General features: G+C 37.7%; 6 protein-coding genes and 1 long non-coding RNA gene across 13 annotated transcripts; 2 read left to right on the top strand and 5 right to left on the bottom strand.

Moving 5' to 3' along the window:
• Positions 1-1,216: 1,216 nt before the first annotated feature.
• Positions 1,217-32,922, top strand: LOC139962870 (organic cation transporter protein-like). Of its 2 annotated transcripts, XM_071963257.1 has the most exons (12): positions 1,217-1,429; positions 4,585-4,652; positions 6,204-6,638; positions 7,082-7,185; positions 13,778-13,932; positions 14,679-14,847; positions 15,322-15,451; positions 22,245-22,336; positions 24,425-24,633; positions 28,392-28,500; positions 30,042-30,263; positions 32,016-32,922. In XM_071963257.1, the coding sequence occupies exons 2-12, from the start codon at positions 4,644-4,646 to the stop codon at positions 32,050-32,052; spliced, it is 1,671 nt and encodes a 556-aa protein (XP_071819358.1). In that variant the 5' UTR covers positions 1,217-1,429; positions 4,585-4,643; the 3' UTR covers positions 32,053-32,922. The 2 variants fall into 2 exon arrangements, with proteins under 2 accessions (XP_071819358.1, XP_071819359.1); XM_071963258.1 differs by lacking the exon at positions 4,585-4,652 and having other exon boundaries at positions 1,218-1,429.
• On the bottom strand, positions 32,493-40,201 carry LOC139962872 (serine/threonine-protein kinase pim-2-like). Its single transcript, XM_071963259.1, has 5 exons — positions 37,325-40,201; positions 36,579-36,678; positions 36,107-36,218; positions 35,453-35,788; positions 32,493-35,232 (listed from the first exon to the last, which is right to left on the bottom strand). Exons 1-5 carry the CDS (start codon positions 37,362-37,364, stop codon positions 34,507-34,509), a joined length of 1,314 nt encoding a protein of 437 aa, XP_071819360.1. The 5' UTR covers positions 37,365-40,201; the 3' UTR covers positions 32,493-34,506.
• A 2,556-nt stretch (positions 40,202-42,757) lies between these two features.
• Positions 42,758-54,130, bottom strand: LOC139962865 (uncharacterized). Of its 2 annotated transcripts, none has more exons than XM_071963252.1 (9): positions 54,037-54,130; positions 51,788-52,264; positions 50,545-51,065; positions 50,036-50,173; positions 48,463-49,044; positions 47,724-47,798; positions 47,006-47,048; positions 45,223-45,405; positions 42,758-43,566 (listed from the first exon to the last, which is right to left on the bottom strand). In XM_071963252.1, exons 2-9 carry the CDS (start codon positions 52,197-52,199, stop codon positions 42,863-42,865), a joined length of 2,658 nt encoding a protein of 885 aa, XP_071819353.1. In that variant the 5' UTR covers positions 52,200-52,264; positions 54,037-54,130; the 3' UTR covers positions 42,758-42,862. The 2 variants fall into 2 exon arrangements, with proteins under 2 accessions (XP_071819353.1, XP_071819354.1); XM_071963253.1 differs by having other exon boundaries at positions 53,884-54,110.
• Positions 54,131-58,139: 4,009 nt separating this feature from the next.
• Positions 58,140-66,858, bottom strand: LOC139962869 (5'-nucleotidase-like). Its single transcript, XM_071963256.1, has 8 exons — positions 66,184-66,858; positions 65,458-65,671; positions 64,323-64,508; positions 62,883-63,086; positions 61,642-61,896; positions 61,096-61,251; positions 59,745-59,945; positions 58,140-59,147 (listed from the first exon to the last, which is right to left on the bottom strand). Exons 1-8 carry the CDS (start codon positions 66,520-66,522, stop codon positions 58,951-58,953), a joined length of 1,752 nt encoding a protein of 583 aa, XP_071819357.1. The 5' UTR covers positions 66,523-66,858; the 3' UTR covers positions 58,140-58,950.
• Positions 66,859-76,907: 10,049 nt separating this feature from the next.
• LOC139962456 (uncharacterized) lies at positions 76,908-94,857 on the top strand. Of its 4 annotated transcripts, none has more exons than XM_071962424.1 (7): positions 76,908-77,195; positions 78,929-79,037; positions 81,602-82,529; positions 84,781-84,935; positions 85,347-85,446; positions 91,515-91,604; positions 93,998-94,857. In XM_071962424.1, the coding sequence occupies exons 2-7, from the start codon at positions 78,930-78,932 to the stop codon at positions 94,153-94,155; spliced, it is 1,539 nt and encodes a 512-aa protein (XP_071818525.1). In that variant the 5' UTR covers positions 76,908-77,195; position 78,929; the 3' UTR covers positions 94,156-94,857. The 4 variants fall into 4 exon arrangements, with proteins under 4 accessions (XP_071818525.1, XP_071818523.1, XP_071818522.1 ...); XM_071962422.1 differs by having other exon boundaries at positions 76,908-77,205; XM_071962421.1 differs by having other exon boundaries at positions 76,908-77,219.
• A 664-nt stretch (positions 94,858-95,521) lies between these two features.
• Positions 95,522-96,050, bottom strand: LOC139962458 (uncharacterized). Its single transcript, XR_011791244.1, has 3 exons — positions 96,027-96,050; positions 95,820-95,922; positions 95,522-95,767 (listed from the first exon to the last, which is right to left on the bottom strand). It is a non-coding gene; the product is annotated as an uncharacterized lncRNA (long non-coding RNA).
• Positions 96,051-100,966: 4,916 nt separating this feature from the next.
• LOC139962457 (peroxiredoxin-4-like) lies at positions 100,967-116,252 on the bottom strand. Of its 2 annotated transcripts, none has more exons than XM_071962425.1 (6): positions 115,990-116,252; positions 108,255-108,372; positions 105,999-106,115; positions 105,395-105,517; positions 104,769-104,934; positions 100,967-102,967 (listed from the first exon to the last, which is right to left on the bottom strand). In XM_071962425.1, exons 1-6 carry the CDS (start codon positions 116,159-116,161, stop codon positions 102,902-102,904), a joined length of 762 nt encoding a protein of 253 aa, XP_071818526.1. In that variant the 5' UTR covers positions 116,162-116,252; the 3' UTR covers positions 100,967-102,901. The 2 variants fall into 2 exon arrangements, with proteins under 2 accessions (XP_071818526.1, XP_071818527.1); XM_071962426.1 differs by lacking the exon at positions 115,990-116,252 and adding an exon at positions 115,250-115,280.
• Positions 116,253-121,905: the final 5,653 nt, after the last annotated feature.

Raw genomic sequence — 121,905 nt, 5'->3', positions numbered from 1 at the left:
TAGGACTTTGAAGTCTTTGTTACTCATTCCACGAATTCTTAAAGTAGTTTGCACTTGGTTCGCTATAGTCTTCCTTCAAACACTAATTTAAGTATATACGGTACTGATGCCCGAATCTTACGTGCTGGCTAATAGATTGCCAGAAACAATGGAAATAACAAGACTGAACATCTGGGCAGCTCTATAACAATTCCCTAATGAAGCTAAAAAGGAATGTCTGATTTGAAATCACATGCGACTTCAAGTATAGTTTTCATTTAACGTTGCTTTTACTGGTACCTGGCAATAGTAAAAAGAAAACAAAACCCCATAGAAATAATCAACTTTCTTTTCAAACAATGAAGGAAAACCCATTCCATTCGGATCTGTTTGTGTACGTGATTCTACAGAGATGCAAACAAAACTATGAACAGGTGACGAAATCGAATTTAATGGGTCTATTAATTTCACGCAAATGAGTGCCTAGTATATGTGGAACAAATCTAGGAGTAGGTTTATGTGTGAATTTGATCAATGATAATTTTACTGTCTGTTATGCTCGAAAGGTTTGGTAAAACTGGTTACTTGGTGAGGAAACTGCTTGGAATAGACTTTTCTGGTAATGTACGGTCACAAAGGTCACATTTGTTTCCTAGTCAACAATTGCTTTTCGCGACGTGTGACAACAGTTCATATTGAGCATTGCTTAGTTCAAATATCTCGAGATCAATCACGAATGTGTTGTTTTATACGGAAGCGTAGAAGTGACATGTAATATGACGTTTTGATGAGATGCATCAACTTGACGTTTTGATGATATTCTAAATCGTCAAAATATCGAAAATCTGAAAATTTACGTTTGGTCGCGATGCACCAACTCGTCAAAATGTCAACAAATTGTGAAAGCTGTTATTTTGACCAGATGATTCAATTCGCCATAATGACATATATCTGAAAATTGACGTTTTGTCGAGATTTCACGAGTTGGTATGATGTAGTCAAAACGTCAATTTTCATATTTTCGCCATTTTGTCGACTTAATGCATCAATGTCAATGCCTATTTGTAAGTTTGCCATGAGTTGGTATTGATTATCAAAATGTCAATTTTTAGATTTTTGTCATTTCGTCGAAATTGTTGCATATCACCAAAGCGGCAATTTTCATGTCCCTTCTATGCTTCCGTAGTTTTACCCATTGAGATCTAATCTTGGTTTGAAGTCTATTCATTTAACAACATAAGATATATCATCGACAACCTAGCACCCATATGCCATTCAAGTCAGTATACGTGCACAACTTAACTGGCAACTGCGGTGTAAAAGTCGTGTTATTGTCAGAGTGTGTCTATCAGAACTCCGTTGTATCGAATGGATGAGAAGTGTGTTGGTGCTAGTTGCAGGCTCTGACACTGTCTTCATCGGTCAATAACAATTAAAGAACTCGGAATAGGTAACGATTTATTTCTAAGTATCTAATTTCCCACCATGATATGTGTATGGAGATTAGATACTGTGCTTCACCCCACATCAAAAATGTTAGGAAGTGTGTGACAGTGTAGGCCTATATGTGTGTGCGGGCGAGCAAGAAAGTGTGTCGCAAACTCCACCAAGTTTGAACTTGGTGGGCTTAGGTGCCTGACCGTGCAAACATACACTCTACTTCATGTACTTCTCGATTACCATGTGTGTATAAAGGTATACTGTATGTTCTTGCTCGCTTGCTCGCTTGCTCGCTTGCCCGCTTGTTCGCTTGCTCGCTTGCTTGCTCGCTTGCCCGCTTGCCCGCTTGCCCGCTTGCCCGCTTGCTCGCTTGCTTGCTCGCTCGCTTGCTTGCTCGCTTGCTTGCTCGCTTGCTTGCTCGCTTGCTTGCTCGCTTGCTTGCTCGCTCGCTTGCTCGCTCGCTTCTTGTTCGCTTGCTCGCTCGCTTGCTCGCTCGCTTCTTGTTCGCTCGCTTGCTTGCTTGCCTGCAAGGGCTATATTGCATAATAATGAGTGGGCGAGGCCAAACGTAAAATTTGAAAATGTCAGTATCTGTTCAATTGGGTATGGTGATGTAAGAAATGTTCTTTGCAACAATAATTTTACTTCTTTAATATTCATCACTGGATGGGGCTTAATGGGAAATTGTCAGAACAGCTTGTAACACGATGTCTCAATCAACTCAAGTTGAATCAATGTGATACTTGGTAGTATGATGACATACGACATAGCCTATTACATGATTCCCATCTCAAGAATATTAATAAGTGTTCAAGGGCTTATCATAAAATTCTTAAAATGTCAAAATCTCTGCAACTGTATGTCCGATTTCTGGTTCCTTGCAAAAGGAACCTATGTAGTCAGGTTTGCGTTTGTGTGTGTGCGTGTCTGTGTGCCTCTGTGACACTTGCTTGGGTACACTGTAACTCAACATGGGAAAGTTGGACTAAACTCAAACTTGGTATATAGATCCGAGATAGTGAGGAGGTGTGCCCTATTGGTTTTGGTGCCTGTGAAGGTCACCAAAGGTCAGTTAGAGGCCAACAAACAAAATATTGAAAACAGCAATAACTCCCATTGACAGGGTCCGACATGGTTGATATTTGGGAGTAGTTGTGAATGGGGTAAGGGATCATTTCCAAACATAACGGTCATGTGATACAAGGTCAACAAAGGTCAATTAGTGGTCACAAACTAGTATTCTTGAAATAACTTGAGAACAAAGTGTCCGTCAAGTTTGGGAGTTACGCTCTTGTAATCCAAAAGTCGACCTGTATCTATGTGAGCTTTGACCTCAGGTTGACCTCCGGTGACCTGTAGAAGTTTATTTGGTTATTTGAATTTTCATGGCCATAATCGGATCTCAAAGGTACCTTCCGATCAAAATTGGCCATGGGTTGACCCCTGTGCGACCTCTGTGTGCGAAGTTATCAGAGATCAAGGTTTTTTTTTTTAAGTAAGTACAGTTAGGATGGTCGTACAGACTTGTCATGTTGCTTTTTAAATCAGCGTGTCAAACTACATCTGACCTTTGACCTCAGGTTGACTTCTGGTGAACTGTATTAGCTTCTTTCAAGTTGATTATTTGAATTTTCGTGGCCATATTCCGATCTAAATTGTCCATAAGTTGACTCTCTGCAACCTTTGTGTGCTAAGTTATTAGAAATCTGGTTTTGTTTAGTTTTGTTAAAATTCTTAATAAGATACTAGGATGATTCTGTGAGTTCTGTAAAAAGAGCCAACTGTTGATGATATCAGACACCTGGCCCTCAACAGGTTTTCAAAAGGACCAACGGTTGATTTGTGATATTTTTGGCAATAATATTGTGTGTTCATCGGACCACATAACAATTTTAGGACAGTGCTGCTCCCTTGTTAATATTCCTCACAAGCAAGGAACCATAGTGCCATTGTACGGAGAGCCAAACGTTCCATAAATGTTGAAAAAGAAAGTGAAGTGTCCAAGTTAATATATATATATATATATATATGTCCAATTCGATATCAACATGTTACAATTCCATATGAACATGTCGAAACAAATTACCAAATATGTCATTGCGTCTATCAACATGTCAAATTCAACATCAGCATGTCGAAAACTTGTAACAGCATGCCACTACTACGTTGGTCATGTCAACATTGCTTGCTAGATACAATATTGACGTCGTGCTATAATTTTGGAATATCGGCGCGCGCCAACGTTTCGTTAATGCCCAAAACTGTATCAATATGTCGAGATTTATATGAGAATGTCCAAAACTTGTGTCAGCATGTTGAGAGAAGGAAATAAAATATTCAAGCCAAAGGGATCACGTTGATGCCTTAGTGCAATTTTTGGGCCCTTTGTCTATTTTCACATGATTAATTCCTGTGTGGGCAATTGGGCCTTTGAGGTTGCTGCATGGGTCCCGTTATAGTTAAAAACTGAATTCGTTGGTATTTTTGAATACCGCAATGTCCAAATAGAGCCAACACCTCTAAAAGATTTATCCTGCTTTTTGTTAACATAATCAAATCATGTGTGGGCCATGGGCCCTTTATAGCTGTTGTGTGGGGCTCGGTACAGATAAAAGTCGTCGATGGTATTTTTTGTTTTATGCAATGTATAAAGGGTCCAATGCAACTACAGGAATTATCCTTTTGTCTTTGCACATGAATAAATCACTTTGGCCATATGGAATTGTAACATGTTGATATCGAATTGTAACATGTTGATATCGATTTGGACATAAATATATTAACTTGGACACTTCACTTTCTTTTTCGACATTTATGGAACGTTTGACTCTCCGTACCATTGGGCTCTTGTGTTTAAACTTGGTATGTCGATGTAACTATATACATATGCATGGTATTTGCAGCAACAAGTTTGCCTTATTAATATTCATGATGGGGTTGGCTTTATGGGAAACTGTCGAATCTAGCTGGTGAACATGATATCTCAACAACCACAGGTTGAATCAATGTAATATTCATTAGGTAGGTGCCTGTGATGAGTAGATAGTGTTTGGTTCCAATGCCGTGGTTATTAAGGAATGGTCACAGCGTAACGTACTGAAACTTTGGTGGTGATGATAGTACATAATAAGCTGCTTTATGTCATTAATATTCATCAAATTGCAGAAATTGCTTTGTAAACACAACACAAGAACCAACTGTTCCGTGATTTTCATCCTTGACATATGTATAAGGTTTGTCATACTACGTTCATACAAACAACTGTGCTGTTTTTTGTGTGCATATCATGAATATTAATCAGATAATATAATCTTCTTAATCAGATATCTCTAAAATAGTATGTCTATTTAGCTTTCTACACACATTTATTCGTAGAAGTAACAGTATAATACACTATATAGACACAGTACATGCTTATGAGATCACAAAATGTGATCTCATTAATATTCATAAATTTATCTGTTTTTATACGTCACTTAATAGACTTTGTCTACATGATAACTGATTCCTGGTACCTTCCTAATCATTTTGCCGCGTTAGTCAATACATAATCCTTCTTTATTTTGGTGTACGCAAGTTCATGAATATTTAACATGTAAAGCCTGGCGCCCACTATGCGGCCTTTAGCTCTTGAGATCTGTGTGCGATCCAAGGTCACCGTGTTCTCCTGCGACCGAGCGCGAGCACTGATCGCAAGCGATCACTTGCGAGCACAGGTATCGTACACTATGCGATCGCTCGTGCACTTTTTATGAACAATGCTTGCGCCTCTTTGCTGCCTGGGGGTACCAGCAAGTTTTTAGATCTTCAGTCATGCTTCAAGACTTTGTGGTAAAGGGTGACCAACACTTCGTGCTTCAACACCGACGTCGTGCCACTGTTGTGGCTGCAGCTGTGGAACTGTTGAGACGTCACAGACGTTGCAGGGACCGCCAGCGCACTCGTGGTTTCTGGGCCCGCCCAAGGCTGCTGCGAAGAGAATTATTCGGGCATTAGGAAACCTTCATGCAGGAACTGGTAGTATAAGATGTCCCAGGATGTATTGCTTTCCAGCGTATGTGCCCTGAAATTTTCCAGGAACTTTTGGAAAAAGTTGGACCTATACCTCCACAATTCTTTTCTGTCGTTCAACCTCCAGGACAAGTGCAGCCCTCCTGGCTCTCGGCATAGTGTTCATAGAGTTCTATTCAACAATAAATTATACATAGACTGACTGCAATGACGTTATGCATACAAACAACAAAACAGCGACAGGCTTTAAGCCAAGTGTGCGAGGATCGGTCGAGAATGGTTGTAGGTGATCGCTGTCCGCAGACAAGATCGCATTTGGTCGCAAAGTTTCAAACGTGTTCAAAACTTCCGCGACTTCCGCAAGTGATCGCAAGGTGGTTGCAAGACCGATCGCAGAGTTTGCGAAAGTTGGTTTCGTGAGGTCGCTGTCGCTTACACACTGTTATATAGGCAAATTTGCAGCCTTTACCAATCAGCGATCTGCTTGCGATAAGGGCTACACGGGACCTGATATCTACACACGGCTCAACGTGTTTAACTTTTGCTGTTTGTATGCATAACGTCATCGCAATCAGTCTATGTATAATGTATTACGATACCTTTGCTCGCAAGTGATCGCTTGCGATCAGTGCTCACGCTCGATCGCTCACAGATCTCAAGCGCTCGCAGCAAATGGTCGCACAGTTGGCGCCAGCCTTAAGGCTCAATACACTATTATATGTTAGGGCATCGGAAACCACTAAAACGTTTATGTTTTCTGGTTGTTTTGGTAGATTCTCGAAGCTTCCACAATGGACAACTTCGACGAAATATTGGTAAAGATTGGGAGCTTAAACTGGTTCCAACTTCGGACATACATTTTCATTTGCATTGTATCTTTTGGGGGATGTCTTATCACTTTTGCTCAGTTCTTCATGACAGGGACTAATGACCATTGGTGTAAAGTCAGCCAATGGGAAGCAGAGAACTGCAGCCAATATCTGATGGACGCAAGTCAGTGCGACGAATTGAAACGAAACTTATCTACACCTGTAAATCTTGACGAATATGATTTAGATCCACAGTGTTTTAAATATAACCTTTCTGGGATCAGTTTAAGCGATGCATACGAATCAAATAACTTATCGACGTACATTGATGACGTCATACCGTGTGACGAGGGCTGGCATTTTGAACGAAATAACTACCGCAAAACGATAACAGAAGAAGTAAGTACATATCCTCCACTGTCAGCAGTCTTCATAGGAGACTTTCAGCCGCAGTTTAGAGTTGTTATGTTAAGAATCTAATTAAGTGGAATATTTTGGTTAAACGGTTTCTCTACATGTCCATATGGCTGATTACCGTCATAAAATAACTCGCTTCCAGGTCGATTACTACTTGTTAGACAATATAATGCCATACATTTGGAATGAAAGATGTTTGCTACTGAGGTTAGTATTTACAGCATGTGGCCAAATGAAATCGACTATCAGCCAGCGAAACATATTCAAGTACGTTATACTGACCCACCTCGGGGGATACAATTTGACCGTGTTGTCCATACATCCATCAGTCAGTTCGTTTGTTCTCTCCGTCCATTCATCCAATCAACAACAAGAGTTTGATGAGATTTAGGTGAAATTTACATTTAAACGATCATTTCTTTCAGTGGGAGTTGGTCTGTGATAGATCGTCGATCCCTAATGTGCTTCAATCAGTCAACCTCGCTGGAGTCTTGCTGGGCTGCATACTGAGTGGTGCTATGGCTGACAAGTAAGTCACACAATCTAGCATATGTCATGTTTCCCCCTGATCCGTTTGGCTGCACGACATCAACAGTATACAAATCTCAATCAGGGATTTGTTCCCTAACAACTCCCTGGTTCGATCGAGCAAACATTATGACGTCCACGGTCCCGAATTATTAAATTTGGATGCCATGGTGTACCGTATATGAACCTGTGCATGTTGCAGACTTCGACGAACTTCTAATGAACTTGATCCAGTGAGATCTTCTGACGCAGGTTACAACCCAACTAAAAAAGCATCTGGTGCATATGTGTCTTTCACAACGTGACACTTGTATCTTTGAAGGGGTCGTTTGGTGTACTCAACATAGCCTATATGAGAACCTAAAGACGACCTTAACATGTTTTACCAAAAAGAGGTATATTCCCCTACCCATGTCGTTACATACTCTGTAACCATGGATTTACTTACTCTGGGGGTAACATGGTCTGTCTTGAGAGTTAAATGATCTACCCATCAGTGGTACATCTTCCAAGATTTAACCATCTAGGTAGATGATCTGAGGGCAACATGGTTTATAAGAAGAGTTAAATGATCTCCCAAATAATGTATATGCCCTATATCCCTTGAGTTACATGATCTATAAAGGGAGTTACATGATTAACCCATATGAAGGTACGTCCCTTATCCATGAAATTACATTGTTCTATACAAGGATACATGGTCTATATATGGACTTATATGATCTACCCACATGAAGTTACGTCCCTTATCCATTAAGTTACATGGTCTATATATAGAGTTACATGATCTATATATTTAGTTACATGATCTACCCATATGGAGGTACGTCCCTTATCCATGAAGCTACATTGTTCTATATACGGAGTTACATGGTCTATATATGGAGTTATTTGATGTACCCATATGTACGTCCCTTATCAATGAAGTGACATTGTTCTATAGACGGATTACGTGAACTATATATATATATAGTTACATGATCAACACATATGAAGTTACGTCCCTTATCCATTGAAGTTACATTGTTCCATAGACCGAGTACGTGGTCTATATATGGAGTTACATGATCTACCCATATGAAAGTACGTCCCGTATCCATGAAGTTACATTGTTCTATAGACGGAGTACATGGTCTATATACATAGTTACCTGATCTAACCATTTAAAGGTACACTCTAAAAACAACCTGGTGAAATTTTCACCAGGAGCTGCGTTTATATGCCACCCTCCATATCCTGGTTGTTTTCACCAGGTTTCCTGGTGAATGAGACTTTAACAAAATCCTGGTAGAAATAACCAGGATATCCTGGTTAAATTTCCTGGTTAGAATTTACCACTATCCTGGTTGATATCAATGGGTATTTCACCTCTTTCCTTGTTAAATTAACCAACATTTCTTGGCTGGTGCCAATAATATCCTGGTTAATATCATAGAACGTTCCACCTCTTTCCTGGTTAAATTACACATTTCCTGATTGATGCGACTACTACCCTGGTTAATATCAAAGAATTTTCCACCTCGTTCCTGGTTAAATCACCACTTTCCTTGTTATACTATTGGGTATACCACCTTATCCTCGATTAAAGTTGCAATGCATTTAAATAATGGAAAGGCAAATCAAAAATTATAAAACATCATAATTAATTCTACTGAAAGTTTATTTGTGTCTCCTTACTTTTGAATTTTGAGAAATGAACATTCGCAAAATAGTTAAATTAATTCCTCAAATATTTATACGATGAATTTTTATAAGAAATGCAATACTGAAGTCAAAATTTTGAGGACATATGTTTCACATTACCATCGTCACATGCCGAAGATTGCTTGACTTCAACAGTGAAGTATAACAGGGAATAGCAAGACTTTGTTCAGCACTTTTGCACAAGGAAACAAAATCACTTGAACAGTTTTTACTACGGAAAAAATTGAACAAAAGTTGACTTAATTATAGGTCACATGCTATGATTTTACTAGGGCAAATGGACCGTTTACCTGGCTCCTTGCTTATAATAATCACAAGAAAGATTAATTTATAAAGATTTTGAACTAACCGTTAATTAAAGAATCGACCGAAGTCCTTTAACATAAAATTTCTGAAAACTCCGACCCCGAATGACCATCTTCATACTTGACAATAATGGTGATCATGTTAACATACATCCACATGTCTGTCCGTGGACGAAGAAGCATTTCCAAAGAATTAACTAAATCGTCCCTAAATGACCTTGCACATAAAATTCCTGAACACCTCTATATGTCTCTTCATCACAGGTCATCTCTGTCCAAGTTTCTTTGTATAGTTGTACAAGCAGTTTTTTTTTTAATTGTGGACATAGAGATGGATTGAAATTAAACTTTTTCTCATAAACAGCTACAATCACATTCCTGATGTGCATCGTCCAAGCCAGAGATATTCTTCTACTACTGCAAAACTGTACAACTTAGCAGCCTCTCTCAAATTTTCACCTCCTCCAGGTATTTTGGTATGATTGCACCATTCTACGAATGGAATGAAGCAATTAAAGTATTAAATGGTGTGTTAACGAACTAGGATGAAAAAGAGGATTAATCGTTTCTTCAGTCTACTAGTATGTACCAAATATTTTTGAAAACGTTTTTTTATAACAGTTCCGGTTGAAGTAAAGGAATACTTTGCATAAGCCTGTCTTTTATAGCAAGTGCAGTAACAGGCTGTGTTTGCAGCCAATATAGGATCACGATTCTTCACGGTGGTTTTCCTCTCATCTTTTCCGACGAACAAGAAAATGGAGACTTCAGTACACATAGCCCTATGGACTTTCATAATAGGCGAATGTCAAATGTGTAAAAGTGCAGTACACAAGGTCGCTTGGAGCAAAATGAGTCAATAGTGTTTGTTACTTAAACCACTTCAAAAACCAAAGGGTATCATATCGGTTCAAGATTGTTGTTGTTCTTGTCATTTTACGGTACATGAAGGTAGGAGCACTGAAAGATCTCTGTCAAAGCGATTTCTCTTCATTTTAGGCAAGTTTGGTCTTGCTTTGCAAAGTCCTGTCACTTCTGGCTGACACCCCAGTAAATTAATTGTTCAATTTCCTAACATATCCAAACTGGACCCACTTTACCCCAATAATCAGTGGGCTATCAGCTAATGCCATTCCATGTGAATTAAACATTAATCTAAACAATTAACCTTCTTGATTTACATGTATGAATGATTGCAAGGAGGTTGCAATGGTGCATGCAGTGTTATGGTTCCAGTGACATCTACATGCATAACTTGTACATGACCAACCCACAAGTACACACACTTACAGCTAGGCCTATGAAAAACAACAATTGTTTGAATGAATATCTTTCTTTCTTTTCAAAACCACAACTTCTTCTACAAAGAACCAAAATTCGAATCCTTTACACAGATGATTGAATTTGTTTGAAAAAAAGATAACAATCAACGCAAGTACTTCGTTAACAACAATTCCATTACAGAGATTTTCATGATAAAAATAGTCAATGGTGGTTTCTAAATTTCTTCTGATTAGCTTGGCTAGTAGCCCATATCATTGTCTGCAAACATTCTTGCATCTATAGTTCGCAATGAACAAATTAATCATAACAATTAACGAATGTACTTTGTTAACAACAATTCCATCACAGAGATTTTCATGATAAATAGTCAATGGTGGTTTCTAAATTGTGATTTTGCTCGGCTGATAGCCCATATCTTTGTCTGGAAGCATTCTTGCATTTATAATTTTCAATGAACACAAAGGGTGTTGTTTAATTGCAACTACTTGTAACTATATGATAACTAGTCTACGGCAAACTTCGCGCTTCAGAAATTTGGCAAAAATGTTGTTGTTGTATACTAGTTACAGCTTTCATCATTTGATTTTTTTTGTGCACAAGTCAGATGGTTGTCAGTGGTCATTATAACTAAGTATTGTGCTTTCCTGCAGAGGTAGTTTAAAGTGCATGTTTTCATGGAGGTCTGTAGGGATGCATGGTTTTCTGAGTGGACGCAAACATTCTCAAGACGTGTTAACTTTTCAATCTTGGTGAAAACAATTAGTGAAGAGTTAAAGACATTGTATGTGTATGACACTGTTCATGGTTAATCATGTAGGGTTTCGGGAATTCTCTAGCTGGTGTTGAAAAATGATGTCTGTAATCGTTTCCGATCTTTTCTAGAAACAGAGGGTCAGCCCAGGGTATACAGCATGAACATTGCAGCAACATAAACGAACATGTTCACTTGTTGCTTTTTTTATATGAACATGGTATAGAAATTTGAATGGCAAATCTTCTGTAGTTAAGCATATCAGTATTTTTGTTGGAGATATTTACTTCTGCTTGACAGTATTCAGTTGCATTACATTGAACAGTGCTTACCATCCCAGGGCTAAGTAAACTGCAGCCAGTAGTTTTTTTTGTTCATGTAGTTTGCAATGGAATGGAAGGCTCAAGGTACTGTTTTATGTACAGTACTCTGTCATGGCTGTTTGCTCCTCTTGGAAAAAATCTTTTATTTCTGCCAAAACAAAATGACACATAACAGCAGAAAAGAGTTATTTATTTCTGCACCTAACAGAAGCTGGTCACATTTGTTAGAACATATTAAAAAAAAAAAAATTTCCAGAGGTCATTATTTGAGTTTTGTACCATGTTTAAATACTTACCAGTTTATATCTTTGTACTGTTGTAAACATTCCTCTTTGAAGAGATGTATGATAGGACAGTGACATCTCCAATGAAAACTGTAAATATGTTCCTTTTTGAATGTTCAGAAATTCATGCCATAAGGAGTGCCTGCTATGGGCAGTTCAGTTTACTGAGATTTACACCAATTTCATGATCTGCTGTGCCTAAAATGGAAATATAATCTGCCTAACTATACAGTGCTCCAAAATCTACGTTTGGGAGCGGTATAGTCGTAGTATAAGAACAGCATGAGATGTAATAAACAATTTATATTCATGTCTGTTTCATATTGCAAGGAGTGCAAAGCTGTGACCTAGCTATGTGGTGTTTCATTTTACATTTTTCATGTGGATAAAACTTACATGTGACTAGGGCTAGACTATACCTATATCATTAAGCATGGATAGGCTTAGCCTAATAAACTTACATTTCAGCCAAAACCTGTTAGAGTTTGACACACCAGTACCACCCCCCCCCCCCCGGAGACCCTAAAGCATTGATTGTTGACCAATTTAGATTGAAGTATAGTCTAGATTAAGATTAACCATACACGAGTTTCATGGTTTTTATAAATGAATAGTATCAAATTATCATTATTCTCAATAAATTTCTCAATATCAATACGTATAACCTAATATAGCTTAATTGCTATAGCGTATTTTCTTCTTTCAATGTCGGCAATCACTAGTATAGCCCGAACATGTAGACCACTAGTGGTCTAAAGATATCCACTGTTTAGCTTAGGCCTAGTCTATTTAAAAGCGAAGGCAAGCTACGGGGTCTAAATTGTGCTGACCCAAGCGTAAAAAGTTGCTGTGTGGCTTTCGTTAGGTGTGCCCTCATAGTTACCATACACCACAATAACTTGCATTCGGTAGAAGTAGAAGCGCCCGTGATTTAGCGAAGGTCTAGGTCTTGCTAAGTATTGGGTATGACACACTATAGGCATACACTTTCTTCACGATCTGGCCTAACATAGCCTGACAACGTATGAGCTAACTTTAGGTTATACTTACAATATCGCGCGTACTGACTGTATCACAGAAATGACTAAATAGACATGATCCCGGTATTCCACCTTTACCTTTAAACAAACACTCATTTAGGGTAACTCATTCCCCATTGATCTAGCATGAATTTGACTTCGTCATCTGCCATAATTAGATGGTTATTTGCAGAGTTCTTAGTTGTATTTGACAGTTCCGTAGGCTTGCGATTTTCATACGTAGGAAGCCGCTAGTTCGAACGTCTTGAGTCGCGACCAACAAACCAATCAGAGGCGAGGATTGCAATATGCTGATAATCTATTTTAATTAATTCACCAGTCTGGTTATGTTAAGATCAGGTTTACCGCCCTAGATTAACCAGGCGTCACCAGGATTATGTTACCTAACGTAGACAATATCCAGGATAATGTTAGCAAATTGTTGACCAGGAAATTTTCACCAGGTTGTTTTTAGAGTGTTCGTCCCTCATCCATGAAGTTACATTGTTCTATAGACGGAGTACATGATCTATATATAGCTACATGGTTTACCCATTTAAAGGTACGTCCATTATCCATGAAGTTACATTGTTTTATAGACGGAGTTAAATAGTCTATATATGGAGTTACATTTAAGTGAAGTATTATAAGTCAGCCCATGATATTTTATTGATGATGTTGTACTCTATCGAATCCAATTGTTTTACGTTACCGATATGTTCACGGTTTGATCGGTTGTTGTCGAATGCCAATCTAGAAATCTCAAAATGAGAGGCCAGGTGGTGTTCGTATCTGCTTATGAATACGAATAGGGTCAAACTTACAACAACCTTTTGTGCCACTACAAATTCTCCGAGCATTTTAAATGATACAGTCATGTAAAACTGTAACAATTTTTCCCTGGGTATCTTTTTTGTTGTCAGGATCGGTCGGTTTTACACTATCGCGATATGTACGGTGTTGACCGGTGTCGTATGTGCTATTACTGCATTATCGTCAAACATATATGTGTACGCTATGTTGCGATTCACCGTCGGGGCTACTACTTATGGAGCTAGTCTGGTTTGCTTTGTCTACGGTACGTATTCAACTTCAAAGCAATTTTGTTTTCTAGTGGATAGTGCTCATACTTAACGACATAATTAATTTAGCGCAACAAGTCAAAGTTTCTTCACATCAGGAGATTAAAGAGGGGACAAAAAGAAGTATTTGAAAAACACTTTGCCTGTGATCATTGTGAAGAGGTATCCGGGCGAGCAAATGTGAAAAAATAATTCAGATGTATAACGCGATATTTAAATTTCTCTTACCCCGTGAAACATTTACGATAGTGTCAGACTTTGATCAATTACCATATCCGTTTGAGTACTACGCGGATGGTTTAATGATTCAAAACTTAACGACAGTATAAATTGCTCGCACTTAGTATTGGATACTGTTATCAAACTTTTCCTTTAAAACCTCTATTTTGCTTTGTTATGGATTTGACCATCGAAAGCATTGTCAATAATTATTGAGTGAGCCACTTTTAACTTTTGTGCGCTACCCCCCCCCCCCCTCCCATATGAACAAAACACGTTTAGTACATATTCCTGACATCCACCGCCCTGTACAAATAAACCCACATGAAACTTTGCAGTTGGGCTCGTCCTACAACAACCATTCATTGATGATGCAATAATTCGGTCTTCTCATACAATTATGTTGTTTGCCCATTACAATACGCTTCCGCTGACGAAACCCTGACTGTCACTGTTATAGTACTTATCATAGCTTGCATATGCATGCCAATGTGACAATTTCTTTCTTTCATGTTCATTACAGGAACAGAAGTCGTAGGTGCAGACGTACGTGTATATTTTGGAGTTTTCTTGTGGTATTTCTTTGCTCTTGGCTATTTCGTATTAGCTGTGATTGGACGCTATGTTACAAGCTGGAGAATACAGATGGTTATCTACGCTCTCCCTTTCCTCTTTTTAACACCTTTTATAGGGTGAGTATATAAAAAGAAAATCTGTTAGCATTCTATTATTGCATTAACATGATATACGTTTCTCCACATACACTACAGTGACTTGTACAACGTTCCGTACGGATGCAGCACTATATTTATCCCACTGCTGCCACCATAGGGGAATGCCGATCCGAGGACACGACAGCAACACATTTAAATGAAACTAGTTCAGATCGAAGATATATTACTTTACTGAAAGGTTACATCAGCTGCAATCAAGGCGCAACACAATACTGCTTCAATGTAGAACTACAAAACATAACTTCTGGACCACCCAACGTCCAGATACGTAGCCTCCCTCTCCGGTAGCTAAATTAAACCAAATTAATAAACACACAAAGAACGAACGAACAAACAAGTTAAACAAACGTACTATCAAATAAATAATAAAACAGACTGTGTTCTTTGTTCTTCTCTCTCTCACTCTCTGTCTGTTTCTTGTTGAAAACAAAGAATGCTAAGCGAATCACCAAGATGGCTTCTCAGTAAAAAGAAGTTTGTTCATGCAGAGAAAGTTATCAAGAAAATTGCCAGAGTGAACGGAAAAACTCTACCAGATGAATTGATGTCAACTCTTAAAACTGTAAGTGTAATGATATGAAATATTCTATATAATACATTCCTTCAAAATTTTTAATATATGTTTCATCGTTTTTTTTGTTTTTTTTTGGCGGGTTGGGGTGCACGATGTTTATCCTAAAGACTTAAATTAATATGTTTAACTTACATATATATTGAACGTACAATTCGCTTGGGCATTTGCTTTCCACAATGAAAAACAAAATATCTGAATCATTGCTTCCTGATATGTTGCCACTCTCCTAATACAGGATACATAGTACAACTACAGTACACATGTAACATAGTACCATAACAGTATACAGGTTACATAGTACCATTTCAGTACACAGGTTACATAGTACCATTACAGTACACATGTTACATAGTACCATTACAGTATACAGGTTACATAGTACCATTACAGTATACAGGTTCCATAGTACCATTATAGTATACAGGCTACATAGTACCATTACAGTATACAGGTTCCATAGTACCATTACAGTATACAGGTTACATAGTACCATTACAGTATACAGGTTCCATAGTACCATTGTAGTATACAGGTTACATAGTACCATTACAGTATACAGGTCGCATAGTACCATTACAGTATACAGGTTACATAGTACCATTACAGTATACAGGTTCCATAGTACCATTACAGTATACAGGTTACATAGTACCATTACAGTATACAGGTTCCATAGTACCATTGTAGTATACAGGTTACATAGTACCATTACAGTACACATGTTACATAGTACCATTACAGTATACAGGTTACATAGTACCATTACAGTATACAGGTTCCATAGTACCATTATAGTATACAGGCTACATAGTACCATTACAGTATACAGGTAACATAGTACCATTACAGTATACAGGTTACATAATACATAGGCGATCATTGGGGGGGGGGCGGGTGGGGGACATGTCCTCCCAATATTTTAGGTGGGGATATACGGTGGTATCTAATACCCCCCCCCCCAATAATTTGGTGGCATAATTTTTGTCTGGGCTATAAATAGAAAATAACGCGTGAGATTATTTATCCAAATCATATTTGGCGGTGGCTACAACTTCATCCAACACATGCTGCATGAGGTAAATGACTCTCCGTGGTCGTTTCTGTGACCTGTGACCGTGTAACATGTTGTCACTCGTGATTATTATCATAATGTCTGTACATCTCTTGTGTATGAGTGTAAGTACGTACAATCATATATATGATCCACATCGATATGGGTTCACTGGGTTTTCATTTGGCCTGTTTCCTACAAAATTTCTAACCGCAGGCGCGTAGCCAGGGGGGGGGGGGCGAAGGGTGGAGACCGCCCCCTCCCCTCGAGCATATTTTTGGGGTATGTTTTGATGATATCGAAGTTTTATAGTAGCTGTTATAAGAGGTTTTAATATTGGTACACCAATAAATTAACTATGTCTGAATTTTCGAAAATTCCTTGACCAACATTCTTCATCATACTTCCCTCTACTCGTGCAATTTTGACCGGTCTGTTAGGGGTTGAAGGGGTTTTTTCTATATTGGTTGTCCATAGATGAAATTTTGTGCAACATTATGGGTATGTTTTGAAGTGAATTATTATTCAAATTCTGAACAAATAATGGGCTTAAAACCTTGAAAATTGGGGCTGACGGGTGTTGTGGGGTGTTACGTAGAATTACCTACAAAAATAATGATCCACAGGAGATGCGATGAGGTCGAACATGATGTGTGACTGGTGACAATCTTGAAAAAGGTTATGAATGAAACAAAACTATTGGGAAAAACTTGGTTCTCAGGCAAAATTGTACATCTGGTTGGTCATTTTCAAGCCCGAGAAGTGCCATTTCCGGGGATCTGGGGGGCTGTCAAAACAAGAACTTTTCTTGTACGCTGCGCGCCAACCAATGGTGGCGGTCCGCTTTGATAGTAATTCGCCTGCATCCAAGCAAATGTCCCCCCCCCCCCCAATATTTGAAACAAATCGCCGTCCCTGTACATGTAACATAGTACCATTACAGTATACAGGTTACATAGTACCATTACCGTATACAGGTAACATAGTACCATTACAGTATACGGCAGGTTACATAGTACCATTACAGTACACATGTTACATAGTACCATTATAGTATACAGGTTACATAGTACCATTATAGTAAACAGGTTACATGGTACCATTACAGTATACATGTAACATAGTACCATTACAGTATACAGGTTACATAGTACCATTACAGTATACAGGTTACATAGTACCATTACAGTATACAGGTTTCATAGTACCATTATAGTATACAGGTTACATAGTACCATTACAGTATACAGGTTGCATAGTACCATTACAGTATACATGATACATAGTACCATTACAGTATACAGGTTACATAGTACCATTACAGTATACAGGTTACATAGTACCATTACAGTATACAGGTTTCATAGTACCATTATAGTATACAGGTTACATAGTACCATTACAGTATACAGGTTGTATATTACAGTATACAGGTTATATAGTACCATTACAGTATACATGTTACATAGTACCATTATAGTATACAGGTTGCACAGTACCATTATAGTATACAGGTCGCATAGTACCATTACAGTATACATGAAGTTACATAGTACCATTATAGTATACAGGTTACATAGGACCATGATAGTATACAGGTAACATAGTACCATTACAGTACACATGTTACATAGTACCATTACAGTATACAGGTTACATAGTACCATTATAGTAAACAGGATACCTAGTACCATTACAGTATACAGGATACATAGTACCATTACAGTATACAGGTTACATAGTACCATGATAGTATACAGGTTGCATAGTAACATTATAGTATACAGGTTACATAGTATCATTACAGTATACAGGTAACATAGTACCATTACAGTATACAGGTAACATAGTATCATTACAGTATACAGGTAACATAGTACCATTACAGTATACAGGTTACACAGTACCATTACAGTATACATGTTACATAGTACCATTATAGTATACAGGTTACATAGTATCATGATAGAATACAGGTAACATAGTACCATTACAGTATACAGGTTACACAGTACCATTACAGTATACATGATACATAGTACCATTACAGAATACAGGTTACATAGTACCATTATAGTATACATGTTACATAGTACCATTGTAGTATACAGGTTACACAGTACCATTACAGTACACATGTTACATAGTACCATTACAGTATACAGGTTACATAGTACCATTACAGTATACAGGTTCCATAGTACCATTATAGTATACAGGCTACATAGTACCATTACAGTATACAGGTTCCATAGTACCATTACAGTATACAGGTTACATAGTACCATTACAGTATACAGGTTCCATAGTACCATTGTAGTATACAGGTTACATAGTACCATTACAGTATACAGGTTACATAGTACCATTACAGTATACAGGTTCCATAGTACCATTGTAGTATACAGGTTACATAGTACCATTACAGTACACATGTTACATAGTACCATTACAGTATACAGGTTACATAGTACCATTACAGTATACAGGTTCCATAGTACCATTATAGTATACAGGCTACATAGTACCATTACAGTATACAGGTAACATAGTACCATTACAGTATACAGGTTACATAATACATAGGCGATCATTGGGGGGGGGGCGGGTGGGGGACATGTCCTCCCAATATTTTAGGTGGGGATATACGGTGGTATCTAATACCCCCCCCCCCAATAATTTGGTGGCATAATTTTTGTCTGGGCTATAAATAGAAAATAACGCGTGAGATTATTTATCCAAATCATATTTGGCGGTGGCTACAACTTCATCCAACACATGCTGCATGAGGTAAATGACTCTCCGTGGTCGTTTCTGTGACCTGTGACCGTGTAACATGTTGTCACTCGTGATTATTATCATAATGTCTGTACATCTCTTGTGTATGAGTGTAAGTACGTACAATCATATATATGATCCACATCGATATGGGTTCACTGGGTTTTCATTTGGCCTGTTTCCTACAAAATTTCTAACCGCAGGCGCGTAGCCAGGGGGGGGGGCGAAGGGTGGAGACCGCCCCCTCCCCTCGAGCATATTTTTGGGGTATGTTTTGATGATATCGAAGTTTTATAGTAGCTGTTATAAGAGGTTTTAATATTGGTACACCAATAAATTAACTATGTCTGAATTTTCGAAAATTCCTTGACCAACATTCTTCATCATACTTCCCTCTACTCGTGCAATTTTGACCGGTCTGTTAGGGGTTGAAGGGGTTTTTTCTATATTGGTTGTCCATAGATGAAATTTTGTGCAACATTATGGGTATGTTTTGAAGTGAATTATTATTCAAATTCTGAACAAATAATGGGCTTAAAACCTTGAAAATTGGGGCTGACGGGTGTTGTGGGGTGTTACGTAGAATTACCTACAAAAATAATGATCCACAGGAGATGCGATGAGGTCGAACATGATGTGTGACTGGTGACAATCTTGAAAAAGGTTATGAATGAAACAAAACTATTGGGAAAAACTTGGTTCTCAGGCAAAATTGTACATCTGGTTGGTCATTTTCAAGCCCGAGAAGTGCCATTTCCGGGGATCTGGGGGGCTGTCAAAACAAGAACTTTTCTTGTACGCTGCGCGCCAACCAATGGTGGCGGTCCGCTTTGATAGTAATTCGCCTGCATCCAAGCAAATGTCCCCCCCCCCAATATTTGAAACAAATCGCCGTCCCTGTACATGTAACATAGTACCATTACAGTATACAGGTTACATAGTACCATTACCGTATACAGGTAACATAGTACCATTACAGTATACGGCAGGTTACATAGTACCATTACAGTACACATGTTACATAGTACCATTATAGTATACAGGTTACATAGTACCATTATAGTAAACAGGTTACATGGTACCATTACAGTATACATGTAACATAGTACCATTACAGTATACAGGTTACATAGTACCATTACAGTATACAGGTTACATAGTACCATTACAGTATACAGGTTTCATAGTACCATTATAGTATACAGGTTACATAGTACCATTACAGTATACAGGTTGCATAGTACCATTACAGTATACATGATACATAGTACCATTACAGTATACAGGTTACATAGTACCATTACAGTATACAGGTTACATAGTACCATTACAGTATACAGGTTTCATAGTACCATTATAGTATACAGGTTACATAGTACCATTACAGTATACAGGTTACATAGTACCATTACAGTATACAGGTTGTATATTACAGTATACAGGTTATATAGTACCATTACAGTATACATGTTACATAGTACCATTATAGTATACAGGTTGCACAGTACCATTATAGTATACAGGTTGCACAGTACCATTATAGTATACAGGTCGCATAGTACCATTACAGTATACATGAAGTTACATAGTACCATTATAGTATACAGGTTACATAGGACCATGATAGTATACAGGTAACATAGTACCATTACAGTACACATGTTACATAGTACCATTACAGTATACAGGTTACATAGTACCATTATAGTAAACAGGATACCTAGTACCATTACAGTATACAGGATACATAGTACCATTACAGTATACAGGTTACATAGTACCATGATAGTATACAGGTTGCATAGTAACATTATAGTATACAGGTAACATAGTACCATTACAGTATACAGGTAACATAGTACCATGATAGTATACAGGTTGCATAGTAACATTATAGTATACAGGTTACATAGTATCATTACAGTATACAGGTAACATAGTACCATTACAGTATACAGGTAACATAGTACCATTATAGTATACAGGTTACATAGTATCATGATAGAATACAGGTAACATAGTACCATTACAGTATACAGGTTACACAGTACCATTACAGTATACATGATACATAGTACCATTACAGAATACAGGTTACATAGTACCATTATAGTATACATGTTACATAGTACCATTGTAGTATACAGGTTACACAGTACCATTACAGTATACATGTTACATAGTACCATTGTAGTATACAGGTTACACAGTACCATTACAGTATACAGGTTGCATAGTACCATTACAGTATACATGATACATAGTACCATTACAGAATACAGGTTACACAGTACCATTACAGTATACAGGTTACATAGTACCATTGTAGTATACATGTTACATAGTACCATTGTAGTATACAGGTTACACAGTACCATTACAGTATACAGGTTGCATAGTACCATTACAGTATACATGATACATAGTACCATTACAGAATACAGGTTACACAGTACCATTACAGTATACAGGTTACATAGTACCATTATAGTATACATGTTACATAGTACCATTGTAGTATACAGGTTACACAGTACCATTACAGTATACAGGTTCCATAGTACCATTACAGTATACAGGTTACATAGTACCATTACAGTATACAGGTTGCATAGTACCATTACAGTATACAGGTTGCATAGTACCATTACAGTATACAGGTTGCATAGTACCATTATAGTATACAGGTCGCATAGTACCATTATAGTAAACATATTACATAGTACCATTACAGTATACAGGTTACATAGTACCATTATAGTATACAGGTTGCATAGTACCATTACAGTATACAGGTTGCATAGTACCATTATAGTATACAGGTCGCATAGTACCATTATAGTAAACATATTACATAGTACCATTATAGTAAACAGGTTGCATAGTACCATTATAATATACAACACCTCTTTATACATCCACGCTATAAGCTCATTTTTCTTATTCGCTTAGGTTGAAGACGTTCCCATACAAAGTGCGTCGTACCTGGATATATTACGTCATCGGATTTTAATTTATTATACAATCAATTTAATTTACAATTGGTAAGTCTAGTGAATAATTTCATTATTTTTCTCTTTTGCTAATGCGATGCTGTGTGTTGCTGATAATGAGTAATACGGTCTTCTAATCCAGGAAGATATACAAAGGGATAAGTTACAACAACAAAAAAGGGGGCGGGGAGAGGATAAGGCAACGCATCTAGAAGATGCATGAAGATGGAAAATGATTTTGGAACTACAGAAGAGGAACAGCAGAACATTTTATGGAGGGGGTATCTTTGCAATTCAGATATTGGGAAGGAAATGAAAGCTAGAACAAATAACACAAAAGCACCCTCGGGTCGGTTTTACTATGATTTGAGACTACTTCGATCCTAACTCAGTGACTAAGTGCAGAGATTTTTGTTTAAATATTTTCGTATTAGATTTATGACTTGCATAGGAAGTTGTGCTATTATGCACGTTTCAGTCATTGTCAACTTGAAATTGGTCAATTTTTATTGAGAACACGGGTCGAGGAACTGTGTGTAACTCTTCCCCTCGTTTGGACACTGGAGGGGGGGGGGTCTATTTATTTTAACCCCAATATGTGATGGCATATCTGTCAGAACAGATCGATTATAACTGGGGATTATACCCAACCCCCTTCTGCAGCTGCATGGCCATGAACGTAGTTACCATGCATTTTTAGAAAAACAAACCCCTTACAGTTTCCGCCTGTTTCATTCTCTCTCTCAATAATAAACGCTAAGCTGGAAGTTTTCATATAGCTTGACCGAATTTTCCGCGGGCTCAATCTCCGCCAATTCTTAGAAGCCTAATACTACAATGTAGATAATGTTTTTAAATAATTAAGGGTCATATGATGCAATTTGGTGCTATCTGGGGATTATCCATTATGAGAGAACTAAAACATGTTTTCCGATTGAATAGTTGGGCGGTAAGTAGTTTTACTGATGAACATAATACTTTTTCGTCCTTTCAAAAAAAAAATTGTTTGAGTATTTCTTTTAACACTACAAATCGAATCTGGTGGGCACCTGGGGGTGGCACAATTTTTTTGTTGGGGGGTGGGGGGGCACGTGACAATGAATATCCTCATGGGCTGCAGCTTATATATATATTAAGCTGTAATATGTTAGCAAAGATACGCATTAATTCCAAAATATAATGAGGTACATGTTTTGATCAAACTTGAACCAAACTTGAACCACTATTGGCTAGTGTTAACACAAACACATTGTTCTTTTGGAGATCGTCGCCAAGGAGTTGTTCCCTGACCTCGCTGATCTATATTGACTGCTGTCTGTATTTTGTGGTATGGCAACATACAGTTAGTGGATAGGAAACGAAGCATTGTCTTGGTTTCACACAACCACCTGTTATATTATTCAAAACGATCTTTGAACAAGTTATGAGACAACTAACCCTATCTGATAGTGAGCTGCAACAGGGAAATCCATGATCTTTAACCTCCCCTAATCTGCGGTTGGGAGTGAACAGCTGGAAGGCTACTGATGAGATTTTCAAATATGAAAGAGACCCCTAGCGTAAACATGAATTCTGTTTACGTTCCAATAATTCTTTAAAGCTTCACGGTGGAAAGGTTTCCCATGAACCTTCCAAAGTACTATGCGTGTTACTATAGTTCCTTCAGTACAAGCCTATTCCTGGGTGTCGGGTGAGTCCTGTAACTGTTAGACAGCGTTTGAATGGGGGGGGGGGGAGGGGGGAGGTACCCGTCCGCATCAGTTCTTACTCCCAATCTCAGTCAGTGTGTCTTTGATATTAAAAACATTTCATATCTCTCTCACTATAACTATAACGACGCAAAAAAACAATTATCTATAATTGAAACATTTTCCACACTGAGAAAATGCGTGAGAGGTTGTATGTAAGAGAACCTTTGTCCTTCGGATTACACACCTAAGGCAGTACAATCGACCCTTTACTGCAAGTGCTATGTGACTTATATCTACCTACCATGAGACCTCCTGAAGACCGCCCCCCCCCCTCCACTCGCCTGCCTCGGCCAGTTCTTATTATTCAAAACCCTTCTTGTATACGCCGCTACCAAGACGCACGACGAAATGCTGTTATTACCTTTATATGGTCTCGATTTGGTTTCAGGTTCGTGCAAAGCTTCGTTTACTATGGATTATCTTTGGGAACTTCCAGTCTTGGTGTTAACAACTACATAGCCTTCTGTTTATCTGGTGCAGTGGAGATACCAGCCTACACTGCTAGTATGTTTAGTATGACATACTTAGGAAGAAAAATATCAACGGGAGGACTCATGATTCTTGCAGGACTGGCATGTTTTGCGACTATACTAGCACGTACGTAAAACACAAGGGAACTAAGACCCTGTATCACCCATGTAATGCTATAATCAACCACTGGTGCAAAACCTTTCCACTGATGTAAAAAGACTAATGCTCTTACTCAATACTGAGCATTACTGTTACACAAATAACCACTAATGTCACATTAAACATTAATGCAACAAAATCAACCACTCATGTCATACAAAGCACTGATATGAGATAAATCATCCGCAAATGTAACAATGAGTCTAATCACTAATGTAATAACTTAAAGAGCGACCTTTGAACAGAATTGTAGTCTTATAATGTCGTAATCTAAGAAACAACAAACTGTCAGTGCTACTGATGTTTCCATATCTATCTATTGAGGTTTTCAAGACATTCAAATTTAAAATATGCTATTCCTCTGGAATGATCCTTTAACTTTATAATTGATGATGACGCCAGTTCCTCAGTGCTGGCCCAACTCTACTGTTATAAAAACTTATAATAACTCAACCCTAACCTGTTTCTTTAACTTCATATAAATAGGAAAGGACCCTTGGATTACATTCAACACTATTTGACCTTTATAAGGTATTGTAAACATGTCATTTGAGGCAATAGAAGAGTTATGTCATCCCAGTGAGTTTGTGTTGCATATGAGGAACTGACGTAATGGTATCAGTCTGTACATTAGACTAAATAGTCCAGTCTTTTTAATTTATGAACCTCATTTGCTTAAAGGGTCATTTCTCAGAATTAAATATTGGTATATAGAAATATAAGCTGGGCTGACCACAGTGTTTTTTTATGGTCTGCAATATATCTAATTTAATTTTGCTTCAAGTCTTTATTTATCATTCTATTTACTTTCGCAAAAAGAAAACGTCAACTATACATGTATAGACAAACATTGCTTTGATTGAAATTTGTCAAAAGTAATGTTTTGTGCAAAATAGTGAAATGGAAATTGTTCACACACTCAACCACTTTACGAAATCTTTTCCATAACATTCAAAGAGAGAGTTAGAAGTACAAGATGGGAATCTAAATGTATTGTTCTCTAAGTGTGTGATGGAATGTGACAATATGGGTAAAAGATCCATCTCGTTGACATGGTGGGTTTCATGTTCACATGACGTTAACAAACTGTACAAGTCCTTGGGAATTTTCTACAAGTCACCTATACTTAAAATTCAACAGCTAAGGGAATTACCCAGTAAATAGCTCAATAATTATAAAGATATCCTAGTTGAGACGTCGTGTAGCGTAAAATCGTTGTGAAAAAACAAACAAAATTTAGTAATACAACATACAGTAAAATTCATATTGTGTGGAGGTCAGAGGGCGTAATTATCTCAATGTCCATGAAGGACCTGTGGAGCATATGGCAAGAGTTATACGCAGGGGGACCACCCGGTGTTTCACAGGCTGTATGCATTGGCTCACCTCGTGATGTGTTCAAGGAATAAACATGTGGTAATATAGATCAAAGGTTATGTCGAGTATACAAATAGAAATAATCTTTACGATCACTGCATTATTTGAATGTTACACGTGTCATAAATAAAATTTAACATCAAAATGTAGAGAAATGCGGCAAGGCTAGACACTTTGAAGGCACACATAACATATCTCACATAACATATCTCACTTCACATTAAAAGTCGTTTAGTGTTTTTACTACACTTACTAGACTTTACTATTCTTGTTAAGCATTCTCAGCATAAATTTCTCTAGCTCCCCCTAGACTCTTGAAAAAAAAAGATTGCTCACACATTAAAATGAAATTATAATAGTTAGAAGAAAATTTATGAATCCCTGCAAAAATAATCCTGGCAAAGTAAACAGAAGGACACCTGGCCTTTTACATTGAATTTGTTTAAAGCATGCAATGCATTTTGAATGCAGCACATGTTGCAATGGTTGTGCCAGGCAGGGTCTTACAACAGTTAGGTATAGTGTCGGAGTGCAGGGCACAGGGAGAGGCAGGAGTGACTAACTATAAGATTGGGCCGAACACAACCATAAACCACGGATATCTGTCCATTAGCTGATTGTTAAATACAAGTAACACTCAATTCTGCATCTGTTGTTGATTTCTCCATCTACGAAGCTGGAAAATGAAACCATACATGGAATCAACAAAACAGAAGCTGCTAATTGAAACTGCTCTGATTAACAAATTAACACCAGGAATCGAGCCTGGTTAGTGTAGACTATATCTTGTCGATGTACTACTTAACTTTGAATGCTTCATTACGTTTTAGCAACGAGTTGTCTCAGACAGGGAAATTGCTTTGAATGTGGCAGTAAAACTTGCTTCCGGCGAAGTTCTAAAACGTGTGACCATTATCTGTTTTTCTAGCATATTTGATGCATACTCTGACGACCTTAAAATGTAGGCCTATTTAATATGCTTTACTAATTTAACTTAGGATGTAGGCCTATGTAAAATGCTTTACTAATTTAACTTAGAATGTATGCCTATGTAAAATGCTTTACTAATTTAACTTAGAATGTAGGCCTATGTAATATGCTTGACTAATTTAACTTAAAATGTATGCCTATTTAACATGCTTTTACTAATTTAACTTAGAATGTATGCCTATGTAATATTCTTTACTAATTTAACTTAGAATGTATGCCTATGTAAAATGCTTTACTAATTTAACTTAAAATGTATGCCTATTTAATAAGCTTTACTAATTTAACTTAGAATGTATGCCTATTAATATGCTTTACTAATTTAGCTTAGAATGCATGCCTATGTAAAATGCTTTACTAATTTAACTTAGAATGTATGCCTATTTAATAAGCTTTACTATTTTAACTTAAAATGTATGCCTTGTAATATGCTTTACTAACTTAACTTAGAATGTATGCCTATGTATAAAATGCTTTACTAATTTAACTTAGAATGTATGCCTATTTAATATGCTTCACTAATTTAACTTAAAATGTAGGCCTATGTAATATGCTTTACTAATTTAGCTTAGAATGTATGCCTATTTAATATGCTTTGCTAATTTAACTTAGAATGTATGCCTAATTAATATGCTTTACTAATTTAACTTAGAATGTATGCCTAATTAATATGCTTTACTAATTTAACTTAGAATGTATGCCTTGTAATATGCTTTACTAATTTAACTTAGAATGTATGCCTATGTAATATGCTTTACTAATTTAACTTAGAATGTATGCCTATGTAATATGCTTTACTAATTTACTTAAAATGTATGCTATGTAATATGCTTGACTAATTTAACTTAAAATATATTTAATATGCTTTGCTAATTTAACTTAGAATGTATGCCTAATTAATTTGCTTTACTAATTTAACTTAGAATGTATGCCTATGTAATGTGCTTAAGTAATTTAACTTATAATGTATGCCTATTTAATATGCTTTACTAATTTAACTTATTTCAGAATGGAAATCTTTATAGCCTATTGTATAAATTGATATATTTTGTCCTCTTTGGCTCTTTGCTTTTGTCTATACTTATATTAGACTTCTTCAATCTGTTTCCCTTTATGCATTCTGTCGACACCTGTCGATTACTGATTTCTGTCGAAAGATTTAAGTCTTTTTTCCTAAATATTTTGGTGAATATCGACGCCATTTGATGCTTAGATCCTGCCAGAATTTTTTATGATTTTCACATGGTCATTCAAATTTCAAATATTTCCAAATTAAATGAGATTAAACATAACAGGGTAAGAACAGTGCCCTGCAATTCTAAAGTTTTAAACTTAATATTGTAATGTTTTATTCTCTGTAGCATTGGGACCGATAAGAGTCATTTTCGGTATGATTGGAAAATTTGCGATAACAGCATCCTTCGCCAATATCTACGTTCACACCGCAGAAATATTCCCGACCCCGTTGAGGTGAGTTCGAGCTAAAAATAACAAAAGTATCTTCATTCTTGTTTATTCCTTCTTTATTCTATCACAGACAGAACATCTCCCCAGATGGCAATTTTTGTTTTGCAAGTTTCATTGGCCGGAAGAAACTGAAAGATCCGACCAAACAGCATTTTGACGTTTTCTTTTGTGTTTTTCTTCTTCGTGTTTTTTTTTTTTTTGGGGGGGGGAGGGAAGGGGCTCTGAATGGCCTACCAAATTGCAAGAAAGAGTACGGTAGCTGAAATCATTAAACCCCACCTTTCCTTAAAACAATGATCTCAACCAATTTCATGTTGTTCATATCGACTTAAGGTTGGTTATATGTAATTTTCAGCTGAGGGGCCCAAATTCCAACAAATTGGAAGCCCATACACACGGTCGATTGTCATAAAGTAACAGCAAATTCGTATTTGGTGTATTTTTACGGCCCGATTTGGCCGCCAATTTGTCCGGCTGCGCCAAAGATAAACTGGCAACCCTGCTTCGCAGAAGAAAAGGAATAAAACTCAGAAACTTTGACCTCCCATAACATCAGCGATATAGTTATCCTTTTGAGTAAAATGTCAATCAGTTTGATGTAGAAACTCATCAGATTGTCAAAATTACTGGCTTAAATGTTAGTTTGAAGAAAATGTCTGATTTTATATTCAATGATTGAAAACTATTCACAATGGTGTTTATTAACATGAGTATTATAGCCGAGTATGTATCAAATTCTGAAAAAAATGTCAAAAAAAATGTTATTTGTATGTTGCATTTCTGAAATACTAATACATTAAAAAACTTTCCGACGTCGAAATCTCTATAGAAAATAATCATGATTTTATAGGTTACCATCTTTATAAGAATAATTTTAATTTTCATTCCAAGATGATAAGAAGAACAGAAATCGTTAAACATAAATACACCCAAAGAGAAAGAGAGGGAACAACCAGTGGGAAGATAAATGCATACAGATAATTTAGCATTCTTTTGGTGGGTTACATGCAGGGTTGACCCAAATTGGAGAAGACGAGAAAGTTAACCTTTTCAGTTCCGACGATTAATTGGTTAAACGTTTCATGTTATTGTCACCGGGTTAACCGGTTAATTCATTGGACGTTTAACTGGTTATCGAAAACTCGAAGATTTCTTGCTCCCTCTGCATCATGGTCGCGGATATCCATATATGAAATCATAAAAAAAAAAATAAAGGTCATGTTATAGTTAAGTCCAACATATCGTGTAAACTAGCAGGAACGATGTCATTCACCATAACCTTCATCAGTATGAGAAATTGAGAATGTGGACAACTCAGCATCTTACACAACAGTTTCTGTGGTGCAAAGAACAGTTTAAGGGGGCAACTCAAACAGTTAATTTTAGCATGGATTATTTATAGCTCCATGATTTTAGTCACACACGTTTATCTTATAGGCAACTTCAAGGGAACCCACTTACACGTGACTATTCATGGCATGAGCAAAACGTTTACTCCCTAACAAGCTTTAACACGAGTTAATATTATATCTGTCTCCTTTCAGGGTCCTTGGCGTCGGGACTTGTTCCATCGCTGCTCGTGTCGGTGGTATCATAGCCCCTCTTGTATTGGTCCTCGAGAAGGGTTGGAAACACCTTCCTCTCGTCTGTTTTGCAGCTTCATCCGTCCTTGCTGGTCTCTTGGTATTCTTCCTCCCTGAAACAAAAGGTCTACCAATGCCCGATACGATTGAAGATACGTTATCACTCAGGAAGAGAAAATACAGGTTTGTCAAAACTATGTGGGATCTGTTGTTAACGGAGCGCCTTGACTAACGTCCACAACCAGTGTTATATGTGTGTGCAAAGTAGGCCTATACCGAGGGCGTATGGCAAGCCGTTTTAACATTTACTTCGCAATTCGACTTAAGTCGAATACATTTCACTTAAGTAGAATACTATTTAACTTAAGTGGAATTCTATTTCACTTAAATGGAATACCATTCCACTTAAGCTTAATTGTATTTTACTTCAGCTGAATTCATCAACTTGTCACTGCATTTTACTTAAGCTAAATTCTATTTCACTTAAGTGGAATTGCATTCCACTTAAGTGGAATTGTATTCCACTTAAGTGGAAATGCATTTCACTTAAGTGGAATTGTATTCTACTTAAGTGGAATACAATTCCACTTAAGTGGAATGTCCTGTCTATTTCACTTAAGTGGAATACAATTCCACTTAAGTGGAAATGCATTCCACTTAAGTGAAATGTGATTGGATAGTCTATTTCACTTAAGTGGAATGTGATTGGCTAGTCTATTCCACTTAAGTGGAATGTGATTGGCTAGTACATTTACCGCCAAACTTTGCCCATGCATTTGCGCGCCATTATAAACAACTTGCCGCGATACGTGTACGTACGTACGTGGTGTTGATATGTGCACAATGAATATCGGCTGTCCATCGGGATCCAGCTAGCACTTAACATCCGTGCAAGGTGTGTACGTACGTACCTGACCTGGTACCTGACGAATACCATTACCAAAATAAAGCCATGGCAAATACATTATAAGTGGTTGGAGCTACAGCCGAAAACGCATTGACAAGGGCAAGAAAACGTTTTACTTTTTGTGGATTTTGGGTTTTGGATGGAATCTTTTATTTCGTCAAAAGTTTCACTATCTAAAAAGTTACGAATTCTGCCTATGTTACTTAAACAAGATGTAAGTCGCCTCTGTTGTGCATCATACTGATTGTTCCTCTGTGTAAGTGAGGAAACAACACTTCGAATTGTGTCTCTAACAACAACAATTATTTGATCGCATTCCAGCAATGTTAGATGTGAATGATTAGCCGTAGCCATGATGTACACGTGCAACGAGGATCGACTAAATCATCATATGTGATGAGCAATTGAATGCGTTACGACGAACATTACCCTAAATAGTATTTATATGTAAGCCACATATCAACATTTCCACTTAAGTGGAATTGTATTTTACTTAAGCAGAATAGAATTCCACTTAAGTGAAATTGACGCCCAAAAGATGTTATTTCACTTAAGTGAAATTGTATTCTACTTAAGTGGAATACAATTCCACTTAAGTGGAAATGCATTCCACTCAAGTGGAATTGTATTTCACTTAAGTGGAAATGCATTCTACTTAAGTGGAATTGTATTCCACTTAAGTGAAATAGATGGGCTATTTAGCTTAAGTGGAATACAATTCCACTTAAGTGGAAATGTATTCCACTAAGTGAAATACAATTCCACTTAAGTGGAATGCATTTCCACTTAAGTGAAATAGAAATGTCCATTTCTACTTAAATGAAATTGAATTCCACTTAAGTGGAATACATTTCACTTAAGTGGAATTCCATTTCACTTAAGTAGAATGTATTCCACTTAAGTGAAATGTATTCGACTTAAGTCTAATTGCGAGGTAAATGTTAAAACGGCTTGTCATAAGGGCGCGTGTGGAAATTTAATGTCCCTACATCCTTTTCTTGTAACGGCTTATTTTTTGTTCCTTTCAGACCCGTCAACAATAACCAAGCGGCATCTGAACTGTAGCAGTATTTATGGAGTGATATACGGAACATAGAACAACATGGCGAAACGCAGATGAAAGTGTCATCGCAGAAGTAGGAGCAGTATACAATTTGCGCATACACATTTCCTTTGCAAAGCAGTGAAGGAGCCGCACGGGCTCTCTTAGAGCACACGTCAGAGAAAAACACCTTCTAAGGGACAGACTCACATCCCGAATAGCTGCAAAATTATAATTTTAAGATATTGTCCTCTGATATCAAAATATGGTTCACCAAATCTTTTAATGTTGATGTGGTGTGATGTGGTGTGGTGCGGTCTATGAATGACATGAAACACCCTCAAGGGGCTGACTCACATCCTGAATAGCTGCAAACAGATATTGTTAAGATACTGTCCTCTGATATCAACAAACTCTTTTAATTAAATTTTGATAAATTGTAGACCGTAGGCCTAAACGATGATGTCCGCCAATTCAACTGATATTTTGTACTTGTTTTTGTTACAACTCAACTCAGTCCGTAGTGAGTAGCCATAGCAACGAACAATAACACCAAATCCAATATGTTTCTTTGATCTGTCCTCCTATCGTCTGCTTTATTTGCCCTATACCCTCTCCGATTATAGACATACATAGGATGTTAGGCCTATCCACAACCTTTCAGATTTCAAGAGGCTACCACTCTAGGTGTACTGCAGTGGTGTGGTACTGTGACAGCGATATAAACGGCGAAGGTAATTCAAACCATACTTTCATATAAGGGATTTTCTGATAGAACTGCGGCCAGTTGAAGGGTACCGTAGTAAAGGGTATACACCCTCAGTCATTGTATGGTCCACTTGTAATTTGCTGTGATTGAGTGCAATCGTTGCAAATAAAGAAATATGAATTTACTTATTATCTTCACTTCATATTACTATTGTCTGGTCCATTAAAATGTGTTGGTTATAGCTATAAGCTTGTTCAACAGATATGGTCAAACAAACGCAAACTGGTCAACAGAGCAGTAGGAAATGTTTCGTTGAGGGTCATTTGCTATTTGATATTTACGAGCAAAATGATACCAAGTAAGTTGACCCGGGGACCTCGATTTAACCAAACTTATCCCAATTCTGAGCTGCGATCACTCATTTCATGTAATTTAATTTCAGCAACTAAATCAACTATATCGGTAAAAAATCTACTTAATTTCCGCTACATTGTATAGTAGCATACACATATATTCCCCGGGTTAACATAATGACTGGTCATATCTCATGGTTGTAACTAAAATGTCTTTCACAAGAAAAACGTGGTAATCATATATATGTGCATATATGAAAATGTTTTTGTGCGGTATATAACAGACCTTGAACTTTATCGCCGGCATAACAAATACGTCAATTGTAAGCAAGGGATGGCTGTTCAACCACAGACGGAATAAAATCAAAATATGTACTGAATTTGAAAAGATTTAAACAATTCTGCTATTGCCAAATGGCGAATATTTTTATGGTTACGCAACGGTGCAAATAAATATGAAATATTAGTACCAAAAGTGTGGCGGTCACGAAAATTGGCGGCCACGAAAAGTGGCGGGTATATTTGACGATGCCATCCCTGTTCCATTATTAGAAATATAGGTAACAAGAACATCCCTTCCCCTTCCTAAATCTCATCCCTCAAGAAGACAATAACAATTTCAATTGTTACCAAAAAAAAACATTATTCACCGATATCGCTGTAAACCACCGAAATGTCTTTCTTATTCCAGAATTTTAAGACACCGCTGTTGGAAATAATCGTCTCGAACAGATAGTGGTCATTTTCATATTAAAGGGGTATTAAAGGTGAGAAATTATTAGACAAGTAAGTTGGAATATCAAACTAAAGAAGGGAAGGGGAGAGGAGAAGGCGGTTAGGTCAACTTTCGATCTGAGAAGTCGATATAGAGATATTTCGTGTACAGTGTTGTTTGCGACCCCCCCCCCCCCACTTATCCACGCAACCACCCCACCTCCACGGAAACCCTTACACCGAGCAAGGTTAGTTCAAATGGAGACTGCAATTCCCTCCTTCCATTCATCCCGTTTTCGACGAATAAAAAGGACAAAGACGTTGTTTTATTACTTAATTTAATTACTGTACTTAGAGAAAGAAAGACAATGTGTAATTTATAAAAAAAAAAAAAAAAAGGGGGAGCAGCGAACCCCATGAATATTAAGTCACTATTGCAAATGATCGAAAGTATTTTCTTGGCAAGCGGCCAACCATGTTATGCAGTGTGCCTTGATCAGTTCTTATTGATCCCCAACAACGTCTCTTCGGATCAAGTCCCAAGAAAATCTGCAGAATGGATCAATTTGTTCTTCACTGGAGGAAAACATAGTTCACTTCTAATAATAGGATTGGAAGTTTTATGAATAGAAACTCTAGTCAATTGTCTAAAAGGTTCGCTCCTGGGTCGGTGACAGAAAAGACGTTCTCTTAACAACTTATCAGATGTTACTAAGAGCAGCGTGTGTCTGGATCAGCTGCTCTAAGTCCTCAATAACTACTCGTCTGTTCGGATCGGGATCCAATAAACGCTGTAGAATAGTTTTGGCTCCAATGGGTATGTTGCAATGCCATTTTAGAGGCTTCTTTTGTGCTTTCTTCAGAGAAGAGAAAGGTAGCCGTCCAAAGATCATGTAATAATACATTACACCCACAGACCAGACAGTAGACTTGACCAAGTCGCACGATCCAGCGTTACGTCGTTCGGGAGCCATGTTCCATACCTTTGTACCGCCAGCTGATGTTACGATACACTGACCATTGACGAGCTTCTTGGCTAGACCACAATCGATGGCTTTTAGCTGGTCTTGAGCACACATCAACAAGTTACTGGGTTTCAGGTCTCCATGTAACCAGCCACATTGATGAATAGCCAACACCATCGATACGAGCTGTTTGAGGAAGGAGAAGGCCACAACTGGAAGAATAGGCTTATGTTGCCTCAAATATGTATCGAACGAGATGCATCCCATTGGTTTCTCCATCACAAAGAAGAACACATCATCGCTGCCCAGGGAGACTTCACCGAAGCCGAGAAGATCCACAACACTGGTCACAGATTCTAGTGCGATAAGGGCTGCTGCCTCTACAGGTATCTGATCATTCTGACCTGGGAGATTGGTCCACGAATAAATATCATCGCATAAGGTAAGCTTGATGGCAACCTCCTGTAAAGACATCATAAGAGAAGGCTAATTAAGTAATATTGAAAATATGAGCTAATTTTCAAATAATATCAATGTTATAAAGAAAAAACACCGTTAAAAATATCGAGCCAACACCAATATCAAAACTACATATGGAATTAAATGCCCAACTGCACATTACGTTAAGTTTGACTTTAAGGACCCAAATTTAGATAGATTTCTTAGAAAATCTATTATTTACCTGACCGGAGTTGTTCAGAGGTCTTCCGTTGTAGACCAAACCAAAACCACCTCTACCAAGCTGATCATTAAGAAGCTCGTAACCGGATCTTCGCACTTCTGCCTTGACCATGGCCATGTTGTCACGTGGTACTGACACCTGTCGACTGGAACCAGAAGTGGAACCAGTACTGCTTCTGCCACCGCTAGCCCGACTGCCATTATTGTGAGTACTGGCACCGTTTCCAGTATTCCCACCTCCGTAACCAACAGCACCGCCGCTGTTACTAGTATTACTACCGCTGCTACCATAACTGGTGCTTCCTCCACTGCTAGTTGACGTACTCTTACGAGTCCTCTGTGGAGACAAAGAGGCTTGGTTAACAGAAAGCAGTGGTTGTAGAATGCAACTTTCACAAAAAGAGGTGTTGTAATTTGACTGGGAGAATTATTAATTACTTTGTAAGACATTTACTTTCAGTTTGATTTGTCAATTTCGAGGTTCTACAATTTCTGATGAAAGTTGTAGACATATTTTTTTAATGTTTTCTTTCATCAACCTTTGTTTGATTTATTTTCCATTCTTTTGTAAACCACCAAGTATACGCCTTTGTTATTATTTTCGACATTAAATCAGAACGAAGTAATAACTGATGAGCTATTATAATAAACAAACCTTTCTTTTCTTGTCATTTTGTCCGTTAGGAACGGCCCTTGGTCCTCGGCAACGACAGAAACGAAGTTCTTGTTTAAGTTTGAGATTTTGATCTTCAACCTCCTTGTAGCTCCTGTATAAAAAGTTAAAATGTTACAATGCTGATACATTGGCTTTCTATAAGCTGAGATTTCAAATTTGTAAAGAAGAAGCTCATGGCGTTCCATGCATATTGAATTAGCGCTACAGATGATCAAGAGTAGTTTTGAGTCCTCCAGTCTGCAAATATAGCCAAGTTTATAAACTTATGGGGTGAAATCAGTTCAGCTTTTCAGTTAAATATTTTTCTATTCGCTGCTCATGAGGGTGCAGATTGATAATATTTACGAGTAAATTGAAATGGTAGAGTACTCCATGTTCACATTTCCTTCTCACAGCGAATAGCCTCTCTCCCACCCAAGTAGCTACCTCTTAACCTTATGTCTTGACTTACTTCAGCAAAGAGCTGACATCCATGGCCAGTGTATCAAACACTGAGTCTATCTCTCTTCCAACATGACGGTTTCTTGAATCCTTACAGAAGCCAAGTAAACCTGAAAACATAAAACGGTGTCGAATAAAAATTAAATTAAATAACACTATTCGTAGTGTGCTTTAGTCTAGGCTCTCCTACCCCATCGTCCCATTAAATGTAAGTCGGAACCAAGTTATTTAACAAAAGCACGTATCTTTTAAGTAACTGTTTCGTTAATAATAAATATTGAAATCGTTAATAGCTCATCAAACTTCCATACATCACTTTTGAAGGACCTAATTACAAGCATTTAAGGAACATTTCCCTTGATGACATCACAGTTTACCCACTGTGTTGCATTTGCTGGGGTGACAATATATATACTTATGATAGGCCTCATGATTGATTGATCCGTGGTTGTCACCCAGTAGCTATAGCGTGGAATTATCATCCATGCTGCTGCATGTTACATCTACTGTGGGTTTTCATATTATTACAGTAATATGCCTAAAAACATCCTTAAAGAAACAACTGGTCCTTAATATAAAATATAAACTACAAAATGATTATCTTTTGACAGTTTCACATTAAAATGGAATGGGATGGGGATGGGGGGAGATTGTAACCCACACATTTTTTTCTTAAGGTTTAACCCAAACGCTGATAATATCTGTATTTACATGTTAAAACTATGTACATGGAGTACACATTGCTGAATTACTTACCAGCCAAGCGAAGCAAATCAAAAGTAAGTTTTTGATTCATTCTGATGTTTTTGATAAAATCACGAAGATTTCTTGAAGCTTTCGAAAGTACGTATATAACGCTTGTATAGCAAAATACATATGTCGTATATATGTTTTACTGTTTCATTGTTGTCACCTTAGATGTGAACTACCACTACTTCGTCACAATAGGTACAAAAACAAGGGGCGCGCGCGTATACAACGGGTGAGTACATATATATAGTTTAGTACTGGCTACATTGCGTGAGCTTTTTGCTTGATGTCGCGTCTTGTGGCTTTCGTTGTATAGCGCGCGCGCAAAATAGCTCTCATACATGATGCGCGCGCGGCTCAAAGAAGTTATCAAATACATTATTACGGCGCTATAAACCACATAAACACGCCCTTTGATGAAGATGAAATTAAACAAGCAGTCTCATCCTTAAAAAATAATAAAACCCCAGGTTGTGTCAAGGTCACAGCCGAACATCTCAAATATGCCCCATGCTCACACAAACACATAGCAAATATCTTAAATAGTATAGCCGAATCAGGAGATTTCCCAACTGAAATTAAACAAGGAATCCTAACTCCTATCCAAAAACCGGAGGATTCGTCCGTCAATTGATGAGCATATCCTCCCCATTACCCAAACTGCCTACACTTCAGGACGCATGCACAGCTGAACTTAAAGTGTTATCAGAAAAAGCTATAACATCCATAGGTTACACTATAAATCTATTGATGCTAGATATGAGCAAGGCGTGGCGACACAATTCAAAGAGGATCCTTGCTAACTGACCTAGAGCAGGTTCTGGACAACGACGAACTTCACCTGATAACACTGCTAATCGATAACGTCTCATACACAGTCAAACTAGAGGTCAAACTCGGACTTCCTTTTAACACTAACATTGGTTCACCACAAGGAGATAGTGCAAGCGCACTATTTTTTATAACTTATCTAGCCAACTCTTTGAAATCAGATGATAATGATATCGATGCAGTTATCCTGCCATCTCAGTTAGTTGATGATGATTACAGCACAACCACCACTAATTCTTTTTTCACAGTAGACCAACAATACGCTGATGATATCTCTTGGGCATCAACTGGTCAGCATATACTGCAAGATATCGAAAAACGAGTCTCTGAGAAACTGGCAGGAAGGAATCTGAAAATCAATTGCACAAAAACTAAGAAATTTTCAATCACAAGAAAAGGAAATGACAGTTGGAAGAAGTGTAAATATGTTGGAAGCTTGCTGGGGACCGAAGACGATATTAACCGAAGAATTGGTATAACCAACGGAGCTTTCAACACACTGTCAAGCATTTTCAAAAGCAAAAACATTAGCCGGAACATTAAGCTTAGGATTTTTGAGGCTTTATTAAAGAGTATTTTTGTACAATTGCGAACTGTGGGGCACAACGAAGGATCTTGATCGCGAATTTGACACTTTTCAAAGGAGACTACTTCGTAATATTCTCAACATTAGATGGACCAATAACAATTGGTTATCAAACGATGAGCTCTACAGTGAAACCAACCAAACACCTTGGTCAACCATAGTCGCACATAGAAGATTGAGATTTTTCGGTCATGTGGCAAGACTTCCGGAGGACGCTCCAGCAAAGGTTGCTTTAAGACAGGGTTGTCCAACCTCTTGCAGAGGAGGGCCACATGGAATGATTATGATGAAGGAGGGGCCGCATGAACCCTACGCTCGATTTTTCGATTTTTTGCCCGAAGCCCAAGGCAACAAAATGTGAGCACTGCGCGCGGAGCGCACTGATTTATTTTCCTTCCTGATAAAACAGATGAATAAAGTTCAGCCGCCCCCTCTCCTCCGCTGAGAGAGTGTCACACAAACTGACCTGTATGCAGTTTTTTGGACCCACAAGGTTCGAATGATTGATTATATAGCTTCAAATTGTTATCAATAAATCTGCTCACTAAAATTTCGCACCGTAGATCATCTCTGGCGGGCCGGACGCAACCCTGCGGCGGGCCGGACTGTGGCCCGCGGGCCGTAGGTTTGACAACCCTGCTTTAAGAGAAGCACTGAAACATACTGCTAAACCAGTAGGAAGGCCCGTGCATGACTACCTTGCTTGGAAAAAATAAAGTCCCAATTTAAGGACGTTACTATTAATAATTTCGAGGAAGCAATAAACCTTGCGCAAGATCGTGAAACGTGGCGGAGGTTAATAACTGAGCATGTCGGATAGACGAGACTCAACTTACTACTACTTACTACTATAAACCACATGAGGTAAAGATGTTGTATGTCGCTGGACGTATAGGATGTCTGACTCTTCTCCGTACCCACAATTAAGAACGGACGCCAGCACAAACGCGTGCCTACGTATGTGTTTGTTGTTCGTAGCAGTGCGCAGGCGCTATAGCAAATCTACGCTCATCTTATCTGCTATGCCGGATTAAACCATTGATCTAAAATACCATAGTAAAGAAGTGATGTATATACTAGTATATAGACCAGTGCACCACCGAAGGCGTTAGGTGCATGCCACCTGTATATTTTATTACCCGTGGTTGTTTTTTCGAGATCGACGAGACTTAAAGCTTGCCACACATTGCCCAACTGATCACAACCCCCCGACTCAATCGACCGTCCTTACGTGTATGGCAAGCCGTCTATGGCAAGCCATATCCGTGGAGACTCACAGAGAGTCGGACAGTGTGCGTTTGTGTAAGACTGATCCAGATGTTGACTGTTTTAAGCTGCGTTTACGTCCAATTTTATGCTTTATTTATAATTACATATGCCTCCGGCTGCACTATTTTATTAATTTATTAACAGATTATACGGGTGTGGGATTTTGAGTGATTATACCTGAGATTTTGTTGTTGTCCAATGTTAAGTTGTTGTTGTCGTTATTTTCTTATTCTGTTATTCTTCTAAATGATATTGCCGTCTGCAAATAACTTTTTGTCGCGAGTCGCTAATTTCGTTACTTTGCTAAAATTCATTGAATTGTCAACCTAAATTTTCAAAAACGGCATAACATCTCAGAGACGAAAGTTGTCTGCAACAATAATAAAGGACAATACAACAGAAGAAGTAAAAGACCGCAAATGCTGGCAACGGAATGAATTCTAACAAAAGTAACGAAATCAATAAACAGCTTAAAAAGTCTATCAAAATCCAAACAGGGTAGGTTACACGGGATGCTTTTCTTTACTTATTTGAAACTTTTGAAAAGAATGGAAAGAATTTTTGATAACATTGTCTCTTATTATTTATTTTCAAATCTGTATCCCTGCTAAATCAAAGTCTTTGCCATACTGGTATACATGTTTTACTATAAATAAAAAAAAGGTTACATTTGTGACCTCAATTTATGTAACAGAAAGAAAAAAATCGAATATTTAGCTGAAAATGTACGAATTGTCTAGAAAAAGTTCGCGAATCCAATATACAGAAATTTTTGATATTGAAAGAACCAATGAATTTTACAAATACCAATATTCAAATATGCAACAGTTTCATTTAAAACTTAGAACTGAAACTTTGAGAAATTAAGAGACTTCACATTCAGGATCAAATGGACTGATAGAATATTGATAGAATTTTAATCATCCTAACTAATTTGTGAAGTACATGCCGCGGTTATGAAGATCATACTCATAAGAAAACGCTAGATTTAGTCCCTATGGCAAGCTTTGATACATTTATTTATGGTAGATATCCTTATGTACTTACGCGATAACTGCTTGCATGAAAAATGTGCATTCATATCGTTGATAAATGATCCACAATATTATCATGATTATTAACTTTTAATGAAAGATGCACAAAAAAAAACAGAAAAAAAACAGTCTTACACAAACAAAGTCAGCGAAGAACATACACATCTAACCAGTGACAGTGAATAACCTGTCTTGATTACATAGACGCATCCATCATGGCAACCTCCTTACCAACCATACTACTACTTTAATATTTGCAAAAGGAAAAAAAAAATGTCAAATTTGAATATGATCATTCTCTTACTTGTTACTTTTTTCTAACACCCAGCCTTTGTGTACCAATGGCATTATCAAGTTTGATGACAAAATCACCCTGCTTTAAAGGGATGGTGTATTCACACATATTATATCAAACATCATTATCACCAATTATCAATTTCCCTTTGCATATGTGTATGTTGCATGGCATAGCACTGACAAGGGAAGGGAAACAAACTATGCAGTCACAGGCTAGCAGTACTCCCTAATGACAGACATCTCAGAACAGAACAGACATCTCAGAAAAATGGAAACATAATTGAAACTCCTAAGTAGCAGTGATAGACCCTAAGATAACGGGGATTGGTCATGGAAGAACCACTCATTGTCCTTTATTTGTACATGCTATGATCATAAGTCTCAATAATTAATGAGCAGTTCGGTGATTAACACTAAACAATGATTTATCTGCCACTGTTACTAATTATAACTAGAAAAGAAAAATAAGTTACAAGTGCATTTACAAAATATCAACTTTTGAATCTTAATAGCACTTTAAGATATAGATTATTATTCAGAGCACCTACAAAGGAAAGAAAATTAATATTCAGGCACCAAACTAGTCAGTAATATTTCTCTCTACGTTGAGCATGTTAAAGATGGAACATATGGCATAAATGATAAGTTTGTTAGCTATAAAATAGTTTTTGGCTGAATGTGATTTACAAGCAGATTAAACTAAATAGTTGCAACCAAACAATAGTTACAATAATCTATATAAGTAACACTCTCTTACAATACTATAATTACTAAACATTCCCTGGTGTACAGTATTACAAATGCAACATTCTGCAGTGTCCAGGTTTGGTTACGTCAATTTCAGCAAATTTTTACAATTTAGCCTATTTAAGGTACTGTATATGTGGGATTAAAACATTAACAGTATTGTAACCCAAACTCAAACAGCTCATTACTATGACGATTTCTCCGTCACACACACACACCTCGGCCCCTTTATGGGAACAATGGTATGGTTCTCCAGAGCAGAAAGTTTCATGACAGTGTAATAGTGAAATATATGTCTATTACAAACATAGTCAGAATGTTTGTTCAGCTATATGTAACTAATATTCGATGATACTGCACTAATACATAGCTCAGTGGGTGAGTTAAACATGTATAAACCAAACAAACTAATATCTAATGTGTCTCAAACCCTTTAGCATCACAACAGCCAAGGCAAAAGAAAATGAATATAATTTACTTGAAACTGTACATAAATCTCTTTTTCACAAAGAGTGTCAAACTAATACTTTGGTTTAATATCCTCCAAGGTTTGTTACTCAGCAAGGTGTGCATTATTAATACTATATGATTTCTGTATAACATAACATATATATTTTACATCAGACCTCTTCTTTGAATACATAAAAACATTAAGCACAAAGATACAACACAGTGTCAAGGTACAACTTTTAATACTTTTGTTAAGTCTTTGCTCATAAATACAATCATCAAATATACTTAGTTATGTACATGATCGATAAAACGAAATGGTCCTCTTTTCTACAGAATAAATTCTTCGATATCATCGTCAATGTCATCGTTTGCTCCAGCAGTGATGGGTTTAGCTGCGAAAGGGCTTTTCTGTTGCGAGTAAGGAGTCGTTGCAAATAACGTATTTTGTTTATTGTTCGCATTGAAGGTCGCCCTCCCTTGAGACGGCCGTGAATTTGTCTCCCATGGCAACCCTGCACTGTCTGCCACTGGCTTGGCTTTTGTTGATGTTGAGAAGATGTTTTCACCCCCGAAGGAGCTCCTTACATTTCTATCATTCGAGTCAAGGCTGTTTGAGTCGACAGAACTAGGTTTCACTGCTTGCTTTTCCTGATTTACATCTTTTGGTTTACTAAAAGAAGGAGCGTAGCTTCCGAACGTAATCTCGTCGACATCGATATCTTCCTTGGATGTTCGTCTGCCGTTGGTCGTAGTGAAGTTAGACTGGTTTTTACGGCTGCTCCTGGGGGACAGATTGACCTCAGGGTGTGATGGTCTTCCATGATGTAAATTTTCGACAGGTTCACTGAATTTGTAATCTTTCTGTGATTTTCCAGAACTGGATCTTTCGTTTGATTCTGAATTATCAATGCCCTTCATCTTTTGCAGCAGAAGTTCTTTCTTCTTCTGGTAGTCATCGTTCTGAGTTGTTGAGGCCTTCCTTTTATTTTCTCCGATGTCATCTTTCCAACTAGAATTGAACACGACATTATCTGAAAATAGAAGAGAAATGTGAAAAGACGTGAAAAAACAATTGATTATTAATTCCATAATTAGCAGTAAGACATGTCATTTAAAGGATTGGTTCAGGTGTATAAGATGTTTTTCTTGTATAAAAGAGCTCAAAAAGACAAACAGAACAGTGAAGAAACTACCAAGATAGCATGTTCTGTTAAGGAGATATCACGCTTTAAAGATTTCAAAAATTTCTTTGAAAACGACTGGTGTAGAAAGACTAACTGTGAGGGTGTGATGTCACATCCTCACTTCCTTAACATGTGTGAATATATTTCATTAAAAATTCATTACAATTTTTTTCACAAATCTTAACAAATTCAATAAAAATTCTTCAGATAGTAAATCCCAAACACTTCCCCTGACAAATATGAGATCTCCTGACATATCTTTTGATTGTAAGTCATAAAATTCTCACAAAATATTTTGAGAAAATAACAAAGATTTTTCAGAAATGTGAGGATGTGACATCACAGCTAGTCTGATTTGAGCACTTTCTGCACGGTCCAATAGAACTTCAAACTTGAATATCTACTTAACAGAAAAAGATATTTGAACAGTTTCTTCACCATTGTGTTTCTTTTATTGTCCTCTTTCATATGAGATAAACATGTATGGCACCTGAACTAATCCTTTCATGCAATCTTTTCATCAAAAACTTACTCTTCATTTAAATTCTACATTCTTAATTCAAGAGACATTTTGTTCATTTCCAGTGATAGAAGAGAAAAGATAAAATACTGTAGATGCTGTCAATTACACAATCTCAGAGTTCTGAAGCAATGCATTGCAACACTAGAAGGACCAGTCCACATCTTCAGGTAACATTCACTGTGCCAAATTCACAGGTATACAGTTAAAGACAAATATCAACCACACGTAGGGGAAGAACAGGCTAGGCTTTTCAATAGTATGCCTGCCACCCCCCACTTCCATCTGCAATGAAGTACTGAAATATTGATTCATGGTACACAAAGAATTTCTTGCTCTCCTAGAGGGGTGGGGGGGCTGCCTGGCCAGTCTCAGTGGTAATAGCTTGCTGTGTACATATCAAACACTGTTCCATAGCAAATGTTAACTTTATCCACGTTTGTCTGTAGGTGTTTATAACAAGTTTAATCTGCCAATAAACAACTCTTCTCTGCACTTACTACCACAAATTACCACTTTAAGCATGTTAAGTTGACATACACAAGTTTACATCAACTCGGGCCTGCTACATTACTAGTCAACACTTTTCAGAGTGACTACTTTTGACCTCAACTGACCTTTTGCCAAAACTGGTATAAAGCTGGTACTCAATCTTGTGCACCTACGATATGTATCTTCCATCAATGAGATCCATCAATACTAAACTACCTCAGTCAATTTTTCTAAACAGGTTTTCATAATTTGGCCACTGATGACCACCAATTATGAAAACCAGCTAGAACTGATTAAGAGATAACTACACACAAGGTATGAAGTTCACACAAGCAGGACATGGTGAGTTATCATGTTAACCAGCCAATGCATCAAAAATATAAACACACATGCAAATTAATACAACACACATTTTATTCCTGATCCCTGATTAAGTAGTATTTCTCTGCTAGTTAACCTAATGTTCTAGCAAATGCAGAATTGAATTTTACCTTTCTTCTCATTTTTGTCAGATTTGCCAGAATTTGAATACTTGTGAAGGTCTCTGACACTGTTAACAACACCTGTTGGTTGCTTTGTTGATTGAGAAGGACTCTGTTTGGGATTTGAAGGACCAAAGAATGGAAAGTCTTCTTCTTCTTCTTCTTCTTTCTCTATTCGCTTCTTTGGACTTTCTGCAATGTAAGGATAACATGAGACACATTACACTATACTTCCAGAGACAGGTGGCTGGTAGCAAGCAGCTCTGATAAGTTTGTAAAACTGATCTGATGCTGACATCCCCATAATTGTCCCTTCAATAGTGAATACATGCAATCGGTAACCTAACAACAGAATGGTGTTATTCTACTTTATACTGGACTCTATGTAAAATACACCACTTCATACAGCTTCATACAGGAATTCATGTAGAATTTGTAGCAGTTATCAGTTTGTTAGATTTAGACACCTACTGTACTGGCTATAATTACTAAGACCTACACAATAAGCTACTTGACCCATACACAAGTCAAGCATAAGAGCATTGTGAGATCATCATACATTGCCCTTCTTGAGATCATTGATTTCAAGCTAGTAATATGAAAAGATACTTTTGCATTTTTTCCTTTTTGTCACCTACCTAAACAACAGTATAAACAGATAAGAAGATTTCTTTATTTCAGTTAATAAGACATTAAATTCTAAAATATTTATTTAATTTACTTTAAGTTGAAGTAAATTAGAGAATCAGCTTCATCCAGGAATAATGAATATATGGCATCTCAACTGGTAATCAGCATAGTGTGGTCTTATAGTCAGCTGAGTGCGGTCTTATAGTCAGCTGAGTGCGGTCTTATAGTCAGCAGTCTGCGATCTTATAGTCAGCAGTGTGCGGTCTTACAGTCAGCAGTGTGCGGTTTTATAGTCAGCTGAGTGCGGTCTTATAGTCAGCAGGGTGCGGTTTTTATAGTCAGCAGGGTGCGGTTTTTATAGTCAGCAGTGTGCGGTCTTATAGTCAGCATGGTGCGGTCTTACAGTCGGCAGTGTGTGGTCTTACAGTCAGCAGTGTGCGGTCTTATAGTCAACAAGGTGCAATCTTATAGTCAGCAGTGTGCAGTCTTACAGTCAGCAGTGTGCGGTCTTACAGTCAGCAGTGTGCGGCCTTGTAGTCAGCAGTGTGCGGTCTTTACAGTCAGCAGTGTGTGGTCTTACAGTCAGCAGTGTGCGGTCTTATAGTCAGCAGTGTGCGGTCTTTACAGTCAGCAGTGTGCGGTCTTATAGTCAGCAGTGTGCGGTCTTATAGTCAGCAGTGTGTGGTCTTATAGTCAGCAGTGTGTGGTCTTACAGTCAGCAGTGTGCGGTTTTATAGTCAGCAGTGTGCGGTCTTATAGTCAGCAGTGTACGGTCTTATCAAATATAACCGACCACAGGAAGGTAAAGTTTGTATGTGACCTAAATGTACAACAGTCATTAAGAGAAAATAGTTATTGTATGTGATGATCAGTCGTTTGACCAGCTTCAGAAAATATAAGATGCAAAATAGTTCAAGTTTAGTTAGGCTGCCTTCGTATCAGGGCAGTGTACAGTCGGCTTTTGTTTGTTCACTTTTCAGATTTCATGAAAGAATCAGTTTGATGGAATTCTTAATTGGTCAAAGGGTAGTTAATGCTGTCTGTCTGAGAGATATTCAGCCATAACTATATCAGCAATACAGATCTGACTTTAAAAATACCAAACACAAACAAAAGATAAAATAGACTGAATTAATTGAATACATTAGCAGGTCATGCTCACCTTTGATCTGCTGGTCGTTCTTCTTTTCAACATCTTTTTTATTCTAAAATTTCAAAAGAAAAGACATATGATAATGATCAGAGAAAATGTAAAGGTTAATAATTGATTACAACATAAAATCTAGAGTAATTCTGGGAGAATCAGTTATGTTTGCATTTTGCAAGCTTGTGTTGAGGGAGCATGACCAACATGCTCAATGCTTAACCCATTACACAAGTGTACAGTATCTAACCTTGCTACAGTGATTGCTGCAGTATTCTACAAACATCCATCTTGTGACACAAGTATACAAAAAACTGATGATATAAGTCCTACCTGCAACATTCTATTAAATGTTACTCTGGTTACTCTTAACCAGGACAGAGATACAGGCAGACCTTAATAAAATCAATCAATTCACATCTAGCCTACCACCTGTATGACAACAGCCACAAAACACAAAGGTTTATCACACAACTGCTACAATCAGAGCTGTTAAATTTCATAGAATGGAGATATTTCAATCAGACATCAGGAATGAGAGAATTAAAAAATGAAATAAATCAAGTGGAAATTGTAGTCAAAGGCTTAAAGAGGCTTACCTTATTTCTTTGACAAGATAGTTTGCACTGGGATTATGTTCCTGTTTCAAATAACAGTACTGGGTATAATCTCTCTCTTAACTTCAAATTGTCATACAATTGAATTATCAGTATTCACTGTTTATATTTGAACCTACCTCTGAATCCCCTTTGTTTCCAAAGAGCCAAGTGGGTTTGTAGGCCCCATTGTCAGAGTTTGTGTTACCAAATACCTAGATAGCAAGAAAATAATATCACTCATGATTATGCAGAATAAAACTGAGAAATTAGAAGGATTAATAACTTCCAATTCCTCATTTCAGGAGTTTGTTATTTTGCTACTATAAACACCATCAGAAGCAACAGGTGACACAACAGAGAGAATTGAAATAGTCTTGTAAACTCAAAACTCAAGTACTTTCAAAAATATGATGAATGTTTGAGGAACTGACACTGCTCTATGCTGCGCCAAGCAGTCAGTACAGCACATAAGAGCAATGTTACAATTGTTTCCTCCAATTGATAAATCTACAGTATTCATTTAAGCTTTCACAACTTCAGGTCATTTTCTCCAGTGCTCATCAGCTGGATATAAAGTTACTTAGCCTCTATGACATTTAGAAATCTCAGAAGGTGACAGTCTTTTTGACAAATAGAAGTACTTTAATGAAAGTGGTCTCACTTGTTTAAGGTATATAATATATATAAACAGACATTTCACAAACATTTAGTTCTACAATTTGAATGCACATATATCAGCAGTTGTAGCAACAGGAAAATTAAAGAGAAACATTTATCAGCAGCTGCAGCAACAGGAGAATTTAAAAGACAAGCCAGACATTCTCCATATGAATTGTCCAGGATTATCTTTTCTATTTATTATGAATATCGTGATACCTTTCCCGTCTTATCTTCCTTCTCCGATGTCGAGATTGGTTTTGCAGTTGGTTTCTTCGTTTCCAAATTCTGCACATCAGCATCCAACATCCTGAGTATCTTCAAATGTTCATCTTCTTTCTCCGCCTCCACTGTTTTCTCTTCTACGTCCACCTTTTTCTCCTCTCTTTCAAATGTCTTTTGCTTCTTAGGTGGTTCCATCAGTTTTTGCTCTTCTTTGATCACCTCGGGAGATTTTCTCTCTTCCTCTGTGTGAGATATTTCAAAACTTTCTGACTTTGAAGGAATTGGCATAGACTTTTCTTCCTGCATGACTGTTTCTGGTTCTGTGGTGACATCTTCTGTTTTCTCATTCTGTCTAACATCCCTCTCCCTAAATGAACTAGTCCTGTTGACTTTGTGTCTTGGGGAAGGTTTAACATCCGACCGTGGAGAAACAGAATTGTGAAGATCTTCCACAGAAACTGATTTTGAGATTGAAAGATGCCTTTGATTACCGTCACTTATAGCTTGTAATCTTGATGGATTCTTGGAAATTCTATGGCTGTAGATATTTTGAACATCCAACTCCTTCTCTTTCTCCTATAAAACAAAATAAAATAAGCAAATAATGATATATTAAAACATTTCAACAACAACCTTTCCATAAAAAAACAGACCGAATGCAATAACATCCATAAAAGCAGCACTTCCATGCCTTTGCTCCATGGAATCTCAATATTCCCTTGAGCAATATCAGACTTTTGTAACACAGCCAAAAAACCTTGAATGTTAACAAGAAAAATGATCAATATTTCAGTTATAGAATAGAAAGTAGTATTATCAAAAACAACACTGAAGCAGTTTGTCAGCAAATATCCCCAAGTACAGGTTCACACAACGCTACATTAGCACTGTGCAGTGTAAAAAATCGGCAGGTACCTGTTTCTATTAGATTCATGCGTTGTCAGTAATATGCTTGTTCTGCAGTGCAACATTCAGCCCTAGCAATGTTTGATCATTGCGTATAATCGCAAATCCGTAAATTATTTGTCATTTCTTCAAACACTTTTACAATTACTTCATTACTGGCCTAGCTCACATTTATAGGATGTCTGATCAAGTGTGTCGATTGCGGTGTAGTTTAATTTCAATGTGCAACATATTTGTTTGCCGTCGCGCTTTAGCCTAGGGTAGAACTTTGAACATCCTTCTACAGACAACTCTTGAATACTAATCATCTCACTGCATGAAGGTGTTTTATCTATTCATTGTTTGCACGTTTGCTTTATCAGTGATAGTAGTTGTGGTGGCCAAATAGATTCATTCAAAAGTTTTCGATTTACTATGAACATTTTAAGAAACGTCGAAGGTTTTAAGAAACGTTATAGACTGAAAGTTGTTCGCAGGTTTGTTTGGTAGATGTTTTAACATGATTAAGACACCACACCTTAAGGCACAAACAAATTTCTGCAATGTAAAAATGACAGTGATGACGTCATAACTGTAACCGAGTAATCGCAGTATGCGCGAGAAGAGCTAAGCGATTAATCAACTACAAAAGAAAGAGTGGATTATCAGCACTAACACTTACCTTAAGCCTAAGTCTTAACCTGTCCCTTTCCATTTCTGCATCCCTCAATCTATTCTTGATGTCCAGTTCTTTTACCCTCCATTGGTGCTCGGCCCTTCGATGATTTTTCTTCATATTCTCTGTGTACTTCTCAAGATCCTACAGTAAGAAGGAGGATGAAAACAATATAAAAACAGTAACAACAAGCAAAACAACTCACATTGATCTGGTAGAATGTTAATCATGACTAAACCTACCATTTTGCTTAACCAATTTAAATCTTATCATAGTATTGATATTTTTTTTTAACTTTCTGTCTTATTTAACATTAACTCTAATATTACTGTTCATAAATGCAGGAAGAGCACAATAAATTTCTTGCTAATACAGTTTGGGTGGGAAAAACATTAAATTGCAAACAGAGATGTTTAGACAACACCATTCTAATACATGTCACCCATTGGAGAATATAATTTTAAACCCTGTAAAGTTCAGTAGTAGCGCAGAATTGAAGTTACTAGTATACATACCATCAACTTCCTATTCTTCTCCACCAATTCTTCATCTGCTTGATCTGCTCTTCGTCTCAACTGGTCCCGTTCTTTCAGTCCTTTGTCAGCTGCTAATTCTTGCAGTCTCTTCAGTTCATCCCTTGTCTTCAGTAGCTGCTCGTGCTGCTCTTTGGACCTCCGTTCTTTATCTTTGTCCTTCTGTTGATACTTTCTTATCCTTCGGTTCAGACTATCCAACTCTGCACTGTGTTTCTTTAGCAGTTGAGGGAGATCTGCTTCGTCATCCTGAAACTTTGTGAGGGCTCTCTCCTGCCTCCGTTGAACCTGTTTCAAGAGTCTGTTTTCGCTCAAGGTATCATCATATTTGAGCTTGAGTTCCTCCAACTCATTTCTAAGTCTATTAATTGTGTGACCTTTAGCAGAAAGCATTCTTTGTGTGATTTCATTGTTTGTTCGTGGAGACTGCTGCACACTGGCAAGGCTCATGGTTCGACTTGAGCTATTGCCAACAGACTTGGTACCGGTTCCTTTCCTCACCCCTTAACAGAAATGACAAGATAAATGTTGATGGTTAACAAAAGCACAATCACTTTTGGTACTTTACCAGCCTTATAGTCAGTCTACAAAAGTAAAGTGTACAGAAGCATGTATTTATGTCTCATGAAGCCAATTTTACTTGCTATTAGAGTGGAGGTGTGCATTAGATCTCTGGTTATAAGTGATTAGCTCAAATGTCAAGTTTTTGTCAATCAACAATACGGATTACCCAATATTGGCAGCAAACCTTGCAGATACCAATTATAGACCAATATTACAAGTATCAGCTGATACCAATAGAGCTCGTACCTATACTCTTTTACACACTGATCAGTAGTTAATCCTCATGCAAATGATGAACCTCTTTCCTGTTATGGATAAGTTGGTTGGAGGCAGATGATTAACGTTGAGTGTTGATTATACATGCAATCATTCACCAAGACACTCCAAGCTACCAGATATATGTAGCAGAGGCAAGAAACATCTGCCTCAAAGAACCAGGAATCAATCTAAAAGTTGAACTTCTGATGCCCTTGATCCTAATGCTGCATAATTAAGACATATTCCTGCATTGACGTACATGTGTTACAAACTAAATTATTTAGGCGCTTCAAAGGTTCAAACATTTTTCATTTTATGTTTGACATGCAATCAAATTTCTATGGGTCCTATATCTTCAAAATGGCACTAATCCTAAAGATCAGATATCGATTAATCTACACACCTGGTTTTCTCTTTGTTGTTGAGCGACCAACATTTGTAGAGGCACTGCTGTAGGATTTAGTTGATTTCTGGGGTGTTCTGCTGCTTGCCGTTTTCTTGCGACGTCTCGAAGCCGGAGTTGCCTGTCTTGTGTCCTGTCCTGAGTTCTCTGAATCGAATGAATCTGAATACTGATATGAATTGGACGGTGACCGAGACTGCCGAGAGTAAACTGTATATGAACGGGCAGACTGCTCCCGTACAGACATTTTGTCGTCACCAGTGTTGTTTGAAAAGTGTCCTGAAGTTGAGCTGGATGAACGGTTAAGGTTTGTGTCCTTAGACTCAGGGTTTAACTTTGAGAGGGTCTTATCCTGACTGAAATTTTCCCCATCTGAGTCGAAAAAGGAATCACTTTCAAGCTTGGCCGTCATACTTTATTAATATACCTGCTCAAACTTGAATGCCGTCTTCTCGACTGTTCAAAGACCTCATATTTCTGTAAAGAAGGCAAAATATGAACAAGTGTGAGAATACTTACATTTTATTGACTGTGTATCAGAAGCTGTGTGCCCATTTTCATAACAGCTAAAATGTTGTTGTAACAACAGGCCAATGTAGGACGGTATACAGTAACTTCTCAATGCTAAGACAACGAACATTGTTTTAAGGTCAGAGGTAATGCTGATACACGTACAGAAGATCCTTGGGTTTTCTCTGTGTTTGCAATTCTCATTCAACTACATGGTAACACCATCATTGTAATTGGATTCCGCTAGGATGAGATAGATTTATACTCCCTAACCTCTGGCTTGCGCTAAAGGTTACGGTATGGCCTAAGATAGTAAATGGGTGAAGTAATTCAAGAATATGCCACAGAATACAAAATTGGGACTGTTAGCCTATGTTTTAAATTTGCATCAAAATGGCACCACAGTTGACATAAAAACATGGTAACTACTAAGTACTGTGTCTGTCAGTGCTGCTACTGTGTATTCATGGTTAATGTTAAATTTGTGATAGTAAGGGTATTCCAGTCTTAAAGGATTGCAATGATGACAATCTCGCTGATTTTGCTCAGTGGTTTAATTCTATCCTTCAGCTATATGATTTCATTGATGGTTTGACTAGATTCCGCCAGAAATAGAAAGAGTAATACTTGTAAGTTGTAGTGCTTGAAGTGAATAAAAAGTTTCAGAAATTTATGTGTGGGTTGAAGTTAAATACTGTAGCATGGTGGGCTCATAATTGATGCACTTAAGGATTTGATCAATGATATCTATGAAGGAAACATCCAAATCACTCAACAGTATGTGTTTTTCATATGTGTAGTTCCTCAGAAATGTTATGATCTCAAAATATTTAAGGTTCTGTGCTTATGCACCGTACAATTGAGCAGAATTTGACCACAAAATGTCTGCCGTGTCAAGTTCTTTCATACACCTAAATTGACACATTCGTCGATAAGCTAACTGTAGTGTAGGCCTTAGTATACATCCATTGACTTTCGATGCTGTTTGTTATGCTCTGAGCCTCTAAGCTCAGACAGGTCAGGTCCCAGAGAGAAGTGTTATCATATTGAAGTAATGTTGGTTATTTTGTAGATTAAACATTGCGATTAAAAAAGTGGTTACAATTTTACTTACGAACACTACATGTGCAACTACAGACCGAGTCTAACTGTGCATCATCATGTATTACACAGTACGCAAAGTTAGGGAACACACAAAGTTATACCTCACTACCATATTATTAGGTCAAGCCTCAATGTCTGGGTTAATAACATTAGCCTATGCCAATGAAAATCACACAATGTGATTTTTGAAAGAGGGAAGTGTAAAAAATACAACAACAAAGAGTACACTTCTGAATAGCCTAAGCCTTTGCCTATTAGGTTTGCAGTTACACAACGAGACTAGCTTCATAAGGAATTAAACTAGCAGTAGGGCTAACTTTACTTTACAGTCACCAACTTAGCTTAGGCTACATTATTTCGATTACGCTGCAGACTTAATAATTTGTATGCTACAGTAAGCGCAACGTTAATTTCAGTCAGACTAGCCTCACTGTTACTAGTGTTACTGTTAGGCCTAAGCCTCAGTTAAATTTTCGACTAACGTTATTATCCAAGTCTCAAATACTGCTAATATTAACTTGTTTCGATCAATATCAACACTTCATTTCCGATCTGTGAAAACAAGCAACATTCGTGCGTCTTTATAATAGCAGTCTCTTTCTAAAATAGTATTTATTCGTGAAAAATTATCTAACCCCGCTGTTCGAAGAGTCTGGCAGATTACGGATAGTGTGGAATTCGAGTACATAGGCTCGATTGTAAAGGTATCAATGCTCTCGCACAATGCAGTGATTTGCTTGTTTACTACCATGGAGATTGGAATGTTATCTAGCGAGATAATACTACGGAAATGCGTACCGGCCAGTTTATCTTCAAGCATTAGAACTATGTTCTCCTTCAAAGTTGGTTTAAGTTCTTCAACAAGGGTATTTAACATACCCAAAGTTCATAAAGATCACAATTCATTCTAATAGACCGAAAATATACATACATTTTGTTTAAAAGTCAATTTTTACTCATTAACATAGATTAATGTACTGTAGCATCTACTGTACTATTTTTTCACCTTTCGCCGTTCAGTACCGATTTATTTTGTCAAATGTCATCATTATCAGCAACTTGCTGCAAAAGGATAAATATATTACTACATTTCACCAATTCCACAATTTGCGACAAATTGATGAGTTACGCTGGCATCAGAAGTCATTTTAACGGCACATTGCCGTGTCCATAGCAAATGGTTAATTACGTAATTCGCATCAGAATGTCATCAATTCCACACTTTGCAGCAACATGCAGAAAAGAAATAAATAGATGGAGTGTATATTTTGTTTTCTGATGGCTGTTAGGACAGTACACACACACACACGCACACACACACACACACACACACACATATATATATATATATATATATATATATATATATATATATATACGTAAAGTATTCACAGTGATAGAGGCAGTGGCGTAGGAAGGTACTTTTGAGTGGGGGGGGGGGGGGCTGAAGACTTATGGCCGGCCTGCAATTTGGTGCAATATAGCACACTTCAACACCGACTCCATTTTGTAAACTTAATTTTGTATTTTCACCTGGCCTTAGATGCAATTTGGTGCTCCAAATGAGATTTTTTTCTCATTTGAAAATGAAAAAGGGGTTTTCTGACTTGCGAAGCGGGGGGGGGGGGCGGAATGATACTTCCGCCCCTCCACATTTTTCACTGGGGGGCTGGCGCCCCCCAGCCCCCCCGGTTCCTACGCCCTTGGATAGAGGGATATGATAGAGACAAACATGAAAGCATTAAGCCTTGGTCATAATCATTTGAGTGATTAAATAGATATATATTCATACCTAGGTAAGGTGTTTGCTGTACATAGGGTGTGACATGGCAGTTGGAAAGGTGTAAGTTTGGGAGGTAGAAGAGGGATGGCCAGACCAATGTCATATAGAAAAGGTAATATAGGATATACTAAATAAGAAAAAATAATACACATGTGTAACATCTCACCTTTCCTCAACAACCGCCATCTCATCTCCTACTTACTGACCCGGGGGTTGATAAAGAATCAACGAGTAGAGGATACGCAATGCAGATCATGACCAGAGGATTCATAAACTTGTAGCTATGAGTATAGGGTACGCAGAGCGGATCCCGGAAGTGATGGTTGATTAAGAGTGGTTCCCAGAGGAGAGAACGCAATGCGGATCATGACTAGGGGGTTGATTAACTTGTAGCTACGAGTACAGGGTACGCAATGTGGTTCAGTAATATGGGGTTGAATACATGGGTGGCGATCCTGGGGGGGGAGGTGGATATATCCTCCCATGAAAATGGGTGGAGGGGATGTAATACACCATATCCCCCACCAGATGCCAGGGATAAGAATTTTTTCATGCCTACATTTATGCATCATCGTGAATGTACGGCTCTTTTTTAGCTTCATTTCTCGCCTACCATAAACGCAGTGCGATCTTTTCAAATAAAGCGTCTTTATAAAGCAAGAATAGTTGACTGTAGGCTTCATTGTCCCTATAACAACAAAATGTATTATTGCGCCAACGGTATTGATATAGTACATATATGCACCCTCATAGTATTCATATAGGCCCTATAGTAGGCCTACACACGTACATGTTCCCTTGAACAGCTGAGAATCTCATGTTACCAGGGTAATGCTTAATACACGTTTCACCTGGATGCCCTAGCAATCGGTACCTAGGAATGTAACTATGTGTAATTGTGTATTGCATGTGTATAGGCCTATAATAGCCTGCATGAGGCCATTTTCTTTATCGAATAATATAAAAGAGCTCTCGAACATTCTAACGTAGCGCCTGAAACAAGATTGACAGCGGCAATTTTCCCAAAATAACACCCGAAATTAAAAAAAAAAGTATTTTGGATCCTGATTATGAGATATTTCGGACATGATATCCCTATGCCGCTTGGAAACCTCGGGAAGTGCCGTTTCCGGCCATCTAGAGGGTTTGTAATTCCCAAAATTTTCTTGTACGCTTCGCGCCAACTCATGGCGGCGCTACGCTTAGATAGTCAACAAGGTCATATCCCCCCCCCCCCACTCGGAAGTACGGATCGCTGCCCATGATTGAATAACTTGTAGCTACGAGTATTGGGTACGCAATGTGGATCAGTAATATAGGGGGTTGATTAACTTGTAGCTAGCTACGAGAATTTGGTTCGCAATGCGGGTCATGACTAGGGGTTGATTAAATTGTAGCTACGAGTACAGGGTACGCAATGTGGATCATGACCATAGGGGATTGACTAACTTATAGCTACGAGTGTTGGTAGTTGTTTACAACATACTGGACTTGCTCCTTTACTCATACGAAAAAGACGATTTATGCCAAGAATTCGAAGAATAAAACGATACTGGAAATAACGTTTGTTGGTTTCTCTGCATGAAGTAAAGGGAATGCGACCAACTGTGTGTGCCATTGTGACTGACTTAACTGAAAACTTTCGTTCCACTTTGTAACAGCATCTGGATCAGAAGCAAATGACTGGATTAACTGTTTATATTCAATGACTGGATAACTATAGCAAATCTTGCAGATTATATACTGCATCATTACCTATGTCCTCCATATTAACTATATTCAATTTCTTTTTCAAGACTCTCGAAATAGCGAAAATGAGGCCATAAAAATTGGGTAAATCCTTATAGAACACCATCTTCATACATATGGTTATTACATACAATTTTATTGCTTATCCTTATCAGGGAATTATTCCTAACTATTTTCATTTTTCAAATCGGTCTACTGGATTCCTGAACGAATACTTTGTCCAGGCTGCACAAACCCCTTTATGTAAAGATTTCCAACTTTAATGTCCTTAACCTGGATGTTGCCATGAAATATCAAATGCTTTCCGTAATTGTTTAAGTGGAACTAAAATTTGGGCCCACCCGGCCAGATATTGCGCCCGAAATTTTTAGGGGCCCAGATGTCCCAAAAATTTAGGCCTACATGTACCAGCTATTAACCAACAAATGTGTATCAATTTTGGCTATAATCCGACTTGAAAGGGGAAGTTTACGATGAAACCAGACTATTAAATGTGATACTTATAGGCAATGCCTCTTCCAAACTAATATACCCTATTATATTGGATTTAACCGAAACGACTCACAAATATTCCAAATAAAAACAGTTGTCACTGCTAATTTGAAGAGCAGCCATATTGTCTTATACTACAGCTTCGTGGTATAATAATCCCATAACAGCTGTTTGGTGTTTTTGTTTAAGTATTATTTTATTATATATTTTTTAATATGTGAGGTGGAACATATGCATAATACCAGCCACGTAACGTTTCAATTAACAATAACGTAACAGTAATCTCTAAAGCTCACCTACAATTTCATATGCAATCGGACTAACTTCTTGTACTTTCGTCCTACCCCCCCCCCTACCGACACCTCTGAGTCTTCATGTGTTCTGTTGTGCCACATCGTCATATTTCAGCACAGAGTAGGATTGTAGTCTGCGGAGGGGGGGGGGGGGAGCAAGATTTCCACTTCCTAAATAAAAGTAGCCTGGCTACAATAATGTGAACGCCTGGACAGTTTGCGCTACTTCATTTACGTTTAGCGAATATTAATTTCATTAGTCAGTAGTGTGCAACCTCAAGATTTAACCGCTCATCACGGTACATGCACGATCGTGGATGCGACGAACGTGCTTCCCCTCAGCATATAGAGGCCACGGCTACCATCAGAAGAAGGAGTGAGAAGAACTCTAAGACGCTGAAAAATGACGGAAAACGCCAAAAAAAATACAACTTCCCTTTATACAATCATTTATTCATGAACAAGCTGTATTGCCGTCCCAATGTGACACCTTCACGGCAAATTTCAGAGAAATCAGCCAGCAATTGAGAAGAAGGCATTTTAACAGAGAGGCAGACAGGGGGAAGGAAGCTTCCAATAAGTGGGGGGGGGGGCATCAGAGGGGCACTTTCTCATTCCACAACCACCAGTCGTTATGCTATAAACCGATACACACCGCAACATACCAGGATTAAACTGACGGACCAGATGTAGTATAGAATAATATGCTAGTAGAATGAGCTGTGGCCTTGAGTTTTTATTGATTGAGATTGTTTATTGTTCACCGTGCTCCGCAAGGATATGGGATGCCATTTTAAAAATAGCATGTACAGACTAGAAATAAATAATTAAAATAAAATATTAAAATTTACAAAGGCTTAAGATATCAAAACAAAAAGACAGTCCTTCATCAAAGGGGCACATTTTATTTTCCAGTAGGGCACATTTGCTATTTTTGGGAAAATGGGGGGGGGGGGGCACGTGCCCCCAGTGCCCACCGGCTTCAACCCCCCCCCATGAAGACAGACATTACCCCCTCCCCCTCCCTACAGTATCATATAAGCTATACCCACTTTAGGTTGAGCTAATAATATACACTGAGATTATGTACGCATTGATGATTACTTATCAAGTAAGCCTGATTATCAGTGGATTCTGGTTCTTGAAGTCCTACCAAATTGTAGATTTTATATGTATTTGTAAAATGAGCATAAGTCTTATATATGACGGCATCATCACCTCATCACTATATTCTACCATATCATCTCACAGAGCAAGAACACTACAATGATTTTCAAGCCGATCCAAGTTTTGTATGATGTTGAAGAGATTCCTTTATTGGAAATTGGTCTGCGTTGACTGTCGTATACAACAATGCGGTTTTCTATCCCTGTTCGTACTGGTGAGTTTGCTGAAATATAGGATATGGTGACGTCCAGGTCTAAGAGTCCTACAAAGGAGAAAACACAATTACATCGGCAGTTAAAAGAGCTTAATGATTGTTGTGAAAATGGCACAATTTTCAATGAGAGAATTTGTTGCTATTACTTTCACCCTTATACGTACCTCAGCATCCCCGGCATAGGGTGAAGTTAGTTGTACTATTCAAAATAATTTCCTTCCTGAGGACATGTTTATGTTTCGCATTTTCTGAAAGACTTGATACTAAAATCGGAGTACAGGCGTAAAAGTGACTTCGGCGGGATATACAGTATACATGTACTGTATTAACGTTGTATTGTCAGCGTCAGTTCGGCATATTGTAACCAGGCAGGGCACATGTGTGTCTGGGGGTATATGCAGTACAACCTTAACAGTCGAATTTCTTCCACATTGTTTAAAACATTGCAAAACAAATAAAGCACCATTTGCATCTAAGCTGACACCTCCATTTTACCAAAATCAGCAGAATATAAGGCCCCGCAGTGGTTGCAAACACTGATTGTTACGCATTCGGAGGACTGACTCGCATTACGAAATGTACTAGTATGTATTGTGTGTCCCAGTTTGGTTTGTGTGTGATATATTCTAAAGAAATTTCACTTACCCGATTCTTTGCTGCGCGTGTGCTCCTTTACAAGTTGGAAGCCACCTCCTCCCCCAGCCATATAGCTATTCATTGCCACTCTGTATTCCACATCTTCCATGATGGGCTCGTATATTGGCACAGTGCATTCCGAACAGAGGACCTGGACCCCGAGAACTCGTTCCATTGGTGCTCGCAAAAGATCGTATTCGATTTTCATTCCTGAGAGAATTTAAGACTTATTGGCATCATCAAGTTGCATTTATTTGTGTGTATATTAGTTATGATGATGTATGACTTATCTTTTTACCATCTTTTTCGAATATCTTTTTGTACTGAATCGAAGAAGACATTCCTTACTCAGTCCTGCCAAAAATAACTAAAACATCCAGTCTGCGATAATCAAGTTAACCAATCTACATGAAATACACTAAGCTTCTACAATTATTCCACCAAACTGTATAAAACATCCAGTCTGCGACAATCAAGTTGACCGAGCTACATGTAACATGCCAAGCTTCTACAATCATTTCACGAAACTAAGTAAAACATCCGATCTGCGACAATCAGTTGACCGAGCTACATGAAATACACCAAGCTTCTACAATCATTTCACCAATTAAACTATGTAAAACATCCAGTCTGCGACAATCAAGTTGACCTGTCTACATTTACATGCCAAGCTTCTACAGTCATTTCACGAAACTATGTAAAACGGCCAGTCTGCGACAATCAAGTTGACCAATTTACATGTAACATGCAAAGCTTCTACAATCATTTGACCAAACTATGTAAAACATCCAGTCTGCGACAATCAGTTGACCAAGCTATATTGAAATACGCCAAGCTTCTACAATCATTTCACACAAAACATCCAGTCTGCGACAATCAAGTTGTCCAAACTATGTTACACGCCAAACCTCCCATAATGATTAATTCATGAAACATATACAGTTCCGCGACAATTACTTATCAAAGCTTTGTATCGGTCGGATGCAAACAATTTACTGGTCATGGTTCCTTTCAACGATCATCAGCGTAGTTATTTAACCACTAACAAACTATAATGCATATATGTTAAGACATGTGTGAGGAATAGAATATGGCTCTGTTGCCTTAATTTGCTCGCACATTAATTTTGTCGTTTTAGTCGCAGCAGAAATATCGTTGCTTGTTGTCACTTTATATACATTGTGGTATTACTTTAAGGGTTAATTTAGGTAAATTTAAGACAATTTCTGTGATTGGGAATGATCATGATTGTTCCATATTTGCTTTTGTTGCAGAGAAACAAATCCGAAGAATAAACAGAATGACTAGACTTCGGAAAAGCGTCTAAATGGAAGAAGCTATAAAGGATAGATACACTCACCTGAAACTTGAGGAAAGGAACCACTTGGTACGCTCTCTATAACATTCGCGACAGCCGTCTCCAGAATTTCTATAAGATGGCGTCCTTCTAGTGTAACAATATCAATGGTATTGCCATACGGTAGGATTTGATTAATTTCACCAATGCGAATCTCTCCTGAAAATGTCACAGATAGATTATCATTGCAAACAGAAAAACAAAATGTTACAAGAACAGACATGTTATTAATTGCTTGATTTCAAGTTATCAAGCAATTAATGCAAATATTAAGCAAAACCACCATTTAAAGAAAACTCTCTTTGAAACCCAGGAAAGCATAGAATTGTGGAATTGTGGTGTATGGTTACTTACTAGTAGTATCAATCTATTTTATTCCTGCTAGATCTCATCAAACCATCGATGGAATCCCGAAAGAGCAAAAAAAGCGACATCGTCGTTAATGTTATCCGCCAAATGAACATTTGTGCCCTTGGCATGCATCGCGAAATTACCGTGTGCCATCCTAACAATAATGTGAAGCTAAAAATAGGATGATGGTGGTGTTACCTTTCTCCAGTGAGGATTGTATGCTTCCTGCAGTATTTATGGCTAGAGACACTTTGGTCCATCCTTCGTGGTCCACTGACTCATCTATGTAACTAAAAACCATTGCGTCAGCGAGCACGTTGCCAAGGTTACATTCCCCTATGCCACAAGAATAGAAATTTCCATCCAACTCGACAACGGACTTGCCGATGACTGATGATGCTACTGCTTGGACCTGCTCGTTCCACCGCAGCATTTCAGCAAACATTTCTGGATCTGAGGTGGACAAAATATGGTAAACTCTTTCGACCAGTGGGTGGCTTAGATCATTAATCTGTAGCATTTGTTTAAACAGGAAAAATAAATCCAACATCATGAACATAAACAACCATCAACAATCAAACCGTTTAAAACAAATCTTTTACCGTTTGGAAGAATGTTTGAAATGATATGTTAGGCAGAAAGAATGACATCACAAAACAATGACAAGTTTCGTTTCTTTTTGTGTTACTTTGTTTATGAACGTTTGTGAAGCTGGTGCTGCAGATGCTGTTGCTATAGTGTGATGAGGTAACTAACATAATCTAATATTGGCATTGATGTCATTATACCCTGACTATGACACTATATACAAAGATAGGGATGTCTCACATGCTAGTCGGCGCATTGGCAATTGGCAAAGTGGCAGCCAGTGATATGACTTTTGAAACAAGATAGCTCCCGAATGATACTGTAATAGACTAGGTTTATCACCGTACCTCTCGAAAAGATAAGAAAGGCGACATTTTCAACAATGCATCAATGTAAATACACGCTTCAAATAAGACGGTAGACGTTTGATGCAACGTTGGCATATAAAAAAAGGCTTTTGTGAAATCGAGAGCGGTTTAGTCTAAACACAACCTGACGAGTGGAGCAGTGACCATGTCACAAACAACATGGTAGGGATTTTCAGTGAAAATGTAATGTTGTTCAGTTACAAAAATACCATGTATTAGCATCACACTAATGATTATATTAACTGTGTTCCTGATTCTTTATGTATGCATACCTCATATTCGCACAGGCTATGTTTACACTTATACATGTCAGAAGTCAGCTGCCTGCCAGATCTTGCGTAACTAAAGACTTTTGAAAATAAGATCGTCCTGCCATAGGCATAAGATCTCCTTCGTAAACGATATCTCGAGTCTGTATAAATACACTATTTACGTAACTTATCATGATGACGTTATAATCAATGCATAACTAGTGACGTTTACCTTTCTCGATACGACTGTCGAGAAGAATAGGATTTCCGTTGTATGATTCCACTTCCCCGTTGTTATCGAAGGACACAGACAAATGACCCAAGTAGATACCATAGGCGTACGCCTGCACAACTAGTACTGTCCGACTAGGGTCGTCATCGGGCCGTATCACGAGTGGATATTCACCATACGGAGTATGTGTTGCAGGAGCTTCCCCTTAAATGACAAGAATTCCACGATTTAAAGAACTCAATTTCGAGGGGAGAATACAAGTTGACGGTATCACCGTTTACAATGAGACTATGATATGAATACGAGCAACTTGATCACATATAAGATGAACTGCCTCTATGTTGGTCTATATGTGGTAGGCTAACATATAAACGCATAGTCTGTTAATGTTAAGGGATATATACCGTCGTTTCTTTTACGGCCATACCTTCAGGAATTATCTGGAAATGTAAGAAATTGAATGTGACAGGGGTAAATAATTCCTCTTTGTGTTAAGCTATATACATCCCTATATATGATTAATGTATATATGATTAATGTATGTCCCAGATTAATGTATGTCGTCCAGTTACAGAGTTGTTGACAATTCATAATCATGGACGTTAAATATGAATGTAAGAGACTGACTTCGGTCAGCTTGCGGCTTTGATAAGCCAATGAGGCTTCTTCGCGAGTTCTTGCTTACAGGAGGATCTCAAATACATACATACTGTACATACATACAAAATACATATATTAATAAAGTAATCCACGTGCCAAGACAGGCTAAGTATCACCATCATGTGGCATGATCAATGATACCATGCACTGCCGTTCCTCTTTGCACACTCACAATGAGCTTTTCATTTGAAGAGAAATCAACTGAAATTTGTAGCATGTTCACATGCAGATATATGCAATTAAATTCAGTCCTCTTTTTGCAGCGTTGTCAGAAGTCAAAGAATTGAAATAAGTATAAAAGTCAAATTCTCTTTAAATATAACGGTTTATTGCATGATATCATCCAATTTATTCTTCTTGGGCCTACTGTATTATATGGTGAGCGGCTATTTGATGGGAACAGATTGGTAACGCTATGGTTAAAAGCGTTAGCTGGGTGCTAATGATGGGACTTAAATATTGAAGAGTATAGCCGAACTTAAATGCTGGTGCAGGCGTACAGTGGCTCCTGCATGGTAACTTGCTAAAATATCAAGGAGTATAACCAGATTGTAAACGCTTGAGTTGTTTAAACAAATATTTCACAGTAACGGTAGAGACAATGCAGGCTGGGTCCTAATGAGACAAGGAGTTAGGTCGCTCAGTTTGATATTCTGTGGTCATATACGTTAAGCAAATCCGGTAATAAATACCATTGAAATCAGACATAAAAGACCTATACAAAATCTGTGAAAAACGTGTGAAAGACATATACTTATTCTAGTATACTATATAACTAACCTGAGTACAAGAATGTATTTGAGTGACCTCCGACAACCACATCTATTCCTGGTACGGATCGAGCAATTTCTAAATCTTTGTCAATGCCAGAGTGACCCAAAGCAATTATTATATCGATTCCTTCTTCCTGAAGACGACCGACCTCTCTTCCCAGAGCAGAGACTTCGTCTTCAAATACAAGGTTTCCTACCAAACAATCAAACCGTTGATCTAAATTAAGGCTGTTGGGTAATTTCTTGAACATTCATTCCGTTGTTCACATTTGTTTTCCTTTTTTTCACAACATAATAATGAACGAGAGAACATTAAATCAACTCAGTTATACATTAGACAATTGTAATGGTGAAGATTTTGGCACATTATCATAGAAATGGAACATTTTGGCAAAGTTACTACACCAAAGTATTGGTGGTACTTCATGGTATGATAAAAGGTACGGTACATTTTGATGGTATTGGCGATACATTATGGTATTGGTGATACATTATGGTATTAGTGATACAGTAATTAGATATCGTGTGAAGGTACGGTATATTATGGTATTGGTGATACAATAATAACATATTAGTGTACATTATGGTATTGGTGATACATCATGATATTAGTGATACATTATGAAACTGGTGATACAGTAATTAGATATTGTGTGAAGGTACGATATATTATGGTATTGATGATACGTTGGCATGATAAAAGGTATGATACATTTTGGTATTGGTGATACATTATGGTATTGGTGATACATTATGGTATTGGTGATACATTATGGTATTGGTGATACAGTAATTAGATATCGTGTGAAGGTACGATATATTATGGTATTGGTGGTACGTTATGGTATTGGTGGTACATTATGGTATTGGTGATACACTATGGTATTGGTGATACATTGTTGCATTGGTGGTACATTATGGCATTGGTGATAGAGTAATTACATACTTTGACATATATATACCTACATAAATTGACATACCGATATAAATTGATATGATATACATTGACTTATACCGATATAATTTGGCGTGTGTATATATATATATATATATATATTTATATATATCGATTCACACTATTGTAAATCCATTAACATCTACCTTTTCACCCCGTGCTGATACAGGTGGCCCGAAGTTCTCACCTGGTTTGGCAAAATTGACCGTTGTAACTGTCGTGTAGCCAACAAAGGCAACTTGTTGACCCTCGACTATCCTAACATGACTAGAAGTGTACAGATTTGTCATTTCAGGTTCATTGCTGCTGTCAATATTACTGCTTATAACAGGAAAGGATACATTATGTAGAAAACGGATGACGTCTTCTACTCCGTTGTCAAATTCGTGATTACCTAGGGCCTGTAAGGAAGAGAAAAATGCAGTTATACGAAGACACTTCGCCCTATCAAAGTTATAGTTAGAAGATATCGTGAAGTCAAGACTACTTTTTGATATTAGATATTTCAAATAGACAGATATGGTTAATTTAGTGTTTCATACACCAGCCAGCTAGAGCATGTAAATATGGAAAACTTAAGGTACCAGGTTAATATTTAAAATCTGTGTAAATTGGACAACAATTATCAGAAAAATGACTAATTTGTCACGTATATGTTAACAATTTGAGAAATCGATCATTTCTGTGTGTTTATTAAGTTATAAACTATGGAAATGTGAAGGTGCCATCAACATTTCAACAATAAAAAGAAAACCAAGGAATCACCTCACCATGCCAGTATATAATTATGTGGACATCTCAATGTTTCTGTAAGAATAACTTTTCTAACGATAACGATTTCTAGTCTAACTTCACATGTCGAGAGCAGCACAGATCCGCTCATACATCAGTGTGAAGTGAGGCTTATACTCACCATGGCGTCATACTGAAGCAGATCCATAAAATGGGCCGTGGCCAATCCTTTGTACACATAGAACCAAAGTGTAGGGCCCTGGAATTGATCTCCGGCATCTATCAGTATAACATTAGGATCATTTTCTCTCGAGTTTTTGATAGCTGTTGCTCTCCTTGCAATACCGCCGAAACACTGGGCCACCTGATCGGTACACTCGCCTCCACTGTCGTCCGTCTCCTCGAAACGAGTGTGGATGTCATTTGTGTGGACGAATGTAATTTCCAGTGTTGAACCAATTGAAACACATATTGCAATAAGCAGAAAAACAGCACCTCGATGTCCAAGCGCGACCATCATTGGTATTCCAATCTCTTCCGTCTAGCTGTTGCTGCGTACACGTTTTATTTGATAGTAGCAGCTAGTAGTCTGCAAAGGCCTACACTGATCAATGGTGACTACTTATCAGATATTCTTTACACATGCATGATCAACAAGATCGTAGAGAGTAACTTCCGAATAATACAGGAGTATAGGCTACAGTCCACTTTAATAGTAGCAAACACTTCGTACGATCATTCAAATTAAGTTGAAGGGTGAACTCTCTTGTATAGTTACAACGCCATATCTACCGCTCCTCATTCTGATCTGAATGGACTAAAATATCGCACGTTTTCTCACGGTATCTGATCATAGTGATACTCCACATTCTGTTAGCACAGTTACAACTTCAATAAAGTGACAGCCATCATCTATTTATTTACTTACTTACTCCATCATCATTGCGGATTATAAGCTGCAGTGCAAAGTACGAAACGATTGCGACGGGAGGTAAACAGTTAACAGGATTATGTAAAGTTTCTTATCAGTGTATTACGTTTCACGGAATCATAAAATCCCAAATGGCGGACGCTCCTTCCATACAGAGGCGTAACTAAATTACCTGGGGCCCGGTGTTAAGGACTATATGTTAACCCTAAAGAGAGCCGTTGCGATTTCAGCGATCAACCTGGGATCAGGGACTTTTCATCATGTGTCCCTTTTGAGTGAAGATTGATTTGCTGTGTGTACTCTTATTATTTATTTTATTTATTTGACATTAAAGTGTATCGTCGGTTAGCGTATAGGCCTAAAGCCAATCAGATTTAATGGTCCAAATTCAAAAGAAACTAAAACTCCGACGCTACACCCCCTCCAACCAGGCGCGTAGCCAAGGGGCGACCGCACCCCCCCCCCTTTAGCATATCTTTTTGTATGTTTTTAAAACTTGCTACGATGCAACTCACAAGGCCTGGGAAGTGCCATTTCCAGCGATCTGGGAGGCATTTTCGGCAAAAAATTTCTTGTACGCTTCGCGGCAACAAATGGTGGCGCTACGCTTAAATAGTTTGCAATGCCGTATCTACGGCTCCGAAAGTTTGCCTACAGGTTCGCCCCTCCCTTGGCAAAATCCTCGCTATATGCGCCTGCCTCCAACAACTGGCATTACGCTTCTACTTCGATGGCATACATATAGTAAGGGGGAGTAGTAGCACAGATATGAAATGAGATGAACTGACCAGAAAAAGCTTGAGGTTATCATATCAATTGTACAAAACTATGTATGTGTGATAAATAAAAACTAAAAAATAGTGAGATTAGAAAACGGCACACGAGAGGAATCAATAATTCGTGACACATCGTTACAGACTCATGACTACACGGTTGAAATGCTATTTTATTTTTCATATACACTTAGACTATAGTGGAAGATAATATAGGCATATTAGTGTCATATCAGCCACATACTGATTCCTGACCAGAAAACGAAAACATTTAGTGTTTACGATGCCTAAACTTATTTATAGTGTGGTAAGCCATGCATGGTAGTATACACTGGCGGATCCAAGGGGGGCCAGGGGGGCATGGCCCCCCCCCAAGGTGAGCCAAAAAGTGTTTCCGAACATCCGCTAAATCATATGATTGGAAATTAAAAAAATCGAGAGGAATAGCAGTGGTAGACTAGTCTAAACCTTTTCGTTTTCTGGTTTAAAATTAAATGCAGAGCTCCCAACTGACCCGCAATTCGCGGGAATTAGACCCGCATTCTAACACCCAAACCCGCTGACCCGCACAAGCGTCCGAAAAAAACGCATTGTGTCAAGTATACATAAAAAATTTGCATCAAATTTTGACTTAGCAAGTACCATCATTTCTTTAGCATTTAGCATAATAGAGTATAAAACCTCCTTTACAGCATCATTTGAACGTCAAATTAGCCTATATTTCTTTTCATTGGGGCGAGCAGCGAACATTTTCATGCCACGGGAAAGAATGAATTATCACCTACTATTCAATTTATTGATGTTACACACAAAAAAATGCATATTTCTCAGAAAATTTTGGGTGACAAAAGCCTTTCTAAGTGCCACCATTTTAGGGGTTAGAGGTTAGGTGTAGGGTTAGGTTTCGGTCTAGGGGTTAGGGTTAGGGGCTTAGGTTTAGGGGCTTAGGGTTAGGGGGTTAGGGTTAGGGCTTATTCGAAAGTAGACTCTCCTTCATACCCCAAATTGCAGCCTGTGACCGGCAACATGCACCTCACATACACTAAAATTCTTTCTCCGACAATGGAACTATTCTGTATAGCTCTATGATGAGCTTACCTTGAATGAAAGCTTACCTTACATGTCCCATCATTTCCATCTACCCGGCTCCCAGGCTAGTCTTACTGCACTATACCGATAAACGCATCCAAGCGTAACAAGTGCTGGGACCGAGACTGTACCAGGTAGAGGAAGCTCCAGGATTATTATAAAGGAAGGGTATCAGGGGCGTAGCGAAGGGGTTTTTGTTGGGGGGGGTGTGGAGAATTTGATTTGCCGACGGATCTGGAAGTGGTGACTGAAATGGGGGAGGGGTCTAAGGGGAGGGGGTCTACCCCTCCTCTTTGGCAATTTTTTAGTTTTGAAACGTCCTTAGATGCAATCTGGTGCATATTTTAAGTCAAATTTGATTTGCCGACGGATCTGGAAGTGGTGACTGAAATGGGGGAGGGGTCTAAGGGTAGGGGGTCTACCCCTTCCCTTTGGAAATTTTTTAGTTTTGAAACGTCCTTATATGCAATCTGGTGCATATTTTAAGTCAAATTTGGCACGGAAGAAGCTCCCGTTCTCCTTTTCTCTATTCAGCTTTCCTTCTTTCTTCCTCTTCCGCTCTCTTCACCTTTTCTCCTTTTGCCGACAGACCCAAAATTTGCCGACAGCGACCAAATTATTGGGGGGTGTGACACCCCCCACACCCCCCGCTCGCTACGCCCCTGAAGGTTATGGCCCCCACCCCTTCCCAGAAAGAAAACACAAGTCAAATGGTGCTTCGGAGACAAATTTAAGTTATCATAGTAAATCATGCCTGTTCATCTTTCTCCATACATGTGGCCTTCTAGTGTTTGTTTCATTTAGCCTCTGAAGAATCGAAACGTCAGGCTCTCTAATTTTTATATACTTACACAGATTTTATATTGCAGTAGATAAGCAGTAGAGTTAACGTTGCCGTTTGTGTGGACGTCAAGGTCATAATTAATGGTTTTGTTTTCACCGATAAGAAAATGTCCAAGAAGAGGGCGCCGTAATGGATCAATTGGGGACAGGCGCGGCGGAACGGAAAAATTATTGGGGGGGGGGGGGCTAATATTTGGAGACTATCTAAGCGGAGCGCCACCATCGGTTGGCGCGGAGCGTACAAGAAAATTTGGGGTTTTTCAAACCCTCCAGATGGCCGGAAACGGCACTTCCCGAGTGTTTTATGCTGCGAATACCTAGCCCTAAAACATGGGTCTTAAGCCTGCAATTTCTCAGATTGCACGTAAAAATCTGTAGAAACATTGTAATTTGTATATTCGATGGTGTTTTAAGAGAGTAGCTATTACTCAACGTGTACTGGCAAAGACGTTTTTGAGTGTAGTAAATTACTACTTGCAATTAAATGCAATAATGACAAGGGCGTCGGAAGCTATTTTTGATTGGTACGGCGGTTCAGAGTGTGGCCAACTATCATAATTATCGGAGGGAAGTTTGGTAGGTCAAACAACGCTACGCGCCACCATGGTTGGCGCGTAGCGTAATGGAGAAAATTTTGAAAATATGCCTGACAGATTGCAGGAAATGGCACTTCCCGAGCTTGAAAACAAGACCCGGCCCTGCCATGCCAGAGTAGTCACATTTAGCCTACTTGCCGTCATCATTATTGAAAATTATTGAAACATATACCTCCGAGATTTTTTTCTCCAATTTTTAGTCCTACTTTTTTTTTTTACGTCATTAACATTGGTCCGGCGTTCGCCGGACCTGCCCGTACCGGCTCCGACGCCCCTGAATTAAATAAATGTCATAAGAAAAAAAGAAAGCATTTCTTAATGTCAACAAATGGGTAATTCCTAAACCATGTGCAGTTGCTAACAAATTTCTATGACCTATCACTGCCATCATGTCATGAATGCATGTACCCTATACAGTATAGGTGAAATGCTAATATTGTGTTTTTGTTCGTTTAATAATTGATTGCGTTTAAACATAAAGCCATGTTCCACGCCTTGCGTGTACTCATAGTGTGAACGCAAATTTTGATGAGTGTAGCGTTTAGCTTATTACAAGAAGACGCGGTTGGGGTGACAATGTGGTCTATAGCCAAGGGACGGGCCGAGGGTCCCCCAGCATTTACTAAAATTATTACACCTATATAGTTTACGTGTGCATCGGACAGATCGACAAGTATGCATTGAAAAATGGGCAGATGCACGTTTCGGAGCCTTGGTAAATATTGGGGGGGGGGGGGGGGCTTATCATGCATTTGCCCCCTCAACTTTTTCATTGGGGGGGGGCTGAGCCCCCCCAAGCCCCCCCCCCCCCCCGGTTCCGCCGCCACTGATTGGGGACTGGTCTACCACAACGCACAATTATAATGTAGAAACAAAATTTACAAAGGTAAATAAAGGATTTCAAGTAGGTTATATTAATATTAATCACCTCCACTGGCGGAGAAACAGGGGGGGGTTGGGGGGGTTTTAACCCCCCCACTTTTTGAAGAGGGGGGGTTGGCCCACACAATCAACCCCCCCTAGTTTTTGCCAGTAATGTTTTGTTATAGCCTATGTTATGTGCTCCAAATGGCATAATAAATCAAATTATTAAATTTGAAATTGTTAAAGTCATTTCAACCTTTTACCTGGTAGGCTACATCAACAATTAACGACCGAAAACCGAGTTAGAATTGACCCACGCATTATTTCTAGCCCCTTTCCCCCACCTTGCGCATTGGAACTTGTAGCTCATAGCGCTAACTTCACCCCACAACAGACATACACAAAATAACGTTTTGTTGCTGTTGAATAGCTTTGGAACTGTATACACTTGCCAACTTCAACGAGGTGAAGGAAGGAAAAGAAAAAGAAGAAAGAGAAAAGGAGAAAAGGATGGAGTAGAAATACGGCAAGAAAACGGGAAGAGAAAGAGGAACAGTGACAAAATTATTCGAATTTGTAAAGCAAACAGCAGATATCACATCCAACTTTTTCAGTAGTGGGGACATGATATACCGTGTCCCCACCAATTTGTCTTGACCAATAGCTGCATTTCAAGTTCCCCTGTATTGAACTTTGGCGCAGTTTGATACAGCATTGTGCAAATGACATGCAGCAGTTCTCATTTTATTGTATTTTATCCACAGTTGTTAAATATAGGACGGAAATCGCATTTGCCGCAGTCTATATTTGTTTTCTGGGAGAGGACCCCAGACCCATCGTATATACAAAAGTCTACTTGGGTTATTTGTCCCCTGATTTTCTTTCTGCAGACGCCCATGTATTTCTCCAAACTAAATTTCTAAGCCATGAGATCTAAAACTTAAGGAGGTTTAGGAGCATCATTAGGTCTGGGAAGTGTTATTTCCGGCGATCTGGGAGGTATATTTGCCCCCAAAAATCGTACGCTACGCGCGAACCCATGGTCGCGCTCCGCTTAGATAGTGTCATAGAACAGACACGCGTCCCCACCATTATCCAAGACAGATCTGCGCCCATGCTCAAAACTGTCGATGTGTGTAGTGTTCGGATTCGGAAATATCTGGTATATTTTTATTTCCTTCAACGAAATTTTTTAGTAGCCGTCTGAATTTTCGAAAATTCCCTAACCAACATTCTTCATCATACTTCATCATACTCGTGCAATTTTGACCCGTCTGTTAGGGTTTGAAGGAAGTTTTTCTATATCGGTTGTCCATAGATGATATTTTGTGCAACATTATGGGTATGTTTTGAAGTGAATTTATTCACGAGAATTGTGAATTTTCAAATTCTGAACAGTGGGGCTGACGGATATTGTGGGCCGCGATGAAGAATCACCTACAAAAGCAATGATCCACAGGATATGTGATGAAGTCGAACATGATGTGTGACTGGTGACAATCTTCAAAAAGGTTATAGATGAGAAAAAAAGTATTTGGAAAAAACTTGGTTCTCAGGCAAAAGTGTACATATGGTTGGTCAGTTTCAAGCCCGAGAAGTGCCATTTCCGGTGATCTGGGGGTACCAAAACCAGAAATTTGCTTGTACGCTGCGCGCCAACACATGGTGGCGCTCCGCTTAGATAGTAATACGCGTCCCCCGGGTTAGAAAATCCTGCATACGCCCCTGGTTAAATGCAGCTTTTCAAGGCCTGGGCAGTGCCATTTACTGCAATCTGGGAGGCAATATTTGCCAAAAAATTCTTGTGCACTTCGCGCCAACTTATGGTGGCGCTCCACTTAGATAGTGAGCCAGCAGTTATGACTTTTTATTTCATCAATGGCCTGCAACCCCCCCACTTCTGACAAGAAATCTCCGCCACTGATCACCTCTATCCTAAACTGGATCAACTGCATTTACTCATGTCTTATAATAATAGGAAATTAAATATTCTTGCCATTAATGAATCATTCTTAAATGAGAACTTTCATGACCATGAGATAAGTGTACCTGGATATATTCATATTCGTAAAGATAGACCAGATATTGAAGGTCATGGTGGCCCTGTAATCGACACCCCATACAGTACATAAGACGCACTGAATACTAATTTGACAGCATCGAAGTAACATGGTTGGAGTGAAACTTATTCAAAGAGTGTTACTTCATCTTTCATGTGTTCTCATACATTGCTTACTTGAGTGAACACAACAGACATGAGCAATACAGATGAAGAAGCATTTTCACATGATTTGCAAACTTGTAACTGTAATAAAATCTGAGCTAAATCGAGAAAGAGGCCTTCAAATTTGTGTGAGAGAATTAGTCAACGTGTCTTTTTTAATCGGTTCATTCAACTTGAAGGACCATATACAAAGCGGTGTACCCCAGGGATTGATGATGGCGGTGGCGATGACGATGACGACGACGACGATGACGACGACAATGATGATAATTATTATACTATTGTTATTTTGGAAGAAGGGTAAAAACTCGGTTAGCAAGAATGCTAATCTCTCCCGAGGCCCTTAAAAGTAAAGCAAGTGTAAACAAATAGCAAACACTTACGAAATAAAGAACAATAGAATTAAACGATTGAGGGAAAAGTAGCAGAAAAACAAGCAAACACAAACAAATAAACCACTAACATGAAGCGAGGGCTTAATAAAAAGTTAAGATGCAGCAACACGTAAAATAACGAGATGAATAAAGGATGTAGGAAGGAATAGAAAAGACCATGAATAAAGTGAATAAAAGACGTAAAAAGCATGAACAAAGAGTTTTAAATATTCGAAGATCTTAGTTACAATTAGGATAAACGTGTAAAGTTGTTTACCAAAGATTTGCTATTTCTTAAACTTGCAATTGACGGTAATTCGTTGCGTTCTTTGGCAGCAAGAGATGAAAATCTTTTCCTATGGTATTTAGTTCTACCCCCTGGTAAATACAATTTGTTTGCGGTCGTGGATCTTAAGAAGTGGGTGTGGGTATCTTTACCAAAAGTGAACATTTCTTTCATGCTTGTAGGAGCGAGTTCGTTTATTGATTTGAAGACCGTAGTCATTCTCCTTATGTGAATTCTTAGGTCAATACTAAAGTATTAAAAACATCATGCGATCTAGTGTCATAGCCAGCATCTGAAGTTAGTCGGGGCGGTTTTTTGTACACGGATAATTCTTTGAAGGTCACTGTTTCTATATGCCAGGGACGGATGCAGGATTTGTGACAGGGGGGGGGGGTCTGACTGGTCCAGCCGCGCCTGAACGTAAGACTATCTAAGCGGAGCGCCACCATCGGTTGGCGCGGAGCGTACCATAAAATTTTTGGCTTTACAAACCCCCCCAGATGGCCGGAAACGGCACTTCCCGAGTAATCTAAGCTGCATGTACCTAGCCTGAAAATATGGATCTCATGTCTGCAATTTGTCAATTGATGAGAAAAAACAATCTATGAAATATGGTAATACATATCAGATGAGTTGAGATGATACAAAAATCATAATGCCTTTAGCCCCCAATCCCCCTCCCGTTCCGTCACCTCTGTTTGATGCAGGGCCGGATCCAGGATTCTGGAAGGGTGAGGTGACGGACAGTTGAAGTTGGCAATCAGAAATCAATATAATATATCTGTCATATTCAAGTCGAATCAGTCATGACTGTTAAATATGCACACTAAAAAATGCATGTACTGTATAACAAGCGACGATCAATTGATGGCGCTATGCAGCTTTTGAAACTACTCAGTCTCATGAAGAATGGCGCATCCTATGCAGCCTACCGCTCTGCCACCTCACCGCCAAAAAAATTCGAACACCACCTCAATTTTGAAACTTTTCGGTCTGAAAATTGAGATTTTTAGGCATTTTTGGCACGTGTAGCACGCGTGCACACCATAGTTCATTTGACGGAAAAGACACACCTGGCTGACTTGTAAGGATAACCGCCCTTCTGACGTCCTACATGTTTAAAATTGGCCTTTAATTTAATGTTTTTTTCTCTCTCTCTTTTTTTCTCTCTTTTTTACTCTCTCTTTTTTTTTCTCTTTTTTCCCTCTTTTTTTGTTGTTGTTTGGCCAAGAGCAGGGGGGGGGGGGGTTCGGACCCCCTGGACCCCCCTCTGGATCCGCGCCTGCATGCCCCATATGACACACATGCAATAGTCAAGGATTGGCAAAATATATCCATGGTCAAACATGATTCGGGTTTCCATATCAATAAAGGGTTTGATACGTCTTAATAATGACAGCCTTTGGCTTACCTCCTTACATGTATGATCTACCTGTGCTTGCCATGTTAGGTTGCTGTCAATTCTTATCAACGCCAATAACCTTTCACATTGTACATTATGAAGAGCCGTGCCATCAATCGTTACGTGGAGTGTACCCATATTTGAAAATGTTACCGCTGCTTTTAGCCTATATCGTTTTAAAAAAATCTGTATTCATCACCATTTTGTTGTTTTTACATAACTCTTTGATGTTAGAAAGGTCCTCCTCTAACATAATATCATAGTTCCTGAATATTAGGATCGAATAAATAGAATACTGTGTCATCCACGTACCTGTCTACAAGACAGTGGTGTAGGCTTAGGTCCATGTCATAAATAAAGATGAGAAATAGCAATGGCCCAAGAATCGAATCCTGTGGCACCTCAGAGGCCACTTGCATTGTTAAAGAAGAACATTTGTCAGTCTATTGGTGGTCGATGACTGTTTTAATTGTATATTAATGACAGTGGCGTAGGAAGGTACCTTTGAGTGGGGGGGGGGGGCTGAAGACTGATGGCCGGCCTGGGGAGGGGTCTAAGGGGAGGGGGTGTCCCCCTCCCCTTTGGATTTTTTTTGTATTTCCAGGTGGCCTCAGATTCAATTTGGTGCAATATAGCACACTTCAACACCCACTCCATTTTGTAAATAATTTTGCATTTTCACCTGGCCTTAGATGCAATTTGGTGCTCCAAATGAGATTTTTTTTCTCATTTGGAAATGAAAAAGGGGTTTTCTGACTTGCGAAGCGGGGGGGGGGGGGGGCGGAATGATACTTCCGCCGCTCCATATCTTTCACTGGGGGGGCTTGCGCCCCCAGCCCCCCGGTTCCTACGCCCTTGATTAATGACATTGATTGATGTCTATGCAATGCTGATATGCAGACGAAACAACTTTCCACGTTAGTGGGAAAATCATGACGGACTTATCACATAAATTAAATGAAGATGCTGCGAATATATGGTGTACTAAATACAGACACTAGTAAATGCATGATAGTCTGTTCAAGTCAAATGCAATGTACATTAACAGATAGGCCTCCTAACATTCGTAGAGTACATATGAATGGAAATCAAATCACAAATGTAAAATATGAAGCTCTTGGGTGTCAGGATATAGATATGAACCTATCATGGCATTACCAACTATATTAAATGTGTAAAATATACAGTATTTGCGGGCCTCCGGCAGGGTGGTAGGCAACATAAACGTCAATGAACGTTTTTTACTTTTACTACTGGCAGTTTCCACTGGCGCATTTTGCAAATACCCATATATAAAACAAAATCATGGGTGAAAACTTGGTGCATCAGTATGGATCTTTCGTCTCATATTCGCGAATAATTCGCGAATAATTCTATGTGTATAAGTTCATTGCATTCCGAGGCTTCATTGTATTTCCTCAGGCTTCTTCAACCGATTTGATCAAGTCTAACATTTTGGTCAGCTGACCAAAGCGCATGCGAACGAAGCAACATCGTCGTCGATCCATGTAAACCACTGTAGATCATGTACATACAGTCGTACAAACGGCCTAACCAACACTAGTGTCGCCACTAGCACTCAGCCTATTGCATATCTGCCATACATAGTCTCTGAGATAAAACTTGTCCCTGTCTGCAGTGACTGCTACGGAAAAAGTAAATAGCTGTCTGGATTCAGTAGAATGGCCGATGCACTGAATGATCGTTAGACACAGGCTACCAAACAATTTTGTTTAAAGTTACATTCACCAAGGAAGCCTGCCATTGATAATAGGAACCAAAATACAGACGGATTTTAACTTATTCTTGTGGTGATGACAAGTAGGCTATAAATGGTTAGCTTTACGATTAGGCCTAACTTAGGCCTTACGACACGTTAGTACTGATATTAGTATAATAAGTTCTTTAGTATAACAAGGCAGATATCTCACTAAGTAAGATGTCTAAGGTGGACAGAGGCTAGACATAACAACGGTTACATTTCTTTCGTTAATTGTTTTATATCACAATATGCTTTATAGTACACACCATAGCTCTGCACAGCCACACTGGTCAGTCATCCCGTATCCTGACGACTACACCTTTGTAGAGTCCTCATTTAAGAAATAAGAAACACATCTTTAAACCATGGAAGTGTCTGCCCCACAGATCTGTTAATAAGTGTTATTCTCATCTGTCACAGAGATAGATGATATTCCAGCATGTATATTACATGTAGAGTACAATGTACTTAGTAATGAGTATTACCTAGGCCTACTTAGGATTACATTGACTTAGCTACATTAGCATGGGCACTGCGAAGTTCGGACACCTAAGCATTAAACATTCCAAAACTATAACTTCCTTTTATTGACAAATATGTAAGTTCTTGCTTGCACACAGGTCATTTTGGAGAGAAAATAACTGTAGCTCCGTTCATTTTGGTGAAATTGGCTCTTCCTGTAGGTTGTCATGGTGAAATCGTGTATTTCTTAGGGGTGTCCGAACTTCGCAGAGTTCCGAACTTTGCAATACTGACTATATTACTTCCTTAGGTTTACATAGGCTAGCAATGCTAGGATTACTTACATAGGCTTAGAATAATTAATAACCTATGGAACGTACAGAGCCCATAATCTTAGCACGATAGGCTACTACACTAGGCCTAGTTCTTTGAACATGATAGGAGCATGATTTAATTCTGTCCCTCAGGTAAAGGATGGAAATCAATGTTAATATCCTTTCACCAAAATATGGTGTATGACAGGAACATTTACTTTAAATTTATATAATATTGCGTTAATACAATTACTAAATTTAACTGAATCTAAACAGAAATGTTCATTATACAACTATTTGTTTCATTTTGTAGCCCACAGTTTTTGAATCATTAATGTGTCTAGATGTGAATTACACACCACTGCATAGAGAAATAAACTTCTATATATACTGAAAGTGCATCTAGTGAACATTTTCACTTTATAAAACCACACTGAGAAAACAGCCTTACAATATTTAACTTAAAGTTCAAGTCGATTGATACTAGGCCTAGATGCATTATTGCACATGTTTTAAACATTAGACTAGTTCTAGATGTTAATACAGAATATATTGTAATAAGTACCATTAGTTTCATTTATAAGCTCCTCTTAAAGACAAAGACAACTGCAAAGACATGGAATACGTGGTCAACTTAAGTTTTATTCAAACTTTAAATATGGGCTGGGGTGGAAGAGAATTTTGTCACATAGACAATTAGTATGCATACTGTATGAAAACCATTTTGGGGAAAACTGGTTTCAGAATTCAAAACCGACTGATTTTCACATATAAGTCAAAACCGTGACAGGAACTCTTTGAATTGGTTTATACAGTACTTGAGTGAAGTTAATGCTTTCTGGTTGGTCTTGACTCTATCTCAATGCTTTAGATGCAATTTTCTAAATGTATATTTTTATGTACGGTAGGACAGTGAAAACCATCACAACAAACATTTTGGCCTTCAGGGTTAGAACTTAGCCAGAGTGTCCCAGGCTGTGACTGTTGTTTGTTGGTTTTATCATAGAATGGCGGCTGTAACGCCAAGGTCAAGGACACATGAAGAGATTCAACAGGACCTTCAAAATATCAACCCAGAAATTCCATTGGAACATCTACGCCAGTCCTTGGAGGAGGTTAGTTTAGAACAATGTATTTTTAGAATGATGATGAAACCATTTTGTGTGTTAGGTTAGAATATGTGACACTGTCACTCAGTGGTATTGTTCACAAATGGCTTGGTTAACCCTAACTATAGCAGATACACAGAGTAATGTTCACGTATGACTTGGATGACACTAAATGAAATGATACACCAAGGTTACTGCTCCTACTGTAGTTAGAGAATATCTGTTGAGTCATTAATATGGGCCAATGTTCACACATGACTTGGATGCCCTTTAAACTAAAGGATACATGAAGTTGACTGCTCCTAGTTGGAGAATATGTTACTGTCGAGTCATGAATACACTTACATATGTGATTTGGTGGTTTTGGTAACTTATAGAGTTGAAACAAAAAGACGTTGACAGTACAGGAATTCCAAGTTAACAGTATCATTGATAATTACTTCCCCCTTTCTTGCCTGTCTCCATTCTTCATATGTTCTCAAATAATTTACATTGGTAACAGTCTAGTGTACTGTGCCACCACTGATCTACTTCATGGTCGACATCCATTTCATAATAATTTACATTGGTAACAGTCTAGTGTACTGTGCCACCACTGATCTACTTCATGGTCCACATCCATTTCATAATAATTTACATTGGTAACAGTCTAGTGTACTGTGCCACCACTGATCTACTTCATGGTCCACATCCATTTCATAATAATTTACATTGGTAACAGTCTAGTGTACTGTGCCACCACTGATCTACTCCATGGTCGACATCCATTTCATAATAATTTACATTGGTAACAGTCTAGTGTACTGTGCCACCACTGATCTACTTCATGGTCGACATCCATTTCATTTCAAATCTACCATTCGTAAGGTTCGTCCTTAACCCACACACAATAGCTAAAGCCATTGCTCCTTTCACTTCCCAAAGCTGCTTGCTAGAGTGGTGGTTGCTCTGACCATTCACCCTCTCTGTTTACTAAAGTGGATTGCTATCTGTGATTGATCTTGACGTTCATTTCTGCTCGTTAGTAGAACATCTTCATTTACTACCGCTGGTGAATAAAGTACAGTAGTTACTCTGTCCCTTCACCATTATGGGTCATTCACTGCTGTTGTACTGTGGTCTGTGGAGTGGTTACGACGTCATTCACTGCTGTTGCACTGGAGTGGTTACCCTGTCATTTACTGCTGTTGTACTGGAGTGGTTACCATGTCATTCACTGCTGTTGAAATGGAGTGGTTACTACGTCATTCACTGCTGTTGTACTGGAGTGGTTACCACATCATTCACTGCTGTTGAAATGGAGTGGTTACCATGTCATTCACTGCTGTTGTACTGGAGTGGTTACCACATCATTCACTGCTGTTGTATCTGCAGTGGTTACTACATCATTCACTGCTGTTATACAGGAGTGGTTACTATGTCCTTCACTGCTGTTATACAGGAGTGGCTACTATATCATTCACTGCTGTTATACAGGAGTGGTTACTACAGTATGTCATTCACTGCCGTTGTACTGGAGTGGTTACTATATCATTCACTGCTGTTGGTTACTAGAGTGTTGACCCTGTCCAAACAGGAAGCTATGATTACTAGAGTTGTTCTACAATTATATACCTTGCTCAGGAGTGTTGTAATAGTTGTCCAAGAAACAACAATTTGTCAAGGCATTTACTCATTTGTACTACAGGGTGAGAGAAAATGACATTGACAAAATGACAGTGACATATTCCCAACCAGCAATATTTTAAAGATTACAGACATGGTTATGTCCCCCACTCCCCTAGAATGTATGCCCCTGTCTGATACTGTGGATTTGACTGCAACATTGGGCTGCAAACTAAAACAAGCGCAAAAAATCCTGCTTGACTACTCTAATACATGAATCTAGTGCACAACCTCATCAATACCATCTGAGTCAGTCTAGCTAGACAAACAATACATGCTTCTATGGAAATTTGCATGTTGGAATGTTATATTTCTGTGCAATACCAATTTCAAACTTCTACAGTACCTAAAGGATGGGATGTAAAAAGGAAATAACACAAATCATTTATATGATGAATGAACCGACTGTAGATTGTCCCAAACAACTTCTAAAAAACATGGATGCTGTTGCCTATATAGGCCACAAAGGAAGCTTTGCCTCAGTAACATTACTGTGGTGGTACTACTACTGTAGTTGGGCTTGTATGAATAGAGCCGTAACTCACTATTTTATGATCTTCTAGAAGTAGTTTCTAGCAATCCGCACTGCTATGCTACATCTATCTTGGATCAGCCCTTAGTTTGCCATGCAGTGTCTGTCACCCTCACACTTTGATTGCAATGCAGCTGGTTCTGACAAAGTTTCAAAATACAGCTTCACATGTGAAATAAATTGACTAATATTAACCCAGGTTTGCCCTACATGTACAGTACACCCTCTGTATCTGTGAGCATCATGCATAACATTATGCAAATTTGCAATCTGATTTCTGTGGACACACACATGGTATTTCTACAAGTCAAATATTCATTTCTGTTCATCATAGAATAACTCTTTTGATATTTTGTTTCTTTTTTTTATACAGCACAACTATGATATCTCCAGAGTGCAGCAAGACTTATTACAAGAGAATAGTGAAAGGAACCAGCCACCTAAACTGAACCCAAACATTAACAGTCATATGTACAACATGGACAGACATTCGGTTTCACCACAGCCGTCAACTCAAAGACAGAGTCGTAGTGTGAGTGAAGACAACTCTATGAGAGGGATGCATAAAGCTCCTCAAGGCCTTTCCACAGGTGGATGTAAGACAAATCGTCCAGGACACATGAGGTCCCACACATGGGATCAGGATACACAGTTAAATTACACTTCTTCGCCACTCACTAGGTCCACTGCAGGAGGATTACATGTCAACACTAATTTGGAAGTTGCTCAGGCAAGGTCTCCTCAACATTCACCAAGATCAGATGTTGGTGTGTGGCTCCCGCCCATGTTGCACCCAAGACAAAAATATGTAGCTACATTAAATTTATCCAATGCAGACCATGGGAATTTAACAGAATCTTCCAATCACAGCTTAATGACTACTCAACAAATATCTCCCATAACTGCTCAGCAAAAGAGCCATATAAGGACTTCTCCATCTGCTGAAGTAAGCCATACTTCATCACTGCTTCCATGGACACTAAGCAAACCTTCGAAACCCTGGGTGCACCCTTGTGAGGATGAAAATTGTCCTGTGCAAAACACACAGGCTAACAGTCCACATTCACTTCAGCCACTTAATGTAAGAAGGGAGGCCATTGGTGCTATTGACTGGAGCAAAGTCCCCAAGTCACCTCCAACAGTTATAACTAGTATCTCAAGTCCTGTTGCACCACCTGTGGTGTCAATAACAACCCCTGATGCAACTGATAGACCAGTAGAAGTACCAGATGAACCTACTAACAGTGAGTCACCAAAAAACAACATTGGCTCAGAACTGAAAAAGCAGACACGCCTTCAAGGTTGGTAGCTTGGCTTCCAGAATGTTTTTCTTTTGAAAATTCAAGTATTTATTTATTTATTTATTTATCAATGTATCCATGTATATATTTATTATTTATTAATGTATTTATATGATTTATTTTACAGAATTTATATAGCGCCATCTTGCTCTAAGGCGCTTTACAATAAAACATACAAGTCAAGAAATATACAATAAATGAAATGTTGAAGATACAGATATGAAAAGGAAAAAAGGGATTAAATAGTAGAAAGGCAAAATAAGTGCAAAATTCAAATTCATTGTGAAAAAAAAAAAAATTGAACTTTGAAAAAGATATAAAATGCACTATTCCTGAAATCAATAAAAAGGTAAGTTTTCAACATGTGTTTTGAATTGATTAATATTTACTACACACTTGGCTTTATCCAGTAAATCATTCCACAATGTTGCAGCTGAATGATAGAAACGCCTGGTGTTAGGTCACAAGGTCGTCAACCAATGTCTTACCAGCGTCATTAGTAATAAACCGCCTGATTTTTCCAATATTACGGATGTGCTAATAACATGACCTTGAAATGGAGTCTATTAGGTGTTGCATGGAAAGATTGTAATCAAGCTGCACACCCAAATTCCTCACTACGGAAACAGGACTTATGTCACTTGATCCCATTTTTATACAAATATTTTGAGAGGAATTGGCCTGAAACTTTGGTGTGAAAATGGTGAGTTTTCTGGATTTAGTTTCAAACAATTTGCCTACATGCAATTGATTACATCTGAAAGGCATGCCTGAAGCTTTAATGAAACATTGTCCCACGATTTTGATGATCCAAATTTTCAAATATTAAGACTGATCCTTGTGGAACTCCCTACTGTAACTGACTTTCACGAAAAAGAACATTGCCTGTTTCCACACATTGCACTCGGTCATTTATAAAGGACCTGAACCAATGCAATGAATTTAAAACAATGCCATAAGTATGTTCAAGACAATTAAACAGAATCTTATGATCGATAAGATCGAAAGCTGCAGAAAGATCTAACATGATCAATGCCTGTCAAGAGCTTCAGCAATATCTTTGTGTACTCTAAGCAAGGTGTGACCTCAGTAGAATGGAACTGGCGATATGCAGACTGCAGATTGTCATACAAAGCGTTGTCTTTCAAATCTTGCTTTTGCAACAAGTTTCGAGAAACAAGGCAAATTTGGTACCGGTCGGTAATTCTTTAGCAACCCTTTATCTAACCCAGGCTTTCTAATGAGTGGTTTCACATTGGAATGCTTGAGGCAGGTTGGTGCAACAGACTCAACAAGTGATTTGTTAATGATAGCAGTGATGATTGGCAACAACTCCTTTACGCATTGTTTAAAATTTAAATAGCCAGGTAGGTATCGGTTAATGGGGGCCTTGCAATTAGTTTTCCTACCTCATCCTCAGTGGTAGGGGCAAATGATGTGAGAGGAATTCCAGTAAAAATGCTATCATCCGACATAAATAACAGACATCTCAGGTACCGCCTCCATCTCCTCACGGATGCCTTTTATTTTGCATCACCAAATATATCGGCAAGACCTTCAAGACAGCCGTGTGTTGGCAATGTTACATCACCCAAACACCCATCATGTGCTCTATAGTGAGACTAAAAAGTCTTTTTTGATCACCGCCATATTCAGCTACTTTGTTGCAATAAAAATACTTTTTCTTAGTTCAGAAGCTTGTTTCACAACTTGTCATTGTTTTCTGTAAATCTGCCAGTTTACGGTAAGGCGTGTCTTCGTCCAAACTCTCTCAGCTCTCCTGCATATAGATTGCGAATATACTCTGGTTTACGCATGTTGAGATTGATATAAACAGCGTTCTAATCACAGGTCACATTTCCATCCATATTGCCAAGACATGCCTCAAACAATACAGGGTGAACCGTGCAATATTTCATTATTTCCTCGAGTTACGAGCACTACATCAAGTGTGTGTCCAGCATGATGTGTGGCACCATTGAAATGCTGGTTTAATTCATGGACATTTAGAAGTCTGTGAAATGTTTGAGACTCCAAATGATTGGGGTCATCCAGGTGGAAGATGAAGTCACCAACAATGGCCAAACGATCTCTCATTGTTGTGACAGACTCCGCTAAATACGATGCCCACTCCAGTAAACAGCTGTTGCATTAGTGAATGTTACTGCTCTGTTAACATTAATCAGTGAAACCACTAAACAGGCTGCTGTATTACTGCATTTCTGCATAATTCATTTTATTCCTTTTGTAGCATTACTAGCCCACCAAAAAGCCCGTTTTGGTCTGATTAAAAGGCGTGTGGAGGAAACCAAAATAAAAACAGACGCTATGAGAAAAGAGGTTGCTGACATGGAGAAAGACCTAGATCGTAGGAGAGCACAAACTCCTGCTTCATCTTTTGCATCTGTGAGTACCTTCTTTGATATTGTAAAATTGATGTGAATCTTCTCATCCCTGTCATGTTTACTGGTTAGAATATGTTAAGCAAATCATTTGGAAACAATTCCTCTAATTGATTAACCCCCAACCCCCCCCCCCCCCCCAACACACACGCCATGAGATTTGGCATGTAATAATTTGATTCAGCGTTTCTGAAAACATGAACTGTATGTAACTTGATTACATTTTGACATCTGTGGCTTTTCTATTTAATTGTCATTTGATGGTGTTCAAAGCCACGCATTATGTTAGTGGATCTGAATAAAAATACAACACTTGTGATAGTTGCTAGATCTATCTCTGATACAACCAATGTGACATACGTTGTTGTAAAAAGCTGATTGGAACAAACTAATAAAATAAGTCTTTTTTTTACAGCCTGAGGCTATCAGTGGTCTCCAGGAGAGAAAAAGAGGCCTGCAAATTGATGTAGAGTGCCTTCAGAGGGATATCCACTTAACTCATGCTAAGCAAAGAGGTAATTATGTAACAGCAACAAGTATTAATATTGTAAGACCATACTGCTAGATTTATGAATACTGTCTTATAATGTTTAATTTCTAATATCTATTTCCATCTTTGAAGTAGAGTGATTATTGAGAACTCTCCTAGTGTAAAATGCCTGCTATGTATTATGTATTTTTTGAGAAGCTAAGAGTATGCTCTCAGCGGTTGTGTTATAGGATGGAAAATAAAATCTTGTATTAGTAAACATTTAATGAAATTATCTAACTCCATTCTCCAACACTTCTAAAGCTGTGTTTGAAAGACCTTGCATGGAAGGGATTTTAGGTACTCGCACTGCTTTGCTTATATAACCTTTTTGAGGTTTAGTACACTGCTGTCTCTTTGAACTTTACTGAGGTATCTAGAAAGTGATATCTAGTAATGCTGTCTCTTTGAACTTTACTGAGGTATCTAGCAAGTGATATCCAGTAATGATGTCTCTTGGAACTTTACTGAGGTATCTAGCAAGTGATATCCAGTAATGATGTCTCTTTGAACTTTACTGAGTTATCTAGAAAGTGATATCCAGTAATGATGTCTCTTTGAACTTAACTGAGTATCTAGAAAGTGATATCCAGTAATGATGTCTCTTTGTACTTTACTGAGGTATCTAGCAAATGATATCCAGTAATGATGTCTCTTTGAACTTAACTGAGTTATCTAGAAATTGATATCTAGTAATGCTATCTCTTTCAACTTTACTGAGGTACAGTATCTAGCAAGTGATATCCAGTAATGCTGTCTCTTTGAACTTTACTGAGGTATCTAGCAAGTGATATCCAGTAATGATGTCTCTTTGAACTTAACTGAGTTATCTAGAAAGTGATATCCAGTAATGATGTCTCTTTGTACTTTACTGAGGTATCTAGCAAATGATATCCAGTAATGATGTCTCTTTGAACTTAACTGAGTTATCTAGAAATTGATATCTAGTAATGATGTCTCTTTCAACTTTACTGAGGTACAGTATCTAGCAAGTGATATCTAGTAATGATGTCTCTTTGAACTTAACTGAGTTATCTAGAAAGTGATATCTAGTAATGCTGTCTCTTTCAACTTTACTGAGGTATCTAGCAAGTGATATCCAGTAATGATGTCTCTTTGAACTTTACTGAGGTATCTAGCAAGTGATATCCAGTAATGATGTCTCTTTGAACTTAACTGAGTTATCTAGAAAGTGATATCCAGTAATGATGTCTCTTTGAACTTTACTGAGGTATCTAGCAAATGATATCCAGTAATGATGTCTCTTTGAACTTTACTGAGGTATCTAGGAAGTGATATCTAGTAATGATGTCTCTTTGAACTTTACTGAGGTATCTACTGTAACAAGTGATATCTAGTAATGATGTCTCTTTGAACTTTACTGAGTTATCTAGCAACTGATATCCAGTAATGATGTCTCTTTGAACTTTACTGAGGTATCTAGCAAATGATATCCAGTAATGATGTCTCTTTGAACTTAACTGAGTTATCTAGAAAGTGATATCTAGTAATGCTGTCTCTTTCAACTTTACTGAGGTATCTAGCAAGTGATATCCAGTAATGATGTCTCTTTGAACTTTACTGAGGTATCTAGCAAGTGATATCCAGTAATGATGTCTCTTTGAACTTTACTGAGTTATCTAGAAAGTGATATCTAGTAATGCTGTCTCTTTCAACTTTACTGAGGTATCTAGCAAGTGATATCCAGTAATGATGTCTCTTTGTACTTTACTGAGGTATCTAGAAAGTGATATCTAGTAATGATGTCTCTTTGAACTTTACTGAGGTATCTAGCAAATGATATCCAGTAATGATGTCTCTTTGAACTTAACTGAGTTATCTAGCAAGTGATATCTAGTAATGATGTCTCTTTCAACTTTACTGAGGTATCTAGCAAGTGATATCCAGTAATGATGTCTCTTTGAACTTTACTGAGGTATCTAGCAAGTGATATCCAGTAATGATGTCTCTTTGAACTTTACTGAGTTATCTAGAAAGTGATATCTAGTAATGCTGTCTCTTTCAACTTTACTGAGGTATCTAGCAAGTGATATCCAGTAATGATGTCTCTTTGAACTTTACTGAGGTATCTAGAAAGTGATATCTAGTAATGATGTCTCTTTGAACTTTACTGAGGTATCTAGCAAATGATATCCAGTAATGATGTCTCTTTGAACTTTACTGAGGTATCTAGGAAGTGATATCTAGTAATGATGTCTCTTTGAACTTTACTGAGGTATCTACTGTAACAAGTGAGATCTAGTAATGATGTCTCTTTGAACTTTACTGAGTTATCTAGAAAGTGATATCCAGTAATGATGTCTCTTTTAACTTCACTGAGGTATCTAGGAAGTGATATCCAGTAATGATGTCTCTTTGAACTTTACTGAGGTATCTAGGAAGTGATATCTAGTAATGATGTCTCTTTGAACTTTACTGAGGTATCTAGCAAGTGATATCCAGTAATGATGTCTCTTTGAACTTAACTGAGGTATCTAACAAGTGATATCTAGTAATGATGTCTCTTTGAACTTAACTGAGGTATCTAGCAAGTGATATCCAGTAATGATGTCTCTTTGAACTTTACTGAGGTATCTAGCAAGTGATATCCAGTAATGATGTCTCTTTGAACTTTACTGAGGTATCTAACAAGTGATATCTAGTAATGATGTCTCTTTGAACTTTACTGAGGTATCTACTGTAACAAGTGATATCTAGTAATGATGTCTCTTTGAACTTTACTGAGTTATCTAGCAACTGATATCCAGTAATGATGTCTCTTTGAACTTTACTGAGGTATCTAGCAAGTGATATCCAGTAATGATGTCTCTTTGAACTTAACTGAGTTATGTAGGAAGTGATATCCAGTAATGCTGTCTTTTTGAACTTTACTGAGTTATGTAGAAAGTGATATCCAGTAATGATGTCTCTTTGAACTTTACTGAGTTATCTAGAAAGTGATATCCAGTAATGATGTCTCTTTGAACTTTACTGAGGTATCTAGAAAGTGATATCCAGTAATGATGTCTCTTTGAACTTTACTGAGGTATCTAGCAAGTGATATCCAGTAATGCTGTCTCTTTGAACTTTACTGAGGTATCTAGACAGTGATATCTAGTAATGCTGTCTCTTTGAACTTTATTGAGGTATGTAGAAAGTGAAATCCAGTAATGATGTCTCTTTGAACTTAACTGAGTTATCTAGCAAGTGATATCCAGTTATGCTGTCACTTTGAACTTAACTTTACTGAGGTATCTAGCAAATGATATCCAGTAATGATGTCTCTTTGAACTTTACTGAGTTATGTAGGAAGTGATATCCAGTAATGCTGTCTTTTTGAACTTTACTGAGGTATCTAGCAAGTGATATCCAGTAATGATGTCTCTTTGAACTTAACTGAGTTATGTAGGAAGTGATATCCAGTAATGCTGTCTTTTTGAACTTTACTGAGTTATGTAGAAAGTGATATCCAGTAATGATGTCTCTTTGAACTTTACTGAGTTATCTAGAAAGTGATAACCAGTAATGATGTCTCTTGGAACTTTACTGAGGTATCTAGAAAGTGATATCCAGTAATGATGTCTCTTTGAACTTTACTGAGGTATCTAGCAAGTGATATCCAGTAATGCTGTCTCTTTGAACTTTACTGAGGTATCTAGACAGTGATATCTAGTAATGCTGTCTCTTTGAACTTTATTGAGGTATGTAGAAAGTGAAATCCAGTAATGATGTCTCTTTGAACTTAACTGAGTTATCTAGCAAGTGATATCCAGTAATGCTGTCTCTTTGAACTTTACTGAGGTATCTAGACAGTGATATCTAGTAATGCTGTCTCTTTGAACTTTATTGAGGTATGTAGAAAGTGAAATCCAGTAATGATATCTCTTTGAACTTAACTGAGGTATCTAGCAAATGATATCCAGTAATGATGTCTCTTTGAACTTTACTGAGGTATCTAACAAGTGATATCTAGTAATGATGTCTCTTTGAACTTTACTGAGGTATCTAACAAGTGATATCTAGTAATGATGTCTCTTTGAACTTTACTGAGTTATCTAGGAAGTGATATCCAGTAATGATGTCTCTTTGAACTTTACTGAGGTATCTAACAAGTGATATCTAGTAATGATGTCTCTTTGAACTTTACTGAGGTATCTAGGAAGTGATATCTAGTAATGATGTCTCTTTGAACTTTACTGAGGTATCTAGCAAATGATATCCAGTAATGATGTCTCTTTGAACTTAACTGAGGTATCTAGCAAATGATATCCAGTAATGATGTCTCTTTGAACTTTACTGAGTTATCTAGGAAGTGATATCCAGTAATGATGTCTCTTTGAACTTTACTGAGGTATCTAACAAATGATATCCAGTAATGATGTCTCTTTGAACTTAACTGAGGTATCTAGCAAATGATATCCAGTAATGATGTCTCTTTGAACTTTACTGAGTTATCTAGGAAGTGATATCCAGTAATGATGTCTCTTTGAACTTTACTGAGGTATCTAACAAGTGATATCTAGTAATGATGTCTCTTTGAACTTTACTGAGGTATCTAACAAATGATATCCAGTAATGATGTCTCTTTGAACTTTACTGAGGTATCTAACAAATGATATCCAGTAATGATGTCTCTTTGAACTTTACTGAGGTATCTAGCAAATGATATCCAGTAATGATGTCTCTTTGAACTTTACTGAGTTATCTAGGAAGTGATATCCAGTAATGATGTCTCTTTGAACTTTACTGAGTTATCTAGAAAGTGATATCCAGTAATGATGTCTCTTCGAACTTTACTGAGTTATCTAGAAAGTGATATCTAGTAATGCTGTCTCTTTGAACTTTACTGAGGTATCTAGAAAGTGATATCCAGTTATGCTGTCTCTTTGAACTTTACTGAGGTATCTAGGAAGTGATATCCAGTAATGATGTCTCTTTGAACTTTACTGAGTTATCTAGGAAGTGATATCCAGTAATGATGTCTCTTTGAACTTTACAGAGGTATCTAGCAAATGATATCCAGTAATGATGTCTCTTGGAACTTTACTGAGTTATCTAGGAAGTGATATCCAGTAATGCTGTCTCTTTGAACTTTACTGAGGTATCTAACAAGTGATATCTAGTAATGATGTCTCTTTGAACTTTACTGAGATATCTAGAAAGTGATATCCAGTAATGATGTCTCTTTGAACTTCATTGAGGTATCTAGGAAGTGATATCCAGTAATGATGTCTCTTTCAACTTTACTGAGGTATCTAGCAAGTGATATCTAGTAATGCTGTCTCTTTGAACTTTACTGAGGTATCTAGAAAGTGATATCCAGTTATGCTGTCTCTTTGAACTTTACTGAGGTATCTAGGAAGTGATATCCAGTAATGATGTCTCTTTGAACTTAACTGAGTTATCTAGCAAGTGATTTCCAGTAATGATGTCTCTTTGAACTTAACTGAGTTATCAATGAAGTGATATCCAGTAATGATGTCTCTTTGAACTTAACTGAGTTATCTAGAAAGTGATATCCAGTAATGATGTCTCTTCGAACTTTACTGAGTTATCTAGAAAGTGATATCTAGTAATGATGTCTCTTTGTAATACAATAGGTATTATTATGATTATTTTATTGTGTCTTTGAATTACTCTGGGATATCCAGTAAAGATTTCTCTTTGTAGTTCCTGATATTAACAGCAGTCAGTTTCAAATTGGTGTGAAAGAAGTGAGATATTAGCAGTACTTGTTGATTTAGTTTCAAGTAGTTCTAAGTAGGTCTTTTTTTTTTTTGGGGGGGGGGGAACATGAAAAATGTTATAATCACAGCTCTTGCAAGTGTGCTGAAGATGCATGTGCTTATTTGTTGCAGCACAACAATAAAAAAATGGCTTAATTCAGATAAATACTCTATTGGATATAAGTAAAGCCAGAAAGCCTCTTTGAAGTACTTCCTAATGCTGTGTTTGTTCTATGTTCGGGTTTGTCATGGCAATTTATATAGAATTATTTAGTCAACAAGAAGTGTTTCAAAGTCTTAAATGATATGATGTTGTTTCTTTTCTTAGAACTTCTCAACCAGGACAGTTTCAATTTTTACAATAACATGGCAACTGAACCATCCCAACACCCTGTATATAGGGGTCTTCTTTTACCAGGTAAGTTAAACAATGCATGTAGTTTATCTTTACTATACAAGTATACAAATGAAGTGTTAAATTATAATATTGGTACTGTACCATCGCCCACACAGCCGATTTAAGTAGAACCTCTCAGCAAATTGAGGCTGCTAGTCCCAACTAGAGTTACACTGAAGTTTCCACACATGAACAGCTGGTCAATTTATGCACATTTGGACATCACCATCAGCAATATAGGGTGATTAAAATACTTTTTTAAATTTTGCAATAATCTAAGAATAAACGGTTCAAATGTCATATAAATTTGGTGCATAACGCTCTTGTACAAAATGTTGACTTGTTGGAATTTTATGTAAACGTTCTCCAAAGAATGCTTTAAAGAATTCTGCGGTCATACAAAGAACGTTTTCATGAGTAATGCAATCTGTGGAATCGCAATGCAGGGTTTGTAACCATTCTTACTTATATGTATATATGATCAAACTTGTTCGTAGATCGCAAAACAAGAACCAAAAACAAGCAATGTATACAGTATCTTGGTCTTGGTTGTTGAAGCGTACACACATTTTTTTCGTAGCTCTTTAAAATTTGTACATTTCTGGAATCGTTTTTTCATCAAATCACTTTGTGATATGTTGTGTTTGTTAATATGGAGCTTTTTATTGTCTGTTCCTGTCAGTCTGCATGTTTTTGTGTTCAATCTGTGCTGTTTTTGGTGTTTTTTTTGTTTGTTTCAGTGCTGTCTGTATGTTATATGTCTGTAGCGTCAGTTTATCCTATCGTTCTGTGTATAGTCTCTGTTGAACCTAAGCTGCTCATCATAAGTTATCAATTTTCTATGTTCACACGTTTTCTGTGCCTTAGTGTATTCGTTATGGATGTACCTGATCGTTCAGTCTGAGTTTGAGGTTTCGGGCTTGGAATGTGACTTAAATTCAGCGTCGAGTAGAGATATTGTGTTTGTTATCGATAAGTGTGTGAAATTTAAGGAATTAGAGGAGCTATTGAATAGCTGTAATTGTGAATGGACTGAAGTCAGGACTGTAAGTAGGACTGTAAGTAGGACTGTAAGTAGTGCAGTTGTTGAAAGGGATTTTTGTGAGGATGTTCCAACTTGTAATGGATTCGAGGTGTTACGTATTTGTTGAAGACTGTTGCACACCATTTCTGCATTCCACTCTCATTGGTTTTTAGTAAATTTATAAAAGAAGGTTATGTTCCTAAGGACTGGAGATGTGCTTATATTACCCCAATTTTCAAGAAGGGTGATAAGTCTAAGTCCTGTAATTATAGGCCTGTTAGTCTCACAAGTGTTGTTTGTAAGGTCAAGGAGTCTATTGTTAAAAGTCTATGGTCAGTCACTTCAGCAGTCAGTCTTTGATCAGAGAGTCTTAACATGGCTTTTGTCAAAAGGTCTTGTTTCACTTATATTCTTGAGTTTATGGAAAATGTAACAAGCTCACTAAATAGGCAGAAGTCTGTAGATGTTGTTTTCCTGGATTTCCAGAAGGCCTTTGATAAAGTTCCCCACCAGCGTCTTTTACTTAGGCTGAAGAGTATGGGTGTCAATGGGAATTTACTGTCTTGGATAGAGAATTGGCTTGGTAATAGGACACAGAGGGTGGTAATTAAAGGCTGAGCTTCTTTTTGGCAGGACGTTACTAGTGGGGTTTTGGGTCCCTTGTTGTTTGTTGCCTATATACAGTAAATGACATTGACAGAGATATTTTGTGTACAGCTAAGAAGTTTGCTGATGACACCAAATTGTATTCTGAGGTCTCTTCCAAAAGCGATTGTGAGAAATTTCAAACAGATTTGGATAAGGTTTTTTCCTGGTCTCAGGGATGGCAAATGCTTTTTTAATATTGATAAATGCAAGGTGATGCATATTGGTAGTAGTAACCACAAGTATACCTACAATCTTAATGGTGTGGAGTTACAGGAGGCCTTTGTTGAAAGAGACCTAGGTATCTAATTGACTCATCTCTGCAACCTTTTTTCCTCCTGATCCTTTTTTTCTACTAAACTAAACTATATGTTTGTTTTAAGTGGAGGTTGCGGTATATTAGACATAAACGTAGATTTGCATCTTTGCTCAGGTTTGAACAACCATATTTTGGTGGTTGTTCTAAAAACAGCCTACAGTAACACTAGACTAGTTTACACGTTGGTGCTCCAAGTTGGCCACTAGGTACATAGTGAGCAGGGACATGGGTCTGACCTGAGTTAGCACAGAAGAAACGAGGAACAAGTATTAGGACCATTGCCATTATTATTTGGGGTATCAATGTCCTTATTTTTTCATAATACTTTGTGAATGGTATGCTTACTTATATTCATCACATTAATATGATCTTCATTTTTCATGTAACTGTGCAACACTTACCTTTATGGCAATGTTCTCCTTCTAGAGCCTCAAAACACCAGTTCTCCAGTTGAGAGTGAAATCAATAAGCAATGGAGTTGCCATGCTTGCAGCTTCAAGAACCATGAGTACATGCCAGCATGTGAAATGTGTGGAAGGCCCAGAGCAGAGAGCATAACATCACCTACATCTGGCCAGAGCTGATGGCCATCTGGAATTCTTATGAGGTTTTGGTTAAGACCTCACAAAAAGTTTCATCATTTGAGTCGTTAGAATTCTGTGTTTAAACCTTTGTTTAGCATTACTTATACTAAGAAATTAGAACTGAAGTTAAACATAGACTGAATACTTGTAGTCCTTCCTGCTCTCTTTCCCTAAGTTATGAAAACAAGAAGAATGTAAACAGAAGTTTCCCCATTAAACCTGAGCTGTGACAACATGCAGAAGGTTAAAAAGCAATCTCTCCAAGGGACATGAGCTATGACAAGATGTGGCATGCTATAAGGCAACTGACAGATTTGAGGCAGTCTTGTTAACAGGCCTGTGCTATTTTTAATATGCACAATTAATTGCCAATCTGTACAACAGAGATATGACTTTCTATGTATCTGTGAGTTCTGCATTTGTGCTCCCTGTTGTGGTTATCTATACTCCTTTGTATCTTCATACATGTCGTTAGGCAGATTATGTTCTTCGTTAATATAGACTGATTGTTCTGAAAGGACCTGATGATCACATGCGTCATTAAGACCTCTTTAGATCATGCACCTTACTCATTGTGTAATTGTCCAACCATTTGATACACAAGTATGTTATGTCTGAAATGATAGGACTTGCATGCCAGCCCCACAGTAGACTTGGAGTATGATTATTAATAAGACCTCCGAGCATGCCAGCCCCACAGTAGACTTGGGGTATGATTATTAATAAGACCTCCAAGCATGCAGAGCCCCACAGTAGACTTGAGTATGATTATTAATAAGACCTCCAAGCATGCCAGCCCCACAGTAGACTTGGAGTATGATTATTAATAAGACCTCCGAGCATGCCAGCCCCACAATAGACTTGGATTATGATTATTAATAAGACCTCCAAGCATGCCAGCCCCACAGTAGACTTGAGTATGATTATTAATAAGACCTCCGAGCATGCCAGCCCCACAATAGACTTGGATTATGATTATTAATAAGACCTCCAAGCATGCCAGCCCCACAATAGACTTGGATTATGATTATTAATAAGACCTCCAAGCATGCCAGCCCCACAGTAGACTTGAGTATGATTATTAATAAGACCTCCAAGCATGCCAGCCCCACAGTAGACTTGGAGTATGATTATTAATAAGACCTCCGAGCATGCCAGCCCCACAATAGACTTGGATTATGATTATTAATAAGACCTCCAAGCATGCCAGCCCCACAGTAGACTTGGGGTATGATTATTAATAAGACCTCCAAGCATGCAGAGCCCCACAGTAGACTTGGAGTATGATTATTAATAAGACCTCCAAGCATGCAGAGCCCCACAGTAGACTTGGAGTATGATTATTAATAAGACCTCCAAGCATGCCAGCCCCACAGTAGACTTGGGGTATGATTATTAATAAGACCTCCGAGCATGCCAGCCCCACAATAGACTTGGATTATGATTATTAATAAGACCTCCAAGCATGCCAGCCCCACAATAGACTTGGATTATGATTATTAATAAGACCTCCAAGCATGCCAGCCCCACAGTAGACTTGAGTATGATTATTAATAAGACCTCCAAGCATGCCAGCCCCACAGTAGACTTGGAGTATGATTATTAATAAGACCTCCGAGCATGCCAGCCCCACAATAGACTTGGATTATGATTATTAATAAGACCTCCAAGCATGCCAGCCCCACAGTAGACTTGAGTATGATTATTAATAAGACCTCCAAGCATGCCAGCCCCACAGTAGACTTGGGGTATGATTATTAATAAGACCTCCAAGCATGCCAGTCCCACAGTAGACTTGGGGTATGATTATTAATAAGACCTCCAAGCATGCCAGCCCCACAGTAGACTTGGGGTATGATTATTAATAAGACCTCCAAGCATGCAGAGCCCCACAGTAGACTTGGAGTATGATTATAATAAGACCTCCAAGCATGCCAGCCCCACAGTAGACTTGGGGTATGATTATTAATAAGACCTCCGAGCATGCCAGCCCCACAATAGACTTGGATTATGATTATTAATAAGACCTCCAAGCATGCCAGCCCCACAGTAGACTTGGGGTATGATTATTAATAAGACCTCCAAGCATGCCAGTCCCACAGTAGACTTGGGGTATGATTATTAATAAGACCTCCAAGCATGCAGAGCCCCACAGTAGACTTGGAGTATGATTATTAATAAGACCTCCAAGCATGCCAGCCCCACAGTAGACTTGGGGTATGATTATTAATAAGACCTCCAAGCATGCCAGTCCCACAGTAGACTTGGGGTATGATTATTAATAAGACCTCCAAGCATGCAGAGCCCCACAGTAGACTTGGAGTATGATTATTAATAAGACCTCCAAGCATGCAGAGCCCCACAGTAGACTTGGGGTATGATTATTAATAAGACCTCCAAGCATGCAGAGCCCCACATTAGACTTGGGGTATGATTATTAATAAGACCTCCAAGTCATATTTATACACTATTTTTTAAACAATAATGTAAGGACAGTGCTATGGGTAAATGAGACAAATTTGGAGATTATCTATGTAATAACATAATTCATGTTCTTAGTATGTAGCGAAGTGATGCAGAAACCATGATATTATGATGACTGCACTTACAGGATATATGAGGGTGACTGAATTTATTAAGGAAGAAATGTAAGCTGATAATGCAGAAAAAAGTTATGTGGAGTTTTGCATGGCAATACTGTCAAGTAGTGGGTTCTACTTGTTAAGTTGTTTTCTAGTCTTTCTTGGAGAAGTTTCCGGTTTCAAATCTACTTTTCTCTATCACATGCTTCTGGTGCTGTCAAGGAACAGACCATTGAATGCAACAGTTTATAAATAGGGGATTGTAGAGCAGTAAGAAATTAGTGTTTGGGAAATATCAGTAGAAGAATTGTTCTCTGTTAGTGACAACATGATTGCCTTATTCAGCATTTATGCTTTTGACATGTTCCCTAGACACTGCAAGAGGAGTAGTACTTTTTATCAGATTGCAGAGAGCATTTTTGGGTAGTTGTTGCCACAAAATCTACCCCAAGATTCTCTCTGTGTGAGAGAAAGTGATAAACATCAACATCAAAAGTTCTCTCATTTTTATTCTGAACTACAGTGAAGTTACTTCCAACTGCGTCTCTTATTGCTACAAGGTCTAATGCATGGCTATGACAAATGTTGGGTTATTATGCCCCTGATATGACAGTACAGCTTGCTGTCCAGTACAGCACCTGGCCTATGACACATGTAGTCATCTGTTGTAGTCATCTAATGTACCTGATATGACAGTACAGCTTGCTGTCCAGTACAACACATGGCCTATGACACATGTAGTCATCTATTGTCCATGATTATGGCAGTTCCACACATGGCCTATGACACATGTAGTCATCTGTTGTAGTCATCTAATGTACCTGATATGACAGTACAGCTTGCTGTCCAGTACAACACATGGCCTATGACACATGTAGTCATCTACTGTACCTTATAGGCCAGTACAGCTTGCTGTCCAGCAGAAGACTAGGCCTTTGACACATGTAGATTGAGAAGACTAGTTTGTACTTTCATCCTACTGTACATCAGTTGTGTAGAGATTTCATTTCTCCTTGCTCAAGGCTTCCATTTAGCAAGCAGAAATAAGAACTTATACTCATCCAGTTCCTACATAGCATTTTGCAGATACTGATTGTTGACATGGTCAGTTTGTACCATAAGTGAACTTAGAGCAAACAGGTGTGATGTTATGGTCACACACTGCAAGCAAGATTTTATTTTATTTCCACTTTGTTTTGACCTTGGACTGGACAGGGTTTCAACTTTGCTCTAAGGAGTTGTGAAGGTTTTGTTACTCCAGTGTATCTAGTGTGCTTTTATTTTAATGCATCCCTTTCTTGCAGAAGAAAATTGGATAAACACTTTTAAGAAAAGAAAAGAAAATTTGTCCTGTTTGTTCTAAGATCACTTTCATACAAAACATGTCAACTTCAGATGTTCTTATCTTGGAAACAATACATAGGAAACGAATGCAAAATTTGAACAGGATGCTTAGAACGTGCCCCTCTTTCATAAACCAAAAACAACTTTTCCTCTGGACTGTCCTTTTAAGTTTAAATGATTTGAGCAAATGATCAAACTTTCTATTGTATACATATTAATTGGTCAGGGAGAACTTCCCATTGGATCAAGCATTTATTTTGGTGATATATTAGCTTCAAGTCTCTAGCTTGGTGGCGTCGGACTCATGATCCAAGGATTGCAGGTTGGATTCCTGCCTAGTCCATTACATTGTGTCCTAGGGCAAGATGCTATATCTCACTTGCCTCTCTCCACCCAGGGGTTAAATGGGTACCTGTGAGGTAACTTGTCATTGGGCGCAGTATACAACTGCTGCCGACTGGAGGGATTGTCTCTGGGACAGGTTATCATTGACCAGGGGTAATATTATGTCTGTAAAGCGCTTTGAGACATATCGCTGGTATAAAGCGCTATATAAAAAGCATATATTATTATTATTATATGCATATATATGTTAGAAGCCACATACAAGCCATACTGCAAATAGTACACTGCAGTAATGTATCTTACAGAGTAAATTTATTAGCTTTGTTTGTAATTCTGAAACTATAGGAATATGAACAGGAAATGATTTAGAGTTATGCTTATAGACTTAAGGAAAACATATAGCTGATAGCATTTCAACAAATTGGTTTTTATGTACCCCTTGAGGGTGTAAAACACAAATTTGTGCATTTTATTCTAGAGAGAGATTAAATTTCAATGAACAATCAAGAATTTCATCTGGATTATATATGCACATCAAGAAGTCATGCTATGAATTCTGCTTGATTTACTATGACTTTCTTGGAAGTAGAAATAACTGAAGCAGTACCAAGGTTGATCGCTTCTTGGCCTCAAAATATCCAGCATCTGCTCTCATCTCCACCACTTATGGATAGTGGCCATCTCAAATTTTATTCACCTCATTTCCTGTGAAGCATTTCACAATACAGTGAAACAAGTGTTGTGTGGAAATTTCAAAGCTCCATGTTTGAACCAAATAGGGCTTTGTATATCTGAAATAAAGTCTGTAAAACTAACTTTCCGGAAACATTCTAAGCTCCCACTCTTGACTGACGTAATCATTCATATGATTATGTTCAACCGTCATTTCATGCACACTGTTGTATGCCCAACGGTTGATTCATACACACTGTTGTGATGTCTCCTTTATCTGGAAGATACAACTATGTATATTGCATAAATATGAATCTGGTAAGGAAAAAAATTCCTGCACAATGTTTCCTAGCAATTGCCATGGTTACACATGACATCCAAATCTTGGTTTGTAATGAAACTGTACCATGTTTGTGGAAAATATGAACTATAAGTAATCAGTAAAGGTTGGTTTCTTTGGTGATTTTAATGTTTTATTTATAAAAATATATCTGTATATAATACTTCCATTGGTTTGATAACAAAATTGAAGCATTGTACAGTAGCTTGATTTATTAAATGATATCATGTATCTTAAAGATGCCTTACATTAAAAAATAAAGTTTATTCCTCAATAACTGGTAGAAAGTTTGTCAATTTTACCTTTGTATTCTAAAGTAAAAGATGAACTTGCCTACATCGGCTGTCGATCAATCGTCAACATTTCCAAGGAGGGGGATTGTCCGTGGGAGAAATTGTCATGGTTGGGAATTGCCCGGAGTTAGAATTGTCTGGGGGGCAATTGTCAGGATTGGGGGTGGGAATTGTTCGAGGGAAAATTGTCCAGGGGGTAAATTGTCCGGGGGGATTCGTCCAGGGGGTAGTTGTCCGGGAACCAATAAATTATACTTTGTGTCGCATTCACCTCAATAGAGACTTGGTGATAGTGGGTGTTGCTTCAGACTGAAACTACTGGCAACAATGCTAATACAATGAAGTTGCTCAATATTAATTATTGAAACATTCTAAGCTCCCATTTTCAATCTTGACCGACGTAATCATTCATATGCTTATGTCCAACGGTCGATTCATACACACTGTTGTTGGTGATAGTGGGTGTTGCTTCAGACTGAAACTGCTGGCAACAATGCTAATACAATGAAGTTGCTCAATATCAATTATTGAAACATTCTAAGCTCCCATTTTCACTCTTGACCGACGTAATCATTCATATGCTTATGTCCAACGGTCGATTCATACACACTGTTGTTGGTGATAGTGGGTGCTGCTTTAGACTGGAACTGCTGGCAACAATTCTAATACAATGAAGTTGCTCAATATCAATTATTGAAACATTCTAAGCTCCCATTTTCACTCTTGACCGTCGTTATCATTCATATGCTTATGTCCAACGGTCATTTCATACACACTGTTGTTGGTGATAGTGGGTGCTGCTTTAGACTGGAACTGTTGGCAACAATGCTAATACAATGAAGTTGCTCAAATCATCAGTTTGTATCAGCAAAGATTACACATCATGTACACAAGACACACATGTATATAGTAAACCCCTTCAATCTTTCTGCATGGATTTACTAGGTCGTATAGCTGAAGTCCTAGGTCCCTTAGCCATAAATATCAACATGTTTTGGATACTGATGTGGGTAAACTTTCGGTCTCCCAACCTTTGGGAGTTACTATATAATGTGATAACTTGAGAGAAATGTCTACTTGGCCGTTTACCATTTTGAATAGTGCAAGGAAGCAGGGAAGACTGACTGTGACGATTTATAAAAAGGTTGGTGAGGATCTACAGTTAGAGTATGCAATATGTTATGTTCCTTCACACCATAGACAGCACATAGAAGAGGAGAATCACAAGTAAAGAATAACAGTTTTCCTGAATTTATTTCCAGTTTCTAGGACAGCAAAATCCTGAGTTAAAGAAGACAAATGGCAAAAAGAAATACAAAGTAAAGAAAACAATTTATCCTTTTAGTTTTGCAGAAATAATCCTACAAAACTAATCATCAAACACTTTTCCCTTTAGTTGTATGCCTAGGCAACATCATCTTGTGTATTACAGACAGATGTCTTCAAGTCGGCTGGTGTCACAACAGGCTGCCAGTATGAATCTATTCCGTAATTATCTGAATGCAGGGGACAATTTAAACTGTTGTAATATTACTTTGATGTTTTGCTCATCGCATACTGTCTGATGCAAACTAGTCAAATGCATATTTAAACTGCATGAAGAAAGCAACCAATTACCATAGCAACACCAATCAAACCAGACCATTAAGCTATCGATAACATAGCAACACCAATTAGAACAGACCTTTAAGCTATCGATAACATAGCAACACCAATTAGAACAGACCTTTAAGCTATCGATAACATAGCAACACCAATCAAAACAGACCATTAAGCTATCAATAACATAGCAACACCAATCAAAACAGACTATTAGCCAAACAAGTAGCAGTCCAGGTTTACAGACACGGTCTAACAAATATAAGTTTGTATCACCATCATCAAAAATATCCAAGAATTCTGGTGATAAAGAAATTCCGGAATTGCAATTCCAGTAGTGATCCCACATCACTTAATCTTTAACCAAATGGACAAAATTTAATAAAAATATCCCACCTCTTTGGTGATGATAAGCTCTGAAGCAGCTCAATGTATACTAAAATCCCACACCTGCAACAAACAGCCTTTTTATTTAGAGAATATAAGGCACACAAAATATGCATCTGAAATGAATTGGAGACAGTTGAGAGGAACAAACCTACAACAAATTGAATACGTAACATAGCAACATTAATATGATGAAAAATAGAAGCACTTCCATAACCATATCTGAAGAAAACCTACATGCATGTACTGTAAGAAATTCCTGGGCAGCAACCCAACCTTAAAATTGATTCAATGCCACAAATTCACCAATAATTGCATATTATTTTCATTTGCTATTTCAAACACTTCTCTAAGAGCAGGCTTCTCTACCCTTTGAATGCCCAATTACTAGCCTTGCTTATCTTTTTCATGGTATTACTGTTGCAATGTCACTAAATTACTTAAAGTTTAAGAATTGTTTAATATGAGAAAATACCTTAACAGTTGTTTTCAATTCTGGATTTTAAAATACTTGTAACAAGGTCTCCAAACAAAACGAGACACAAAAGACGAGGACATTTTAATTAATGAAATGTAAATATTACTAATGTAAGGTCAAGAAATCTTCGGAGTTATATTGATATGACAATATTTTAATTACCAGCAATATGTGGTATTGTAAACAAGCAGAAGTAATCAACATCCACACATATTAATATCTGAGATGTAACTATAAACTTTAATTTTATTTAAAGCAGCCAATACTGTATAATTGGTATTTAAGTCACAATGTAAGCATCAACTGACCTTAAGGTGAAGTGGCAAATAATTTTACACTGCAGTAAGTACACAAGTCTTCTTGTTTTGGTATTTTGGTTGACATATATGGAAAAGAAAATCTGAAGTTCTATGAGAACAAAACAACATCAGAGGCATCAGATTACAATGCAATAATATCCAATTTTGGGGGGCAGAGAATTGTTATGAAGAATTTTTTGGCAAGATGCCGACGATTCTATTTTTCCCGTTACCATAATTATTGTTATTTTTTGTCTATGATACTATTGTATCTATGCATGTATTGTTATGGCCTCCTAAGTAACAGTATGATTGTTTTATCTATATGTATTTGATTGAGTCTTTGACTTGGGTTTGCAATAAGAACCTTTACCCAGGAACAAGTGAATACTGTGTTTAAACCATCCTCAAGAATCTTCACCATCTTCTTGTTTTGAGAAATACTTCAGTTTTTCATCAGGATCTGGAATGATCTGTGTAGTTAGAACAATCAAAGATAAATTATCTAAAATGGTCATCTGTGTTCTTGGATAAAAAACAGTTGAACTCTATTCATAATGGTATGTATGCTTGTATAAAGAGAGAGAGAGTTGAACTCTATTTTTCATACTGGTCTGTGTAAATTGGACTCAGTTCATGTAACTTGAAAGAACAAGGCAAACAATAGCCCTATAAATATCACACACTTATCAATACCATACACTGTAACAGGAGAAAGACAAATTTAATGTCACAACCAGAAAACCAGCACAATTAATGATTCCTGGCCTAATAAGGTTAGACTGTATATGGAATCACTTGATTGATAGAGCAACTGAGGAAAATGTGTCCTGAAGTCAAGTACCAGGACATCATACCAGATAACTTGATCATTGCAAAGGTTAATCCCTGAGGTCTTAAATATTGAGAATTCAGAACAGTTTAAGATATTGTGCAGGAATTTCTGATTAAATTTAGATGCAAATGACATGTTAAAAAGCATCTTAAACAGCACCAGTTAAGTATGGTGAAAGCATGGATGTTTACCAAGATAGTGAGAGCAATGAAATATAATCCTGACATGGTTTTAAACTTTCAGGAATTACTAATTAGGTTCTTAAATATGCAAATCATTCTCAACTTCATAGCAACCATATCAATTAGGATCTGAGCAATTATGCACTTTCCTGTACAGGTGTACATCATATCCTTGCACAAAATGTCATGCTGAAACCCAAAGCTATTACTGGCCACTCCCTAACTAAGAAGAAAGGTTTCAGGGATTGAATTCTGCTAGCATTAAACAACCATAGACCTGAAGCAATTTAGAAAAGTCTCAACTTGAAAACAAAATTATCCAGCTACAGTGCTTTTAAAACTTACCCCGTTGCTGACCTCAGATGACCTTTGACCGTAACAAAAAATTACTGGGCTCTTATACTCATTATAGAAAAGTCATATGCCAATATGACATCTGATGAAAACTGCCTATCTTATGATGTCGTGTTTAAAATTTCCAGAACGTAACCTCTGCTAAACCCAAATAACCTCTATCCTCCACCAAAAACAATAGGGTTCTTGTACTCATTAAAGAGAAGCCATAGCCATATATTCCAGCTACTGCAGTTTTGTATCTGAAAATATTGTATTTAGTGGTCACTTGGTGACCTTAAATGAACTCTGACCTAATCAGATTGTGTACAAACTATACAATACACAAGGCTATCATACCATACATGAGCTCTTTTCATGTTCTGGTTTTGAAAATACAGCACTTTCGATATATTCATATTTTGCCCTCTGCTGACCCCAGTTGACCATTGACCTCCACCACAAACAATAGGATTTGCTGAACTAATTACATGATATCTACATGCAATATATAAGAACTGCACAGTTGACCTACCTTGATATATTATGTTTACATGATTTTCCTATGTTTCTCCTCTGTTGACCACAAATGACCTTTGACATTCATGAAAAACATTACATATCGTCTACTCAGCAACTACAAGCTACACACCAAATTTGACAACTTTCTACTTCTTGAGATTTTGTGTGAACAGTGTTTTCAGACATTGACCAGTGCTGATCTCAAATGACCTTTGACCAAGTACCAACAACACTCCCAAACCAGTTCTACCTAAGGGGAACCTACCTGTACATACCAAATATGAAATGAACCCCAGATATGCTACTGAAGTTAGAGTTTATGTTACACACAAACCGCACAAACACATACAAAACGCCATCGCAATCATGTTTATTGAATAAATAGAACTGAGCAAGACTCACTGTATCACCACCAGGACGCCAGCCTGCTGGACATACTTCTCCATGGGTATCAGTGTACTGGAATGCCTGCAGTAGCCTCAAAGTCTCATCCACCGACCGTCCTACCGGTAAGTCATTCATGGTTATCTGTCGTAATATACCTTTACCATCAATTATAAACAAGCCTCTGTCAGAACATCAAAACAAAAAAAAACTGTTATTTATCATCTTCTGTAATGGTTAACATCCATACAAGACACTTCTCTACATGCAGTACTGTAAATCCAAGCTACAGGATCGAGAAATCCATTTAAGTACTATGTTCATGCTAGATAGGAGTTTCCCCACATATACGAAGTAAAAGACACAATAGGCATCTCATCATGTCAATGGTCAAAGCTACAAGAGACATTCCTTCATGTGCTAGGTCCAAGCTACAAGAGACATGGTGAATAATAAGTAACTTTTGTAAACAATTCCATTTAGTACTCGGTGTCAAATATCAAGAAAAAAAATTAACAATGAGATCTGGAATCACAATAAAAAAAAAAACCATTTACATTATCTTCCATTACAATATCTGAAAACAAACTATACATTTTGAGATAAAAACTGAACAATGCAAGTCAAAGAGTGAACAGCTTTACCTTAGAGTGTGTCCTAGGTCTTCTAATAAAACACCATAATCTTTGGAGATTTGATGGGTCAAGTCAGATAACAGAGGGATCTTGATTGGTCCAAGTCCACCTTGCTTTCGTGGTGTCTTCATCCTGAACAAAACATAAAAACCAGAAAGCCAGTTGGCTTTTGATTCCTTGCCATACAAATAACTGACTAATGTAGAGCAAGAGAGTTAAATTTGTCCAAGAATTAAGCAAGAACCAGAAAAGATCAGAGATTTCATGGCTTATTTGTAGCACTCCATTGTGGGCATCAACCATTTCATTCACTGGCAAGCATTTTACAGTATAGAAGTTATATTCCAAAATGTTTCAATATCCAGAACGAACATCTCCCTATGTGGAAGATACATAGATGTATTAAGAAAATCAGCTGTGCCACCTTGCAACCATCCCTTTAATATGGTTATTACTGAATGAGAGCTCTACATGCCATTGTTTGTACACTGTGAAACATTTGCACAACTTAGCCAAAGCAAAATGCATGTAGACAAATCATAGAAAAATGGCCAACAGAAGGGATCATTATTAAAGCACACAAACTAAGAGATATGCTGAAAGAATGACATACCAAGCCAGATGTGTAAACTGAGAGTCAACAGAGATGGCCACGACTTCAGTGTTTAGTTTCTTAAATTCTGTCACACGGTCACTAAAGGCAATGATCTCTGTTGGGCATACAAATGTACTGAAAAGAAAGAAAAACAGCACTTAAACATTTCTAACAGTCACTTGTAATTGATGTTAGGTTAAAAGCAGTAAATACAGTAGCCAGACTTCTCTAATGTTATAAAGCAAGGGTTTATAACTTGATAAATGACCTTGAAGTATTGCACTAACGGATATGTTCAATTTTTAGGGTGAACTTCAATAAAACTTCACAGTGTGGAAGATGATGCTCAGTTATATTACAGTACAAGCACAATCTCTAAAAAAAACACTGAGCTACATAACCCACTTAGCTACATGATTTAGACAAGCTATAAGGATCTGGAAAAAAAACACTTAGCTACATGATTTAGACAAGCTATAAGGATCTAGAAAAAAACACTTAGCTACATGATTTAGACAAGCTATAAGGATCTGGAAAAAAAACACTTAGCTACATGATTTAGACAAGCTATAAGGATCTAGAAAAAAACACTTAGCTACATGATTTAGACAAGCTATAAGGATCTGGAAAAAAAACACTTAGCTACATGATTTAGACAAGCTATAAGGATCTAGAAAAAAACACTTAGCTACATGATTTAGACAAGCTATAACGATCTGAAAAAAAAAACACTTAGCTACATGATTTAGACAAGCTATAACAATCTGGAAAAAAACCACTGAGCTACATGAATTAGACAAGCTATAACGATCTAGAAAAAAAAAAAACACTTAGCTACATGATTTAGACAAGCTATAACGATCTGGAATAAAAAACACTTAGCTACATGATTTAGACAAGCTATAAGGATCTGGAAAAAAAACACTTAGCTACATGATTTAGACAAGCTATAAGGATCTAGAAAAAAACACTTAGCTACATGATTTAGACAAGCTATAACGATCTGAAAAAAAAAACACTTAGCTACATGATTTAGACAAGCTATAACAATCTGGAAAAAAAGCACTAAGCTACATGATTTAGACAAGCTATAAGGATCTAGAAAAAAACACTTAGCTACATGATTTAGACAAGCTATAAGGATCTGGAAAAAAAACACTTAGCTACATGATTTAGACAAGCTATAAGGATCTAGAAAAAAACACTTAGCTACATGATTTAGACAAGCTATAACGATCTGAAAAAAAAAACACTTAGCTACATGATTTAGACAAGCTATAACAATCTGGAAAAAAAGCACTAAGCTACATGAATTAGACAAGCTATAACGATCTAGAAAAAAAAAAACACTTAGCTACATGATTTAGACAAGCTATAACGATCTGGAATAAAAAACACTTAGCTACATGATTTAGACAAGCTATAAGGATCTAGAAAAAAACACTTAGCTACATGATTTAGACAAGCTATAACGATCTGAAAAAAACCCCACTTAGCTACATGATTTAGACAAGCTATAACGATCTGGAAAAAAACCACTTAGCTACATGATCTAGACAAGCTATAACGATCTGGAAAAAAAACACTTAGCTACATGATTTAGACAAGCTTTAACGATCTGGAAAAACCCACTGAGCTACATGATTTAGACAAGCTATAACGATCTGGAAAAAAAAACACTGAGCTACATGATTTAGACAAGCTATAACAATCTGGTAAAAACCACTGAGCTACATGAATTAGACAAGCTATCACGATCTGGAAAAAAAACACTTAGCTACATGATTTAGACAAGCTATAACGATCTGGAAAAAAAACACTTAGCTACATGATTTAGACAAGCTATAACGATCTGGAAAAAAAAAACACTGAGCTACATGATTTAGACAAGCTATAACGATCTGGAATAAAAAACACTGTGCTACATGATTTAGACAAGCTATAACGATCTGGAAAAAACCCACTGAGCTACATGATTTAGACAAGCTATAACAATCTGGAAAAAACCCACTGAGCTACATGATTTAGACAAGCTATAATGATCTGGAGAAAACCCACTCAACTACATAATTTAGACAAGCTATAACGGTCTGGAAAAAAAACCCAACTGCGCTACATGATTTAGACAAGCTATAATGATCTGGAGAAAACCCACTGAGCTACATGATTCAGACAAGCTACAGTATAATGATCTGGAAAAAAGTAAAAATATTGTCACAGCAAGGATAAAATGTACATTTTTGTTGAGAATGGTGATATCGAACAAATACTTACAAATCTAAAGGATAAAATAACAGCACAAGGTATTTCCCAGCAAAATGTGACAACTTCATGTCCTTAAACTCTCCATTGACGACAGCTGTACCCTCAAAGTCAGGGGCAGGCTTAGAAACTGCAATTTAAGAAAGAAGTAATCATTAGAAATAATGGAAAATATAATTAACTTGATTTAAGTAATATTAATTAGTTCTTGAATAAGCACATTGATAAAGGAGAACATTTAGTTGCAATTCTGCTCTGTGTGTTTATAGTACTGTACTGTACATGAGCATGCTGGGTCCAATTATGATGCACAAGTTTACAGTAAGTCTTTGAACTGGCAAATTTACTCATTATTACATAAATTCCTTTAATTCCTACATATGAACAATGTGTTATCAACATTCTTTTACAAATTATTCTATTACAAGTTATTCTATTACAAGTTATTCTGATACAAGTTATTCCATTACAAGTTATTCTATTACAAGATATTCTATAACAAGATATTCTATAACAAGTTATTCTATTACAAATTATTCTATTTCAGTTATTCTATTACAATTTAATCTATTACAAGTTATTCTGATACAAGTTATTCTATTACAAGTTATTCTATTACAAGATATTCTATAACAAGTTATTCTATTACAAATTATTCTATTTCAAGTTATTCTATTACAAGTTATTCTAATACAAGTTATTCTAATACAAGTTATTCTATTACAAGTTATTCTATTACAAGTTATTCTGATACAAGTTATTCTGATACAAGTTATTCTATTACAAGTTATTCTACAATTTACAATTTATGCTTTTAAACAAGTACTACTTATTTCAAACAAATGAATGGGGAATGTCTCTTCCTTACTTACTGTACAATGAACACAACTCTAGTCACAATCAAATAACTGTCTAGCTGGTAGAAAAAAGCTACCACAAAAGGGGTTTCACTCTTACATTTTATGGGCCCACAAACAGTTGCATACAGATATATGCTACAGTCTTTCAAGCTTGTATCTTTATGTTTAGACTATGATCAGATTATGTCAAGAAGTGAAACAATCTGACATATATCATGAATAATGCATTATCCCAGCTAAGCAATGAATATGCATTAGAAGAAGACAACATACAGGTACTGTACAGTATTTTACTTGACTTCAAGTATACCTTGAATGACTAAACAATATTATGTCAAGAAGTGAAACAATCTGACATATATCATGAATAATGCATTATCCTAGCTAAGCAATGAATATGCATTAGAAGAAGACAACAACATACAGTATGTTACTTGACTTCAAGTATACCTAGAATGACTAAACAATATTATGTCAAGAAGTGAAACAATGTGACATATATCATGAATAATGCATTATCCCAGCTGAGCAATGAATATGCATTAGAAGAAGACAACAACATACAGTATGTTACTTGACTTCAAGTATACCTCGAATGACTAAACAATATTATGTCAAGAAGTGAAACAATGTGACATATATCATGAATAATGCATTATCCCAGCTGAGCAATGAATATATGCATTAGAAGAAGACAACATACAGTGTGCTACTTGACTTCAAGTATACCCACAGTAGAATGACTAAACCCTTTACACCGCCAGCATAGCTTCACAAAAACTAGGCACTAAACAAACTGAAAAACCACCTCCACCAAGAGCAACCTTAGTAAAAGGGCTTCCACGTTCCAAGTATATATAACAAGAGCCCCACAGCCACAATGGTTCCATGCTTAGTGGAATATTACGTGTGTTGTACTTCATCACTCAATACCATAATACTGTATGCCCACATGTACCAGCTTTTATCCAACAACTGTACTCCATTTTGGATACAATCTGATTTAACTACATTGTTGAGTTATCAGCAGAGCCAAGCAATATAAATTCTTTAAGCATACAATTCTATGATCGGTGAGCAATTTGTCAGTCATAAAATTTTCAATCTGCAAAAGAACTAGAATAGCACTTTACTGTACATGGCTCTACCTAGATTCTAAACTGGATTGCTTTTGTATTGAAGGTAAAGGTAATGAACATACAGTAGCTGTAGAGAGTTAAACATTACACCAGAATGTACACAAACTCAACCTTGCTGTACACATGCAAACATGCCGTTAATCTAATATAAGGCAAAGAGGTATTAAATCAAAGCAACAATAGAAGGTTCATGCTCCCTTCAAGATTGTAAGATAAGCTTGATTTTCCAGCAGCCACCGCCACCAATAACAACACCATTAACAGTAATGGGCCACTGATTACTGTATGGGTCTTCTATACCCCAGCAATGAAAGGATACATTTATGCAACATGTACAGTACACTATACCAGCATCATAGAATTAAATAATTTGAGCCCTGTATCTCAGGCACAGTATTAATATCACTCTTATCATGGTGGATCCTGCATGTCTTTGACAAAATGCAAAAAATTTCATTTCTAACCTTCAATCTTCAACCACCTTTAAAACCTTCAACCAGTTTCAATGAGAAGTACAACTCAAACATCAAGGCATCAGTTTCTGTTCTCTTGTGCAAGAAATGTTTTGTGAAAAGTGACTCTCTCTTCCCTTATAATATTGGTCCAATTCCATCACCTAAAAGCTAAGGAAAATGTGCTTTCATATGCACAAAATCATGTTACATGGTTTAACAGTGTATTCATAGAACTGTGATTCCAGTTTTGCCCATGGTGTGAGTTAGAGACACAGTGAGATGACCCAAATAATTAGCTTCCTTCTTATGTTCATGATAGGAACAGTCAGCATTGTTCTTTTCAACAATAGTCTACTGCACAATAGCTTGATATTTTAAATGAACAATATTTGACAGCATTACAACAAAATATATAGGAAGTAATGAAGGAAACTTTCAACAACTAAATCACTAATGGCTTTGTGATGCATACCACATATGTTTAAGTGTAAGTGTACTGTAGTACAGAAAGGCACATTGTACCAAAACCATTAACAAGATCTCACAAATCAGGACTTTGAGTTAGTTGCTTTCTCCAAAGATTCATTTATCAGAGCTGACAAAGAATAAACAGTTTATGAAGATCTTTGTTTTGCTTCTCCAATTCACAGACTTTATTAGTTTTATTACCACTACAGTACCATGAGTAACATAGTCAGGCAAAACTGAAAAGTCGGAACTCTTTAAGAAACATCGAAATTGCAAGAAAAGTAATCCATGATATTTACCTTTTAGATGTATTTCTACAACAACAAAAATTTAAAAAAGACAGTTTGTATTAATTAAGTATTTTGATCAGTGCTGATGTGGTTACTGTAACATCCACTAATTTGTCGCATTCTTTTCTGGGTAGATGCTTGGCTGTACATTAACTTTTAACACAACTTGCCCAGTCAGGCAAGTACTGTAGCTTCAAGAAGACACTTGCCCTGATTCTATAATTGTTTACTTGCCCTACAGTAACGGAAAATAAAGAGACTGCTAAGATTATATAAATTTTAATTGTAATATGCACCTTATCAGGGCTCGAAAAATTCTATGCGCCGGGTGCCCGGGCTCCCTATTGGGCAGAATGCCCGGGGCTCCTTATTGGGCCGTGTGTCCGGGCTCCTTATTGTCCGGGTGCCCGGGGCCTCTTATTGGCCGGGAGCCCTGGGCTTCTTATTGGGCTGGGTGCCAGGCTCCTTATTGCGCCGGGTGCCCAGGGCTCCTTATTGGACCAGATGCCCGGGCTCCTTATTGCACTGCATGGCCGGGGATCCTTATTGGGTCAGGTGCCTGGGGCTCCTTATTGGGCCAGGTGCCTGGCACTCCTTATTACTGTATTCGGGCTACCAAACGTCAAGGCTGAAAAGCAACTTTCAAAAATGCCAGCTTCCTATGGCGCACGGTAAAAGTAAATTTAACCAGTCTAGTGCTTTATTGTAGAAGTGTACACAACACAATTAAAATTGAACACACCCCACTAATATCTGTCTTGTGATTGCAAACATTCTTGACAAGAATCCAAAAAGCTATTTACACAAAGCCGATATTCGGAGCTTCAAACAATACACCATGGCCACCCACATTGACAACATACAGTAACAGGGACCTTGTAAAAAAAAACGTTTGATAAAAAACTATGTATCCTATCACCAGCATGCACAGTGCTTCTGGGGCTCTGGTGAGAATTAAAGTTACAACATGTGGAAACCCATACAGTACTAAATGACTCCAAGATTTTTCATCTTTTATATACAGTAGCTGTAAAGAATATTATGGATGCAGTTTTGCTTCCTTAAAACCCTCATAAAGACTGGATTAAAGTTGGCGTATTTTTTACCAGTTTGGTTACAACACATTTCAAACACAAAGCACTTGTTACTTGAGCTACAGTAGGCTTAATTGCTAATATAGTTGGCTAACAAAAATATTCTGGTAAACACAAGGTGTAGTTAAAATTCTTAGTTAGGATACATAAACTTCTTTTCTTCATGAAATTAGTTGTATTTATCACATGATGTCCTCTTTTAACATTTCTGTAAACAAGTTTGTGACTCGTTCAATTACAATTTTGATAAGACTTACAGCCTACAGTAAGTGTTCAACGTAGTTGGCCAAACAGAGTAACGAATCATACAACAGAGGCTACAGGAAGGATAGGCTAGAATTTTTCAAATTCAATTTCACATATATCAATTTGGTGGAGAATTTGATAGTTCTGATTAAAATTACAGGTACAGGTGTTTCTATTATGTAATTATAGCTACACAAATGAGAGTCACATAGTATGTCTGTATAATTCCACAATCACCCCTTTCCTTATGTGGTATGTTTCGTATGATATGTCCACAATCACCCCTTGCCGACATTATACAGTATTCACTTACTTCCGGCAACCTGGCAATAGTTAGGTTACAGCCCTGAGCTGTACAGGACATTTCTGACACTATCTCAATTGAAATGAGCCATGAATTTGCAAAGAATGATAAACTGTGTATATAGTAGATCTCATGGCAGGAGAACTTCTTTTTTCTTGCCAAGTGGTAAAAACTGGTTATACAGATCTGTAAGATACACTAGGTGATACTACTTTTGTATGTTATGACTGTAATAAACGTATTTTATCGACACTGATAGGTTACATCAAGAAAACATTTCTATTGATGCAGAGTTTAAGGAATTTCATTTTACTATCCAAATGGATGACTGTACTGTAACTTCCTGGTATAAACCTATCAATCCTGGAGCCTATTTAACAGTACCTTGAGTAAAATTGTAAAATGACTTGATCACAACACTTAACATGGTTTATCCACAATCAAAATTGGCCTGATTATTTTGGGAATCAGGAAATAATTGGGATCTGTAACATTTGGCAACGCTACCAAATATAAAAAGGTGCAACCGATGATAGTGAACTTTTAAAGTTGACCTGCAATGTCTTTGATCAACATAGTTTGGTGTGACACAGTACTTTAATAGATACTTTTAGAGTTAAATTTATACTTTTTTTGGCAAGTACCGCGTACAAGAGAAACAAGATGCTTTCCATTTCTCCTTATCAAATATTGCTGGTTGAAAGTGGAACCTGAAGAAAGAAGACCTGTTTGATGCCTTACAGTAGATGCACATTGACAGAACAAAAAAAGAACAAAAAAAAAATTGACTTAATTTTACACTCTACTTTGAGTATTTTTACTTCAATAAGCAGTTTCCTGTAGCCTTGTTTAGTTAGAAGTAACATGAAATGCTGCATGTTATCTATAATAATGTCAGTGAAAATGAGAGGACATTTATATCCTTCCCACTGGTTTTCAACAAAATAGTGAAGCCTCATTATATATCCTGGAATTTCGATCGAAATAATTAAGGCAATAGGAATTTAAGTTAGATGTCCAATTAGGGTTAGAATTTTAGAGGTTGTTAACTGTAAAAGATAATAACTGGTGATCGAATGCCTAAAACATTTCACATAATTTTCAAGGTCACATGAACCAAGAAACTGACTAAAAATCTTTCGTGTGATTGTATTGATGGGTTAGGACTAGAAACTCTGAGAAGGCTTATCAATTTTTGACAAATGGCAAAATAGCAAACAACTAATTACCGCTGCCTATTTATTTCACATTGGCCTAATCAAATTCAGGCCATTTATGATTTATAGGCTACACTTAATGTTCTTACTGGTTAACTATCGTCAGAATTTCGATCACAAAATTAATTCCCATTGGCAATATTGAACAACAGCAATATTTTGTGATGATTGTTTTGTTTTGTAATTTTGATTTATTGGAAAGCATTTTGTGATGATTTTATTTCTTTTGTGTTTTTGATGTACTTAGAAAATGTCACTATACAGTAGGCCATATTCTACTACCTAGGGTCCCGGCATACAAGTAAATCTGGACAGATTACATCAATTGTGAGATGTGTAAAAACACATACCAACCATGGAGTATCATGTAACATTGCAGCAATTAGCTCTTATACAGTAGTACTTTGGATGTGCATTCTACAACTAATGTCATGATATCATGTAGCTACCACATTCCTGGTGATGTTACACAAAGAATGAATCTACTTGAGTGGTACATTGTCTCAATGTTTACTGCACTTTTTGAATTCCACAATGGCCATTTTGAATATTTCCTATCAAACTTAAACTACAGTTGGAACACAATTGCATATCAGGACCGTATATGATGTACAAAGACATTAGAAGCAGACACCAAGATTTGCTGCTCCTTAGCAATACAGGACTCCTTGTTTTTGCAAGTAAGAAGCTTGCAAGTTGTAACATGATACTGTAGGAGTGACGTACCATTATAAGTAGCCTCTAAGACAGTAAAGTTTGACAAGAAGCCAGGGTCTATGCATTTCTGACATAGTGAAAGTAAATCTAAATAACATTATCATGCAAACCTATTCGATTACTCTAAATTAAAGTTTATACCATTAATGCCACATGGCATTCTTTCCTCTACAAAACTCTTATCACATCAAACTGACAAATAATTGCTTAGTAGCACCTGATAGTGAGAGCATGCCACATGCTGATGATTCTCCGTGGTGGGTATGGTTTCCTATTCTGTAGAGCGATTCCAAGTTCCAGATTATGCAATTTCGATGCCTGGGATATCCAGGTATAGTGTAGCCTACTGTTGGCCTAGAACCCAGGCTAAGGTTAACTTACAATGTCTTGCATTGACTGCTTTTACTTAGTGCACACACACAAACTATACTTGGTCTAAGCCGAGAAAGAACAAAGTGGCTATTCTTACGACTAGTCGTTAGAATAATTTCCGACTATGCATGCGCAGTTGCTATTTTCATGACCAGGCGTACTATTTTTACGACGAGGAGTAACAATAATTTCCGGTTAGGGTTAGGGTAAGGGTTAGGATTGAGGTTTAGGGTTATGTTCAGGGTTAAGGTTACCCCATTGCGCAGTTGTTTTATTTACTTTACTGCGCTTGAATTTGCCTTTGTCGTAAGAATAGTTTATAAATAATTGTTACGACTAGTCGTAAGAATAGCCACGGCCGAGAAAGAATTATTTTGGCTGCGTAACTGTACAGTACTCGAAATAATGCAACTGTTAATGTTAGATCACGATTCCATGTTCAGGTCACAATGCCTAGCCTATGTACTACCATTGACCTGGCAATCTAGACCTATATGCATAACATAAGTTAGTCTACTTAGTACTACTACTAGGAGTACTAGTACTAGCTACTACTACGAGAATGCTGTTGTACGATGTCTTTACTCTGTGCTTTGCTGGTATGTAACGCATGCTCGGAAGCTCTTCTGGAATCTCCTGGATAAACAAAGCCTCCTCCGTAACTCAGACACTCTTGTTCAACCCCAAAAACCACCAATATACATTCTACGAGTATACACAATGCATACAGATGATGTTTTCCGAAAACGTAAGCCATTTTAATGCTTCACGTAGACCTTGGTACGTGTTAATCGTTGACAGCAGCTAGTAGTAAGCCAGCTGTTCAAGTCAACCCTATGCATATGTTGACAAGACAAGGGCATGACAGACGTACGGTTCAGGAGCACTAGATTTGCAGACGATGTAACATTTAGCATCCTACCAAAGAACGAAATTGTACGTGCTTGTAATATGATGGCAATAGAGAAACTACATTACATACTTTGCTTACTATTAATTATGAGAACATGGGACTGGGCGGCTTTCTTATTTCTTGATTTCAGAATATTCCAAATTTTATTGGAAACATTCAATTTTCAAGGTATTATAAAATTGTCCTGAATGTTATTGTAAATGAGTTCAGCAGCAATTGAAGTACTACGTTGGCGGAAAGAATTGTATTATTGGAGAACTGTGTTACTAACTTAAACCAGGGAGTTGGCAACTGCCTGTTTTACTGTTGCCACGGGCACATTGAATACATTTAACCAGAAACATGGCCAGTACACGATTCTTACTTAGGTTCTACAGTCGATCATGTCGATGATCTTGTGATTGTGCAACAGTTACACACCATAACAGGATTGCCATATTTGCCATACAGTTCTAAGGCCACATCACCGTTACGCGACCTTTTTTAAGCGGAAATGTTACGTAATGTGTTGAAACGTAATAACATTTGTAACAAATTCAGACATTCAGCGACGTAGGAACCGGGAAGTTGTCGGGGTAAGTTAACATTGATCCTTCCCATGTTATGTAAGACAAAGGCAGAAGGAAAAGACAGAAACACGAAGAAAATTCGGAGTCATTCATCTATTCCTACCATTTCTTAGTCAAGCACTATTACTGTCAGTCAATAGTGCTATATCAAGGAACGCGGAATGTACTTTGTTATGTGACGACGAGAACAAATCGAGTGGTGACTATAGGAAAAGTATGATGTGGCGAATATGCAAACTTGAGTTGTGAATGATCACGCTAACTTGTGCTGTGATGACGTGATATAAGGTGGTGACGATATCAACATGTAATGTGACGTGATACATTAATGTGATGAAGAGAAAACTCCTGTGACGACTGCAACAATCTTGCGGATGTATCGCAAATTCATGAAGGGAGATATATGCACCGTGAAAGTTGTGCTTTGACGAGAACTTTAAATGCAGAGTGAAGCTGTGCTTTGACGAGATCATTAAAAGCAGTGAGAAGTTGTACTGTAACGAGAACTTTAAATGCAGTGAGAATTTGTGCTTTTACGAGAACTGCATATGCAACGAGAAGTTATGTAGCGATAAAAAATGATTGATTTCATACTTGGTACGGTGACGTCAGTTGATGATAGGTACATATGTTCATGCATATAATCAAGAAATTCATTCTCATTATTATCCAAGTGAGGGAGTGGCTATATACAGTGCCATTACAGTAAAAAGCTTGTAAACACGATATCTCAAGAACAAGTTGTCATATTGGGTAGGTATATGCCCCATGATGTGTAGATGTACACTATTGTTTGTAATAGTAATGAGTGGGCGGGGCTTAACATATTTTTTTTAATGTCAATATCTCTTCAACAGTATTTCCGATTTATTATACTTGGTATGATGATGTAGCTACATAGTAAGTATATATGCTCTTCGCAACAACAACTTTGACCTTATTAATATTCATGAGTTGGTGGGGCTTAATGGGGAAATTGTCAAAAGCAGCATGTTAACACAATATCTAATCAACCATTAGTTGCACCAATTTCATAGGGGCGACCGCCCCTCCCCCCCCCCCATTGAGCATATTTTTATGTACGTTTTTATGATATTGCTAGTAATTTCAAATAGAAAATGCTTAGATGCAACTTGCAAGGCCTGGGAAGTACCATTTCCAGCGATCTGGGACGCATTTTCGGCCAAACTTTTCTTATACGCTTCGCGCCAATCTATGGTGGCGCTACGCTTAGATAGTTTCCCAATGCTGAATCTACGGCTCTGATAATTTGCTACAGGTTCGCCCCTCCCTTGGCAAATCCCTCGCTACGCGCCTGCGACACACAGTTGTATGTGTCGCTTAAACCTAACGATGAGGATGCACAGCAATGCATTTATAATTAGTATCCGAATGCTTAGCTGATAATTGGATGAACAGTAGGCTAATAAGCTAAATCTGAACCCTGCCAAAACGGAAGTGATGTCATTTTCCACTAAACGCAACGAAAACTGTGTCAATGACATTTCATTAAATATCGGCGATTCTATTATCACACCAACGCCAACGGTAAGAAACCTTGGTGTAATGTTTGACTCTCATCTGAACATGTCCCAACAAGTTAAGAGTGTTTGTAGGTCTGGATACGCGAGTCTTCGAATATCGGTCACATGCATATATGCTAACTGTGTGCAAGCCTAACAGAACATTGAGATTGGCCAATTCCCTTACACTAATCAGGTGCGTATCCAGGGGGGGGCGTTGGGGCGCGCGCCCCCCGGGTAAGAAAAAGAGGAGAGAAAAAAAAAGAGAAGAAAAAAGGAAAAAAGAGGGGAAAAAGAGGAGGAGGAGAGGAAGGAAGGGAAACGAAAAAGAAGAAAGAGAGGAGAAGGAGAAAAGGAGAGAGTAAAAGAAAAACGCGAAGACACCGGGAAGAGAAAGAAGAACAATGACATCATTACAGCGCTGAAGGGTAGCCAGTGACGGATCAATGATTTCGTAAAAGTGTGCCTCACCCTACCCCTTATACACCGACAACTCCATTTTTTTGACGTTTCCATTTTCCTCTCTCACTAATGATCTATATATATACTATATACGGTCTATCATAACGCGTGTGTAGAATTGTGCTATGAAACCAACTGTGGCTGGTCTCGAACTCGACCGTGTCGTCGGGGAACATGACGCATTTTGGGGGCGACCGCCCCCCCCCCCCGTTCAGCATTTTTTTAAATGATATCGCTAAGTAATTTCAAAATAGAAAGTGCTTAGATGCAACTTACAAGGCCTGGGAAGTGTCATTTCCAGCGATCTGGGAGACATTTTCGGCCAAAATTTTCTTGTACGCTTCGCGCCAACCTATGGTGGCGCTACGCTTAGATAATTTGCCTACAGGCTTCGCCCCTCCCTTGGCAAATTCCTCGCTACACGCCTGTTCGAATTTGTAACGCAAACAGCAGATATCACATCATATCAGTGAGCATAAAAATGGCGTTCCAGGATGAAAATCCTCAAAACTGTCCGACTTGCCTGAAAAAATAACCAAATATTTTCGCGCGCGAAGCGCGCGTTCAACGTGTCAATGTCAATATCATATAAGCAAGCATCGGTTATTACATCGCATGCCATCATGTACCGTACGGTCCGTTCAAATTGCGCAGTATACCGCGGGATGCTAATGTAAACAACGACATGTCTCATGTAGATGTATAAAAAGCATGAAGGTCCAATTATATGTCAAAAGTTTCTTTTACATTAGTAATGGCGAATTAGGGGCTGCACCCCGCCGCGCAGTGGCGGAGCGTCCATACGGTCAGGGGGCGAATGCCCCCCTGACGGACTCAAATGGACTGCTAGCGCCTTTTTCAGCTCTTTACCACTTTTTACTTATTCTACATTATTGACTTTTTTATTGCGCTTTCATCTACTTATTGACATTTGTCACATTTTGTTGGTGTAATTTGGCGATGACACCCTATACTTCGTTTATCTGCAAATTAGCCAGGCCCTGAAAGGGTCATTTCCGGCGATCTAGGGAGTATCTTTACTCAAAAATTGTCTGTGCGCTACGCGCCAACCAGTGGTGGCGCTCCGCTTAGATAGTGTCGAAAGCCCCCCTACAGACCATTCTCTCCCCTCCTGACCAATACCCCTAGCTCCGCCACTGCCGCCGCGCCTCCTACGCCTATGTGTGTAGTGTTCGGTTCCGGAAATATCTGCTATTTTTTCATTTCCTTCAACCAAGTTTTATAATAGCCGTTATAACAGGTTTAATTTTTGTACACCAATAAATTAACCGTGTCTGAATTTTCGAAAATTTCTGACTAACATTCTGCATCACGCTTCCCTCTACTCGTGCAATTTTGACCGGTCTGTTAGGGGTTGAAGGAAGTTTTTCTATATTGGTTGTCCATAGATGAAATATTGTACAACATTATGGGTATGTTTTGAAGTTAGTTTATTCACGAGAAATGTGAATTTTCAAATTCTGAACAAATTTGGGGCTTAAAACCTTGAAAAGTGGGGCTGACGGGTATTGTGGGCCGCGAAGTAGAATCACCTACAAAAGCAAAGACCCACGGGAGATGCGATCAGGTCGAACATGACGTGTGCCGGGTTGACAATCTTTACAAAGGTTATGGATGGAGAAAAAACTATTAGGAAATACTTGGTTCTCAGGCCAAAAGTGTACATCTGGTTGGTCATTTCAAGCCCGAAAAGTGCCGTTTCCGGTGATCTGGGGGGTATCAAAACCAGAAATTTTCTTGTACGCTGCGCGCCAACCGATGGTGGCGCTCCGCTTAGATAGTAATTCGCGCCCCCCGGGTTAGAAAATCCTGGATACGCGCCTGCTATTGGTCCCCAGAGTAAGGACTGCTACATACCGCGACAGACAATTTAACTTTACTGCTAGCAAGCTATGGAATGCACTGCCAAATAATATCCGTGATGCCAAAATATTAGCCACTTTTAAGAAATTACTTAAAACTCACTTTTTCTTTTTAGGAATTTCACTGTCAATCTATATTGTTTTTAAAAATTATTCCTTAGTGTATGTATGTATGTATATATATATATATATATATATATATATATATATATATATATATATATATATATATATATATATATATATATATATATATTTATTTATATTCATATTTATGCTGCGTCCATTTTATTTTCATATTCATATTTTAAGGGTTTTGTCATTTTGTTTTCATTGTAAAGCGCTCTTGAACATGCTTAAGTCTGAAAAGAGCGCTTTATAAATCTGGTAAGTAATAATAATAACCGAAGATTCATACAATCTATGTGTCTACAGTGTTTTTCACAAAGGAATTGCAATAAAAATGCTATATTGTAAAATCCTTACCAATGTATTAAATGGTTGATGCCCATTTGGGAGTTCTACACATAAGAGCTGGACAGCTCTGATCGTTTCTGGTTCTCACTTAATTCATGAGCAAATAATAACCGAAGATTCATACAATCTATGCGTCTACAGTGTTTTTCACAAAGGAATTGCAATAAAAATGCTATATTGTAAAAATCCTTACCAATGTACGTATGGTTGATGCCAATTTATGTCACTTACTCTACATTATGCACGTAGTTATATGGAACTTTCAGCAAATTGGATGGTATATAATTAAGGAACCACAAAGCATACTGGCTTTCTGGTTATACACTATGTCACTAAATAGACTTTGTCAACATGATAACTGACTCCATGATACCTCCTTTTTTCTTTTTCTTTTTGCCACATTAGTCAATAGATATAATCCACTTCATTGTGGTGTGCGCCGAGTTCATGATATTAGCATGAATGACGTAACACACTATGAAGATGTATAGGCATAGTAATCACTAAATATTTTCATTTTTCGGTTGTTTTAAACTCTCTTACTTTCATGGAAGAAAAACCATGCTGAATCTAGCTCCAAAATACATGATTTAGTATTGATAGAAAAATCTGTTAATTTTTGTACTGACATCTGTTATAACTGTTTCTTTATCTGTAATGAAGGGCCAGCCAGC

Source organism: Apostichopus japonicus, chromosome 21 (genome assembly GCF_037975245.1).
Source record: "Apostichopus japonicus isolate 1M-3 chromosome 21, ASM3797524v1, whole genome shotgun sequence".
In the NCBI taxonomy this organism is placed as follows: Eukaryota; Metazoa; Echinodermata; class Holothuroidea; order Aspidochirotida; family Stichopodidae; genus Apostichopus; species Apostichopus japonicus.
This window is presented reverse-complemented; position numbering and strand designations above follow the sequence as displayed.

Coding starts and splice junctions, on each gene's coding strand:
- LOC139962870 (XM_071963257.1), top strand. Junction 13,933..14,678: donor TCTGGTTTGCTTTGTCTACG/GTACGTATTCAA, acceptor TGTTCATTACAG/GAACAGAAGTCGTAGGTGCA. Junction 15,452..22,244: donor TGATGTCAACTCTTAAAACT/GTAAGTGTAATG, acceptor TTATTCGCTTAG/GTTGAAGACGTTCCCATACA.
- LOC139962872 (XM_071963259.1), bottom strand. CDS start 37,364: ATGAATCAAAAACTTACTTTTGATTTGCTTCGCTTGGCTG. Junction 35,789..36,106: donor AAAATGACAAGAAAAGAAAG/GTTTGTTTATTA, acceptor TTGTCTCCACAG/AGGACTCGTAAGAGTACGTC. Junction 35,233..35,452: donor CTCTGAACAACTCCGGTCAG/GTAAATAATAGA, acceptor ATGTCTTTACAG/GAGGTTGCCATCAAGCTTAC.
- LOC139962865 (XM_071963252.1), bottom strand. CDS start 52,199: ATGACGGCCAAGCTTGAAAGTGATTCCTTTTTCGACTCAGATGGGGAA. Junction 51,066..51,787: donor AACAACAAAGAGAAAACCAG/GTGTGTAGATTA, acceptor ATTTCTGTTAAG/GGGTGAGGAAAGGAACCGGT. Junction 45,406..47,005: donor GAACGACCAGCAGATCAAAG/GTGAGCATGACC, acceptor CTTACATTGCAG/AAAGTCCAAAGAAGCGAATA.
- LOC139962869 (XM_071963256.1), bottom strand. CDS start 66,522: ATGATGGTCGCGCTTGGACATCGAGGTGCTGTTTTTCTGCTTATTGCA. Junction 63,087..64,322: donor AAATACATTCTTGTACTCAG/GTTAGTTATATA, acceptor TTGTCATTTAAG/GGGAAGCTCCTGCAACACAT. Junction 59,946..61,095: donor TTCCTTTCCTCAAGTTTCAG/GTGAGTGTATCT, acceptor AAATTCTCTCAG/GAATGAAAATCGAATACGAT.
- LOC139962456 (XM_071962424.1), top strand. CDS start 78,930: ATGGCGGCTGTAACGCCAAGGTCAAGGACACATGAAGAGATTCAACAG. Junction 84,936..85,346: donor CTGCTTCATCTTTTGCATCT/GTGAGTACCTTC, acceptor TTTTTTTTACAG/CCTGAGGCTATCAGTGGTCT. Junction 85,447..91,514: donor AACTCATGCTAAGCAAAGAG/GTAATTATGTAA, acceptor TTCTTTTCTTAG/AACTTCTCAACCAGGACAGT.
- LOC139962457 (XM_071962425.1), bottom strand. CDS start 116,161: ATGGCTTACGTTTTCGGAAAACATCATCTGTATGCATTGTGTATACTC. Junction 108,373..115,989: donor ACATACCAGCAAAGCACAGA/GTAAAGACATCG, acceptor CTTAAATTGCAG/TTTCTAAGCCTGCCCCTGAC. Junction 104,935..105,394: donor GACCTAGGACACACTCTAAG/GTAAAGCTGTTC, acceptor ATGTTCTGACAG/AGGCTTGTTTATAATTGATG.